Raw genomic sequence first — 144,179 nt, 5'->3', positions numbered from 1 at the left:
TATGGCCACGTCAAAAAGTGGTAGTGACAAACCATGTTGGTTAGCAACATGTGGCAGATTACTTTTCCTCTTTGGTACCTAGCATGGGTAGAATGGGCCAAGATAAAGGTCTGTTTCAGATTCAGAGGTAACAGCATTCGGAGGCTAAACTCTGAAAGAGTGGGACCTAGCAATGGTGAACCCACATGACGTAGAACAAATGTTAGAGGGGATTTTGAGTATTTTTTTGAGAAATGATGAGGATTTAACTTATTGTTTAACCTTCCCTGTATCTCAGCTTCTATAAAACAGGTTGACATATTTGAATTAATAACAGTTATTTAGTCAGATTATACAAGGCAAGATTCTGAGTCCCTCTCAGTTAAGAAGGCCTTCAGATAAGGCCTTTGTTGTGTTCGAGGTCAAAAGAAACTCCTTTGCAGCCTCTGACCAGAAACAGGCTGCTGTCCCAAGTTTGCCAACATGCAAAAGTACACTGATTTAATTTCAAATGTTACATTGAATTGGGTTAGTTCAGACTGTGATAAAGGACATGTTTATCAGAGTCTCCCAGTCTTTGCCTGGCCTGAGCCTCAAGACCAAATATTCTAGCCAATATTAAGGGTGTAGAATTGCTTTCATATGAATGACATGAATGGAGAGATTAGTTGTCTTGGAAGAATTATTTTTCTGTCCCAGACCTTTAGAAATGTTTTCTAGGGTGCTGGGAAATCAGTGGCTAGTCCAAAAGCAAGAAAAAGGAACAGTTATAAATATCCTTCTCTTTCCAAATCCGTCAGAAAAGATGGCAAGATTAACATATATGTGCCTCCATAATTTTTTTCTGCTGTCAGTCACCCTTAATCCTTTCCTATCTTTGGGAGGCAGGAAAACACAAGGATTTGAAGGGCCAATTCAAAGGGCAGGATGGCAATCCATTTTGCTTAACTGTACCACTGCAACTGTGAATGGAAAGAACATTCCAAAAATCTGCATATCACAATCTCAACATTGTGACAATAGCAACCACCCCCTTGCCAACTGACTCTTCCCTTGCTGTTTTCATAAGAAAGAAATCTCTGCCTTGTATATAAAAATATTTAGCTGTTATTGCCCCGATAACAAACTCAGATTTTAGCACAGTTGCCTTGAGGCTATCCTAGTTTGCATCAGAGTCTTCCCCAAAACATGGAACTTTTCTTTAGCCATCAGCCCTACTGACTTCCCTCTCTAGTCAAACAGACATCTTCAGAAAGCAAATCAGAGAGCTCCTTCTGATACCAGTTTGACCTGTCATGCTCTGTAAACTACATATAGAGACACAATTTTTAGTTTGGGCAATGTGAAATCAATGTCCTTGTGTCTTGGGCTTTATTTTTGCAGGTAATAAGCAAATAATGGATCTGCAATACTATCCAATAAAAGCTGAAAGTTTAATTTTTCTAAAACTTCTCCTGTAAATTTTCAATTCTGGATTATGTTGGAGATGAGAGGAAAGGGCCAAGTCTCATACACATAAATAGGCTGCATGTCTCCAACAATATCCACAATCATAACTCTGAATATAATCCTTGCCAACAAACAATGCCTGTCTGTGAAAGGCATTTTAGAATTTCTGAAGTAAATGGTCAATTCATAAAAGAACAATGGGATGGTTTTTGTCCATGTACCCTAGATAAAAAAGGAACAACAGCTACTTAAAATGTTTTGCATTTATCATTTTTAGGAAGAAAAAAAAAGAATTTGGAATCACTGTCCAATCCCAAGGGATAATTATTCTGTCTAGTATGACCCTAATTATAATGATAATATAATGAAGAAATGTTCCCTCTCTTCCTGTAGCTGCACAGTGGCAATCTGCAGAAAATTGCCTTCAGCTGTAGATATATGAATGTATGTTTTCTAACACTGAACTGTGTTCTGTGTTCTTGTAATAGCACTTTATTTTTTAAGGGATCACCTCACAAGCTAAAATTAAAAAAGGAGAATGTTCATGTTATTAAAAAAGTACCAAGTAGCTCAAAGTCAAAACCAGATGGCAGCTTAATTTAATATAGCTGAATAAAAAAACCCAAATAAAAAAGCCCCACCAAACACAAGAGGGCACCAACACGCATAATAGTCTGAATTATAGATAATTGTGACTTCATTCCAAAGTAAAATATATAGCAAGCTTGCATACGCTGGTGCAGCGGTTCCAAGGCTGGCTAAAAATGCTTAAATATTTCCCCTGCTGGAAATATTTCCATGTATTAATCATTTCTAGAAACTTCCACTTGCCCCAGATTCATTGGGGATTTTTTTTCACAAATTTCACAGAAGACTTCAGGTTTTTTTGTGTGTGTGTTTTTGTTTGTTTGTTTGTTTGTTTTTTAAGTCATGACTACTAAAGGTAGTTTCTTCCCATGATAATGTACTTCAAGATGTGCTACAATCCCAGCACCAAAGCAGTAGGTAGTAAACAAGATGAAATTTGGCAAGGTAGGAGCTCTGTGCCCCCAAAAGTCATTTTGATTCCTTTGGTTTGCCTTTCTGTATATTGAAAATATTACAGAATTCCATAAGGGATTTTGAAAAAAACCCAAACAACCCAGAGCCATGCAATTATATTAGTTTTTACTCTTGAAGCAGTGCTTTGTAGCTACAGCCTTATAAATGACTACCTGCTCAGTATGATGAGATTTCTTAGCAACCCTTGTGTGAACAAGTATAAAAATCAAGCCTTGCTCCTCAGTTAAAGGTATTTTTTCAAATGTCTGAGAATATATTTTTCTACTTCTGGCTATCTGCATTCTAGCAAAGAACATGAGGTCAGTTTTCATTCAGGTAACAAGCTCATTTTGTTTGGACCACAAAAGTTTAGGACCTATTTGAATATAAGCATATAGCACATGAAGTCCCTCCTTTGTGGGGAGCAGGATGGAAGAGTATTGCAGATGTTTTCTCGCTCATTACCAGAAGCCTTCTTGTCAAAATCTCAGTGAAAGGAACCTGGCAAGCAGGGAAAATCATTACCCAGTCTATCTTCCTGTCTCTGAAGGACAGTAATATTTTTTGATTCTCAGGAAGAAATAAAGGCAATGTGTAACCAAGAGTAGCAGATTAAATCAGAAGAGTATTGTCACTGAAGAATAAAAACTGGAAAGCAGTATGTTGGCACAAGGCCAGCATAGCTACAACTGAAGAGCAGAAGACATATTCCCAGGCAGAAGAACAGGGAAGAAGAGTTATAAAATTTGCCCTCCTGTTTCAGCCACATTCTTATGCCCAAGTCTGATGTTCCCTTGTTGTTGTGCTTGGGGTATTGGCATGCTAGTATTTTTTATACAATATTCTTTGGCTTCAACCATGCAAATGGCAACTGGAATGCACCAAGGGCCAGCAGATTCCTTGGGATACACACACTGGCTGAGCATGCTGTCAGACAGCCCCAAAATTTACTGAAAACCAAGTGAAAAGTGTACAGTGACAGTTGCCAGGGAGGTCAAGACCTTTCAAAAAGCAATCATTGGGAGCCTGTTAGCTCCACTCCCTGCCTTTGCTGCCTACTTTTATTCCTTGTGGCTCCAGTTAGGGAGCTGTTGGTGGATTCTGCAATTTCACAGAATCATATAATGGGCCAGGTTAGAAGGGTACACATCTGGTCCAACCTTCCTGTTCAAGCAGTGTTGCCCTACAGCATATGGCAGAGAATTGGGTTCAGAAAATTCTTGGATATCTGCAGGGAGGGCGACTCCACAACCTCTCTGGACAAACTCTTTCAGTGCTTGGTAACCAGCACAGTAAAGAAGTTTTTCCTCATATTCCCACAGAACTTCCTGTGTACCAGTTTCTGCCCGATGCCTCTTTTCCTATTGATTAGCACCACTGAGAAGATCCATCCTCTGGCACCATCCCTTCAGATACTTGTAGATATTGGGAAGGTTCCTTTTCAGGTATCTTTTCTGGAGGCTGAACAGGCCCAAGTCCCTCAGCCTTTCGTAATAAGAGAGACGATCCTGCCCTTTAATAACCTTTGTAGCCCTCTACTGGGCCAAATCCAGGAGCTCCACGTCTCTCGTGTCCTGAGGAGCTCAGAACTGACACAGCACTCCAGACATTACCTCACCAGGGCTGAGGAGAGGGGCAGGATCACCTCCCTTGACCTGCTGGCAATGTCATTCCTAATGCAGCCCAGGACATCTTTGGTCTCTTGGCCCCCAGGGCACTGCTGGCTCATGGACAGATGTTGCCCACCAGGACCCCCAGGTCCTTCTCTGCAGAGCTGCTTTCCAGTAGGTCAGTGCCCAGCCTGTGCTGGTGTTCTTTTGCAGGTGCAGGACCCGGCATTTGCCTTTTCTGAACAGTTCTTCTCTAGCCATCTCTCCAAAGGGTCGAGGTTCTTCTGAAGGGCTGGACAGCACTAGGGGGTCATTTAACCCTTTTCTTTCCAGTCAAGAGCTGCTGGACTATTAATGCCTGCACTCCGATCTCCAGAAATGAGGAAAAGTGATTTGCTCTTGGTGATGGATCATAAACTAGAATCACAGTAATAAGTGTACTAAAGTTGCTGTGAGTGTTCCATGCTTCTGGCTGGCCAAAATTGGATGGAAGCTTAGGGACATCAGTAACATAAAAATGAAAGCTCTACAATTCCATAAGTTATGTAATTTGCCTGTATTTTAGTTTTTCTATAAGGAAGAGTAAATACAACAAAATGCATGTGCTAAGGTTTGTGCCACAGTTGACACTCAGGCACTATAGAAGACAGTATTGCATATATATATATGTATATATATATATCCCATGATCACAAGGAAACTGTTTGGTCTGTCTTGAGTCTTACCCTGCAGGATACTGTGTTTAGGTTGCCTAATGTAGCATTAAGAAATCTTTTGTGTGGATTAAGTACTATCCTTCTGCTTGGAAATACAATGCACTTTATAATACAGCTTTTGAAGGCTGTATGTTATCGGCGTGCAGGAAAAGATCTCAGTTAAGTCTCTTTCCTCCATGCTGCTTGTTTGCAATCTGTTTAAGATAAGTCTTAGCCTGCTGCTGCTGTCTCAGTTTCCCCTCTGTGCAGCAGGGACGTGTCCCTGGTGCTGCTGTGGAGGCAGGGCGGTGTGCACGTGAGATGGAGTGCTGACTCAGAGATAGGGTACCCAAGTAAGTCTACCTGCGTCTGCAGGGCTGGGTGCCGGGGGAGTCAGCCGGTACAGTGAGAAAATTAAACTGCAACTTCATCAGCAAAAGGGAATGTGATCTCCAATACTGGCAAATTGAGTTCTGGTAAGTGCACTGAACAAGTCAAGGCACCGTTTTGATGGTAATGTTATATGAGACCAAGTTTATAATGGTGATCTGTATCAAGTCAGGACGTGTGACCTCATTTGTTTGATGTGGGCTCTCAGCTATAATCTATACCTTCATTATCTCAAGTGCAGGATAACTGTAACCCACTCTGGCTGTCAAGTCACAACTAAAAACTACTGTGAACTGAAGGTGACTTGAAATGCAGCCGTGCAATTATTAAGTAATGTGTCATGCAAGGAGCACAGTGCATTATACCAATTGCTTTGGAAGTGCACTTGTCACCAGCAAGAACAGAGGTGAAATTCATACCCTCTGTTTTGACCTTTGTCTCCTGAAGTGGCTCAGGACCAGCCTACCTGAAGGGATTTTAAATTCTCTGTGCTGTGTGCTGCAGTTGTGATTATAGGTTCTGGAGCTGCGGGCCAGAGCTGGTCTCAGTAGGTCTGAGATGTGAACTGTGTATTTTATATAAGCACTTATTTTGTGGGGTTTTCTTTTCAATTTTTTTTTTCTTCTAGAAGGCTGTTCTTTGTAAGCACAGGGAGGAGAATTATAATGGTCCATGCATTTAATCAGACTGGATGATTATATTCATCTTGTTAGATGAATATAACCTTTCTGTGTAGCAATGTTCCTTCTTCTTTCCCACTGAATTCTTGCATGATGTACATACCTGCACAAGTATGTGGTAACACCAGAATATGTGTTTTACTGTTTCATCCAGCCTAAAACAAGAACTTCAAGTGATTTGGAATGCCCTGTGCCCCACAATGAGCTGTTCAAATTGTTATTTTTTACTCTGGCACCTGGATGGGACTGTTTTGTCAATGCTCTATGAGCAGTTATGTTGCCTGTTCTAAATTTTTCTTTTAAATGTGATTGTTGTTGATATTTGTGAAGGCTTTAAGATTTTCTTAAAATAGAACTTCACTCAACTACCAAAATCTAGATGAGTAAAATATCTGGGGCTGTTTTGTTCAAATGATTTTGTGGATACTGGTCGATTGTTGTAACTGGTTTTACTTTCATAGTTCTCTTGGTCTTTATGATTTACAAACCCATTGTAAATATTTCAGTCACAGTGTGAAATGAAGTTCTGTTTTGAAAACACTAATTATATACCTTAAGTATTTATAAAATCTTAGGTAAGGAACTGTTTCTATTACTCCTAAAAGGAATCAGAAGTAAAAATGATGACATGAAAACGCTTATGATCCTTTGGAGCATTAAAAATGACTCCACTAGGTGGAGAACTTGCATCAAGTATGCAACTAAAAATGTTGGCGCTAACTGAAATCCTAGCAGTGCTGCAAAAGTAAAAACTCCTCATAACTGAATACTTAATGTATCATGCTTCCTGTCTATCATTTCTGGTGAAGAGCACTTCTAATTTTGTGGTATAGAAATTCTGTGGGGTTGTTGAACACTATATAAATTTATGTTTAAAATTAGTAAAAGGATGAACATATATTTCTTGATACATTAGCTGAAGAAGTTGCTGTCTGTAGTTATCAACATCTCTGTGAAATGTACTAATTTGGAACATTTTTCTTCACCATCCAGCTCATTCTTATAACTTGCTGACAATGCAGACTGTCCAGAGATAGAAAGAATGAAAAAAAATGGCCAAGACCAGATATTTAATTTTTAGAAGTCCTATTTGACTGGATCCCAGTTAAAATTAAACTAAAGAAATATTATATTTTATTAGTTTCCCTGGCTTTGTCAACATGACCAAGATTAGGATCCTCTAGGAAGAGGACAAATGCTGACAAAAGGGAATATTTTTAATGTGTATTTTTGTGTTAGCTATAGGCCCCAACCAAAATTAGGACTGAGCTTGAAATTTTTGCAGATTCAGAATTCTATAGCATTGCAGTAGGTCCTAGATGGCTGGGAGGAGAATAAAGACTAAAAGGGACATTTTTTCCTAATCTGCTGGGACTAATCTGTGGAGACAAATCTGCTAGGAATTTTCAATCTACACATTTGTCTGCTGAAAATAATTAAAAAGCGATATATGGTTTGTGTAAGAGTCAGAATATGAAGCTTCTAGGAACCACATTTTCAGAAGTGGGAAATTTTGAATGGATCATTGCTTGCTTGGGTGTGCAAACCAACACCAGGCTTCAAGGGGTAGATTTTGAGTTGGGCTTTGGGAATGTTAGAAAGAATTGCAGAGATTTTTTGTTTTCTCAGGGGAGTGGAGAATCAAGAAGGCTGCAGAAAGGGACTCTATATCCTTCTTTACTATTTACATTAATGCAAGTATTATAACTGGGATTTGGGAATTCAGGTTTTCAGGATGTTTGTTCCTGTCTTTATGCTGGTGGTCTGACAGAGTTACGAAGAGGGCAGGTGATGACAGGATAGGAAATTGGATTTACTCTGTCATTATGCTCCAAGCCTTGCAAATAATTAACATCAGACATAGAGTTTGGAATTGGATTTTCAAGACTCTGCTTGATTCTCTGTGGCTTGCACAAGTTCAGAAGACGAGGTAACAGCTGCTGGTAAAGGCAGGTACTGTGTAATTTGGAGTCTGAATTCATACCAGGCTATAACTAAGTTAGGGCTAGGGGTGGCATTAGGTTAAGGCTCTAACTTGCTTTAAATTTAGGGTTGAGATTAGACTTCATGGTAACAGGGGTTCTCTCTTATTGGCACATTCCTTCTTATGAAGCCAGATATTTGCTGCATCCTATTATTACTGAAGAGCTGGAAATGGGCAGGTTTTGGAAATGATGAATATTCTGTGTCATCTTGTAGATGTAAGATTTGCACTGATGCCATGGTGGGGTTAGAAATAGGGAATTAGAACTCTGTTTTTCTCATTTTATGGATGTATATTAAGGGGACTAGGGAAACAGGAAGATGATGTGTTTCTCTATGGGAATATGCTTTTCTTTCACTTTCATTGATGTGATCACAGTTGGTGTTGATATGAATATTAGGAATGGAGTTAGGTTTATAGTTTTGGGTTTAGTACTGAAAGAGAACTTTTTTCATTCTAGAGGGTCTAGATAAGTACAAATAGAGAAAACAGTTGCTTAGACCAGTGCTTTATGCTTTCATTTACTTCTGATCTTCCTTCAATTCAATCATAGAATTAAATTTTGCATTGGGATTTGCGCTTTGTGTGATTTATGAAGATAGGCAGAATTCATATTTATTTATAGTAAAAACTAGTATAAAATAATAATCTTCAAGCATTATTACATAATATAGGGGACAGCAGCAGAAAGGACTCCAGCTAATAATTAGGTTTAGGTTCACAGTTGGAAGTAAATTTAGAGCTTAGAAATCTAAAGCTAAAACTTAAGCTAAAAATAGTATATTTTCCTCTTATGTTTACCTGTGTCTACTTGAGTTTAGGAAGGGTAATTTCTTAAAGATATTACTGGCATTAGAGGCCATATCTAATGAAACATAATTAAGATTGGATGTAGGGCTGCAGTTATCATTTGGAAACTCAGTAGCTGAAGATCTACCTTTGTTGTGGCCTTTTGTAGAGGGAAAAGGGAAAGAGGGAATAGGTCATTAGGGGGACCAGATTAATTTCTTCCCACTAATTAAAGGAATTTCCTGCCAAGAATCAGCCCATGTCTGCTGCTGGCTGGGGTGGTGGAATGGGATGGGACAGTCTGTTAATCTCTGCCCTTCTTCCCCAGGAGTGTCCTGGTATTTTACCAGCCTGTGCAAGGGCAGCAAGAGTTGATCTGGGAGGGAAGGTGGGTGACAGCATTAGTGAAGACCACTTAGGTTTTCTCATAGAGTATGAATTTGCATCATGGGTATGATCAAGGCTCTCATTATTGTTGGGGAATGTGAAAGTATTCCCAACCTCTCTGTCCTGCTTGTTGTTTTTTTCCATTTCTGGCTCTCATTTTCCTTGAGAGCTACCATGTCCACTTCCGTTAAGAAGATGACAATCATTTCACCCAAATTTAAATCCAGGCTCTGTTGATTATTTGCTTTATGGTATCTCCCAGAAGGTTTGGTAGAGGGTTGCATTGAATCTGACTTTGTCTCCCAGGACATACGTCCTGTACCTGCTTGTGTCAAAAAATCCCATTGTATTGTTCTGTAGGACACACTGCATAGCACTGGTATTATACTGGTGGCCCATGAGAAGGACACTTTGAACTGAAAATAACCCCAAATACAGCAATTAGGTTCATGTGTTGAGTGGCAGTACCCACTGGAAGATGCAGGCCAAACAGTGATAAGGGTAATAGACATAAAGAAAGGTGGACAAAAAGTTGGTCTGCCCTGATTGGGCTGGTAGTCAGATTTCCTGCTGGTGGATCCACAGTGTTGGTGCAGAGAGAGCAAAGGCTGCTGATCAAAGGCTTCACTTTTGTTTGAAGAATCAATCAAAACTGTGTAGATCAACAGAACTGATGCAAACATAAACCTTGATGCATGTGCTGGACAATGGTGTGATGCATGTGCTGGACAATGGTGTGAAGCCTTTTCTTCACTTGATCTGCAATTCTCACAATGTAAAAGATACCACAAAAATTAGGGAGGGTGGCATCTGTCCTTTGTCATGCATGTTAATCGATATCTCCAGCCATTTAATACCGTTTTTAGTTTGTAACAGCCTTTAGTGATTTGTATCATTTCCAATAATTATTTTCCCTCTTTTCCTTGCACAAATTGAAAAATATTAACAGATTTTTGCTTACAGAATCTGTCTGGTTTGTTGTTACCTTGGGAAAAGGTGAAAGGGTGACCTACAAACAACTGTTGTGAGGTGTGTGTTTGTCTTCTCTCCCAAGTAACAAGTGATAGGATAAGAGGTAATGGCCTCAAATTATGCCAGAGGAGATTTAGATTGGCTATTAGGAAAAATTTCTTCACTGAAATTGTTGTTAAGCACTGGAACAGGCTGCCCAAGAAAGTGGCAAAGTCACCATCCCTGGACATATTTCCAAGATGTGTAGCTGTGGCACCTAAGGTCATGGTCTAATGGTGGACTTAGAAGCACTGGATTCACAGTGGGATTAAGTAATCCTAAAATTCTTTTCCAAACTAAATGATTTTATGATTTCATGGAATTCACAGGAGACTGTGCAGTTCTATTCAGTTTTGAAGGTCACTGAGCTGGCTGTCACAAAGGAAGGACACAAAAAGACTCCTCTTCAAGGTACAGAAGGCAAATTGAATATTTTATACTTCTTAAAAATTTCTTTTTGCCTGGTTGAATCAGTTTGAGTTTCCTGGTAATAAACCCAAAGGATTCAGTTTTCTAAGGAAAGCTGACATCTTTGACTATTAAAGTGTTTTTGTTCTTTTGAGGAGGAGGAGGATGTGTGTCATCACCGCAGGAAAAAGATCAAGTTCAACCCATCACTGTATCTGGTAAGTGCAGATTGCTTCTCAGAAACCTAGATCACAACAACTCTTCTGACTTCTGCATTGTACCAGTTTTGCACCTTCTGGTTTGGTGATAATGAAATACAGTCATTCAGCCTTTCCTTTTGCTTTCTGAAAAAAATATATCCTGTTTGTTTTCATAAGTGCTTCAAAGTGTTCAGAAGTGTTTAAATGAGGCACATGTTAGCATACCAAATTAACCTGTTAGCCATAAGGAGTGCTATTGTATTTATATCTTACAAATCATTTCCACCCCCTTATTTGCTTTTTGGAAGAATAGTCTGTTCAAAGTTATGATTAAGTGAAATAGTAGCTGACAATTTATGTTGGTTTTTTTTTAAGATGTAGCATTGAAAAGGATTATTTGATTAGGAGAGCAAAATATTGTATAATTTCGACAGAAGTAGGGAGGGCTTGATGATGTATTTGCTATGTCCATGTTTGTAGTGTCTTGTTCATGACAATGGTTTAGTCCTGTTCCATGTCATAGAAATGTAGAATCTTAGAATGGTCTAGGTTGGAAGGGACCTTAAAAATCATGTAGTTCTAACCCCTGGCCATGGACAGAGACACCTTCCACTAGATCAGCTTGCTCAGGACCTCCTCCAACCTGGCCTTGAACACTTCCAGGTATGGTACATCCACAACTTCTCAGGGCAGCCTATTCCAGTGCCTCACCACGCTGACAGTAAATAATTTCTTCTAAATATCTGATCTAAATCTACCCTCTTTCAGTTTAAAACCACTCCTCCCTGTCCTTCCCCTCCATGCCCCTGTAAAGCCTCCCTCTCTTGACTATTCTTCACTGTAAATTCTGCTCTGCCATCCCTTGTAACCACTGAAACAGCCTGTGTGTGCCAGTACACTTAATTAAGCTAGAAACAAGAGATCAAGAGCCAAGATGTCCAGAGTCAAAGATAAAATCATGGGACATGAAGTTCAGGTGTGATGATGGAGCTTTTTTTTTTTTTTTTTTTAAAGTGTGACATCCTTAGAAAAATTGAAAACTCACAAGGGTGAAGGTTGGGAACTCCGTCCTTTCAGCAACAATAATGCACAACATAATGAAATGTGTAAAAAAAATCACTGTCTTTTGGGAATGTGTTCAGAAGACAGCAGATGTAAGCAACTTTTACCATAACTTGTCAATTCAAGTGTTTTCCAGCTGATATTTTTTGCTTATTTTGCAATTGTTTAGGAGAGTCTGCATGACTTATCACTTGTAAGGGAAATACTGATTTTCGGTCCAGAAGTGCTTCATCAACTCCATGTTTTCGTGAATGCAAGAACATTTATACAAGTTCTGAAAATATTCCTTCCCCAGGAAAATATTTTAACAGTCCAGTTTCAGACTAGCATTATCATATCCTGTTTAATCAGTAAGATTAGTAACCTAGAGCTGCTGAGTGACAGGGAAGAATTCTGATTCCTCTTATTCTCTGTGTCTGTATTCTCCATCAGTTAAAGAATTTTCAGGGATCAGCTTTTCAGGGTGGGGAAATCAACCATTAAGCAGTCATAATATATGGAGAATGCACAGGTGTGCAAGAGTGGGGTTCTATGGGAGCACACAATCACAATTAGAAATCAAGTCAGCATGAGCCTTACTCCCTCAAAAAGCTAAGGCTTTCTTTCTCCCTCCTGGCAAAATCTGATGCCCTTTCTCAGAAATCCCTAAAGCAGGAGATCAACAGATCCAATACTATTTGTTCAGTTTTGTGAAACACTCACTGTCACATTCTTCTGTCTTTGTAGGTGGCAGTGCAGGGAGAGATAAGTGTGGGTTTTATAAATTCTTCTGATGAAACTTTTTCATGCTTTGTGAAGTAATTTATGGACTTAGACATTTTAAATCTCTACAGTCTCTGTACTCCTCTAGAATTACTGTATGTAGTGTGAGACAATTTAATAGGACTAACTGAGATAATTTCACTCCAGCTTATTTGAGACACGGTGAGAATGTTCTCCCTTGGGAAGTGGATGAGGTAGTTCAAGTCCTCCTGAGAGTTAACCTTGAGTGTCATAGGCATATGAGGACAATAAAAGCTAAGGACAAAAGATACAGTACTTTTTTCCCTTAATTTTTTATAAGAACAAGTTTGAGGATTATTTTTGTCTAAGAACACCAATCATGTATGGCCTCACAGAGGAGAAAGAAATGGTACTTCTATCATTTGGGAATTCCTTTTAGGACATAAGTATTCTGGGTGTGCTCCAGACTGAAATTTTATTTTATTTTTTTAGATAGCTGTAAACTTCAGACTTTTCTGGTGTGATGATCTGCTGAAAAGCTCCAGGTAGGTGACTTTTAGATTCATTGTGTAGATCCTGGGCTCTGATCTCTTTCTGAATCTAGCCTTACACTCCTGTCCTTGCTCTCAAGCTTCTGATGGCAGAATGGGAAAAGCCCTAAGCAGTGAGAACACTCCCTTTCTATAATTGCAGGGTGAAATCCAAACAAATGTCACAGCACCCGTTGACTTCAGGTCATGCCAGAAATTCACATGTGGTTTTGGTTTTATTGTATGTCTTTCTCTTTTGTTCATGAGCATTGGCAGTGAACCTAACATAATGGGACTTACAGGAGTTCCCTGGACAATATTATTAAAAAGGAAAAGGGAAGCTGTCTAATGTATCCAATAATAACTGAATGATAGCAAACTATTCACATGGTTGTCTTTGCCAGCAGGGAATGTATTTAGTGACTAAATGAGAGGGAAGACTTTCAATCTTATACTCCTATGAAATATGCAAAGCACTGAGCAACAAGGGATGACAGAAAATAAGCATGTCCAAGTCAAACAACAAAAGTCACCTCTCCTTGAAAAGATTTGGAAATAGTTAACTACAATTCCAAGTTATCACTTGGTAAACAAAGAATGAGTTAGCATACAGACTTCTTTTCCAGCCATTACAATTCAGTCTGCACTTACACACAAAAACCATAAAAAATTATAAAAAAACATAAATCAGAGGTTTTTATAGCCTAAGATATGATATTTAATCCAGCTCAGTCTAAACTTTTTTCCATCCTTCTGACTGCAAACAGACTTGTGTTGCTTGATCAGAAAAAAAATGTTTGTGTCATTAGTCAGTTTTGTTCTCACTCCTTCAAATATTTCAAAATTAAATGTTGTGGCTACTATTATTAATAGTTTATGTTTTCTACTTGTTCTTCTTCAGATTGTCATGCCAGGATTTCTGTTCTTGCCTCTATGTCTTTTACATTACTTACTTGTTTTGTAATTAAATGTCTTATTATTAAATATCATTACTAAATGTAATTGTTATCGCCAATTTGTTCCTGCCAGTTATGACACAGAGCATATAGGAAAAATTTCTACCACCTGCACATGTCTCATGGGATATTTTAAACTGTAGTTTTATTTCAAATTAAATGATTATTAATTGATTTTAGATTAACTCAATATAGTTGTTAATTTTGTTCCATTTACATATGGCCTGCGTTTTTGTTTGCCTACAGGCACTTCACTGCTTTTAAACCCAAATTAGTTGTTTTGAGCAAATGTTTGTGTAATGTCCAGAGTGTTCTTCATAACAATGCTAACAAGAAAATAATTGATTTACAAATTACACTAAAATCTGTCTACTTTGGATAGTTCTCTGAGTTTATAATGAAGAATACTACAAATGAGGTCCTTTATTAGAGACTGCCTTGACTATGGTGTTGGATTCTGTTTTGTATTCTTTTTCCCTTGCTTATTCCCTCATTTAATACAGGAAATACAGAAAAGGCATTTAAGTCTGCACTGTCACAATGACCAAGATTTTGTTGCTGGATTTTGTTATGTGCACTGGTTTATTCTGAGTCCTATCCTTATGGAATAGATACACTTGCTTCTAAAATTTACTTAAAAATATTTTTGCTTTTCGTTTGCTTCTTTGTTTTCAGTGAACACAGCATCTGCTTATATCTCCAACACACTACTAAATATCTTTCTAGTTGCATCCCTCCATTGCTTTTAGTTGAATATTCATGCCTCTCTAGTTTTGCTAGAGTAATGTAATATGTTTTATTGAGTCACACTTGCATGCTACTTACATTTAACCTTTCCTATTTCTCTGCAATTGTATACATTTCAGTGAGATGTGTTAAAATCCTCATCTATTGCAAAGCACTCAATTTTATCCATGTGCTAGTATGTCTCCAGGCACTACTTTTGGAATCCCATGTATTGTCATTTGCCAGTGTAATTTCGGCCATGAGCAGGGCTTTCCTGAGGTTGGGAGAGGAAATGGGTGTGCCTCCACAGACCTTTCTGCCTTCCTGCAGAGGTCACCTCCAGGAAGGTGATAAGAGCTTCTGGCACTTGCTATTGTTACACAGGACAGTTCTGGTTGTGAGCAGAAAAGTGTCTGGGCAAGACAGAAGATGTGGTGGCCTTTGTGCTGCTCCCTCCCTCTGAGGCACTGCATGCCAAAGCCTCTCCTCAGCACATGCTGGCATCTTTTGCACAGATACAATTATATGTAAATGTGTGGGACTCAGTTTCATAAACTGGATTCCAAACTGCTGCTGAAACCTTGCATGCTGAAATGTTAGCATTTCATAATTAAGAATATTACACAGAAATTATGTTTTTATGTTATGTGTAGTTTTTTTCCCATTCATCGAATTTTAGATTGTATTTTACATTATTGTTTGGATGCATTTAAGCTTTTTGCATCCAACTTTGTTGAATAATAACTTATCCGTCATCTGTTAATATCTGCTTGATAGCTAAACAGCCAAGTCCTGGCATCGCAGCTCGAGATATTTGCTGGTTTAGTGCTGTTGCTTTTATATTCATTGTTTGTTCTGTAATGGCCCTTAAACATTTCCCATGCATATTTGAGCTAGAATGATTCTTTACATAATGCCTTAGAGGAAAACAGGTTCTTCTAATAGCAATTAAAATTAGCAACGTTATTAGGCTAAGCATTTAAAATTACATATCACTTCTGGGCCAATTCCCTTTTATCATAAAAAAAAATCAATTTTCAAAAATGCTGTACACCTCATGCATTATACACAACTTCAGTGATTTACTTCTTGTTTTGGCACAGGCTCAGTTGAATGATATAAGAGCTAATTTTGTTTTTCTGCTGTAATAGCTTGTATTGTCTGCATAATGAATCCTTGCTGAGTTTCATCAGGAGAGTTATGATGTTTATATACTTCTGTTAGTGAAAATTTTTGTGCTTGTTCTCCAAGAAGTTTATCTTACCTGTAATCTGAAAGAACCATTCATGCAGGCATCAGCTATCACACACCATTCAAAGCCATTCACTCAGGTGTCAGGAAGAGACAAATCTAGAGATGGGTTTTGTTGTTAGGATGGTGGATATTTCCAAGTGAATGCAGGAAATAGAATTGGGGAAGAAAACATTGAAAGAAGTTCCCAGCTATGCTACACATTTTGATAAATGACACCGTGGTGTTTCCATGGAATCATGTAAGAAATTGTGTCATACTTGGAGAGACAGGCAAAGAAGCTTTTTGTAGCCAGAGAATGGCAAAGAAATAACAGTGAGGACGAGCAGATGAAGAATTTGAGATATCTGGACTTTTGCAATGTTAGTCTATTTGGAAATATTCCAGAAACTGAGCTCCTTTCCTTTTCCTCTCTAAAGAAACCTCTCAAATCAATGAATGAGAGGGGAAGCTGGGAAAGAAGCTTTTCACCTACACTCTCAAACAGTCATTATAAAATAAATCAGGCAAATCAGAGTAGAGCAAGACTTACTAATAAAGATAAAGGAGTTCCGAAGATGACAGAAAAAAGAACAAATGCTAAAAGGGCAGCTGACAGCTGAAAGGCAGTAGAGCCACCGGAAGGCAGCAGAGGTAGGGAAAAGATCCTGTTGAGGATGAGGCACTAGGCAGTGAGGAATGAGGGGATGTGTTTGTGTGTTAAGTCAGGCCAACATAAGGTGGTGATTTATTTTTATGATTCTGAGAGGGAGGCGAGTGTGTTTTTGTTTGCAAGTTATCTTACGCTGCGTAAGATTAATAACAATAATAACAATAACAACAACAACAATAATAATAACAATAATGATATCAACAATAATAAAGACTTATAATAATAAATTTTTATGATAAATCATTATATATTAAATGGATAAAATCTAGTTTAGAAATAAATATCTTTTAATTTAGAATGTCTTTGTAAGAATATTAAGTGGATCAAGATGTAGGAAATTTTTATTTTTTTCCTTGTAGTAATAAGTACATCTGCCTAAATTTAAACTGAGCATTTCAATCATGCATTTACTGTGAAAGACAGTCACAGAAGATAAACAGTGTCAACACTGAACACATGTGCTTTGCTTCACTTATTTGAAGTTTGTCATCTGGGCTATATAGATAGAAAAAAAGGACATAAGTCTCATTGTATTCATTTCACTCTTACAGATGGGATTCCTAGAAGCTAGATTGCAGAGAATATCAACTGGAAATCAGTGGATAAAAGAACAAAAAGTGTTCTCTAGGTCCTGAGTTATGACACTCAAACAGGGCTTGCAAAAGCTGAAGCCCATCTTTAATGCTGAGATAAAGCATAGCTTCTACTCTTTTTGAAACATTTCAAGAGAATTGATATAGACTGTTATGCCATACAATGTTTAGGCATTTTCTGTAAATCCCTAACAACTGTATCTATCTAAGCAGATTCCAGCTATGAGACTTAGGAGAATAAAACAGCATGAGGTGAAAGAAAAATTGGCTCATGATATTCTTGATTTTCATTCTCTTCTGGTTAGAGTCATTCACAGGTCCGCATCACAAACATTCTGTGAGAATAAACATTGACCAGATATACTTTGGAGAATTTTTGTAGGCACTGACAGTGTTGATGCTGGTTTCTGCAGAGATTTCTTGATGAGAAGGTAGATGAAACACAGCAGGACTAAGTTCCAGCATGACAAATCCCATAATCTAATCTTGGTGCCTTGCTATCAGCAGGTAATTTTTTCTATCTATAATAGTAGTTTGTCACTGATGTTCTGAGGGCATGTAGCAAAGATGGAGCAGTTCAAGGTAAGAAGACAAAGGCAAATCAGGATGAGCCAAAGGGATTTTTCTTGCATGCATACTATTTGAAAAGTAGTTTTTGCATCAGCTAAAGATATAAAAGCAACAAAAAGCATGAGTACAAACAAATAAGGCAAGTAAGTAATAGCAAGGTTATGACAATTCTTCCTTTAGAGTCTGCATGCTTCTTAGCCCAGTAAGGAACTGAAATAGCACAGAAACTCAATTATTCAGATGACCTGGCCAATCTGAACAAACATGCCTCCTAAAGGAACATTTGGCATGAAGAAATAGGTGGGCTGTGCTTTACTCAGTACTCAGAGCACTGTACCTCAGTGCCCATTGAAATTGAAGATTTCTGCAAATTCTGGGCTAGAGAAAAATGGATTTTTACATGCCCGCAACCTTAGAAATTATTCCTGGCCTCAGTCCAGCCTCATTTTCTTCCTTGGTGTGTGCTGGAAAACATCTCTGTCCTTTACTCCTTTTGACGAGTTGAAGGAAAGGATGGAAATGGGGAATGAAAGGTTGGCCCATGAGTGGTGATTGCTGAAGTGATTGATCAGGTTCATATGAATTTATAATAAGAACTAAAGGCATACACTGAAATAAATATTTTAAAGGAAATCACACCACTTTGAATATATTTCCTTGACTAAAGTTTTAGTTGTGGCAAATGCTGCTGCCTCACCCTGAACTTTAGTGTGGAAATGTTTCCAATGTAGAAACTCAACCACAAAAAAGAATCTCTTTTCCCAGATCTTATCAACATTGCACAGGAACAATGCAGTTTTCTCTGCTTTAGCAAGATAGAGCTTGTTTGCTATATTATGTGAGCCTTTGATGTACATCAGCTAAAAACAGTACAGCAACTAAATCATGAGTCATGGTAGCCTGTGCTAATAAAATCATGGAATCATAGAACAGTTTGGGTTCAGACCTTAAGTCTTCTTGTTCCAATCCCCCTGCCTCCCTGCCATGGGCAGGGACACCTTCCACTAGACCCTGTTGCTCAAAGCCCCATCCAGCCTGGCCTTGAACAGCTCCAGAGTGGGGCGTTCACCCCCTCTCCAGGCAACCTGTTCTGGTGTCTCACCATGCTCTAATCTAAATCTGCCCTCCTTAAGCTTAAAATCATTACCCCTTGTCTCATCACAACATGACCTTTTAAAAAAATCTCTTTCCAGCTCTCTTGTAGGTCTCCTTTTGGTACTGGAATTTTGAAATTTCTATTGGGGCTTCAGTTTACTGTTTATCATGCCTTAGTTGGCAAGCAAAGGAGGTAGATCATAAAGCAAATTGCCACTCTTTGTAGAAATCAAATGAAGTCCTAATCTTACAGAGTTACTGTCTGTCCAGACTTGCAAAAAACAAGTAACCTGTATTATTAGTTGGATATATGTTTGGGATACGTTGTATTCCTTTTCTTGATAGAATCACTTACCTCTTGGAATGACTTAAGAAGGAAGTGTTCTCTTGATGTACAAGTATGATGGTTTAATAAGCAGGCTCAAGAAAATCCTGTAAATATTCCTATTCACTTAATGAAAAAATAAATTAACCATATGGACAGACAAGAAAACAAAGTATGTCAAGTATTGTGTTAAAAATTACAGTACTTTTGAAAGTACTGTAATTAAGGGATTGTAATAAATCTAGGACCACTTTCAAACAGCTTAAACTCCAGTTAAATTTTTGAGTAGTAGTGCTCTCTATTAACAAGGCATCTATGAAGGTCAGGGGTTGGCCAATAGGAGACAACAGCCCCAGGGATTTAGGTAAAATGTACATCCATAAAGCAAATTTCAGAAAATGTTCTAAGAAGCAAATCCAATTGCAGTGCAAGCTACAGTTCAACAGATTATATGCCCTATGCTTCACTTTGAGAAAGTTGTCTGAAGACCAAACATTTCTGGTGAGAGCAGAAGTTAAACGAGTGGGACATATATGTATACATACACACACACAAACACACACACACATACACACATATATATAGAAGGCTTTTGGGAAGCACATTTTGAATCCTTTTTTTCCTTTAAAGATCAAATGCTGTTTTAAGATTTTGGACTAGGACTTTTTAATTATCTTATTAAAAAATAGTTATTAAAAGTATTGTTTTAAAAAATTATGTCAAATGTTTTGTTTAAAAGGTATAATAAAATATATTCAGTACCTTCAAATAAGGAATTTCATTAAACAAAGAAATATGAAACTAAAGTATTATGACCTTTTAATTCTCCCAAGCCAGTCCCCATTTTTGGCTGAATTTATTAGTTGATTTGATTCAAAGTTCCCTAGTTTCAGTTCCCCCATAGTTAATTTACTCGACACCAAAGCTTATTTGCCCAGTTCTGAAGCCAGCCTTAAATCTCACCTCTTTTGTAACTACTCCTTAGAAGCAGACTAAATTTCTAAAAGTTGCAAGGCTCAGAGAAGGTAGTTTGGTAGAAGATTGTATTTTTCTCAAAGACCCATATTTTTCCTTTTAGAAAAAAGTATTATTGCTGTGATGCCTGGTCAGTGTTGTATAGGCAGGACTGTGTTAGTGGGCACAGTTAATATGTTGTAATAATATAGTATTTCATATCCTGACCTTTGAAAATTGCTGTCATATATATCCTACACATAGTAAATGTTTCACAAAGGTTGGAAGAGTTTCTGAAACATTTTGTTCAATATTAATGTGTGTTTGAGCAAAATGGAGAGAGAGATTTTATGGAAAAGAATGACATTTTCTAGGAACACTTAATTTTTTTGGCTTTGATATTAAAAATATAATGTTTAAAGGGGCCTAATTTTTTTCCATTCCAAGAAGTGAAAAGCATTAAGGGGCTGGAGCACCTCTTATGTGGAAAGGCTGAGGGAGCTGGGCCTGTTCAGCCTCAAGAAGAGACGACTGAGAGAAGACATCATCAATCTCTGCCAGAATCTGAAGGGAGGATGTTGAGAAGATGAGTCCAGCCCCTCCTCAGTGGTGTCAAGCAATAGGACAAGAAGCAATGAGCAGAGAAACTGATGCACAGAAAGTCCTACCTGAGTATGAGGAAGAACTTCTTTACTGTGCAGGTGATCCAGCACTGGCACAGATTGCCCAGAGTAGTTGTGGAGTTTCCCTTACAGAAAATATTTATGAACCATCTGGACACAATCCTGTGCCATGTGCTCCAGGAACAACCCTGCTTGAGCAGGGAGCCTGGACCAGATAACCCACTCTGGTCCCTTCCCTGGGAGTGGGGCATTATTACCCATTTTGTATGCCTGTGAATCACAGAATTCACAAAATCTCTGAATCTACATCTCCTCCAAGTGCTTTCACCCTTTGAGACTCAAAAAACAAAGCTAGATTTTACAGGATACTACAGATCATAATAACCCTAGACATAATTTCCCCACAATGTTACAGCATTTGGGTTCCATTTAATAGAATGCACAACATTTGTGGCTATTACAACCATCATCCCTTTGCTGCAGGGCATGAGGATGAGGACTGTGCTTTACACACACATCAGGGTCTCTGCCTGTCACCTGTGGCCCAGTCTGGAGTGATTCAGTCCAGAAAGTCTCCTCTTGTGTTAGGCAGGTCTTGGCTCAGTTTCCCTGTACATATCTGGTCATTTTTTTGCAGCTGATACATGCAAGGGAAGCCAGGTAATCCCAATGCCATTGTGAGTCCTGAAAAGAGAGAGGAGGCAAAGCAAACAGTGCTGTAGAAATGACTTTTCAGGGATGTAGTCTATCAGCTCATCCCTGAGGTGCCTCAGAGTCTCACTCTGCTCTCTGCTTTCAACAAATGCAACTGGATTATTATTTGTATTAATTTATGATAGTATTAATATTTTTTATTATTTTGGCTGTATGTGCGGAACTTATTATATTTGATGATTTAAAAAGTCTTTTGCCATCTTTTTCAGACCCCAAAATAACTGAAAGTGAGTTAGTGACAGCGGTACTACATGGAAATGCCACTGCAACAATCCTCACAGAGGGGAAGTAATAATTAAATGCCTTTCAAACACTAGGATCCTAGATTCAGAGTTGCTTAGTTTAAATGCTGCACCTCCTGAAGCCCACTATGAAGTATTTATAGGATAGAGACTGAAAGGTAGTCAAACTAAGCACTGACAATCTAAAGTAAATGAAAATAATTAAAGGAAGCAGTGTATAGTACAATTTATAGAAAGTTGGGATAAAAGTATGTGAGGATCAATATATACACTAAATTACATACATTGGTGACTATTTAACATCTTGTGTCTGTCATGTATTTACTTTATTTACTGTGAAAGCTAGAAAGAAAAATGATCATAAAATATTTAAGAGTCAATGTAAATGGAAAAAATGTTTTCCCAAGGTAATGGACTCCTCCAGCTATTAGGCAATGAAGCAAAGTAGAAACATTTATTTTCCAGGCAGAATGCAGTGCTTCTGAGATAAATTTCTATGATAATGAACATAAGGCAGACATTCACTATAATGAATCCAGAGGTATCTGGTTTTACCCAGAGAGCTCAGAACGAGCAGGGATGGCTGTTCTGCACAGCCTGGCTGTGGTTCCCAAGCCCCATTTCCCACACCAGCCCTGCCAGAGCTCCGTGTGCTCAGTGTCCATCTCCAGCCGCGGGTTGGCTCCTGGAGACTGGGGCTGGCTGAGAACATATGTTTCCTTTCTGACAGAAGTGATGTTTGTAGCATGAGGGACAGGCTCTGACAGATTGCTTTTTACTGCACAAATGTCCTTTATTTGCTTCCTGTGAATTAAAACCTTTGCAACATAAGAAACTCTAATGCTCTTTCCCAATGATTTTTGTAGGTGACATTGCTTGTCCCCCCAGTTATTTTTTAAGTGCTGCCCACCTGCCCTTTTGCTTCAGAACAATGTTTCCCTTCAACCTTCCAAACATCCCTTCAGACAGGCTTTTAATTCCCCTTCCTTGGGCATCTCCTGTGCTTTACTCTGGGCGCAATCAGCACTTCGTTTTTCTGCTGACTTCTCACAGTTTAATTCTCAATATCTTGCAGTCTGAAATTTAATGTGTATTTGAACACATTAAATTTCAGAGTACAGTAAGTACAGTAAGTACAGAGCATTTGAAAAATTCCCTGACTTCCCTACCTTTCTTAGTACTTCCTCTTTCTTTAATATTTGTTAAAAATTTTAACATTACTTTTATGAATTATCATATTTAAACATGATCTTTGACTAGGTTTTAATTTTTTTAAACTTCTGAATATGTATTTCTTCATCAAGTTAAAAAATATTTGCTTTTGCCTTAGTAGTAATTCCTTTCTAATCCTTCAGGCAAACACTCACTAGCCTTCAAATGTAAATTGATATATGTATTTTTGATTTTTTAAATAAATATTTTATTGGGATATTGTCACTAGAATGCATTAGAAGTCAAATAAGTAAGGAAATGTAACCTGGTGATACTTTTAAATATATGGAGGATAAACTTCAGAAAATCAGCATTAAATAAAAGTTTTTGTCACTCTGAGCACTAGCTCAGATAAGGCTAAGCAGATCAGGCTCAACTTGTCAAAACTTCTCCTTGTGATTTGAGGTGTATGTATCTGATGCTTGGATTGTTTGATCTTAAAATGTCACTGAGGCTCTTTGTGCTGGGTCACGTCACTTCAAACAAAGTATTTGTACTCTTCTCCCTCCTTTCCTCTTATCTGATAGGTGGATAGCTCTGCTAGTGCCTAATGTAAAACCACTAAACACCAGGGTTTTTTTATCTTCAATCACTGCTTTCCCAAATTGATACTATTATCTATCTTAAAAATGGATATTGTGGATACCTATATAATAATAGTAGTTCTAAAGACTTCTATACTTCCTCAAAGTGCTGTTAACACTTAACATCTTCATTACCATTGCTCTTTTTGTGGGCACAGTTAATAAATACAGAAATACTGGGGGACTCTCCCTACATCTGTGTTCCTCTTATGTGTTTGATAACTATCACTCAAGTTATGTTAAAACATTTCATGACAATAACAGGACTCAGGCATCAGCTTAGGCAACTTTAGGTGTCAACTTTTCAGTATTCTGTAGTCAGATTTGTTTGATTTAATCTTGTTGGCAATGTGGAGATTTATGAGTGTTCACATGGCAGATGCAGGCACCTGGCCTGGCTCTGCCCACCCCAGGGTCAGATCTTGGAGCACGGGGGAGCAGGGATGGAGAAGGAGCTGGGGTAGCTCCATGCAAGCCAGGTCACGCCTTGAGGAAGAGTGTGGTAGCTGTAGTGAGGGTAGTCTGGGCTGTTTGCAGGTACTGGATGAGAAATTTGTTTAGCACTGCTGGTCACAGCGTGGGTTTGCCACCCATGGTCTTGGTGAAGCTGGGCAGACAGCGCTGCTTGGTGAATTGTACTTCGTGCAGGCACTGAAACATGCAGGGGGGTAAACCAAGACAACAATATCTCATCCAGCTGAGGGCATAAAAGCAGTGCAGAAAGGTGAATGTTCTGAAAAACTACTGCATTACTATGCAGTTTGATATAAGGCATGTTGCAATGCTAAAGTGCATGCGATGCTTTCCCTAAAAAGTGAGGATTTACACATGATTTTCTAATTTTGACTTTTAATTTAAATTTGAACCTGTATTTTGCATACTTTCCTCTCCCATAATTTACAACTCATCCCTTTTAAACACAGTAATGTGTCCTTAGCCCTCGGTGAAACCAACTTTCTTGACTGGCTGAAAATCAGAAGCATAATAAACAAAATAATTTCTTAGAATATGATTAATATGTGTCCAACAGAGAACTCAGTGAGTTGAAGTCATCACACAAATCAGCAGAAAGATGATCACACAACTAAGCAGAAAGAGAAGGTCTCCATATGCCTGCTGTCTTCATTTAAGGAAAGGAAATCTAAACTACACTAGAGGTCACTGCAGGTGAACCTTAGAAATTCCGAACCACTGAATTCATTTCCAGGAAGCTCAGGAAAACAAATGTAGACTGCTGTAGTCACCCTTACCTGTTATTTCAAAATTTTCCCCAGTTTAGGTAGGGAAAAAAAAAAGGAAAAATCAATTCAGCTCTTGCAGAGACATTATTGCCTGACTTAATATTTCAAAAGCTGTGCAGGCTGGTAATATCTACATGAGGGAGAGCAAAATTTAAAACCAGCCATTGTAGTCCCAGAGTAGAACTTCCTTTCCTGAGGGGCACAAAGGATAGCCATCAAAGGGCCCCTCAGATGACTGAATAAACACTGCTCTGCAGTTCCTCATGACTGTAGGTTTTTTGTTTTGTATTACTGTGGTCATGCTTAATATTTCCATGGTGCCCAGGAGGCCTAAGCAATGGTGAAAATCCTATTCTGTACATCTAACAGATACTTGGAAAGGTAACTCCAGTTCCAGAGAACTTACTGAGAAGAAATTGTATTTATAAGATGAGTAAGGTTGTTTTCAATAGTGATGGGTGAACATACTCAAATGTACCCTCACAAACACACCATTATCCAACTCAAAAAGATGCTTTCCAGGTAAATAAAGAAATTTGTGTATTCATATAAATATAGGAAGCCATAAGTGTCTATCTGCTGCTTCTGAAAATTCAACTCTGTGTACATGGAAGTGGAAAACAACAGCTGGGAGGGAGGGAATTTGGAGTACAAATGAACACCAGACCCAGCTGTAGATTTGCATTCTTTGACATCTGGTGCTGAGTAGACACTGGGGAATTCTGTGACAACATGAGATTTTTTGCATCTGTCAGCTAAATCTAGCAATTCTCTTTGGGACAATTGAATGGATGAAGTTGATCTCAGAGACCTGTTTTAAGCCAGAACAAAATAAAAGAAGAGAACTATATCTGATTCAGACCCTCAATTCACAGAGGTGGCAGGTTGCATGAACTGGAATCACACATCTGTTCTACAGGAATCTGCAAGATAGCTTCCATAAAATACCAACATGTTTGATTTCAGGAGTGCTGTGCCTTGGGGCCACTAAAGCCTTTTGGTGCATAATGAAAGGAGTTAAGAGAGAGAGTGTGTGTGTGTGTGTGTGTGTGCACAGTGTGTGTGTGTGTGTGTGCACATGTATGTGGGTAATTCAATTAAAGGACAAAAGCCTATACAGTTTAAAAAAGAGACTTTCGACACTTCTCTGAAGGTTATTGGAAAATCCTACTAAATCCAGATACTCAAGGAAAAAAAGGGCTGTGACCATATAAAGTAATCCCCTGATCTGAAGTAATCCTGTCCTTACCTTTGTACTTTTACCTCATTCCAGTACAGCTGACCCCTTCTTTTTTTTTTTTGAGATGAGAAAAAAAATCTTGTGCTTTATGCCAAACCAGCTTGTGGTTTACATGCAAACAAAGGAGCGAGAGTTTGAGCACCAAAGACATTTCACGTCATTATACATTGTAAATCCTCATGTGCTCTCTTTATCATTGACATTATATAATGTTTGACACTACACATTGTAAAACATCAGTGCCAAATGAAATCAGATCACTAATTCATGGAATGTTACTTTAATCTGTGCCTCACAGTAATTGCCATTCTTAAGAAGGGAGCTACTTGATTTAACAGGATTCTTCTTCGCATGCCACCAGGATAAACACACACCTCATATGAAAGTATTTAACCTCTCTTCCTCATAACTCTGGATAAGCAGGGGTGGGTGTAGACAGGCCAGACAGAGGTGCTGTGAAGTCTGTGGCTGTGACCTTTCCACCTCAGACATCTGAGAGCACACACTGCAGCAGTGCTAATAAAAGTGCCCTTTCTCCGTGAACTCATGCTTCACAGTCCCTGCCATGGTATATTGCATAATCTGGGATGATGTAAAAACGATCTGCAGTGCAGAAGATGAAATAAGTCTCCTTCCTTCTTCCTTCCTCATCTTCCTCTCAGATAGGCTGCTTGAATTGCTTTTGTTTTGGGATGACCCTTGTTCCAAGTGATTTCTGCACTAAATGGAAAGCAAAGAGCTTTATACAGCTGCTACTGTAGATCATGTGTGTGGACTCTTCAGATATAAATCAACAGGACCATTTCTGTACTGTTGTCTAGTCCCCGTTATCTGCACACACTAATCAAACAAGCCATTTTCAGATACAGCGATTGAACAAGTTATTGCATTAGAATGTTGCTTTTTTAATGACAAGTGCCACTGTGCTGTTGCCATGAATATATGAAGAAATACTCTGAACTGCTTTAGCTCCCAGTTGTCTCTTTGCAAAGTAATCTTTGTGCTACACGTGGGGTGGCAAATGTTTCTGTAATACAGCCCCTGACTCCTTTAATTATGGCTTATTACCCTGTGAAGGAAAAAAAAGCAACTAAAGCTCTTAAATACCATATTAATGACAGCTATAAATGTAGACATTACCTTAGCAGTGCTATAATGGAGTCTGGTATTGCTGAATAAAAGTCCACAATTTCCTAAAAATATACTGCTGTAACTATGAAAGAGACACAGGTGGGAGCTTACCAGGAGAAAATAGGCTTGGTTGACAACTTGTGGTTGACAAATGTTAAAACCCAGTTTCTGAGAAATTCTCGGTTGGTTGTAAATCAAGCACGAGAGAAACTTTGCTCCCTTGAGACAACTGCCGAGTTTTTGCTCTGGATACAGATGCAGTTCCTTAAAGACAGAGTGTATTTATAGCCTGTAAGATACCTGCTGTTTTTAATAATGATTCTCAACAAGCTAACAGATATTTTTTGTTTATATTAGAAAGTGCTGGTATGTCTGTGTGGTTTTTTGTGTGTCCATGCCTGTGAATGTAACCTTTGCACATACTATGCAACCTGTGGGGGCCAATTGCATTCAAGTCATGTAATTAATTAAGTCCAGGCCGCCCTAAGGCACAAGTCCCAGGGTGTGCACACATCAACCTTTCTAAAACTGGAACACTAGTTTACAACACTGACACGCCTAAGCAAGGGACTGACATTAACCTCGTGGTAGATTTAAATCATTCCAGGCAGTCTGTTTTGAATTTCCAAATGTGCCGTACTGTTCTAATGAGTTAATTCATTTGGTATCCATTTCCTCCTGTCAGCTGCTTTTGGAAAATAAATCGTGCATTGTTATCTTAGCCTTGTCTATCCTATTAATGGTTTAGGAAATGCAGCTGAAGATTATCTGTAGTTTTCTGTGGCAGAGTTTGACCTGTGACAATGTAATGATCAATCACATCTTGAAGGAGTCAGAAACAGTAAAATCATTATTCATTTTTTTTTCTATCTGCAGTGTAGTTTTTAAAAAAAGTTTTCCACCATTTGTGCAGAGGAGTAAAAACAAAAGTGTTGTCCAGAATTTTTGAAAAACATCCATTTCAGTGTTTAAATGTCATCCATGCAATGAGGGGGGATATAGCATTATACTACATATTCCCCATTTCCCAGCAGTACTTTACAAGTCATCTCTGTTGCCTTCTTGTTTGGTGTTAGTGATTATATTGGAAATACCTGAATGGTTTCTGGTATTTTGTGGTGCCTTGTTGGGCTGGGTGGGAGTGGGGATGGATGTAGTGCTCGCACCCCACAGCACCTGGCAGTGCCAGACCCACAAAGAGCATTGTCCAGAAGCACCCTGGTGTTCCCCAAATGCTCATCTCCTTCAGCTGCATGGCACAGCCTTCACCTATCAAATCCTGTCCCCTGCTTCCCAGCACACATGTTAAAGATGGCAGTACTTGTATCCTAGTGAGAGGCACTGCTTTTAACTGGTCCTGCCTGAGTTTAGAAAACAAAGCTACCCAGGGTGTCTCTGATTCCTGTTGAAGAGTTGGAAAAACTCCCACAAGAGACAACAGACAATGGACAATCAATAGATATTCCTGTCTATTGATCTATTAGTTGGCAACAGTACCCTTCCCTGCTCTTTCTAACCCTACCATCACTTCCAAAAACTCCCAGTTTTTCTTTACACATCTTCCTCAGTTTCCTAGCAAGCATTTCAAATCTGCTATTCTATGATTATTCCAGCAACTAACTTTTAGAAACCTTTGCTCCCTGGTGTCCTGGCTGTGTTGCCCATGCCAGCTTTTTGCCCTGTGCTGTGTGCCAACCCCACTGCAGCACACAGCACAGTGTTACTCGTGCCACACTCTCCCTTCTCTCCAACCACAATTAGATCATCTCAAAATATCTGTACTGCTCAGAGGCTCTAGATCTGATGTGAGGGTTCACAGATTAATTTAGCACAACTAGTTTACCTTGGGATTTAAACAAGCTACTATTTTAACAGCCCTGAATCTTTTTGGCTGTCCCTGTGCTGAAGTCCTATGCTTCCCATAGGATCTGTGGGAATAAAAAGTGTATAAAAAGAAAAAGAAGCACAAAACTCTTAGCCTTTCAGCCCTCCATTTCCCTGTGACTTTCAGACAGTTCTGACTGGAGAGACTCAGAGTTATTTTTTTATGAGAAACAGATTGAATGCACAGGTTTTCATTGATCTCAGTGCAAGTGAAGTTCACCTCTCTGAAGAATCCCTAAAGAGTCTAACACACGGCGCCAGAAATAGTCAGGACCTTGTACTTGAGTCTGTTTTCTCCTGCACTTCCCCTCTCCTCAGCAGGTGGTGGAAAGATCTCTTTATTTTCCCTCATTATGCTTTTCATTGTTGCAAATGGCTTTGACCATTTTAGTCTAACTTCAGCCACTGAAGTGGAGCCCTGAGTTGCCCTTTAATTCTGAACTGAGGGCTGACTGGGAACAGAAGCTGCTTACACAGCAGTGAGGAAATCCATTCTCTGAGAAGGAATTCTCTGCAGCCTCACGTGGCATTGCCTGAGCACAATCCTCACCAGCACTGATGCGATCCACAAATCTGAGCTGGGCCAAACAGCTTGCACCCTGTGCACATCTGAATTTCCATTTTCTCAGAGTGTTCCACAGTGAGCATAAAAAACCTCTCCCCTGGAGGTGGTGGTGACTCTTGATGGCTCTGTGTACCTTGTGTGGCCTGCATGTGCCTGGCTTTTCACTGGTGTCTGGGGATAGCTCATACTTCCCTTGGTGTTGAAGAGCGGCAGCTGTGTGGCTGCACATCTGCATGATACCCCAGGGAGAAATGGAGCACAGTTTGATGTTCATAAATAGCCTCTCAAATCCAAGATCTGTGAAAGAAAATGCCGTTGATGCTTCTATTTCAATTTTATCCTTATTTTTACAGAATTACAACAATAATAGAAAATGTCCTGTGTTCTCTGTAACAAAAATTGGCGAAGTCCCAGTGGAGTCCGTGGAATTGCATCAAATACGCCAGCACAGAATTTGGCCCATGATAGGAAAAGAAGAATCAATAATGTTATACTTTCAACATGAATATTTATTTTCCTTATTGCCAGTACCAAAAAATCATTTTCTCTCCTCAGAACTCTGACTGCAATTTTTACTATGAAGAATATAACTTCTAAATAGAAAAAAAAAGAGTAAACTATGATAATTTACAACAACAATATTACTTGAGCCTTAATTTTCAAGTGAAAACATTACCAAACTAAATTTCAGATAGAGTTTTATTATGTGCAAACCACTGTTGATATAATAACTTCTATTTTAGGTTGCCAACAAAGAAAAGAACAATGTGACCCATTTAAAAACTGGCTCATACAAAAATATTAGCAAGCTATTTATTGATTCTATTTAATTTTGATAAGCACCTTTTGATAGAAACAATTCTTTGTTACAAAATCAACAGTAACACATGATATATTTGACCATAACACATGTGCTTTGCAATGGTACTGAGAAATGGGCTTTCTATTTGTTGCCAATTGTTTGGAAAAGAAATAAGAAAAAGGAAAATGCTCACCTTTGAATTCTTCAGCAGATGAAGCCTTATTTTTGAAATCTCTGATTAAGAGGCAAATTACTCTCACACAGCTGGAGTGCTGCAATGGCTGGATACACCTAGACAAGAGTAATCCAAGAGGCCTCTAGAGTGCATTGATGGACAATAATACAAAAATAGGATTACAAAGTTAATACTAATAATGATAATAACAATAACACCATTATTATTATTATTATTATTATTATTATTATTATTATTATTATTATTATTATTATTATTATTATTATTATTTCTGATGCAGGCCACTGAGAAGGTGAAGAGACGAGACACTCTGCAGGATCTGATTTTCACAAACTGAGATGAACTGGTTGAGAATCACACAGAATCACTGGGTTGGAAGAGACCTTCAAGATGATTGAGTCCAACCCAGCCCTAATACCTCAACTAAACCATGGCACCCAGCACCACATCCAGTCTTTTTTTAAACACATCCAGGGATGGTGACTCCACCACTTCCCTGGGCAGACCATTCCAGAACTTTATCACCCTTTCTGTAAAAAACTTTTTCCTAGTATCCAACCTGTATTTCCCTTGACCCAGCTTAAGACTGTGCCCTCTGGTTCTGTCAGTTTCTGCCTGGAGAAAGAGACCAACCCCCACCTGACTACAACCACTTTCAGGGAGTTGTGGAGTGACAAGGTCACCCCTGAGTCTCCTCTTCTCCAGGCTAAACACCCCCAGCTCCCTCAGTCGTTCCTCACAGGGTTTGTGTTCCCAGCCCCTCACCAGCCTCATTGCCTCCTCTGGATGTGCTCAAGCCTCTCAATGTCCTTCCCAAACTGAGGGGCCAGAACTGGACACAGCACTCAAGGTGTGGCCTCACCAGTGCCGAGTACAGGGGCAGAATGACCTCCCTGCTCCTGCTGGCCACGCTGTTCCTGATGCAGGCCAGGATGCCCTTGGCCTTCTTGGCCCCCAGGGCACACTGCTGGCTCATGTTCAGTCAGCTCTTGACCAGCACCCCAGGTCCCTTTCTGCCTGGGCACTGTCCAGCCACACCGTCCCCAGCCTATAATATTGCAGGGGGTTGTTGTAGCCAAAATGCAGGACTCAGCACTTGGACTTGTTAAACTTCACCTTATTGGACTCTGTCCATTCATCAAACCATCCCATGTCCCTTTGCAGAGCCCTCCTACCCCCCAACAGATTGGCATATGCTCCCAGCTTAGTGTCATCTGCAGATTTACTGAAAAAAGACTCAACACCCCCATCTATGTCATCAATAAAAATATTGAACAGAACTGGCCCCAGCACAGACCCCTGAATGTGAATGCCGGGAGCAGATGGAATTCAGGATCCTGAGAGAAGACAGCAATTTAACAACCCTGGACATCAGGAAAGCAAACAATGGGACCTGCCTGGAAGAATCCCATGTGACACCCTCTTGCAGAAGACAGGAGGAGTTCTGGAGGGCTGACTGATTTTCAAGGACCATCTCTTCCAGACTCAAGAGCTGTCGATCCCCACCTGCAGGAAATAAAACAGAGGTGAGAGGAAGCCTGCACGGATGAACAGTAAGCTCAAAGGTAAAAAAGAAACATTCAAGAGGTGGATGTCGTTAGGTGATATGGGAGGAATATAGAGACACTGACTAAGCATGCAGGGATCAGGTTAGTAAAGTCTAAGCCTACTTGGAGTTGAATCTAGCTAGAGATATGAAGGGCAAAAAGGGAGATTTCTACAGGTACATCAGCCACAAAAGGCAGACTGGGAAAAACCAGTCTGCTAAACTGGCAACTGCTAAACAGGGCAGGTCACCTGGTGACAGAGGACACAGAAATGACCAGTGTACTCAGTGCTCTTTTCTCATTGATCTCTGCTGTTAAAACCAACCTTCAGGGATCTCTGGGATCTCCCTGTTTCCTTAGAGATATGGAAACATCTGAAATAAGCAAGAATTGCCATTGCTGGAGAAGGACCAGATTAGGGGACCCTTACCCAGCTAGAATGAACACAAGTCAATCTGATGGTATGCAACCACAAGTGCTGAGGGAGTTAATGTCACTGCAAGACTTTTCTTGAATTGCCATCTGGGAAGGGTCCTGAGGGCTGGAAGAAAGCCAGTGTCACTCCTTTCTTCAAGAAGAAACTACAGATCAGTTGGAGCAGTGTGTGTTGTTACCTTGAGTTTAGCAATGTTTTTGAGACTGGCAGCTGTAACATCCTTCCTGGTAAATCAGTGATGTACAGATTAGATAACAGGACTGAGCTGGACTGAAAATTGCCTGAACTGCTGGGCTGAAAGGCCTATGATCAGCCACACAGAGGTGTACACTGGAGATAGATATTGGGGCCAAAAGTGTTTAACATCTTCATAAGATAGCTGGACAGTGGGACAGAGTGCTTCCTCAGCAAGTTTACACATGATAGAAAACTGGAATGAGTGGCTGCTATACCAGATGCTTGTGACTGGAGAAATATGCTGACAAAAACCTCTTGAAAGTCAAGAAAGGGAAATACCTAGTCAAAGGAATGCACAGAACTGCAGGTACCCATAAAAGCTGTGGGGTCAATGAGTTGCAAAGCAGCTATAATACGAAGGACCTTCTGGGCTTCATTAGGAAGGGATTTGCCAGCAGGTCAAGAGAGATGATCCTGCCCTCTACTCAGTACTGTCGAGTCCACACCTGGAGTTCTGGGTCCTGCTCTGGGCTGTCCAAGACAAGAGAGATGTGGAGCTACTGGAGAGAATCCAGTGCAGGGCCAAGAAAATGGTTAAGGAACTGGAGTGTCTCCCCTAGCAGGAAAGGCTGAGATAGTGAGATAATTGGGGTGATTGAGCCATGAGATAAGGAAGCTCAGGGGGATCTCATCAGTGGGAATAAATACTTGGAGGAGGTGATTGAAAAGGATGGAGGCAGGATCTTTTCAGTGGTGCCTAAAGACAGGACAAGAGTCAATGGAGCAAATGAACACAGGAAATTCCACTTAAACATAAAAAACCCAAATATTTCTGTGAGAGTGGTTAAACACTGGCACAGCTTTCCCAGAGAGGTGGTGGATTCTCCATCCTTGGAGATATTCAAAACCCAATGTGACGTGACCTTGAAAATCTGCTTTAAGTTGACCCTGCTCTGAGCAGGGGGTTGGCCTAGTTGGTTTCTAGAGGCGCTTTCCAACCTCAGCCTTTCTGTGAAATTATTGCTTATATAATAGACCAAAAAGTGTTAGCTCTGTAGGAAGCCCCATGTCACAGTCTGGATGCAGTCATGCTCTTCTGCTGCTAATAAGTTCTGTTAGAAAGATTTCACCTATAAACCTGCAGGGTATAAGTGCAGGTAGGATCCTGACATCCAGGGAGACAGCAGGGACCTTTTGGCGCCTGATTCTGGGGGAGATGGGAGATGCTTTGCTGCTCCTCACCAGCTGCATTCCCTAGAGGCTGGGCTTTCCCCTCCCCAGGTAGGGATCATGGTCAGCATGACGACCTTGGTCTGTCAGCCTGCTGGAGCGAGCTGCTGGTGGGGAACAGCTGGCTCTGCTGGCACTGGGGCACCTGGGGAGCCCTTCTCTCAAGGAGAAGCTGCAGCTGATTTTTCCAGCCTACTTTCTAGACCTTTTGTGCTGATCTCACAAAGCACAAAGGGAATAGAGCAGGCCTGGGAATATGTGTGAAAAAATATCTCCCCCAGCCTTGTACATACTGAAGAGAATGAGTATGTAACAGCATGACTTCTTTACCAGTTCCATAGAGATAAAACCACTTTGGAAAGCAGCTTTTTCACTGTTTAGGAAAAATAATTTTCCCCCAGGTTTGAATTAGACAATGTAATTTTATTTTCTCTCCAAGTTCCTCTTATTGATATGACTATTATCAACAATGAATTGTTTTGAACATCAAGAATAAGAAGAAAGATATACTTTTTTTTTCACATCATCCTTTTGCCAGTAAATTTTGGCCTAGACCACTTACTCTGTTTAGGATTAATACATTCATGAATCTTATTTTTAGTAGCTATGAAGAAAAGACATTTTAAAGCAAATTGAGGTAGGTGATACCTTCTTAATGCATTTTTAATGTATGAGATATTGTAAGGACCAGAAAAGCATTCTGTGCTCTGCAATACAATTTGACAACTAAAAATAAATACAAGATAACAGAACATATGGGAAAGTGAAAGACACAGCCATGCTATTACTGTCCAGTTAGCTAATTTTATTGGGATTTCCAACATATGAAAGATGAATATGATAACTGCTGGGGGTATGAATATGTTGTGATATTAATAAGAATGTAATTCCATAAGAAATTGTCTTGTGATTTATATCTAATAATATTACTGAAATGAGGCTAATGAAGGCAATCAATCCTATATAATACATTTTTGTGAATCTGATTCTCAAAGCATTTCTGATAGAAAGAGGATAGATTTGTCTTCTCCCAGGAATCGCTGCTGACATGAGAACTCCCACTGAAATCAATTGACAAGCAGACAGGGGAGTAAAGAAAACTCTGTGGATGCACTTCTGCTCTGCCTTGCTTCTGTAGTTCCTCTCTTATGGCAATGTCCTTAGAGTCACGTTTTCTGTAAGAAAACTGCTCCAGTGCATCTGCAGTGCAGTCTCACACCTTACTGCTCTACTAATGAACCCTGCCTGCTATGAAAGTTGCCTTTGCTCCTGCTGTCTTGGGTACAGATCACACAGTCCTTGCTGTGCTACACCAGTCTCTCCAGACCTTTGGGTATCTATTAGCTGGTCTACACTGCACCCCACATTGCTTGGTTTTACTGATATTACACTAAAGGAAGGCAAGCTTCATTTTATTTACCCATTCTTTATGAACACTGCAGACTGCAGTGCATGTTTCCCCACCCCAGCATCCCTGAAATCAGCTTCAGTTGGATTTAGCAGATCCCTGAAAACACACATACTTATTTCCCTCTTTGTCCCTTTCCTTGTCTGTTTCATTACCCATTTTCCTTGGAAAGGACAATGTGATTTATAATACATATCTTTATAGCATTTGGAAGAACACCTGTTTCTTCAGAGAAATGTCATGGGATATATTTACAACCACAGACATTTCTGAAATCTGGGACTACTTTGCTTTGCTTGAAGTACAGACTCATAGTTCTCCTTATAGGGGGATATCTACAATGAAATTACTAATCTTGTGAATAATTTTGTGGATGTTGAAGTATGACCTCTCTTCTGGGTAGACTGTGAAGAGAAGCTCCCACACACATTTATCTCCTCATGCCCAACACCTTCCTCTTCAGGATTCTGGAAATGGGCATTCTAGCAGAGGTTTCTGACTCTGTCACCATGCAATTTAAGTCAACGGCAATAACCTTTTGATGTCAGTGAGGCAGGATAAAAGCTTGTGTAAACAGCCAGCACTCACATCTTTCGTCATCTCAAGAACCTTACATATCCACCTCACTCAAATACTTAAGTAAGCACAGATATGTGACAGCAAGGAAGTATAACGGTGAAGAAAAGGAAGTGAATATAAGTTTGGATTAAAGGTGTAATGCTATAGACAAGATCATAGTTTTTTTTTTTTTTTTTCTGTGCAAGTTTTTTTCTGTATCTTAGTCCAAGCAGATGTTGAGGCAAGAAGCATGAAGCACAGGAGATTAGGGGCAAAAATGTATTTGAACCATCAGATGCTTGGAAAAACTGCAGTCTTATCTGAGCTTGGTGAGAAGAACCTGAGACTGGAGAAACACCAAGGGAATGGCCACTGGTTTAAAAAGAAAAAAAGTTGATTATATTTTGTTAGAAAAGGAAAGATTTAGTCCTCACTGGTTTTTTGTGTTTGAGGTTACTTATGAAAACCACTTAGTACAGAGCAGATTAGATCCTGGCACTGCTGTGCTGTCATCACTGTAAATTCATTAATGTTTCACTGAACTGTTCTAATGCCATTAGACTGCCCCATGTCACATGTGTTATGTCTATGAATGCTCTCTTTGTCTCTCTGTGTAGCAGGGAAGGTGAAAGGCACTGGAATTGAACTCATTCTTCAAGCCGAGAATCTTTGCAATCATAAATAAAGTCAGTCCCTTCAGCTTAACATTCATTGCCTCCTTTCTCATTTAAAAACAGATGTCAGCACAAGGAGAAGGCAGGTGCAGAGTGCCTCTTTCAGCTGCTTCTGAAGGAAAGCAGGAAGTGAATAAGTCACAGGGAGCTGTGTTGTTTGTATCTTTAGAAAGCATTTATAGCTTCTAGATACGTTCCTGCTAATGAGGGTGTGAGATGTCAGCTCTTTGGAAGTTAGAGCATGCACTGTTGCACTCTCATCAACTCTGATGGATGCAGTGTGTATGGGAATATAATTTAAACATGAGGATATGAGGAATGATTTATTAAGTTACCACAGAAAGTACTTAAGGAAAAAATGTCTAATACTAGAAAAAATGTCTGGTGTAGTTGAATGCTATATAAACTACAAAATTTGTTATAAACTGGAAAGCCCCAAATGGATATTCTCCTTACAATGCAGCACTGTCTGAAAATGCATATAAATACCCTAAATAGTAGCTGTAAAATATTACAATTTACAACTGCCAGGCTCCTAAACCTAATGAAGACTACAAACTGATTGTTGCCAATTGTACTACTGCTGTTAAAGCCAGCAGCAATATCTGAGAGCATGTTTGGGTGTGTGGTGAGAATCTGACTAGTGCCATTTCCCCCCTTAGGCAATCCAACTTCCACACCAAATAGTGTCCTTTTTTGATGGAGGCAAGATCAGATATGATCCATGGTCTCTACAAGATGCCAGACTGAGGTGAGCAGAAAAGAGCCAACAGCACTAAAACCTCTCTTTCCTCTCTTTCCACATCTCTCAGGTTTGATGTGGGGGGAAATAAGCTATTCTTTGTAAAGAGGTGGCACAATTTGCCCTCATTAGCAGAGCATGCCCACTTTTTTTGCCACTCTTGCTGTACCTCATTTGAAACACCCCACTGCAGGGATTTTGCAGTGTCTGGAATTTGGACTATGAAAGGAGAAGTTTACAAGAAAAACGCCTGCAGCTTCCTGGGCTTGATGCACTGCATTGTCTGGCATGGATTTCACTTTCCCCGTGACATTGAAAAAGCACTGCCACGGAACAACGTGCTTTGATGCCCTATGCTAGCAAACAAGTTCTGTGATAAACAAGCTTTTAATCCTGTATTTCCACACTTTTACTAAGCAAATTGCAACTTGACAAAGCTGTGTGTCAATGACTGTGCCAGAAGTTCAGCCCTGAACAGAGCTGGTAAAAGAGGGTAGGAGAGAAAGTGCTCACAGGAAGCACACAGAAGAATTGTACTTCAGAAGCTTTGTCAGTGCTTTGATTTAGTGCCATCAGTCCTACTGCAGCAGGCCTTCTACTAAGTGCTAGTGTAGACAGTCCAGGAAAACTCCCAAGAAGCAATAAATGATGCTTGTGACCTGAAAAGTATCTTCTGCCTCCCTGAATTCTAAGAAGGGATCTGCCAAAGCAAGAAACGTGCCGGGACTCACGAGGAGCCTGCCCTTTCATGTGATAAGGGATCTGTGGAAAGAACTGTGGTGTAATCAAAGTACATAAGTAGCCAAATCTCAGCATCAGGTTTTCAGGAAAAAGCCCTGCTGGTCCCTTCCATATGATGCCGATCCACATGTGTCACAGTAAACAGCTGGTGAAGAGCCATCTTCTGCATGAAGGGAATACCCAGCAATAAAATGCATGTTAGCACACCCAAGACAGAGCTCTTCAGTGCCAAAATTAGCAGTTTGGGAAGCAGCACAGGAATGTAAGCAGCAGAGGACCTTTTCTGCTTACCTGAAAGTCGTCTTGATGCCTGAAATCTTCACAATATCCTGAAGTATTGCACTGTCTCCTGGTGCTACTCCTCTGTTCCTTTTTCAGATGAAGAGAGGCTGACCTTATCTGCTTTGCTGATGCAGATACAACAAAGCACATTGTGCTACCAACTAACTCCCTTCCTGTGGAACAAACATTAGGAAGCAGCTGAAGAGATATTCAAGACTCCCATGTTTCAATATAAAGAAGAAAATGCCTGTTTTCAGATTCTTAAACAGGAGCGTGCAGACTGTAATACAAAATCTAATCACAAGAATAAAAATTCTGATATCAAACTCTTCTGTTTAGTGAAGGAATCTTCTCTGATGCTTTTCGCTCTGCCCTTTTTATACAAAACTGAAGTACACAGATGCATTGTAGGACATTGATAAAATATTAGAGCCACTGCATGTCTTTAAATTACTGTACAGAAATCTAGAGCATTTTTGGAAAATATTTCATGTTCAGTGTGGGAAAGTATTTTTATTTTTAATGGTAGCTGTTTGAAGTTGTTCAGTGGCTTGGAAAGTTACCAGTTCCTTTTCATTTCTGAATACAAACATTTCTGTGTCTGTGCAAGGTCTCAGTTTTTTGAGGCTGTGGCTCTTTTTACACATCTAATCTAAGCTAAGCACTGCGCTATTTTAGATTATATTATCACCCTGGAAGAATACTAATTCAGGAAATCAGTGTTCAATGTTTCTATACAAAACATCTAAATTAGAACAAAATCAGCTGCTTTTTCCTAGTTAGCTACACAACACATGATTAATGATTGGTAAAATATAAATCTGAATGGAAATATCTCCTCTTCCAAGTTTCCAATTGATCAGTTTTGAATTGCCAGACTGAGCATGTGAGCTAAGAGCCTCTCTAGCAGCATTACAGTGACACACTGTCTGTCATTTACTGCCTGCTCTCCTTTTAAGTACTTGTTCCTTCATAATTATTATCTGCAGTTGGCCACTGGACTTTGAAACTGCAAACTGCTTTCCATATCTTTTGTTACCTGTTGTATATACACTGAAATCACACGGTTTGTTATCTGTCACTAAGATTACAAGCAGCATGACTTTAAAGGAAAAAGGTAGAAAAATGTCAGTGAAAATAGGGAGCTCTTTACTGACTATAAAATGTGACACATCTCTGTAACCAAAAGTAGAGCAATAGTACTTGGAATCTGGTTCTGATTCAGTGGTGAATAGGAAAAAAATGAGTAGAAGTAAGTAGAAAAAGACTAAACAAATACTGATATGTAGTAGAAATTTCAGGCTATAAAAACAGTGATGTATGTTTCAAGAAAAATCAATAACCAGGTTTCACACAAATTTGTGATTTTTTTAACTACATTAATTACAGAAAAACTCTAAGTCATTACTGTCTGCATTTTTTGATGGTGATAAAGAGATAAAATATTCATAAATATTTTAGGGGTTTTATTTTTGGGGAGGAGTTTGATTTGCTTACATCATGACTGGTCAAAGAATTTTTCACTTTTTTAATAACTGGTATTGTGCAATCACATAAAATCTTATTTAAATACCCAGATAGATATTTACCAGATTCTCACAAAACCTTGGAGTTTTATAAAAACTGGCTGAACAGATCCTCAGTCTGTTGTGTAAATTTTTAACAAATACAGGAAAATGTTGTAAGACATAAATAATCTTAGCATTATTTAAATATTAAAGGAAAAAAGAGAGAAATGAGGAAATTTAGGTAACTACTTTCTGGTTTGACAAAAGTAGCAGAAAAATTACAAAATATATGGGACTACAGTTATAAAAACTTGAATTAGAGAACTAATGCTAGTGCCAATAGTTTTACTAGAAGTGTGTCTTGTCAAAGAAACTTATAACGAGATTACAGATTTGTTGAGGCGTATGATTTAGTAATGTACAAGATACTGATTAAAAAGGGAGACTAGGGCTCATTCAAATGGATGGCATTTTAGGCCAACAAAACATAAAATGATAATGCAGTCTGTGTCCATATTCTGTAGTCTGTAGGCTCCTGGACTCCCTGACTCACAAAGATAATTTAATGTTTATACTAAATCACAACAAACAAGAGAGCCAATATTTGATTCAACAGCAAAAAAGGACTATGCGAATCCTAAATGTGCAGATAAAAAAAAGAAATAAATGAGTACATAGAGGTGAAACAAGAGCTACTAGGGAGAATTCCAGTGTCTATATTTTTAATCTGGAAAATGGGAAAATGTACAGAAAAAAGCTAAACCCAAGATATCTTGGTCTTAATCCTGTAGTAAGTGCTAATGAGCTTCTTTTGTTTAAGCCTCACAGAGGTGACCAGGCTAACACAGGTGAGTACATTAGAGAGAAAACACAAAGCAATAAGGCTTTCCTGTCAAGGCAAACAGGCACAATGTGAACCAGTGGCTGAGTGTTAAAGCCAGAAATTTTCAAATTAGAATTGAATACCCATTAGTTAACACTGAAAGAGATTAACCACTGGAATGTGCTCTCAAAGTAATGAGTTCTTCATGTCTTGATGCCTTCAGGTCAGGCATTTCTGAAAAATGTGCTGCGGCTAAACACAAGTTATTATTTATTGATAGCTAAATAATTAACTTAACACATGAGCAATTGCATGAAATGTAATACCTTGTGATATAGAAAGAAGATTATGCTCTGAATGTATGATTTCATAGCTTTTCCAGAACAGGGCACATGAGCACTTTGCCAGCTATGGATGTTGGCACATTGATAAGTGAAACTTAGTAGAATGAATGATGAACTGACATTCCTTTCACCATCATTTTACAAGCTCAAATATGTTGTTATCTCCTTGCCACTTCATGCTGATCAGTGCTTCCTCTTTCTCACAAGCTTCCCAGCTGAAAAGCCAACACCTGTAAGCCAACACCTGCTTGTGCTCTTCTAGTGAAAAAGTGATCAGGCCCATTATTTAGCTCATCCTCTCCTTTTATTTTAAACTGTAGAAGGTATTATATCTTTCCCTGATTCAGTGGTTCCCTTTGAAACATGTAAGTGGTGGATTTTACATCTATCAGTTCCACTGACAAAGAGCCACTCCTTTTCAATAGCTATTAGATGAAATTCATAGTCCTTCAAGAATCTCATATAATGTTAAAGATTTGAAATTATCACAGCTAGGTAAATACATATTTATCATCTCCTTATTGCAGATTTCCCCCCTGAGCTTCCCATCTTCTTCCTTTAATTTGCATCTGGGCGTATCATTAGTTTTTCTTCCTTCCTAAAGAAATAAAGAAATAGGAGTTTTGCCATGTCAGGGCCCTTGATTATCATTTGAATTCTGTGTTTCAGAGACATCTTATTTCATCCTTTGACTGCCTTTTCCTTTTAGCCCGGTAGAAGAAAAAAAAATCTCACTTCCCTTCTAGTCTTCTGTTGTCTTCAGGAATTCGCTTTACTTTTGTGCTTATTTTACTTCATCAGCAATTCCTATTGTGTCTACCATTTTTTGTAATTCTTTACCCATTTTTTTTCCCAGGGCTAGATCCTTTTAGGGAAAGAAAATGTTCCAGAAGACTACATAACTTATTCTCTAAATTTTTAGTGTGCCCTTAAATACTGTGTACTGTATTATTAATTCTTCTGTTCCTTTTTGATGGGAGTTTCTTCAGTCTTTAAAAATTACTTCCTATTACTTGAGTTTTCTTTAAAAAGCTTGACACTATCCTCCTGTAGTATTAATGTCCTCAAGCTGTATGCCTAAATTCTCATGAAAAACCATTATAGTCCTGTTTTACACATTTGAACACTGGGAGAATCCACACCAATTATACCCATAGGTTTGTAGCTTATTCCCATTTTCCTATCACTTGTGCATGTAAAAGGTTTATAACTATACTGTAGAAAAATGTCTGTACACACTTGCAGATCAGTGTGTTGATCTTTAAATTCCCCACCCAAACCATGCATGTTGTAAGGTGAAACATGTGAAGTGTGTTTAGGGCCAGGCTGCTGTCCTATTAGCTGGCAAAACCAGGAAGGACAAATTTACACTTACAGACCATAAAAACACACAAGGCCATGGAAACCACCTCTTGGTGTAGATGTAAGGGGAAATTGGGATTCAGCTGACATATTTTTGCAATGCTTGCAGGATGGCATTTGCCAATGTAAACCTGACTTGCAAAGATACAGTGTCTTTCACTGTGAATGGTTTATTTTTGCTATAAATGGCCCCTTTACTAGAAATGGTCTCTCTTTACCTTTTAATCTTGGACTATTTGAACTACCCAACCAAATTTTCCATTCTGTAATGCATTACTGCAGATGAAGAAAATAAAAATAGGCACATATTATAATTCCAGGAATACTGGAATATTATTCCTTCTAATGAACTAGTTCCTTTTAAAACGTGCAGAGATTTTCAATATTGGTACATATAAGGTTGTGCTTTAAAGTTCAAATGCAGAAACTCTGTGCTTACACTTCTAAACTTGGAAAAGAATTAAACTTCTTTTAAAGCTTAATCTGGCATGAAATAAATATAGAAACAAGACCACGTGGGAGATATTTGCTGGTCAACCTCATAGTCAACACAGGAAGAAAAATAGGAAGCCCTATTCACTGGAAAAACTAGATGCTCCAGGTGCCTTCAGCTGCTTGTCTTGCTGTATGGACATTGCCTTTTCTTTCAGGAAACCTTGGCAAGAACGGAGATCTGGCTAGCAGAAGCATAAATAGACTCTAAATTACCCTAAATGGAATGCTCTAATATGCCACAGAACAATTCTTTCCTTATCAAAATATTAAATCCTTCATGCCCTTACCACTTCATGTTGGCAGCAACGTAATAAAGGAAAAAGTGGATAATAACAGGAAATATGATCATCTCAGAGTCTGAATTTCTCATCCCTTGCACCAAGGAAATAACTGTCAGTTCTGTGGCTGCAAAGAATCATGCAGGTAGGAATGTAAAGTCTAAAATAACTTGTATGTAATTCTGCTTTTCTGTTTCCTATAGATTTCTTAGTAACCTGTACAGTTCTCTGCACTGGACTCTCCCTTTTCAGAGTGGTGAAACCAGTAAGTAAAGTTGTGGACATGTAACCTCTTAAAAAAAATGTTGCTAGTCATTCATGAGAATTGTCACATACAAATTTTTCATCATTAGGATGGAGAATATTGGTTCAGGCCCAGTTTCCCCAGTATATACTTTTTAAGGTCTTTGGGGAAGACATATTTTCTGAAAAAAGAAAAAAATCATGTAGAACAAAAAAACATATCTAGATATAGAAAACAGAGGAATAGTTGCTTGGGATCTCACCAGGATTAAGTATTATACTAACCATGTTTCAAAATGTCATTTCTTGTTTGACAAATGTAATGTCAGAGACTGCACTGCTTCTGAACTACTGTTGTGTGAGTTCAAAGAGGAACTATTAAGCCCTGGATCTGTGCCTGAGCTTTTTATTCCTTGTGCTATCAAAGGGTGTGATCATTTATGCCAGTTAAACAAGAAGTCAGCATGTTCCACAGAATCAAAGGATGAGCCAGGATTCAGGAGAGAGATGTCCTGCTCCTGCTTCTGTTGATGAGGTGTTATGTCACTTATGAAGCTCGTGTTGGCTGAGCTTCTCCTACTTTTTGCTCAACAATTTAATATTAGCTTGGGGGCCATAACTATGCCTGTCTATGGATTTTTCAGTGTGTTTAGCAAATGTAGCAAACATCATGGGCAATGCATTTTTACAGAATAAGAGTGCATTTATATGTATTACAGGTATATATTTAACATCTTTTCATTGTAAATTCAATTATTGGGAGCTTCTACACAAAGTTAAACAATGTTACGTTTGCTTACGTCATTCAAGGAGATCAAATTCCACTGATCCTGGACAAATCTTAGCTTGTGCCACTATCTCCATCTGATTGCTTCAGCCCTTTTCTTTGAAGCTGGGTCCATAAACAAATGAGTTGGTTTGTGCAGAGGCCAATATCCACATCCATCTTCATCCTTTCTTGTAAGGTCAATATCCACATTTCTCATTGGAGTTTAATGTGAGGGCTCAGTCCCATGCTCCATTTCCTTGTGGAGAAGCAAACTCTTTTGTTACTTAGATACCTCACCATTAAAAAGTCCCAGGAATCTTCAGTGGAATCTAATCTGTTGATTCTCTAATCTATGCCTGACAGATGCTAAGGAAGAAACAGAATATTTGCACAAAAACTACCCAGCAGACATATGGGAATAAAGAAATGTCAATTATTCAGTAAAGATACCTGCTATGCCTAATTTTGCAGAGGGATTTGGAAATAATTGAAAGGTTAAAAGGAAGGACAACAGATATATGGCAAAGCCATGAAAAGTATTTATTGCAAGACAGGAACTCACAGGTCTGATAAAGTTGCCCCTCATAAGCATGAAATTCTAGAACAGATATCCCACAGGAAGGTGACTGCAGGAAAGGACTTAATAGAGAGCATGAATGAATGAAATACTGTATTTCAAGGACTAAGGGAATGAAAGCAGCCTCCTAGGACTGTTTGGTTCATTTCCAAACTATAAGACTCCTTTTTAGAAAAAAATGAATTTTTAGTCATATGGACCAGAACAGATGATGATTTAGGGTAATGTTTGTTTTTTCCTCAGGTGGTTGAACAATGATTCAAAGAAATCTACATTAATAGAAGCAGCTGGTGTGTGTTTTAGAAGGGAGTAGATTATAAAACTTTATAACTTAATAAAGCCAGTTAGCTATGGGAGATAGGTATGCATATACAACATGATACCTCATGTGATTAAAATACATGTTAAAAATTTCTGAGTTCTCTCTTTGTACTGATGTCAGGTGCTCAATATATGAAAAATGTCTGTTTGGGATTTTTTCCTCAATAAACTGCATCATGTTGTAATTTGGGTAGTATGATACTGCAGAAGGAAATCTGTGTTTCTTCTCTGCTCTTGAAAAAACCCAACCCAGTAAACTCTACTTCTTTTGCCCTATTTTCTTTTTGCCTTGCATGCAGCTCATGAACCAGTACTCTCTTGCTTCATTAATGAAGTTTCATCTCAGTCCTTCTTTTTTCATCTCACACTCACACTGATGATAATTTCTGCTCCCCTGTCAGTGCTGCACAGGAATCACAGGTACTGCTGCCGAGCTGGGGATCACTGAAGCACAATGAGCTCCACACTGAGATCAAACCTTGTGGATCAACAGCACAGGATCAAGATGCTATCACCTTGGGATACCAGAATTCAGGGAAGTCTGGTCATTGATTTTAAGTGGACTAGGATGGTAAGCAAAGGGGACTTCTTACCATTTTAGCAATGCTATTTGACTGCCTCTGCTACGTTTTCTGATTGCTGTCAGGGATTGCAGACTGCCAGTGCTACATTCCCATTTCCCTTCCTGTCACTGATGCAAGTTTTTGGGCCACTGCCTAGAAGAGATCTCTATAACAGAGGTCCCTTCTGTCCTTTTTTCTCCTGACAGAATGAATATTCTCCAGTTCCATACACGGCTGTTTTCAAAGGAGAATGAAGAGTCCTTTCATAACCTTGAACTGAGGCATCTTCATCTTGGGGAGAGAATTTCCTCAAACCTTCAATCTTTCAATAATTTGCAGTAGGAATTGATGCCACACTTCTTCCTTTAAGACAGAAAGGGCAGAAGTGGGCTCCCTTCCTTAATCAGTGGCTTCCTTATCCTCACTGAGGGTTTCCATTCCTCCACGGAAGGGACACAGTGCTCAGTAGTGAGGAGTAAACACAGAGTCACAGAATGGCTGGTGTTGGTAGGAACTTCTGGGCATCATCTTGTCCAAATCACCTGCTCAAGCAGGGCTGTCCACAAGGACTGTGTTCACATTAATACCCTCACGGATGGAGACTCCTCAACCTCCTGGGGCAACCTATGCCAGGGCTTAGTCATTCTCACAGTAAAAATTTTTTCCTGATTTTCAAAAAAACCCTCCCATGTTTCAATTTGTGCCCATCACCACTGGTCGTGTTACTGGGCCCCACTGAAAAGAGCCAGGCTCCAACCTCTTTGCATTTTCCCTTTGGGTATTTGTACACATCCATGAGATCCCATTGAGCCTGCCCTTCTCTAAACTGAACAGTCCCAGCTCTCTCAGCCTTTCCTCATAGGAGAGATGATCCAGCACCTTAACCATGGTCATGACCATTTGTTGGACTCTCTCCAGTATGTTCATGTCTCTCTGTACTGGAGCAGCCCAGATCTGAACCCAGCACCCCACCTGTGTCCTCACCAGTGCTGAGCAGAGGGGCAGGATCACCTCCCTCGACTTGTCGGAATTGCTTTGCCTAATGCAGCCCAAGGTATCGTTCACCTTCTTTGCATCAAGGGCACATTGCTCGCTCGTGTCTGACCTGATGCCCACCAGGACCCACAGTGGGTGGGACCCATGCACTCAATGCCAAACTGCATTCCGGTCGGTAGTCCCCAGTTCTGGACTGCTGCTCCCCAGCGGCCGGGCTTTGCCCCTTGCCTTGTTAAAGCCGCTCTCCCTGGGTGTCCCGGGTGCACAGCGCGCCTGTGCCCGGCTGGAGGGGCAGCGGGAGCTGTGGAGACACGCACCCAGCCGGCCTAGGGGAGCGGCTTGCGGAGGGCGGCGAGGAGGGGGCAGGGAGGCTCAGGAGCAGCGTCCCGCCGGGCACGCCCGCTGTCGCCTCACCCACCGCGGGCTCTGCGTGCGGCGCCGTGCCGCGGGACAGCGAGCGGCTCCCGGCCCGGCCCGGTCCGGCCCCGGCGCTGCCGCCGCCCGCGGGCGGGGGCGGAGGGCTGAGGGCGGAGGGCGGGGGGAGGTCCGGGCGCGGAGCCGAGCGCCGCCAGGCCGACTCGCCCCGCACACGCTCGCACTCCGCGCCGCCCGCCCATGGCTGACAGGAGCCTCATCGAGGGCGCCGAGCCCCTGCCGCGCCGGGAGGAGCCTCCCGAGTGGGGCTACGAGGAAGGTGAGGAGCGGGCGGCGGCTCCGCCGGGGAGAAACTTTTGTCCACTGCCGGGGGAAGAGGAGGCGGTGAGGGGATTTCAGTGGCGGGGCACAGCGGGGTTCGCTCCCCGGCCGTCCCGAGGCGCCGGGAGCGGGGAAGCGCCGTCCCGTCCATCCCCGCCGGCGGCAGGGCAGCGCGGAGCCGCGGGGTCCGGCCGAGCCGCCCTTCCCCGGCCGGGGACAGCGCCTGTGTGACCCGCAGCGCGGCGTGCCGGGTCCCCCTGACCGCTTTTCCCTTGTGCCTCAGGAGTGGAGTGGGGGCTGATTTTCCCCGATGCTAACGGGGAGTACCAGTCGCCCATTAACTTGAACTCAAGAGAAGCTAAATACGACCCCTCGCTCCTGGAAGTGCGTTTGTCACCGAACTACGTGGTGTGTCGTGACTGCGAAGTGATCAACGACGGGCATTCCATTCAGATTGCCCTGAAGTCAAAATCAGGTATGCTGAAACATGGCCTTGATTTTCCCGGCTAAAGTTTGTGTTGCCTGAAGAGTCACTGCACTCGTGTCCCGGAATGTAGGAAAAGCAGCCTTCCCCAGCTGGGAGCAGTTGTGCCCATTCCGCATGGACTATGCCCGGTGAGAGTGTTGCTGTTGACTTTGGTTAGGAAGAGGAGCAAGTGTTGCAATGGCAGTAGATTTTGATGCCAGGCTGGGTGGTCAGTGAGATTGCTTCAAAGCATGTCCAAAACTTCCTCTTGTGGTAGTGGTATCCAATCCGCTGGCATTAACAGCTGTCTGCACTCAGAATATTGCTAAAACAGTGTAGTGCCAAACTGTTCTGTACAGCTGGCAAGATTTGTTCATGGTTCAAAGACCATGTAAGTTAAAAGTGCTTTCTCCCATTAGCTTGAGCAGATTCTGAATGCTACCTACAGAACTGGACAGCTTACGATAGATACACCAGTCATATGTACTCACGATATTGATGAGGACCAAGTAGAAGGCAGTCCTCATTTCTTAAAGGATGACATTTTTGGTGTCACTCATCAAATTTGATTTAGAAGAAAATAATAATTCCAACATAAGTGAAGTTGCAATATCTTATCCAGACCTTTTGTCTGGGCAAACTGTTCTGAATGAAGGAGGCAAGAAAGTAGGGAGGAAAAATAGTCCACTTTGCTTTCCAGCACTGCTGGATAACACTCCATGTTATTCCAACCAGTCTTAGCTAGTAACAGCCCTTTGGGGGCATTTAAACAGCTGGACATTGTCAAACCATGAGACATTATAACTTCTGTTTCCTTCTGAGAACTCAGTAGTATTGGGAACTGCAGTTGTGCTAAGTGAGGGAGTCAGTTCAGTTTTACACAGTTTTTTAAAAAGGAAGGGTTAATAATAATCATCATCTTAATAATGATGCTTTGATTTATAATTTCATTTCTATGATATTTTTGATGTATTTTTGCAGCACAGAACGTTTCTTTCAATGGAATTTTGCAGATTTGCAATAAAAATGTTTTACTTCCAGTCAGTTTTACTGCCTTTATCAGAAGCAGAGCTCTTTTCCCAAGGGATAAAGTTGTCCCTGAAGGATCAGGAATTCTTGAATTCTCCTGTGGAGGAAATGAGAGTGACCACAAGTGACCTCATAATTCATATGCCAAAATGCAAGTCCTTCCATGCTACCTTTCCCAAGGGCAGTTTCTGACTTAGTGGTGATTAATAAGATGGAACCAACACACCTGAATGCCTTTGCAAAACCATTAAGAGAATTAGAAAAAAGGAAAGACTTCTTTTATACTTGAATGCAATGTGATGCCAAACAGACGAGTCTTGAATTATAAGAAAATGTGAAATAGAGAAAAATTTGATGACTGAAGTATGGATTTACGATTTAGGAACTCTTGGTTTAGTTTCAGCTTTTTCTTAGATTTATTGTTACGTAATTTGCCGTTTTCCCTTTGTAAACTGGGAATAATTTGGGAGGGAGAGGACAACATTTATTAAACCTACGAGAAAAGCATTAATAAGTTGTGATTGAACCTGGCCTAGTACTCTGGCCATTTTTCAGGGATTGCAGAAACTCCTGCAGTTTCTTTTCCTCACAGGAGATCTCTGATGACAAATCCATTTGGCCAATTATTTTGTTGAGAACTATTGAGCACTGGATACTTTTGAAGCTCTGTCCAATTAATGTTCAAGAGATCCTCATCTGCTGTAATGTTAGCAAAGAAAAAGTTCTTTATGGAAAAAAGTAAACTGATTAAGATACATATTAAAAATAAATTTGTCATTACTTGTGAATGTTTTTATCCTTAAATTCAAGACACGCAGTCCATATGGAGTTCCCAAATCTTTCTCATTATTTAATTGCAAACATTTTCACAGCTGCTTTCATTTTGATAGTGGAATATGTGTTGTGCATTAGGTGGAAGAACCATGATCAAATATGAAATAGTTTTATCATGGGATCAGTCTCCTAACTGAAGCCTTGGAAATAAACTCTTTGAAGCTCCTGGAGATCCGGAAGTACATAATATAGAGAACATTTGTTCTAGTTACAGTTTTTCTCAGAGCAATGTTTTAAAATAGAAAAAATACTCAATTTTCCTAATTGAGATGATGATGATGATTACATTGTCCTAATTAAACACTAATTGAGTATCATTATTCTTTTTATTTGTCCAGATTTCTTAAATACTTCAATTGGTTGTTTCCTCGAGTGTTGACTGGATTTGTAGATTTTCCCTCTAGGGGATATAGCTATAGACAGAATATAGATAAAGCAAGGTTAAGGAGCAAATCTGAATCTCTAACTATATTTAGGACATTTCATTTTAGAAACTCTTAATAGCTGTTAGATAAGTTGTGAAGAATTATTAAAGGAGCATTAACTGGAATATCTGACTTTTTTTCCTCCAGCTTGGGAAAAACATAATTGATCTGTTTTCTTTCATTTTTTTACAGTTTCATACCTTTGGTTTTGTGTTTGTACAATTGTAATATGATTCAATTGCTAACTTAAGTTTTAGTATTACACCACCTCTTGTGCTCCAAGCTCAGGTAGTATAGTTTGTGTGTCAAAATAGTTATATATTATGGAACTAATTCCCTACGGCTATATTTCATGCAGTTAAATAATTCTTATCAATTATCAGAGATTGTAAAAGATTAATTTCAAGTCTATGAAATGTAAGCTAGAATTTAATGGGTTCTGGGGAAGACTGTGAATGCCCTTAAAGAAAACTCAGCCCTGCCTAGAAGCCAGTATTCAATGATTTTAGTGGGAAGCTACCTCCAGCTTGTGGTGTAATATTTGATCTAAAGCAGATTCAGAAGTCCCTGGGCAAAAGGTTTCCATTGATTAATTCCATAGCAGGTTGGGCCTCACAATTGCTTGCTTTTACTACTTCTGGTGGAAGTCTCTATTAGTGCCAAAGTACTGAGCAGCTCTGTACATTTTTTTGTGCACATGTTGTGATTGTGGACAGACGCTTTTAAGAAATTCCAGATGTTTAAAAAACTGAATTAAGAAAAACCCATGGCTGCCTAGAAGCTGTTTTTAAGTAAATGAGATATGCTGGTTTTGCTCCAGTGTGTAGGTTTGAGTATATTTTGGTGTGGAGGCGTTCAGTATCTCAGAAGCCTGGCAGGTGGTATATGAGTGAGCACCTTTACCCAGCAAAATATTTGCTATCTAAATTTTTCTGTCCATTTTTGTGACCCATAGTAAATATAGGTGATGAAAATTAAACATTTGGACAACTTGGAGGTTACTTCCCAGTTCAATTCAGAACCTCTGCCATCTGTTTGGAGCACACAGTTAATGTCTTGATAAGACAAATAAACATTCCCTCTTCTGACTGGTAGAGGTACAATGCTTTTATTTGGAGTTCTGCATCATAAAACAAAGAGTTCAGTATGACAGCAGTTTTACTGTTTTTCATAACTGCCTCAATTCATGTTCTGTACCTGCAAGGTTCTTCAGAAGTAAAGGTGACAAGTCTGTCAACTTGACTCCTCTCCTCTCTGGTACCACTTCTATATATAATAATATAGAAGATTTCCACAGACTCCTTGTTGTATTTGGAGAATATATTCAGTGGCTTGTCTGCTTTGAAAGGCAAGTTCTTTACCACTTATCTTCTTTCCCAGTGTTAATAGGGGGGCCATTACCTCGGGGGCACGAGTTTGAACTGCACGATGTTCGGTTTCACTGGGGGAGAGAAAACCAGCGTGGTTCTGAGCACACAGTTAATTTTAAGGCCTTTCCCATGGAGGTAAGAGTGCTCTGCATTGTATAACACCCGTGAAATGCAACTTTCATTGCCTGAATTCTTGGTAGCCCGAAAGCAACTTCCTTTTAGCTCTGCATGCTTTATATTTCAACCACAAAGCTGTCTTCCTGGGGTGTGCTTTAGTGCAGGTAAATTAGGATATGCATCTGGAATAGAATGCCTCCAGCACTCATCACACTGTATGATTAATTGGTCGTAAAGTTAACTTGCAGAATTATTAACTTCTTTCTTATTAGTGTTCTAACAAGATCTGCCATTTCAACACTCCCTATGTCACCTTGACTAATAGCTATAGATGGGGAGAACTAGCCACTGGAAATATTTCCATGGTGAGTAATAACAATTGAGGTTGATTTGGAGTAAGTGTAGAGCAATTTGTTCTTGAAACAGCTTTACATACTTGAAAATTGAAGATTATGTGATAGTCCTCTGTATGTTCTCCACGATCTGAAAACATACATGATTTTGAAATAAAAGCAAAGTGATAATGCAGTCTTAAAAAATTCAGCTCCTCGTGGGGTTCCTGACATAAGGCAACACAAAATGCTTGGTCCTGCTTCTCCTGCCCTCCAGCAGTGGTTTGTTTTCACTTCCCACTGTACCATTGCTTACATCTGTCAAGGAATGGCTTAGAGTATTCCTTAGTCCCTGGGCTGCAAGACTACCTTTAAAATATACCAACCCCGATGTTTGATGATTTCAGTTTTGTATCTTTTATATTTTATTTCATTTGTTGTGCACTATTTGTTTTAAAGAAACTCAAGGTTTTATGGAGTTCTTTAATTTATTTTTGCCTTATTTATCATAATCTATCATAATCCCTCATGAGTCTGAAACTGTTTCTTTTATTCACTGTGCTCAGTGCTAGGAAATTTATTATTGTAGTGTTCATGAGTGCCTGGCTACTGGAATAGAACTGTCTTATGGAAAAGAATGTTAAGATATTAAAGAATATTGAAGGACCTACTGCAGAAATAAGTGTAAAAATCCTTTGGGCTTACATCATCCATCTAGTTTTTAGGGTTGTTCAAATACTTGCTTTAAGAGTCGTGGGTTGGATTCTGGTCTCTGCTATTTGCTATTTTGCACTGGTCTATCACAACCTTCCATATATAGACTTAGTCATTTGGAATTTTCAGTTTGAATTGAGTCAGATCATAGAATCACTTATGTTGGAGAAGGCCTTTATGATCAACAAGTCCAGTCATAAACCAATACTGCCAAAGTCCTCCCCTAAACCATGTCCCTAAGTACCACATCTATGTGTAGGTCCCCTCTGCAGGTTGATTCCAGGCAGGTTTTGGATGTGCAAAATTGTTTGAATGGATTAGACTCATCAAGCAAAGGGAAAACAAGGCAATGACTTCTGCCTCCTGACTACCTGGCACAATGGATACAATGTGATTTATATGGGCAGTAAGACCTTCAGGATACTGCAGTGTTCCCCTGAGGCAGGAAGCAGCCAATTCATTATGAAATAGCTCTGCTAAGTGCTTTTCTTCAAGGCTGGTCCAGCATGTGGTGATTGAGAAATACTCATATGAACTGTGCTGAGAGCTGTTCTTGGGAATCTATTAGGATTTCCTGTCTCTGTTAATTAAAGATCACTTGCAAACAGTCTTGGTGGTATGTGGGAACAGTCTATTGATAATCTGCAGAAAACCTAAAATTATCTACTCCAGATCAATCCAGAGAAAAATATGCTTGACCCAGAGATACAAAACAACAAACTTAATAAGTCATGAAGGGATTTCATTCTTCACCTACTTTAAAAGCAGTACAGCAGCTGCACAAACAGAGTTCTGGCACAGTTGAAGAACATCACCTGGAGGTGAGCAAGCCACTGTTTTTCTGTTTCCTGCATCTAAGCAGCTTTCAACTAAACTCTAACTTCCAAGAAATAATTACTGATGCAGAAATTCTCTAGCAGAAAAAAGTCTGACCCCTAATACCCTTTAAGTACAGTGTGAATGTTTCATTTTGTAAACAGATAAATTCTTATGGCAGAAGATGGTCAGTTCATCATCTTCTGCCTCAAGGTGCAAGAAAGTACAGAGCAGGTTTTCTTGACAGATGAGCTGCATTTCCTTCTGCTATATGCACAAAGAGCTGTTATATTAATTCCCTCTCAAATTGTCCAAGTCAAATATTATACTTGAGCAATAATAAAATGGGTGCTTGTGGCCACTGTAATGTTTAGGTAGCACACTTGGGACTTCAGAATGGAAGATTTGCTGTTTGCATTCCAGGCATAGCCTTGTCTTTTTTTTGTTTTTTTTTCAAACAATAGCTCAATAGCTTTGATCACAGACCAGGAAATCTTATTTTCTTACCTTTTGACATTGGCATTGGTTTATACAGTTGTTGGAAATCATTAAATTCTGAATGTATATTTGCCTTGATTTCCACTGGGTTTCACAGATTGACAGAATATCCTGTCTTGGAAGGGGCCCGCATGGATCATCCATTCCAGCTCTTAAGTAAATGGCCCACGTGGGGATTGATCCCACAATCTTGGTGTTATAAGTACCATGCTCTAATCAGCTGAACTGAGTTTGCTGGTTACTGAGCACAAACAGCCATTGATGCCTATTTTGGCTACATCCAAGCATTCTGCTGTAGTTTATGCTTTTGTACAAAATCAGCTGGCAGCTGTTTGTGCATCAGTGCCTGCCTAGGAATATATTGCACACCAAGTGCATGAGTTTGGGTCTTTTTCAAGTGTGACTAATCTAGTAGGTCATCTTCCTAAGGAACTAGAAATTATTTCCATGGGAAATGATAGGGATTCTCTTCTCTTTGTGAGAGGAAAACAAGGACATGAGAGGTAATATGAAAATGGAAGTGCTTGGTTTAAGTGCAACACAACAGGTTGGCCTAGATTACACACTCTACTACTCTATTTTAAAACCTGAACTGAGCAGTTCTAAAAAAAATCAGCTTTTAGTTTGATGAGATGTGAGATGACTATCTGAGACTAAGTATTGACTGGAGCAGAAACTGGGTTTTTTTAGGGCTGAAGTGTATACAGCTTTATTTTATTTCACTGGACACAATATAGTTGTGAAACAGCTTCAGATTACCATGTAATGACCTTTGTAAAAGATTTTAAAAAAAGAGTGTAATTTTTCAAATTTGGAAGGCCAATCTTCAATTACTTCCTTAGTCTCTTCATCTTTGGTACCATAATTTCTATAAAAGAAGTTAGGCAATATCCTGTATTAGTTGGGTAATATCCCATGTTTCTCAGTGCAAAAATCCATTACTTCTTACTACACAGCCAGGGCCTTTGCATGTGGTTAGGATATATAGTTTTGTGGTGAAGTTGGGTAGATTACAAAGCTTGTGTAACCTCTGGAACAGCTTCTTGAGCTAATACATATTGTCCAAAAATGTTGTTTATGTGGCTTGGATGCTGAGTTCTTTTTTTTTTTTAATATTCTTATATAAGGTTCAGCAAAGATGTGTTTTCCACCTTCCTTGACTGAAGAAACCAGAATGTAGACAGTGATATGGCAGTGTTTTCATTTTCGCTGAAAAATCTGTGTTTGCAATAAGTCAGGAAAGCAGAACAAAACAAAAATATTTCTCAAAAGCAAATATGGTAATACCTCTTCTTAAACCAAGGAAAAGCAGAGGTTGCATGTACCAATACTCCTCCCTTTTTTCATGAAAAAAAGAGCATGAAGACTGCTCTTACCCTTTGGGCAAGAGTCAGAAGGAAACATTTGTGCAACTTTCTCTAGAAATTTTTCTCACCAACTACTTCTACTTCATGTAAAAGAGTGCTACTTTGCCTTTTGGCCAAAGATGTGTTGCCATGACAAATGCTACATGTTTAGTAAGGGTCCTAACACTGAGAGACTGTTTCATGCTAGCAAATGGAACAGGGTACCAAATATCTGTGCCTTACAGTACAAATTTCCACAAAGCAGTGAAATCCACATTTACACATGTGATTTACCTGAAGCTTAAAGACGTGTAGGAAGGAAAGGAACTATTTGGCATCTTTATCCTTGGTGCCAAGAGTGTGGGTTGGAGAAGGAGGAAAAGCAAACTAATGAAACTGACTTTTTCCCTTACCTCTGATGTATAACAGGGAGATAGAAGAGGACAGGAATTGTAAATTGCTGCTATTTATTTTTTGTTAACAAAGTGAAATGGGAGCAGCTAAAAATGAGTTCCCATTGTATCTGATCTCTGTATAAACACAGCATATTATAGTGCCAGGCTGAATGAATTTACAGTCAAAAAAGAAATTAAATCCAGCAGGGGAAAGTAAATCACGTGATAACATCAGTGCAGGTTTATAGAGAAAAAAATGTTTTCACTACTTCTTAAATGAAGGGAAACAGGGAAAAATATAAGGGGGCCTGAAAGTTGTCTCTTCCTCTTAGTCAAATGGTGGTGTGACCAAAGGCACAAACTGACCATAAAGGCACAGTTGTTTCCAGGTTCCTGTTGTGAAATAAAACTGTATCAGGGAAAATGAAAAGGTTCCTTTCATCACTTGCAATATAACTAGGAGGATAATTCCCTGTAATCCATCCTCTTTAAAATGTAGGATTACATTAGCTGCGAACCATGTGAAAGCTCTCAGTAGAAGTGGGTTGGCAGAAAATAATTTAAAAAATGTTTCCAAGATGTGCAGGAAGATTAAAAACTATTATTGTCCGTCCTACATTTTTTGAGTAGAACAGAAGAAAATACAGTTGCTGCAAGGACCAAAATCAGTTCTGGACAGGAATAAAAACTATTCCTTTCTGTTGGATAACAAAATGCAAACTAATTAATTCTGTAGACCCTCGCAGAGTAACTGAAATACCTGCTGCAATGAAGGTAACAGTGCAAAACACATATCTTACCCTCGATTTGATTTAAACCATGATGCTTTCCTTTGTTAACAAGAAATGGTGCCTGAAGTACTCATCCAACACAGTTAAAGCTTTAGGGCTTCAGGTGAGGCTGTTAGCATTACACTTACCTATTAAAGTCTTTGCAGTCTTCACTGTGGGGTTTTTCTCTGTGCCTAGCTCTGAAATCAGATATCTGCACACAGTGCATACCCTTTCTGGCATTTCTGGAGAGAAAGTATCATGCTTTCAATGCAGAAATTTATTTTTTGCCAACTTGTAATATTCTTTGCCAAGGCTATTTGACCTTGCTGTCTCTTTTAATCATTTTCCTATTACCTTATCTGGATTAAAAAATAAACCAGAGTATTTTTAATTGTAATAGATGGCCTGGGAAACAGTGTGCTTGCTAGTTTGTCTCTCCCTCTTTATTTAGAGACTGACAAGCTGCAGAAGGACTGGGTAGGTATGAATGGCAAGCAGAATTCAAACCATGATGACAGTAGTTCCTTTATTAGGACTGTGATCCAAGTAATAAACTCTAAAGGATAAACCAAGGAGTAAATTCTGTTGCCTTAGTTGGTTGCATTGATTGCCTGCTTGTGAAAAAAATAATTAATTCCACTCGTACTGGCAGCACAAGACCTTTGAAAAGGATATCTACGAATTTAACAGGAGGCAAAAAGAACAGATTCCAGAAGAGTTTATGTAGCATCATGCTGAGGTCTGGACCTCTGCTCAGACACTGTCCAAGTTTTCTGGTGGAATATTAACTTGTTACTAATAGTCTTGGATTCTCTTCTAAATTTTGGAATGATTGCAGGTGAACACTCTTAGTTGTGATTAAACACAGTGTGCCTTATAAGGAAATGATGACATTTGTGTAATAGCTAAAATCCTTGTCAGGTTATGAATAAGACTAGTAATTGTTTAAAGTAGATATTTTCATTGGACAGTATCTAATTTTTGAGGATAGAATTGTGGAAAAAATACAGGAAAAACGTGCCAATATTTAAACAGATGTTTTCAGTTTTGTTTTCTAAATCTCAGTGATTTCTACAAAAGCAATTTTTTACATGTTGTGTAGATGCCATTTAGGAACTGTATCAGCAATACTTAGATTTACACAGCACTCTGTGGGCAAAATTGGTTTTAGCAGCAATTCCAACACTATCAGTGAATCATGTTATGTGGAGTCCTAGTCCCAAATGTGCAGGTGTTTAAGTATTTTTCTGCATTTTCTATGTATCATACATTCTGCAATCCCCTAATTGATGTGACTTCTCTTTGGATTTTTTGTGGTGGACAATGCTGTGAGGTCTTGGTTTCCTTCCAGTGTACAGGGAAACATGAAACAGCAACGAGGTTAAAGAAAAAATTACCATCATTGTAAAAGCACACATGAGCAGCTTATGACTCCTGAGATTGCTAGTGCTTTAAGTTCTTTCAGTGTTAGGTTTTTATTGTTGTTGAGGGTTAATTTGACCTAAGTAGGCACATGCAGTCTCTGGAGTATACTTTGGTTTTGGGTGATTTGCCAATATGGGCTTCAACTGGCCCTTGTTTTGCTCACTCACATATAGTTTCAATTTTTCAGGAATGCACCTGTGTGCTTTCTAATGTGAATTCCTGAAAGCAGGTGCAAAAATAGGCTGATGTACTTGCACAAATGTGCTTTTATCTTGTCTAACACCTAAAAAAATTAAGTTAAGCCCTGTGGAAAAAGGTACACAACTTTAGAGGCAGCAAAATATGCTACCTTTTTGTGCAAAATCTACAATATATTTATTGGTTTGTGGAAAATGTATGAGCTGCCAGACACCAGGTCAAAGAGGAGTGGTATTGTTCGTGTTTATTGAAGCCTCTTTATCTTTTTGTCTGTTTTTTAAGAGTCATTTGAGTTTTGTGTGGAGAAGCTCTGTGGCCCATATGCACCTAAACCAGTTTTGTGGTGGCAATTGCAATAATCTATGATTAATAACTTCTACCGGGATGGAGAATTTCAGTATTCATTGAAGAAATAAATAGTTCAAACTAAAAATGACTGAGCAGAACAGGACAAACTAACAGGAAAAAATTTGCAAGGGGAGAAAAGCTGAGTAAAGGAAAAGAAAATGAGAAGAAAACGAGGAGCAGCTGAAGAGAGGGCTCCCCATTCCATCTAATCTCAGTCTGTTAGTCTCAGTTTAGTTCTGCCAGAAGCCACAGGCAGTCTTTGTGTTTTGCCTGCATCAAATTTTCTTGCAGCCCTGCTGGGCTAAGTTGAGATGTTCAGTTGCAGCCTGTTTGGTGGCACTGCATCCTTGTGGAGGCAGGAGTGTAACCTTGGACAGAAGAGCTGTTAGCATCCCCGGTCTGTGGTAGCAACACTACAGCCTCTGACACTTTTAAAAATATGGAATTCTTTTCCATTTCTTGAGCAGATTTACAGCTTTGCCTTCTCCTTAAATTGACTTTCTTACACAAGTGTCTTGCTGACAGTGCTTGGATTCATGGACATAGAGGTTGCTGTCAGAAAACACTTATAGAAAACTGTTCCCCAGCTCTAACAGAATGGCTACTTATGGAGCTGCTGTGGGAGAAGACATTCTGTAGTCTCTTAGCAGATGGGACTTCTGAAGAGGATTTAAACTTACTTTGGAGCTCAACAAGATTGCTGCTCAGGTCTTTGCCATTTTTCTTGGCTGTGTGCCCTTGCTGTGATTTGCTCCAGTTGTACATAATTTTCTAATTTCTGCCATGATCCTTGCTGGCATTCTGCATGTATTTTGCTTCAGTTTCCTGCTGCCTTGGTTTTCCTATTTGGTTTTCCTTGGCACTTTGCCCTAACCACTAAGCCTAACTGTTTTACCATCTAAAACTCATCACTTGCTGAAGAAGGGGAAAGGAGATTCCTTATTTTGTTGTCTTCCATGCTGCATGCTTGAGTCAGGACCAGTTCCAAGACAGGCCCCAATGCATAGGAAAATACTCTAAAAATTTGAAGTAATAACTTTTTGATGCTAGCCCCAAATTTTGTGTTATTTGTTTTAATGGTGCATTCATGGCCCTCAAGAGGTAAACGATGAAATGTGTAGATCACCTAAGATCTGAAAACCTTAGGAGACTTCCAGAAGTATTTGCTGTTGTGCCTGGTTACATCATGAGCACAAATAATATAATCCTTAAAACATCAGTGAGATGAGTTCTATTGCTATTGCCAAGGAACTGGTAGGAAACAAATTCAAAGGGATTAAATTGTTTGGCCATGGTCACATATGATGCCTTCTGTAGAAGTGGGGGAGAACTGACTCATGATTCCTAGATGCTTGGATTCTAGTAAGGGTTTCAGACACTGTAGTGTTGGAATACCCAACTTGGGTTGTAAATCCTGTTTCAGTAATTTAACCACAGGGCAATCTGTGGATGCCCTATTCCATAGGCCACACTGTTGTTAATGAGATACTGGTCATTCCTGACTTTTTACTGTCCCAGCATTAAGCCACATAATGAGCTGAATGGGGAAACAGCTAAAGTGCAGCAAAATTTGTGGCGTTCATGGAGCTACGGAAGAGAAAATTATAGCATGCTATTACACAATTTGCAAACTTGAAATTCAAGAGAAAACTGTTGGAGAAGCATAACAAAGTTTATTATTTTAAAGGAAGCTTAGCCAACATTACAGGAAAACAAAAACCTGCCTGAGTTTCCTAGAGGAGTGTATTATGGAAGAACAACTGCTCCCTGGATAACAGTCAAGCTTATGACTTAAGAAGATAATATGCAGCTGCAGATTCTCATATCTTAAGACAGACCATTACCTTTGAAACACAGAGAACTGTGGGATACAAATCAGTTATTAACAAAACGTGGCAAATTAACAGGGAAGGAGTGTTTTCCATTCTGCCTTCATGAGAAAATCTACCATTGAAAATTAAATTGGTGATTTAAAACCTTCCACATATTAACAGTCTGGTTTTAAATCCAAGACAATAGATTGCAGGCAACACTTTGGAACTGAACACGCTTTTATTAAATGCTTAGTCATATAAATAACACTTCCAGAATTAAATGCTTAACCTATAGCTTTTTGTGTTTTCTGTCTTCTTGATGATATTGCTAGTCTGTAATGTAATCAACTGTCCATCAAGGTCCAGTCTTTTTTCCAAGCTTCACCCTGTCTAACTGTGGAGCTATAAAAGCCCATGCAGACATGCACATGCACCCTCCCAGACTGGTAAGAACTCAGAGTGAAGGTAGGCTGGAGAATCTTGCAGTAAAACCCGTGTTTTTTTCCTTCCTGGCTTTCATATTTCAAAGGAAGGAAAAAGAAAGGCTTGAAAGTGTATTTGTTTCTGTTAGCATAGGTAAAGGCAGACCCAGGGCACTTCAGCCTGCATGTTTGCTGGGGCCAAACATAGTAGGGAACAATAAGCTGCTCTGTGGTGCTCCTTGCTTTGCACACTGAGCAGAAACTTGGCACAGTGAAGAGTCTGACCTATGAATCTGACAGTAATTACTGTGTAGCTGTTTAGTTTCTTACCATTAGGTTGATATTGAAAGTTGGCAGCATAGAGACAGGGACATTTTCAGTCCTTTCATGACTTTTTCAGTCATTTTTTTAGCCTGTATACTTACGTTACAGTTTAAAAAAAAGTTAATTTTGATTAATTCCTGTTTTCTTTTAATCTCTTGTGAATGCCAGTACACATAAGCCGTGCTTGTGATTTCAAATATGAAGAAAAAAAATACATACAGATGACAAATTATGTATCCTCAGTTTCCCTGAAACCCTATGATGTTTTTGCCAGTGATTTTCTTAAGAAACAGGCAAGCTAATATTACGTGTCAGTGACTCCTGTGGGCAAACAAGGACATAGGTAAAGACATCTATGTTGCAGTTGCATTAACCATGAAAATTCCTTTTTTTTCCTCCCACTTTTTTAGACCTTCTGGCTTCTTTTCCCAGAACAGAAAGAAGAGTGCTGGTTGGATTTTTATGGTTCCCATTGCTTTTCTTTTTCGCTTACTCTTTGTAGCTGTCGTGTTTTGAGTTTTTCCATGTACATCAGTACTTCCTGCTGTTAATTTCATTTTTTAAATGAACCAATAGTTCTTTGTGTGAAATGAAATGAGGATGCTGCATGTGATTAGACTTTTCAAAGGGAACAGGTTCCTGTTTAATATTAGATGTTGCAATGTTTTTATTATTCTGTTATGTAGATACTTCTTTAGTGAGTTTGCCAAAAGAAGCTGCTATAGTGTTTCCTGAGATGCTGCAAATAATTCAATAGTCCCAGGATTCATTACCTTTTTTGTGGCACATCTGAAGGTATGCCACACAGATGCTTAGACTACTGCTTTCACTAGGCTGTCTTGTTTGGAAAGAGAATAGATTTTGAAAGGTGTCTTTGCAGTCCTTGATTTTATGATTCAACAAAAAGAAGCTTTTTTACAGCTGTTCTTCTTTCAAAGATGTTCATGGAGAGGAGAGCACCAGTCAGCAAAGGTTCTGGGCTACCATGGTGTCCCAGTCAAGCATATGTTCAGTATGTTTTAGCTGTGAATTTAGCTTTTGACCTGAAACATGTAGTATCTCACTCTGTAATTGTGAAGTTGTTTGAACAGTATCTCCAGGATACTTTGTGCTCTGCTCCATCTTGATTTATGTGCACCTAATTTCTCTGATCTTAGATTACAGACTTCTTTGTTCAGGGAATGTCATCTTGTTCTGAACACGCTTGGAGCCTGACGATTAAAGCGCAGACTAGATCTGCTCGATCTTTAACACTTTCAATAAATTATAACAAGCAGAAGTTGAGCAGAAACTGTGCTTTTTCTTCTCCTACATTATATTAATAAGAGATTTTTAATGCTAACAGTGTTGTCATCTGTGTTCATTGGAACTTCTTTCAGTTATGTCTCTTAGTGGTGAACTTTGTGTTGCTTTCAAAGATAGGCAAAGAATTCCCTTTATGTAATTTTTTCATTACAGTGATTCATGTATGGAATTTTAAAGAGCATTTAAATGATACTGAAATTTAGTGGCATTTTGGCACCTATCCACTATAGAAGCCTTGGAAAATTCAAGTATGGAAGCATAAACCAAGTGCACTAATTTATAACCTAACGACATTCTCATCCTCTTCTTCATTTTGCCCAGAGTTCATGATCTACCAATTTGCTTCTATTTGCATTTGCATTTTCAAAGGAAGCATGTTTATGTTGACCAAACTATAATGTTTAACCATGAAGACTTTATGGGTATTTGTTTCTTTGTTTTGTGGCATGAAGTATGTACATGTACCCCTGCTTCTCCTAAGACATTTTCAAACAGTCTCTGTATCAGTTCCATTAACTTTATTTTCCTAAACCTCTCCTTCAGGCTGTTAATAACTAACTTTCTGGTTTTTTAATCACTTTTTTAGAAGCTGTGTGCCCTGGTCATATCCTTGGTTTGGTCCCTTTGTGAGGATTTGGAACTTAATTACTGTATGTTATGGTCACTGCCAACAGCTTAGTCAATTGCTTCCTGAAACAATTCAGTGCCAAGTCAAGTATCAACTCATAAATTCTTGTGCACATGTAAAATAGCAAGACACAATTTTTCCACATTTTGCCCTCCTGAGATGCGGCTTACGCAATATTTTTGCTGTTGAAATTACACATCATTATTGTACAACTAGACTGTTGCCTTCCACTATTACTAGCTGAAATCCTGAGCTTCATTTCATCCCTCTCAGTCCTAGAAAAAGCCTTCCTGCTGGCTGTAGTTAGGTAGTCAGAGTTTGCCATTTTTACTGTTCCCCACTCAACTTTTATGGCATGTTGTGGATGAGACTGGAATGTACTGATCCCTGGCAAACTTGGGTGAGTCCAGGAGAAACTTTGATATCTCTATAATCTTTAGCAGAGGAATTCTAAAGCTGCTTTAATTTACCTTAGAGATACAGATTTATCCCTGAGACAGTGTTTATGGAATCAAAAGGGTGTTTCAGCTACACTCTTTCTCAGCAGTGACAGAAATACCACAAAACCCATTCTGCTCAGAATTTCCAGACTGACATGTTTTAGGTGCCCCTCTGATTAAGACATTGTGATGTAGTATTCCCCTATTATTATTTGGATGTACAGCCTGTATACATTGAAATAAGAATTGGGAAGATATGAGAGCAATGACAAATCTCTCATCCTTGAGAGATCTGTTGAGAGGTGCCTTCTATCCTGTAATATTATTAGACTAAGTGGACTTTCCTGGAGCTTGTGACAGCTGGTGGCACAGCTAACAAGGAATAGCTGTGTATCCTAGTTCTGAGCAAAGAACAAAGGTTACTAGAAGATTAATTTACACATGATGCAGCATGCACCAAAGAAAGAAGCTTTTGTAATAATTAGCTTCTCAATCAAGAGTGGAAAAATGCAGTGGTTGATTGTGCCAGCTGCACGGTTTCAAGCAGGCACACTAATGATTGTGTCCCAATCAGATGTTCCTATCGATCTAAAGAGGAATTATTTAAAATTTATGGTCTTCTACTGTGTGTAGAGCACAAACAAGAGCCTTTTGAACAGAATATCCCCCATGTCACAAATTCTTGCAATATGGATTATGGTTACCAATTAAGTTGAGGCAGGCTGGGCTGGTGTTTCTTGTTGTCTCTTGCTACCTGAGCTGCCAGTGGTTTTATCAGACCCCTGTAGAGCCTGGTTCTGGTGCCAGGGGGATCAGGAGAATTTTTGCTGTTGGCACATTTCCTTTTGATTCCTATGGAGCACGAGCCCGGTGCTGCCTGACTTAGCCAGTGGAAACGCAGCACATTGGACAGCAAATTAGAGTTTCAGTCATTTAGCAGTAAGTATTCATAAAGAAAGCAGAAAGTATTCATATAACATATGGGCTGCTTTTTATGGTAGCAGGATATTCCAGACTGCAGGTTCATAGCAAATTTGGAACATTAGGGTCATACAAGAGTGCAGAAATGCTGGTGCAGGGTTCTTCTTCTCCCTGTACCATTAATCAGATGCCTCATAGGAGATGATGAGCTGTGATTTATTTCAGGGTGTATTTTCCTGTAAGGAATCAGCCTGTGTCATTTTTGGTCTGACACTTGGGTGACACATGCACAGCAGTCGGTCACAGTAAGGGACAGAGCTAGTGGCAGCTTTCCTGACTTTTTAAGGGTTGGGCAAGCTTAGTTGAAAGTAAGCTTGGGTGAAACATGGTCATTCAAACAAGTGGATGACTGAGGAGCTTTGGGAAAGAGGCACCATTCAGGAGTCAATCATGAGACGCTGATTTGTTGGTCACAGGCAATTCATGCCTGGGCTCAGAGAATCCTGGGCAGTGTGAAAGAACAAGAGGTAAGGGACACAGGTTGCAACAGGAGACATTCTGATTAGGTAGAAGGAGAAATAAATTATGGGGAGGTCAAGCACAGAACAGGTTATCTAGAGAGGTTGTGAGACTCCTGTCGTTGGAGATACACGAAACTTAGTTGGACAAGGACCTGAAAAACCTGATCTGACTTTGAATTAGTACCTAACTTTGAAGTTGGTTCTGCTGTGAAAGAGTTGAACTTCAGAGATGACTTCCAACATAAATTATCCTGTCGTTATATATTTTATCTGTGTGCTGGGAATGAAGTAAGGTCATCAGCAGAGCTTAAAAGATCATTTTTGCTCTCAGTGAGCTTTAGACCCTGCACAGAGCAGTCAGTGCCCCAGACAGGGGAAAAATGTACATTTTTGTAATTGTGTTTTTTATTGAGACATTGGTTTCCAGATCTGATGAATGTGATAGGTCATATACATTGATTCTTTCCAGAATCTTTCATCCCAGGACTCCAATTTTGTGTAAAAATCTACCATGAAAGCCTTTTCATATTGACATAGAAGGTATTTCTGTGGTAGAAAAAGAAATGGATTTAAGGGGTAGAGCTTTATTTTGATAAATTCTTATTGAATTTAAAGCCAGAATCTCAGGTCCTTACTCAGTTTAGAGGAAGTCTTGATTTGAGACAGGCCCCCCTGCTAATGTCTGTAAACTTTTGCTAAATAAGGATTGGATTCAGTAGCCTTTTGTTGAGTGGGGTGTGGATGAAAATTGAGAAGTTTCTCAGAATTTTTTCCATACAGCATAATCCTTCCAGGGAGTTTGCTCTGCTACCTGGAATGATTTCTTTATCTTCGCTGTGTAGGAGAGTCTCTCCAGCTGTTCACTTCAGAGCAAATCAACTTTATCAACACTTTATTATTATTTCCCTTCATGAGTTTTCAGTTTATCTGGTTTTAAAGAAGCTGCTACTACAATTCTTTGATTTACATCTCTAGTATTAAAAGGCCCAAAATTATGGTTTTTTCAAGAGAAAAGTGCTAAGGATTTTCTAATAGCTTTCTGATTATTTTGTAAAAACATACTGTCTGGCATGTCAAGCCAGTCACCGATAATCAGTAACAGCATAGCTGACTCATTTTGGCTGTGTAGAACTACCATAACTGCAAAGTATCAAAACATTACCTGACAAGGTGAGCAGAGCCTTTCCTGACACACTGACATGTGTGGCTGTTTGTACTCTGAATGAAAACCACACAATGGGAAGCTGCCAAGGCACTGTAACTGATTGTTTAAAAAGCCCTGCATGGTTTGTTCATATCAGGGGCTGGCACCCCTTGTGACTGAGCACTTTTCAAACAGCTGTCTCAAATAAATGTGAAAATGAAGGTTACTAAAATACAGACCATTGTTAGCCTCTGTGATTATTCTTAGTTGTGAGGTACAGAGGCATGGATATGACGTTGTCCATGTGCGTGGGCATTATATCATTGTGGCAGTTTCAAGATTTGTGAAAGCACTTTCCTCTGTGCACATCTGATTCCCATAAATATTAACAAGAGTTATAGGCCATGTTTTTTGTGGCCTGTACTCTCAAGAGTTGAGATTTTGTAATGTTTGTAGACTTGTTGCCATCTTTTTTTGGAAAACTGTTGTCTGATGTTTATATGTGATGTTACATTACAAATAAAAAAGAACACACAAAAGTCAGAACAGCTCCAGAATGCAGGATGAAACATGATTTAAAAAACCCACAGGCTTTACAACAAGCATTTACTACTTCCTTGCTACCTCACTTTCTGAATTATTTTTTCATGTACTCACTGAGCCCTGCTTTGAGCTACATTTTTCTTGCTTTGTAGAAGAAATAATTTGACTTCCATTTATTTAAGTGCATAACCAAATGTGTTTAATTATTTGAGTGTGCATGCATGGTCTTATAGAGTTAAATGACACGTTGGCCTGCTGTTTGAAAATATAATGGTATTAATTATTATTTTCCATTGGGTTGCCTTTCTAATTTCAGTTTGTAAATCACTAATGATAGAACATTTTCTGTGAAGAGCTAATTCTGAATATCACCTTGAGTCAGGACATGGGAAGGTAACAGATACACTGCAGTGCATCCAGTGTGCTGTTGTTAGCACTGCAAATAAGGGGTGCTATGTAGAAAGAACATATGAGCCTGACCACTTTTTGTTGCACTCCCCAGTCATCTGCTGTCACGGGTTTAGGAGTGCTCTCTACCTGTTGCCTTTGGTGTTTATGACAGCAAGTTTGCAGCCTGCTGTGTAAAAAAATATATCACTAATCCACTGTAATTATGACCATCTTTAACACTATTATGGCCATCTTTAAACACAGATCAGAAATTCGTTCTACTTTGGGTGTTAGCAACTCAGTACAAAATGATGGATCTTGTTCCAAGGACCCTACTATGGAATTGAAACCTCCTTGAGCAGACCCTCAAAGTTACAGAAACCTTTAGACCAGAAAGTGCTGATTGCCTATTTTTCAGTGATGTTGATTACTAAACCTGAACCCAGTCTGGAGGTGTCACCATTACCTTTACATATACACATGCTGCTGCACAGACTAATTCTAGAGCTCTTAACATTTTATAGCATTACACAGAGGTTTTGGTGTCATTTTTCTAGGTGATGCAGCCTTATCATAGGGAAATCTGTGCCCTGATGAACATGCTGCTTAAGATAGGACAGTGTGTTTCTGGAAAACTGGGGTCAATTGAACAATTAGAAGTGCTTGTTCATTTTCCTGTTTCTGGGGTTCAGCATTTTCCTTTCAGATCTGCTTAGAGAAAACGTGCTGTTGTCAGAATGCAGACAGGTTAGACTTCACCTCCAAGGGAATGTTTCACTGCCATCCCCACTGAAGTCACCACAACCAATTTTTCTTTCACGTTTCCCTCTTAACATCAGGATTTTGGTGTGGACTGTGGGACTCCGTGATCCCCCTCTAGTGGGGAGCTGGTGTGAACGCCAGGCTCTTCTGGAGAGACCTCAGAGTCTGAAATCACATTATTTGATCCTCTGGCTTTAAAATCCAAGGGCAAATCAAATGTGTAACAAAGCTTTTTAGTACTGATAAAATGCACACAACCAAGTAAATCCATGGGCTTAGTTCTAACAGGGAACATTTTTATGTCTAGAAGTTTTGTAGCTGTGGACAAATAGATTATTTATTTTAGTGTTCTCATGTAAAAATGATTTATTGTATTTGCTAAGAAAAGTGTTTAATTTTTTTGCCACAGTAGATGACTCAGATCAAAATGAATAAAATTACTTGTGTGATAATCTGGAATTTAATTCAATTTACAATATGTTCATTTAAAAGTTTGTATTTACTTTTGGAATAACAGTCATCAAGAGGAGTACCTAAAATTCATATTGGAAATAAATAAGTGGAGAGGGATTGCTTGAAGAACTGGTATTCTGAAATGCTGAGATGTCTGAATGAGCTCCTGTTGTGTAAGGGGCAATGAGCATTTCACAGAGGCTGTTTCTGCACAGAAATAAAAAACAAAATAGGAAGATACACTGTTTTAAAAACTTATTTTGCTGAAGGTAGAAACAATGTTAGCTATAAAAATGACATTTTAAATTCTTAGACACATGACTGAACAAAACATTGAGCATGATTTTACAATGGAAATTAAGTCTAAGAGTTGGCAGATAAACTTCAAAGCAGCTGTGCTTAGGATATTGAAGCTCTACAGTGTTATCAGACCTAGGCACAGAGATTACATTTATGTCTGGAAAAACTCATGTTCAAAATCCATCTTCCCTTCCCTTCCCTTCCCTTCCCTTCCCTTCCCTTCCCTTCCCTTCCCTTCCCTTCCCTTCCCTTCCCTTCCCTTCCCTTCCCTTCCCTTCCCTTCCCTTCCCTTCCCTTCCCTTCCCTTCCCTTCCCTTCCCTTCCCTTCCCTTCCCTTCCCTTCCCTTCCCTTCCCTTCCCTTCCCTTCCCTTCCCTTCCCTTCCCTTCCCTTCCCTTCCCTTCTTTCTGTCTTGGGAGAGAGTTGGCTGAGGGGCAATATTGGTGGATTTCATTAGCTGACATTATTTCAGTATTCAGGTTGAGAGGGTTGTTAAATCATCATTACTATAGTCATTCACACCTTTGATGTAGATTTCTGGTAACTGGTTTTACATCACTTTATCTGCAACTTTATCTGTTTTTTTTTCCTTGGTGTTCCTGATATTTACAACATGAACTATCATAAGTAAATCCACTTAGCCCTGCATACACAGCCAGGAGCATGCACGTATGTGTAGTCATGCATGCACACACAACATGCTGAGCCTTGTTGATTGATGTTAATTGCTGGTGTTTTTAATTGCAAAACATATTTCTCTCTTGCTCTGTTTGCACTGCTTTGTTTCAGCTTCATCTAATGCACTGGAACTCCACACTGTACAGCAGCATTGATGAGGCAGTAGGGAAGAAGCACGGCATAGCTATTATTGCTTTGTTTGTGCAGGTAAGTTTCCTGTGTTACACTTGTTATGATGCACTGCCATTTGTCTGAGGATAATGAGGTCCTTCCCATGTTATTTAATTTTTAATGATTTCATGAAAGAAAACAATGTATGACTGCCGGTATTCTATTTGCAAGATATTTTTCAGTCATGTCTCCTGTGTGTGTGCTAAGCAATCAATTCTTTGAACAGGATATTGGAAGTATGTTCATTAAAGAAGGGATAACAGATTGTTAGGCACCTTTCTGGGACTCTGGCTATAAGCAGACATCCAATCTTCATTCCTCTGAGAGCAGAATGAGGGCTGTCAGGAGGGACAAGTGCTTCACTATCTCTGTGATGTATTTCTCTTAATTCCTGGCTGGGTCTGCTGTTCAGAGATTGAGGAAATAGACAGAGGAGGAGAGATTAAAGAAAAGGCCTACAAAGCCATTGCCACTGCTGAAAACTGGCAGTAGAATTGTGCTTTCCTGAACACAGGGACAAGTGTGGTTCTGCACACAGGACAAATGTGAGGTGGAGTCGTATCACTCTCCAGAGTCTGAGTGCTAACAAGACTTGCCAGAGACCCTCAGAAAAGCCTGCAATGAGGAGGCTTTAAGCTTCCTGGGGACAAGGTGTAATGAAATCTGGAAGTTAGCACTATAATCTAATTGCTGTTGAAGGTTTTTCAAGGTCTGCACTCTATAAAGATTTTCAGTTTTAGTCCTCAAATACCAGATTCTCATCTTCCTCATGAGAAATGGCAAAGTGTTTTATTTAAATGGGTTTGGAAGAAGAGGTTTAAAGTTCATCCTTAGATCAAATGGATTTTCTTGCACAGTGATATTATTAATTTGTCATATTTCATAACGAGTTTATGAGTGCCTTTGAGCTTTACCTCTGAATTTAAAGGTGCATTGGTTACCATCTCAACACTCAGATAGAACTGCTAAAAATGGAAGTTAGAAAGTCTTCAGCTTTGTGTCCTAGAGGGCTGTGTGATAATTGCTTATGTAAGTCACCTTCTCATTCCAGCAGAGGTAACCTTCGAGTCAGTTAGAAAGTTATATATAAGTTCTTAAATAAATTTAAAACTTCAATGATACATTTTCCATTTCTGGTCTGTCCCCCACATCAGTGTTCATAAGCATTTCAAAAAGGCTTTTTCATTAGCCAAGAAAGGCATAATTACAACTGACTAAGGAAAAATAATATTTAAGCTGTTTATTAAAGGAACAGGGAGAGGAACTTTGGTGACCATTTTTTTCTTGGTAAAGGCATGGAAAAATAATTTTGTACCATGGTTCTCAAAATACACTATTTTAAAGTCAATGAAAACATTTACACTGATTTAAGTGACAGGCCTTGGGGATTATTAATTTAGAAGCAGAATCTTTGAAGTGACTTAAATATCTTTTATGCACTTCGAAAGGTTTGAAATTGAAATTCCATTCTGAAACAAAAGAAAATGCTCTTAAATTCTTAGAAGTAACAAAGTACCTTTTGTTGACATTCAGTTGTTTCCTTCCAGTGGCTACTCTGTCATTCTATAAGAAGAGAAACAAAAAGCAAACAAATTTTTCAGGGTCTAGCTCTCCCATTCTCACTCATGCTGGGTTATTTCCTCACCTTGTATTTGTACATGTTGGCAAAAAAATCAAGTTGAAGGTCGTTCTGCCTCTCCTGATTTTGTTCTGAAGGTAAAACTAGTATCCTGGAATGGGTGATTTGAGTCAGAAGCAGCTGAGTTTAGTGTGCAGAGTGAGCAACATCCATATAAAATTAGAATCTCTCGTCTCAGTGTGTTTCTTTAGAGCCCCATCTTCTGTGCCTTCAGTAGAGGCAGTGCTGCAGCCTGGCTTTCACTGGCATGATCCCAGAGATGCTGTGGGAGAGGGAATCTGCTGTTCTGTGCTCTGCAGGCAGAAAAAAACTCCCCTGAGCTTCAGAGATACCTTGGGCCAGATTTGCAATGCTGTGGGAACAAATTCAAAAATTTTCTGTTATGCTTGTTCACTCTGTTCCTTTCTGTGTACTTTTCTGACAAAAACTGGTAAGGACAAACTGTATCCTTGGCATCTATATGCCACAATAGTGCATGATCTTGACTCCACATAGAGCAGGGGCTGCACATCAGGGCTTATAAAAACCAACCTTAATTATGACTCTTTCTCTTGTTCTGTGAGTTTGTCTCTGCTTTAAAGTTATTTAAGTCCTGTTTACTTTTGGCTGGTGGTTTTATAATGATTTAATTTTTTGGACTTGTCATGTATCAGTGTATTTGATTAAAACAAGGTTGTGTAGCTAAACTAAAAACAGCTATAGTACTTACTGTTCTGGTTGACCTGAGTTTTGCCTCAGTTTCTGAAATACCAAGATACTGAAATTCACCTTTGCTTGCTGTATTTCAGATAGGAAAAGAGCATGTGGGCCTGAAGGCTGTAACTGAAATTCTTCAGGACATCCAGTACAAGGTAAGGCATTGTCTGAAGCAATCCTTCCTTTAATGACCAGAGCCAGTAAGCAAAGGGAGGACTCTATGGACCCAAGAAAAAGATTTCAGATGTGTCTGTGGTAAAACCACATATAAAAGCCATCATTTGGTGGCCAGCATGAAAACCTCAGCGTTTTATTCAGATAATATTATTCAGCTAATATGTATTTTTTATACTTTCTTTTTCTGGTGGCCAGAAAGTTTGATCTATACCAGTAACTGCTTGCAAGTCCTACATTTTCAGTGATTTTCACGGAGTCAGTGTGAGTGCAAGCACTGCAACATGCTTAGTGAAGACCAGCAGCCATGTCTCCAAACTTACCTGGTTTTAATTTGTAGAGGAAAAGAACAGATGGACTGAGCACCCATATTAACTTGCAGGGAAATCAGCAAAACCACAATGCCAACCTGTCAAGTGGATTATGTCTGGGGATCCTGAAGGACAGGTAGTAATCCTAGCAGGACTGAGGAGATTTGAGTGCTCTCCAAAATGTTGACACTATCTTAAATGACCTTGGGCAAGTTACTTTCAACTCTTTGCTTCATGATCTGTAACATAGAAATAATCATACATTCCTTTGATTTTAAAAGGATTTTGAGATGTATTGATGACACATATTTTTATTGGTCTGAAGAGATTACCATTCACTTCAGCAGATGCCAAAGTGAAGAAAAATTAGAAAGAAATTGCAATCTTTTAGTCAAATAGTATATGGTAAACTTCAGGCATGATGTTTAATATTATAAATTCCTTATTTATGAAAGTGTCAGAGAAAAAGATAGTGTATGTAACTCTAATTTCATTACTGAGATAACAGCCAAGCAGAGGAAGGTCATGAAAGGCCTCACCATTGTGTTACTGTGTTATGATGGTGCCTCCCAAAGGATCAGCATCAAACACTCTTTGGCATACATAACATTTTTGTGTATTAAGTATGTGGGACCAGCATTATTTTATTAAGGTTATCCACATCACTTAAGTAAAGCTCACTTTGGCCCTTGTTTTTTTATATGAAACCCCTGAATTTCATGAAGAGAATTTCAAGGTTGGGACCTGAAAAAAGTCCAGGTGCTAAAGGCAGAAAGTTAACAAATTGCTGGAATAAACTTAAAAATGAAATAAAAAATAGGATAAAAATATATGTTTGTGTAGCTGCAAGGAGAAATGCAGTGATGATTAAATGGGTGCTCTTAGTGAGGTTGCTTTCCACAGGAATTCAAGGCTTGATGGTAAAAGAACACAGAATGTGTTTCACCTCGGCATTCATCAGCATTTTAATTGGAAGCTAGAGATGAGATTGACTTGTATTCATTTTTTCAGGGAAAGTCCAAAACAATACCCTGTTTTAATCCCAACTCTTTATTGCCAGGTAGGTGCCTTTGCTTATTTTTGTGTGTGTGGATTAGTAGCTGATTGCAAAGGCTGAGACAATCTTAATCTAAAGTCCAGCCTAAACTGCAAGCCTGAGTGTGTCCCATAAAGTGGTAATGCATTTTGGTAATGCACATCCTAACAGGGATGGTGGTGAATTCCCATTGGAATTTACTGTAAATCTGCACCTTTGTCATGTGAGTGGGATGTGATTCTGTAGTCTGTGCACTGCTGACAACACCATGGGTAGCTTTGTTGAGGATTTACCCATCCATCCAGAGAGACAGCTGTGTGTATTCATTTCTCTGCTTGGGCATAAAATAGGAAGTGTAAGGCTACCTACTTAACAAGGTAATTTTTTTGGCAGAATCAAAAGACAATACCATTATGTAATGACAGTAGTACAACAAAAAGGGAGAAGGGACAAAGGGAGGCAAATTCAAACTTACATAGCTAAAAGTTAGAGAGTAACAGTAAGAAATGTGACTTTAAAAAAAAAAAACCACCTCTAAAGCGAAATGTTTCTGCAAGGAATCTATTTGAGCTAAACTCTACCATAGTGGTAAGATCTTTATTTTTCAAAGTAGTCTAGGTCTACATTAAACTATATTAATTATAGGAAAATAATATTATTTAGGTTGCAAAGTCAAGTGCTCAGCAATTAGGAATTGCAGGAATTAAGGCAGCCTGTGCCTCTCGTGCATATCCATTATGAAACATCACCTGATTGCATGACCATAAGCTATTTTTTACAGGACCCCTGCCTCACAGTTCCTGTTTGATGCTGATCAAGCCACATAAACAAAAATGCTCACAAGTCATCTCTAACTATGTGTTCCTCATTTTCCAGGTGCCTGACTTGAGATCATGGGGTCTGATTTGCAGAAGTGCTGAGTGCTTACACCTCCAAGAGAAGTCAATGGGAGCAGTGCTCTGACTGTATTTTGTGCTATAGAAAGTTAAATACTCTGAGATATCAGGTTCTAAGCATGTCATATTGAACACCTCAAATGAATAGATGCATTTGACCTCATCTTCTCTGCCTCAGTTCCCCAGCTGTAAAGTGAGGGGATAATCTATCCTTCCTCACCACTCAGGGGTATGGGAGGATAAATTAATTCATTTAAGCTCTCAGGCACTGGAGAAATGAGTGTATTAGAAATATGGAAAATGAGAAGATATTATAACAAGCAGGATTTCAATAGCACAGGAAAAAGAATTTCCAATGCCTCATATTATACTGGGAATTCTAAACAATATTATGTACTTTTCAAAACAAAATAATCTGTCTTTGCAAGTAAACAATGAAAGGTTTTCCAGAAAAGACACATATGATCATGTGACAGCACTGTATCACAATGCATGCACAGGATGGGCTGAATTAATTCTTGCAGTTCTTAACTTTTGAGTGTTTGATAATGCAACTCGCTGTCAATGGATTTGCTACATAATTTCCGAGCTGAGAAAGAAAATTGCACCAACAAAACAAAGTCCGTTTGCTGACAATTACAGGCTTCGTTAGCAAAACTTAATTCTACTGATCTTCCTCTGAGCTAGTAGTGAAATGACAGTAACAGGTTAGTTCCACCAAGCAGGTTTATTTGCTTCCAGTATCCCATTCTGTCCTTGTCAAGCTAGTCACAACCTTCCCCCTGGCTCTCCATGCCATGATTAACCACCCTTTGTCTCCAGTTTCTCTCTTGGTTTGTTTCTTCAGAATCTCTCTTTTACACTCAGGCAGTTTCCTCTCCTTTTTTAGGCAGTTTTCTTTTTTTAGTACTTTTTAGGCTGTATGGCCTACAGCAGCAAAGGAAAGCCCTGTGTTGTCTCACTTATGAAGTGTAGTGTGATTGGACTCTATAGAAAGTAAAATAATGAAAATCAAATGTATTTTATGTAGAGTTAAAACTCTGCATGCACAAAATATTGTACATTTTCTTCAGCGACAACTGTTTATCCCAGCAGTTATTTATAAACCTATTAATAAACATATAAATGTAAAAAATTATGTAATTATAAGGTAAACCTTTATGTTTTTCCCCCTCTGAAATTCAACTCACTTTTCCAAAGGTAGGAAGCACCACTGCATCTCAAAAACTATGTCGCCAGAATTGAAAAGTGAAAAGTTTTTCTTTAGCTAAATTTTCATTGATTTTTTTTCTAAAAAATGAAATAAAATTAATTCTTGAGACATATCTTAAATGCAGAAGTCAGTTAAAATTCAATCACCACAGACCCTCTGCATTCAAAATACATGTCTTTTTAGCTTTTGACATTAACAGGAATTCCTTTATTCCCATAGCATTGCTTATTTGCCATGTTAGTTTAAAGAGCTGTGCACTTGTTATTTTTCACATCTACCAAGTGGCATTTTCACATCTAAAATGCACATCTGCAGGGTAACTCACTGTAATATAATGACCACAAGCTCATATACATTCATATGAGGAAGTAGTGGGCAGTGCTTGGCAGGTTGTAAATTCACACTTTAGCTTCTGCTTACAAACTCTGTCATGCGAGAGAGCCCACAGCTGTCATAAGCTGTCACTGAAAAACACCATTAACTTCCTAATAGTCATTAAAATTCCACTTTTTTTTTTGGTTTCAGATCCTCTTCTGCGTGACTACTGGGTGTATGAGGGCTCTCTGACCATTCCACCCTGCAGTGAAGGTGTCACCTGGATATTATTTCGCTATCCTTTGACTGTGTCCCAAGTGCAGGTAACAGCTGTGCTTACATTGACCTTGGAATATGGTTATGAGCTAAAGGTTATAGCGTGCAAATGTATATATCAGAATGTTATGTCTGTTCTCCTTAAAGATCCCATTAGATCAGTACATGGCTTTTCAAGTAAAGGTTAAACCTTTTGAGTCACTGAAAGCAACGCAAAGGTCAGAGATGAAAAACCTTGTTATCATATATCATCTGCATTTAAAATAATTCTTATATTTAAGTCAACAAAAAAAGGAAAAAGGAACTCAATGGGCAAAACAAATTAAATTCTTTGTAATTGTAGCTTTCAAATATCACTGCTTTTTAATGTTAAAGAGAAAAAAAGCACAGAGAGGCACTAAATTCTGGAGAATGAAAAATATTAATGTAGTACAGATTGGCTAGATTGCATAGAACTGTATTTAATTTATCTGGCTCTTTTTAAGTTCAGTTTTATAATAAATGTCAAATGGAAGCTACCTATTTAAATTTGATTTCACACGTATGTATTTTAAAATGTTTGGGTTTTTTTTTTTTTTCTTAAATTAAATATAACAGTTCTGAGCCTTTCTGTGCACAGTTTTTCAAATCTGTCTACAAATAATCCCAGTAAAAACAATGAAAACTCCTGATGAATATTCTCCCACAGTCTGTGAATCCCAGCTGGAGGGGTGTGCATTTAATTTAGGTGAATCCACCTAGAATCCCTGAAGCTGAATGCATTAATTTTCATTGCCTGCTTTGAAGCATGTGAAAAAAGTATAAAAGGTGATAAATTCAGATTTCAATTATTTCAGCTTTAATAATTTAAAATTTTGCTAGTGATGCTGGCACAATGTTTTAACATCTTTAACAATTTAGAATTGGCAGCATTTCTTCTCTTATGGAAACTGAGTTTTAGGTCTAATCATAGGATAAAAGCAATAGCTCCCAATAAATTATTTTTCTGCTAGCTGCAACTTAAATGCATCCCATCATGAATCTGTTATTTGTTCATGAAAAGGTAAGACTTGTGGCTGCTTACAACTGAGTAACTGCATTATTTACTACTGAGTAAACAGCATTCTGTTAGCATTATTAGATTCAGAACAACTTTTAAAGACAAAGCGCATCTTGTAACGTGTCAGCTAATTGTCCAGATGGGATATTGATAAGTAAGGGGACTTAATCAGATGTAAAAAGTCCAGCTATTACAGCTCAGACATAGTAAGATATTGCAGCTATTACACTGAGGCACAGTATGATATTGCTAGTTGCAGATTTTGTGATCTTTATTCCTTTTTAATCCAGTCAGTGCACAGAGAAGAGCCGAGTTTAAACCACCCACATGTAGTGGGAGACACCAAGAGGGTGAACAAAAGAGGAATTAAGAAGAGAAATACAACTTTAGTTAGTATTACTGTACTAATTTACCACAAGAAAGCAAGATGTTGGAATGTTGTGTGAAGGGGATAAGACTCCTGAAAAGAATATTGTGCCTGGGGAAAAGAGTGACCCATAGTGCTTGGGGCAAAGACCAAGATTCACAGCCATGGCCTTTGTAAGGTGAGGGGTGGCTGGTTTGTGTTGCTGCATTACTGTGATAGATGCAAACCCCCCCCAAAAACATTGCAGTGATGAAGGGCATGCAAGTCATGGAGGAGCCGATCCCTCCACTGGCACTGTACATGGGTGAGAGGTGGCACTGGAGTCCAGTGATGGATTGGAGCAAACTCATGCCAAGATGATCCACTATTCTTGTCACAGATAAGCATCAATTAGAAAAACATTCCTCTGTGATATTGATGACTTCAGCATTAAAGTTAAGGTTGTGCAGGAAAGATAATTATTAAGAACTTGAAAGGCTTTTGCTGAGGTGGGATAAAAAAAAATATATTTCATCAGATATTGCTTTCAGATGTCAATGAAAAATAAATATGTCATTAAAATAATTATGTCAGTGAAAAATAAATATGGGGTAATTTAGAGGAGATGATTCTGGGATTTGTAAACTGAAAGGTATTGTGAGGTCTCCATGATGCCCAAATTAAGATTTTGTTGGTTCTAGAATATTTTGCTGTAGCTAAAATTCCAAGATTTTAAATTGTAATTAGCATTTTGTCTGCAGTGAACTATCTGGCCTCTTTTGCGCATGTGGGCATGAGTGCCTGTGAGAGATTTCATTTAATCACAGAACCACGGAATGATTGGGGTTGGAAGGGACCTCTGGAGAGCATCTATTCCAAAAGCCCTGCTAAAGCAGGTTCATCTAGAGCAAGTTGCCCAGGAGAGATTAGAAATGCAAGGGCTTTTGTCTGCAGGAAATAAGAGGATGTAGTATAGGATATACCATTTTGAATCTTCCATGGAAGGCTGGTAGAGGTATTTAATTTTATTAAGCCAGCTTGTAGTATTAAATCATAGGTTTCAGTGCAAATGCATTTCTAATAGGTTTAAGTACATTATTTTTTAAGTACATTATTTTTACATTTGTCATTACATTGTAGAAATTTCTTCTTTGGGATACTAATGAAATGTCAAGTGCTTTATATAAAATACTAGTAGCATCTGTGGTTATAGCCAGTGAGAGACAACTTCAAGGCTATTTTTGTTTTTCAGGCCATGAAATAATCAAATTTTGAGTGTCAATAACAAGTAAATAAAGAATTACATAATATAATATAGAATAAGTTTTATTTCTTTCCTCTGATCAAACTAGTTCATATATTGGAGACAATATGCTAATTTTATGCAATTAACACAGCAATATTGATCAGCTTAAACTGCGGGTCATAAGGGCAAAAAGTGAATAAAATTGCCACACTATTTCAAGGTCACACTCATAAAATATTTTCACATTTTGTTATTTTGGAACAATGTCAAACCATTTTGACATGGGGGGCACAATAGGCTGACCGTTACAAAATGTAGAACCTTTTTTTTACCTGGAGACATTTTCACATAGTAAAGTTCAGCTGATGAGTTGATATGCCACTGATCTAAGTCAAAATTAAGTGAAAGGAGATCTGAGTGTGCCAATTCTACAAATAGCAAAAGAGCAATTCAGGACTGCAGCATCAGGATGTGCTTTCCTGGAATCATGAGGAATGCTGTTTCCTCATTGGAAGTAATTTTCTTTGTCATGAGACTTCACTTCCATCAAAAAAGTCCTTCATGGGTCATTCTATGCATATTCCTGTCCTCCTATTGTGGTTTTTTTCATCCTCACTTGACTTATGTTGAAATGCACAGCCCAGAAAAAAACTGTGTTGATTCTTTTTGTGAGATATCTTACACATGGATGTACCTGCTGAAATGCAGTGGGAGAAAACTCCTATTAGGCCAGTAAAAACAGAAATAATTGAAAAAAGTCGTAGTCATGCTTCTCTCCACTATATTAAAAAAAAGGGACATTTGTGAATAATGTCCTTTGTGGGTCACTGAAGCTCAGAACAAGTGCATTGTCTAAGCCACTCAGAGTAGGGATTTTAAACAATGATGCAGAAGGAGCTCTTGTTCGCTGTATTCATCATCAGAGTTAACTGTCTTTTATTGAATGGCATGGTCTCTAGTCCTTTTGTCTACCTCATTCAGAATGAAAAACTGCCAAAGGACAGAAAGAGTAATTAGCATATGGAATTGTTGTGGGAATTGGGCAAAATTTATGTAAACTAAAATAAAGCACTCAGAGCTTCATGGTATTCTAGGTGCTGGGAAGTAAGGTCCATGTTCTTGGAAGGTGTCATGGAGACATGTTAAATTTTCAAACAGAAGGATAATGCTTCTATATCTCATATCAAATAAATGTTTATAGAAAACAGGAAAATCCTTAGTATTATGTGCTCTATTCTTCAGCAAATGTGTAAATTAAACAGAAGAATGCTCAGGATCTGAATACAATGAGTGGTAAAAAAAAATCTACACAATGTGAACATGAATGGTTTTACTCAGTAGAAATGCCACTGTTCACATTGTGAATTTACCTCTACACTGGTTAGAACTTAATCCCAAATTTCAATGTGAAAGGCTTAGATCATCCTTAATGTCTTCTGTGCAGGAGAAGAACTTTTAAAAGTAGCTATTCCTGGTAAAAGTATGTGACTATCCAAAGGTGCTTAGCCATATGCCTCTGAAACATCTGTTTCATTGGCAGTCCTGTAGGGTGTACTCCACAGCATTGATTATGAGGGGCTGGGAGGAGATGGTGAGCAGTAAAACAGAATCAGCAGGGCACACATATGTCTTGGTTTGAAAAGACAGACAGGTGTGTGCTAAGGAAGGCAGGAGTCTCCCCTGAAATGGAAAATATAAAACCCCTCCCTCCAAATTATTGCAATTTTGAAATTAAGGGGCTCTCAGACAAATATATGGGAATAGGAATAACAGTTCTTTATTACGAAAATTTAAAAATTACTAACGCAATAGTACAAAAAAAAGAAAAATAAACTACTGACAGAATCAGAATACAACCTGACACCCTGTTGGTCTGGATGTTGGTAGCAGTCTGATTGAACAGTGGCTGCAGTCCTCCTGAGTGACAGGTGTGGTTCTGTTGGAGCAGGGATCCTGTAAAAGGGTGGAGTTTTCCTCTGAAGGTCTGGTGGGGGTGTAGATGGGCCTGGTCTTCCTCTGTGAATCCAGTGGGGAAAGGCTGACTGTGATGTTCCAAATCTCAGATTATATCCAGGTAGGGATGCTTGGCTCCTCCCCCTGGGCAGAGCTTCTCACAATGGGATGATGCAATTTTATCAGCCATGCAGTGATACTCAATGGCCCAGTAACAGAAGATATTTCCTGGAGGGAGGATTGGTCGTGGAAGAGATCAAGAAAAACTGCCCAATTAACAGAAGATAACTGCTCCACCTCTAACAGATGGGAATAGAATACACATCCAGCTACCTTTCAGTCTGAGACACCATATTTATTACCTTACCACATGGAAATTCAATAGGGAAAGTAGTGTTGGCACAGCTAATGTCCTTTTCTGACAGAAGTGCTTCTCATGAGTAGAGCAAACCACCGTGTGTGTAGTCTTTTTGTCTACCTCATTTGAAGGTTCACATGGCAGTGTGAACCATGGAAGGAACAACTAAACAAGGAGGGTGTTGATCGCAGAAGAAATTCCCCCTTGGAGCAGAGCTACAATTCTTGACTTCCGTAAAGACTAAAGAGCAGGCACAGAGATCAGGTCAGTTCTACTCTCCTGACTGAAGAAACTGGAAGCTGCTTTGTGAGGAGTTACCTCCTGGAGAAAGATTTCACTGTGGGAACTGGGACGGAGCATTTGTAGTTTCAGTAGGAGACAGCTCACAAATGCCAGCTTTGCAGAGAGCCTGCTCTTCCCTCTCCTTCATCTGTCTTTGTTTGAAGTATCTCATTCTCACAAGATCAAACAAAAACCACATTTTTGTAAAGTGCTCCTTCCTAAACTGCAATTATCTCAGACTTTCCAGAGTTGATTCAGATGGTGAAAAAGTATGCTTTTACAGAGCTCCTTCAGTCATTTACCAGCCCTTGAGTTCTGAAGACTTTTTCAATTCCAAGCTGGTAGTGGGTTTGTTTTCAGTTTCCTTGAAGTAAACAACAACAACAAAAATAACAGAATCCATAACAGGATTCTGCCTCTAAAAGCACCTTCAAGGAGCTTTTTTCATTTTTGCAGTCTAAGCTGTTGCCTTATATCTCAGCTGCCACAAGCTGAGTGTTGATTTCCAAGCACATTGTTTTTTTGAGGAAAATTAAGCAGAGAAGAGCTAGCCTCTAAATCAAGTAAATAAATCTGTATCAGTACTGCTGTAGAGTGGAAAACAACAATGAGGGCAGTTGTATTCCACGTTGCAGTAAGAAAGTATTCTCTGTAGGCAGGATAAGAATAAAAACGCCGTTACCTGCTGTTCAGTACCTCATTTAATTTAATTCTGGAATCATGCTTAGATTCTCCCTGTAATATTTCCTAGGGTGTTTTTCATGGAGAAATTAACTCTATAATGTCTTAGATGTTAAAATGATTGTATACTCCAGGCTCCATTTTACTTTCTGTGTATCTTCAGTTTCAAGTTAGAGATGAACTGCATAGTGAAGTGTCACAGGGTCAGTACAAAGTACAAAGGCTGAGGTTTGTAGTACAAAGGGGAGTCAGCCATCAAGTACACTTGCTGAATCCAGCTAAGACAACATGTGAATACGTCCAAGAAAAAATATTTTTCTAGTAGTTGTAGCTATTTAAAATATCAGACTCCTAAAACCAGCACAAGTGAATACTAAGGTAGTGTTTTATCATGCAGCATTTGATGCTAGCACCAGGGATGGAGATGGAAGCTGCTCATAGTCTTCTGTACACCAGATGAGATTTAGAAAAATGTTAAAAGAGTCTATAAGCAAGAAACATTTGTTTTGGCTCAATTGAAATATTTCTTATTTATTTTTTACTGTATTTGACTTTCTGACTGTCTACAGATACAGATCTTTTGAAGCAGTATTTTGTTTTGATCACAAAAACTGTATTTTTTCATATAAAATGTCAACAGACATCCTCTAAAGCTAAGAATCTGTTCAGTATTCTTCTGGTTTAGAAGATAACAGTTTGAGGAAGTAAATAAATCACTAGGGGAATTTCAAAACAATTTATAGTCAAGCAAGTTATTCCTGAAATGCAATTTTTTGAAGAAGACCAGAATTGCTACTCTAAATGCACGACAGTAAGGCTGGTTCATAGGATGTAATCTGCAATGGCCAAGATGGTTATAGATCTTAAAAGAAGTTGTGAAAAGGCAAAGGAGGAGTTTGCCAAACCATGTGCTTAAGAGTTCTTAATTTTCTCTATATGTCAAATAGTTTGACAGTACTGATAACTATTTTAAAATATTATTAATGTATATTGACCTTACTGTATGGCACCCGAACACTCCAATTTTCAAAGCTGCAGAATTGGCTGGACAGGGCTGGTTTTGATCATTAGTCCCATGGTGAAGACTGTGTCTCAGCTTTTTAATTTCTGTTTTTCTGTCTTTCAGATAGAGGAATTTCGAAGACTGAGGACTCATGTTAAAGGTGCTGAACTTTTAGAGGGCTCTGATGGAATCCTAGGAGATAACTTCAGACCAACTCAGCCACTTAGTGATAGAGTCATCAGAGCTGCATTTCAATAGCAGAGCAGGAAGAACAATGATGAATCTTCAGTCAGGTAAGCAAAAACAGTGGAACAATCAAAATTTTGAAATAATTTAGCTAAAGTAGAAAATGCACTTTAGCTAATGTTATGATACGTTGTCACAATTTTAAATTCTGACACTCTAATTTCTATTTCATTCTGTGTGTAATAGTTTGGTTATGTCATGATTTACCTCCAGCTGGCAACCAAGCCCCATGAGCTGCTCAGTCACTTTCACGTGGTGGGATGGGGAAGAGAAGCAGAAGGGTAAAAGTGAGAGAATTTCTGGGTTGAGGCAAAGACAGTTTAATAGGTAAAGCAAAAGCTGTGCATGCAAGCAAAGCAATGGAAAACAAGAAAGTCATTCACCACCCTCTAGGCAGTGAATCACAATGCCCACTTACACTTTCTTCTTGTAGCTTTTATTTCCCATGCTGCAGTGAAGAAGAGCACAGTATGCCTTGGCTATGTGGTATATTTCCCCAGATACAGAGTTTTACTGGTAGTTTTCTTTCCATGTTTCTGGAAGACCAGCCATTGGTGGATCTTTTCACACTGTTAAAAAAGAAGGGTAGTAGTTCTGGAAGGAGGCCTTTAATTCTAAAATGAAGCTTTTTGTTTTTTTATAATGTTGTTCTTCCCCAACAAGACTGAATTTTGAGTAATTCCAGTGAAGGTATGAAAGGCAACAAATTGAATTCTGTCTATGAAAAAATGACTATTTTTTCATATTTCATTCATCAAAGTAGTTGCTGCTTCTTTTCCACCTTCATTGACTCTCAGAGCAAGAATCTGAGGATGACACAAGAGAAATACACATGTGAACCTGCATTAAACCTGCTTCAGCTATTAAAACTTCTCATGTCATGTTCCCTCAGCCTCTATCTATTTTATATATAAAATAAATCCCCTCAGTATTCAACAGTTACTCCTAATCCTCATTATACTTAGTTAATGGATATTTTGCTGTAATGAAAAACCTGGCAAAGAGATTCAAAGAGAGCTGAAGTCCAGGGAAGTGGCTGAGTCACCATTTCTGAAGACATTTAAGATATTAGATGTGATTTTAGGGATATGGTTTAGTGGTGCACCTGGCAATGCTGGGTGAGTAGTTGGACATGATGATCTTAAAGGTCTTTTCTGACTTAAACAACTCTATTATACTAAGACAAATTATTACCTTGAAAGGAATGAGTCAGGGCACCAGCTTTATGGTTGATTTTGAAATGAAGTGATCCTGATTTAATGCAGGACCCGATTTACTGTTGAAATACATAATATAAAAGACTCAGATTTTCTACCTTTTCATTTCTTCAAAGCTACAAAATAGATTCATCTGAGGTTTAATCTGGAAAGCATGCTGCTTAAAGGGTTTTGATAAACTGTTTTGGGTAAGGATATTTGTTTTTACTTTAAATTCTTGCCCTCTCTAGTCAGGCAAGTCTTCATGTCAGGCTCTGTAGTGGAGTTAAGCCCATTCAGAGCATGCTCTGGATCCAGACACCAGTTTCACGTGAAGTAACAAATGATCAGGCAGCAGATAACCCATAAAAAAGACTGATAATTCAATGCTTCCAAAAGATCCATTAAAATGAAGTGAGAAGATTATCATCCCTCCTGCGTATGATAGAAGTTATTAAATTGGCTAGGACAATGACCAACAATTTCATGGTCTTTCCATATAGCATAAGCATTTGATATAGTGTATGCATCTAAATGCTGCTGAAGAAAGGGTTTATTTGTGTTTTATAACCCTATTTAATATCTGCATCCCAGAAGCTGAAGAAAAACCCCAAACATTGGTCCCTTTTTTAATATTATTTTCTCATCCCCATATTTAATTTTGGGCATATCCCTAAGACGAATTTGCAATTACATGGTTCTCTGAGGTAACCAAATGTTGTCACTTTAATCTTGAAATGGATGTTTCAAATTCATCCCAGCTTCTGCATAAAAATTACTTGGGGAAATCGTAGCAATATTAAAGTACAATTTTTCTCAGAGAGTGAATAATGCCCTCAGGCCAGTGCAGGTAATTCAAGTCTGTAACAGTGAAATTACTTGACACGCTGAGTTTGAATTTTAAGCATGAAAGAGTTTCCTTTACAATGATGGAATTGAAATGTAAAAATTTCCCTTTTGCTTTCATGTTTGAAATTTTATTACTTTTGTCAATACTTATAAAGATTTTTTCTATGTAATAAGATTTATCTTGGCTTTGCTTCACTAAATAATCTGCAGTTTTAATTCTTAAATGATGGAATTTTTAATGCAAAGTAATAGTCCTCACTGTGGGGCCATACTAATTATGGACACTCAAGCACTGAGGAAGAACTGTGACTCCTGGCACAGTGTAGCTCACAGAAGAAATGACACTTGTTTCTCTACACCTGATTGAATTATTTATCAAAAATTTGTTTGGTCAGGTCTTTTTAGTTTTGTATGCATCAGTCCAAGTAGCACAGACCTAATCAAGGTTTCATTATATATCTTTGCTATTGAGTTCAGGGAGCTGAAAAAAATGAAGCGGAAAAAGAAATCACATGGCTTTGTTCACATTTCTTCTATGCAAAGAGATTTAAAGGGAAGGAAACAATCTTACTTGTAGTGATTTCCTCACGCTTCTCCAGGAGAAAGGTGTTGAGGAACAGTAGCTCCTCACACAGACCTCAGAAATCCGCAGAAAGATTCCTTCCTTCACAGGAACGAGGGAAGTCCCTTAAGCTGGGACTGCTGGCATCAGCTGAATATTGCTGTGAGGACTCAGTAGTAGATGGGGAAGTAATACTTCTCAGGGCAGCATCTTCCTAGTAATTCAAGAGGAGCTCTTCTTCCTTTCAAAGAGCAGATTACTTTTTATTTTAAAGCTCTGGTATGTCTTTAACATTCAATTACAAACACACTGGTTGATTTCTTTTCATACACTATGCCCCTCTGCCAAAGCTGCTGGAACTCCTGTCAGTAAAGTTTTAGGTATTTTTTTTTTTATTCCAAGCCAGTGTGGCACAGCCACCTGAAGAACCTTGGAGAATGTTAGTTTGCCATGACCTTGTTACTCTGCCGGGAAAAAAAGGAGACAAATGTTTCTGTAAGTGTATCCATAGGAGTAGAAAAAGGTTGTTTGAAAGGTCTAATTAATTTTGACTGAATCAGAATGCAGGCTCTTTGCACACCATGCTCCCAAAGCTTCAGAACATCTGTTCCTCAGCCTTGATTTAAACCTTGACAAAACTGAACCCTTTGTGGCTTATGATCAAATTTCATATGTTGATGTTTGATGTAATTTGTTCTAATTTGTTGAGTAAGAAGCAGAGTTGACACAAACATTGAATATCATGGTGTGTAATACCAGGGAAAGAACTATATTTTTTTAAATGTTCCTCCATCATAGAAAAGCCCAGATCTCAAAACATTCCTCTCCAGTTCTAAGACAAAGTTTGGCCAGGCTCTAAAGGGGGCCTTCAGGATGGCAAAACAAATAGAACTTAGTAGCTTCTCTGCTCTCTTTAACCCAGTAGGTTTTAGAATAAGTTTGCTGCTATCTAACAGCATAGATAGCTGTTATCTAACTGGCATCTCCTGACTGCTTCTTTTCTGCTGAAAACATATGTCTCAGCTATAGCTTGGGGTTAAGGAGTTTTTTAATTCTGTTTTGGTAAGGTTTTTGACATGCATCCAAACTACATCCCATTAAATGACCTTTTCATCCTTCTTCTCCTGCCATTACTGAAGTTTTCAAATACAGTTCTTTTGAAAAAGCCATTTAAAAAATTTCTAGCCTCTTTAAATCATATCCAATAGTGAAAGAACCAGTCAGGTGTTAAGGAATTTGGAGTAAAAGCTCAGTACAGATTTGCTTTCAGACATGGAAGGTTAAAAAACTGAGTTCAGATTTAGAGAGCGAAGAATAACAGAGTAGTTGTAATTGAAAGGTGCCTCTGTAGATCTATTAGTTTGATCCTCTGCCCAAAGCAGTGTTAACTGCTTAGCACTGAGCCTGATACTTAAAGAGTGGGTTGCTCAGAGCCATGTCCAGCTGGGTTTTGAATATCATAAGGATGAAGACTCCTTAACCTCTCTAAGCAATTGGTACCTGTGCACTCCTGAGGGAAAAAGGTTTTTCTTAATTTTAAATGAAATTCCCCGTATTTCAGTTGGTTTTGTCATCTTATTACAAAGCTCCCATACCTTCTCGGTGATTTTTCATGGGCAGCTCCTCACAGCACTAACTCCTTCTTCTTCACAGAGCAACTAACAAACTCCAACTCTCTCTCCAACCACCTAACCCACTCTTTTGTAGCACTTGTCTTCTTATTGGACACAGCTGTGGCCTATTAAGGGCAGGCCTGTTTCCTAATGTTTGGTGATTAGTACAGCTGCAACTCCTCAGGGGTGAGATTGCCTTCTGCACTATTCTCTTACGTTCTGTCCCCCCATAAGTTGGTACCCGTTGACTCTTCTCCTTTCTCTGTATGCAGCTGAAGATGCAGTCTGGTGTGATCTTCTGTACTTGTTCTCATAAAGTGTTTGTACACATTGATAAAATTGCTGTTGAAACACCTTTTCTGGAGGCTGGGCAGTTTCAACTCTCTCAGCCATTCTTTAATGGCAGGTGCTCCAATCCTTTACCATGCTTGTAGCCTGTTGCTGCTCTCCTGTATGTCTGTGTTTCTTCTGAGCTAGGGAACCCAGCCCTGGGCCCAGTGCTCCAGATGTTCTGTCAGTGTTGAGTAGAAGCATTTTCCTCTACCTTCTGGCAGTGTTTTTTTTGATGCAGCCGAGAAAGCTGCAGAACTTCATTGTTGCCTTGGGTGCGTTGCTGACTTAGCTTGAACTTGATGTTTGCCAGGACTCCCAAGTCCTTTTCTGAAGGAAAAGGGATAACATTGTGGCTTCCTCAGTGTTCATGCTAGTTTCTTTTTTACTTCCTGCTTGACTCAGAACCCTTGCTATGGGCATTGAGCTATTTCTTGATAATTTCAGATGATCTTGAAATAAGATTTATAGTTACTGTTATACAGCAAAGCCTAACAATGAGGAAAACAAATGCTACCGCTCTTAGGAATCAAACAACAAAAAAATTAAATCTTCCATTTCATTAAAGGATATTTATTTGACAGTTGTAGGCTTGACACACTATTTCTCAAGATGTGAATTGTGACTATTCCAGAAGGCTTGCTGGAATTTTGGGACTTGCCACCTTTTCTAATGGATAAGTACTTTTTCAATACTGTTTCTTCACTGATTAATTCTTGTTGCCTTATGTGTAGCTGATTTGATAGACATGCCTTTCCCCTCTTTTACATCAGTGGAACAGCTTTATCTGTGAATGAGCAAGACTTCTGATTTCAAACACTTGAGAATCTATTTGAATTTGTAATGATAGTGAACTCAGCATGGCATGCCAACGTGTCTTCATCCCTTCATACACCAGGGTGTATACACATGATTACATGCATAGAGCAGGTAGATGGCATTGATCCAGTTTACTAAGAGGAGGTCAAATAGGTGCCTGTTACAGAGGTCATTGAAATCCACAAGACTTTGTAGGAGACTGTAAGAGCTTGTTCTAAAAAACAATTTTCTAAAAGAATATTTTCTTTTTAGAGTGATAAACTTTAATTTGCTTTACTCTGAGAATAGTTAATAAAATAAAGAATTTGATCTCCAGTGTGTTGTCTCAAAACTCCCCATCTCAGACACAATTTATTTTATATTCATGAACAATTATCCTCGAAGTGTGATGATGTCTTATACCTACTCCATCTACATACACACATTACTCAAGTTCTCCTGAACATTTTTTCTTTTGTGACTGATTCAGAAATTCCTGAGAAAGCATCAGTTTTTATATACACAAGTGCATATACATACTCATACATACATATACATCTGTGGTACACTCAAACTCCAAAGAGCTGCAAGTTTATCCTATATTCTGTAAATTATGATAGCAGAAATTGATTCAGATTAAAAACATGCTTAATATAATTACTGTTCTCCTAGTTGTAAATTCAAGATTAGAGAAAATAATTAAATGACATCATTAAAATAGCAAGGTTTTGCTAGGCCTGAGGAACAGGAAGGTGTAATTTAGGGTGGGAGGAACAGAGACTGCATTTCTGATGCTTCAGACACTCTGCTTGATACTGAGAGGTCTGAGCAGACAAGAAGAAGCTGGCTCAGTCTTAGTTTCACAGCAATGAGAGGGGGGATGATGTGGTGACTATCTGGTGTGTTTTGTGACTGGAAAGTGCAAATTCCTTGCTTTTGAAGCTGCTGAGCAGATCTTGTGGCAACAAAACTGTGTTGCTCTTTCCCCAGGATATTAAATAGGGGATCTGGTGTTGTCAGTGGGAATGAACTAGTGCTGAACAGGTGGTGGTGCACTCTCCTCTTTATGGAATTGTGAATTATATGATAATAGATTGTAGAATATGAAAAACATTCAAATTCAGAGTGAGCCATGGAGCTGCACCTTGCCTTTTAGAAATGGGAAGGGTGATGCAATGCTATGGACTGTATTTCTGTGTTTAAACAGATCTCAGTGAAATTTATATTTTAATGGACATTTACATTAGCATTCCATGTGTCTTTACTCTCAGTTTACAAGTAGCATTTGCAATTTGTGAAGTTCACAAACAAGTTGGTTTGCAGAAGCTCTAACACTTGGGGATTTTATCCTTTCCTGTTGTGTAGGTCCAGAGCTGGAATGAGCTGTCAGCAGCCATGCATCATTAGGCTGCTACAACTGTTCTTATCATTTTCCTGTTTGAAAAAACCTGAATCAACCTGACACAAAGATTATCAACACTAGTTCTTTAGAAATGCAAACACCAATTTCCTAGATTTGTTGAAATACAAGTATTTATACTTCTTCTAAGTGAGTGATTTTTTTTATTGGTTATTGTTTGTCTCCATAAATTTTGTTTGTGCTTAAAAGGTGATTGGTTTAATTGTTAAGGTTCAGTCTTTTAAAGGAACTGAACCTCATGTTATCACCAAAACTAACTCTTTTTCTTCTCTATTTAATGTCTAATGTCCAGTGCCCAGCCCTCTGCTGCCACTTTAGAATTCTTGAGAAAGTGTTTATACTTGAATGCATGACTGTAGGACAGAGGACCAAACACATTTGGCTTGTGAGCCACACACCATAATCAGAGGCCTACTGGAAACAAATTTTTTGGAGCCTTCAGGCAACCAAAAGCTCCAGGAATGGCTGGAAAAGGGTGCCTTTTGAGGCTGTTTTACTCTGCTTCATTGTAATAGCAGAGGGTAGTGCACTGAGATTGCAAGTGAACCCTATATCAGCATTATTTTTTTCCCCCACTGCTGATGATTCAAATAAGTGACTAGAAAAACTCTTTTGTTACTTATGTGACATAGCTCTGACATGGGAGCCAGAATGTAGGGACTTGGTAGCCAGAGGCAGCCAAGAGTTGGTTGTGGTAGGTATTCATGTCCTTGTTGTGGTAAGTATTTATGTTTCCAGGCTAGAGCATCAGTATAGCAGGTGATCAAGCCCTAAATGAGAAAGAAAACCATTTTGAGTTTTCAGAGTTAGTATCATATTGGAATTGTGCTTGTTCAATTCATTGCTGAGCTTTTGTGAGAAATAGATGAATTGTGGAAGAATGGAAAATGTTCAAAATCCCTTAGCCTGTAAAGAAGCAAGGAGGAGAAATTACTGTGCTTTTCAAAGCTAAAAACGTCACAAGGTAGTGTAGGAATCAGATCCCTGCTTATGCTTCAAATAAGATGCTTTATGCTGACAAGTGCTCCTAAATTTTGTGACCTGTGAGTTTCTACCAGCATCATACAGTCTTTCTGATTCATAATTCACTACTATCATCAGCTTTTCATAAAAAGAGTTTTGAGAGTATAATTCCCAGCAGCTTACCATAAACCATGTATAGGTTGTAGACTGCTGCTTGGGAACTAATAATGTAGCCAGGAACCCAGAGTGCCTGTCATACAAAACACCCTCACAACATGTTTATTAACAATCACAGCACACAAGTTAGAGTCTGAACACTCACTCTGCCATGGTATTTTCACTTATGGGGAAAATGCTGCAAATTAGTGGTGAGTCAAAATAGTGGGAAGCTTAAATCATCACTGATAAAGCTACACCCATTTAAAAAAAAGAGTGGCACATATAAAATATAATGTAATATACTCTCAATTGTCAAAGATACTAGAAGGACATACAGGTACATATGTCTGTACAATACAGAGAAGAAAGCCTGCAGTATGCTTTCCTCCTTCACCAATGTTGTGGCAGTGCACTCTATTTTACCTGGATGAAATCACAGAGATTTAAGCAGAACAGTATTACTCCATTGAAACTGAAGATTCAGGTCAGCCCAGATCCTTACTCTTATTGGAACTTTTTAATTCTGAATATTTTGTATGGATAAAGTCAATGCAATGAAAGATACACAAACTCTTGCTAAGCAAACAGACATGTTTTGTAAATAAATAGCAAATGAAAACTTCCAGGTTATTTGGATTACTGAAAGTGTTTTTGTAACTGATACTTGCCACTCAAGAAACAGAATGTCAGCACTTACTGTTGTTAGCAACGTTTTATCGATAACACCACAGTTTATGAAGAGCAGTGCTACACAACAAAAGTCTCTTTAAAACTGTTTATGCATCCCCATAGCTCAAAACAAACAAAGGTGTATTTAATTTAGCTAGAGGCAGCTAAATGCTCAAAGAACTTGATGTTGATTCAATAAATTGTAACCTTTTAATGGAAGGAATGCAAAGTGTTTCAAGCATGATAAGGTTTGATAAGGTTCTCAGTTCTCTTTTCTGAGACACACTGAATCCACACCTGGCTGTACTTTCAGGTGCTGTTTTTAGGAAGGTGTAGGATAAAGGTAATGTTTTGTCAGTATTACACAAGGTTTTGCCATCTATGTATTTTGTATTTTGCTTTTTAAAAAAACTCTAGAACTTTTTGATTTATCATAATGTTAAGGAGGAGAAGGCAAGATCCTTCTATGATGAAAAAGGGCTTTGTGTGAGACAATGGGGGTAAGGAGTAGGGTAAGACAAAAGAAGTGGAAAAGCTCTCCAGGAAAGAGATTGGCTCCTTTTAAGCAGCAGAATAAAGGTTTTTATCTTGTGTATTGATCTTGACGTAAAATGCTGCAGTGGGACATCTTACTTCCTCCCTATCAGATGGAAAGACAGATTATTGTGGACATCCTATCTAATTTCTCCATACTCTCTTTATTTGCCCTTTCTCAACACTTTTGGGAGACTTTGAAAAATAATCCTTTTCACTGAACTTTTCTCATATCTTCTCTTTTAAATATTTTCTTTCTATTGCTGTAGGAACATTGGAACCTTTGGTTCTTAAAAATATCCTAGCTTTGCTCCTTACCTTTTCTCCTACTTCTGCTCCTTGTTTCTGAGGTAAAATTTATAGTGTTCCATTTGTCCTAGTTTTGAACAAGAAAACTTTCTCTGTGAAGAATATAGGTGTATAAAATTTTGTATATGAAAGAATTAGATATAAATCTTCTTGGAAAAATAATGATATTTTTACGTTCTGAGGTTAAATTCTGAGATTTGATTAACCTTGTTAATAATTTTTTTTTCTAACAATGGGTATTGTGAAGAACTCTGAGATTTTGCAGGTATTTATGGCACTGATCCTGGAAGGTTTTCTTTGGGAATAATTATTTGATCTGTAGAGGACTTCACCAGAAAGTAGAAAAGTTATTGCTAAACAAGAATAAACAAGGATAAACATTGATAATAACAAACATAATAACAAACAAGGACAAACATGGATAATAATACCACCAATATATACAATCAGTCTTTTGTCAGACAATGCATTAAGTATTTCTGTAACAAACACAGCTGAAATCTTCAGACTGGCTCATAATTAGGCTCCCTTCAAAAAGAAATTTGTTAATACAATAGGTACCAAATCCCAGTTCAACTTAATTTCACTGACTTTTGGACTAAAAGCATTAAGCTTGAACTAGCTAAAAATGTACAAAATGTGCTTTCAATTAAAGAGTAATTAGATACTCAACCACCCTTACATCACACTAGGGATTATCCAAGAAAGAAGAGAGGTACTACTCATGCAGTGTGTAAAACAATTTTCTTAATTAGTTTAAGCACTAATTGAGATTGAGGGAGTGTCACTGTGTCACAGCATTAGTTTACCTAAATGGAACCTTAAAACCACAAAGGTTTTGGCTTCTTTTGAATTGTCTCACTCTGGCCACAAAAATGGAAATTTTCTGTTCAGTTCAGGGAGGAGTGGGTTGGTTGGTCCCTGCACCCTTGTATCAGTAGCCAACTGAAAAACATGCTGACCTTTTCCAGAGATGGAGAATAATTTATTATTACTTGGTTGTTGTTTTGGTTTTTTTTTTATGCTACACCTATATATACCAAGCCCCAGGAAGAGCTGGGCATCCTCTGTGCTGTTGTGTGGAGTGTAAAACCCTTTCACTGCTTACAGCCTGCCTTAGGAGGCAGCTGGTGGAAAGCTCTTCAAGGGGACCATCAAATGGTGCTGCTGCCAGACAACGTGGCTGTCATGGTTCGGTGCTGACACCGTGCCAGTGCCCCCATGAAAATCCCTTTTCCCTGGTGTCTGCTGTGAGATGGGATCAGGAATAGAGCAAAGCAGGCTCCAGCTCAGGAATAGAAGGAAAAAATCTTTATTAACTTACAATATATAAAAGAAACACACAGAACTCAGGATGAAAGCCTTCCAAACATTCCTTCTCCCCCCAGCCAAGTTCCCAATACATCAGAGTAAGACAGAACCTTAGACTCTCAATTCAGTTGCCACCCCTCAGATCACCAACTCCTGGTCCATTGCCACCTTCTAGATAATCAATTCTCAGTTCATCAAGAGGAGAGGAGTCCCTCTTGTGCCATAGGCTTCCCCAGGAAACACAGCTGAAACCTCGTGTTATTCCTGTCACTCGTGGCACCGCCCGGAGAACATCTGCCATCGTGACCTCTTCCTTCCATGTCCAGTGCTCTCACCACTGTGCATGGACCAGAGCTGCTTCTAGGGTTTTCCTTTTAAGGGTGCTTTGTCCAGTTCCAAAAAGAGCACCGTCTCTTACCTTTGGGACACCTGTCCCCCCCCAAATTTCACCCCCTGGGGCCGAGGGGTCTCAGCACTGAACCCTCTTGGCTCTGAGGCATTACCTCCAAGACTTGTGTCCAGAGGCTGTGAGGGTTAGCCCCCCTCGTCATTCCTTGGTCTATGACAGGATCCTGTGACAGGGATCCCAAATGCCTGGCTTCAGTGCCATCCAGAATTGAAGCCTCGCCTGCAGCCTCCCAGAGATGGCTTTGGGGGGGGGTATTGAGTGATAACCAGGGAGTATGTGGAAATCTCAGATTGTCTTGAGGGTAGGCACTGACTTCTTGGCAGCACTGCTGGTTGCTGACAACCTCTACACCCCCTTCCCCTGTCAGGACCAAGCGGGAATTCTCTGGAATGAGTTGACTCTTCCTGCAAGCAGTTGTAGCCCCAGGTGACCATTTGCACACGAGCACTTTCAGATTGTTTGTGTGTACACACTGAGCTGTTGTTAGCACTATAATAACCTCAGGAAAAAAAAAAGGAAATTATTGTTACAACAGAATGAAGCAGTCAGACACTCTCATGCCCACTGCCTCTGAACTGAGAGCACTGGGGCAACCTGTGTGCCTGGATTCTTAAGGTTATGCCAAAGCACATGAATATGTGTTTGCATGAAATCAAGTATTGATTTATGCTGCTAATGAATATTACTGCTGTTGGGAGGAATTGAGTGATTGCTTTCTATCCTTTGAGTCCACCTGACTCCCATCAGAGCTGGTACTCAGCACTTCCCTTAGTAAGGCCCCTAAAATAGCAAATGGTAAAAAGTTTGCTGTTACCAGTATATTTTTCTTTCTAGTTTACTACTCATGAGCACCAGGTTATAATCAATTACCAGACTGATTCAGAAAGTCAGTTTTAAAACTTTGTGTTAAATTAATAATTTTACCCTGCATTTAACTTTGCATTTTTACTGCCATTTCCTCCATTGCTAGTAAATCTTGCAGCACTGGCTTTACCCTAGAAGAGAAGCATTAGTACAATTATGTCACTGAAGTATATACCCTGAAACTGCTCCCACCTGCTGTCATGAAATCCCAGCTTTTAGTTTTCCCTGTCTTCCTGGCTGGATATAAACAGTCTTTCAGACCCACTGCAGAGGAATTTCAGTAACATAATTGTTCCATTCTCTTTTCAGAGAGGGGGAAGACAATGCTCCCACAGTGCCCGCAGATGAGAAATGGAAACTTTTGAGACTGCTGCTTCAGTTGAACCACAAAGCCTGTATTGTTTGTCTTCATCTAATTCAGCCTTGATAGACAGCTGTGACAGTTGGTCTGTCCACATGGTCCAGGGAAATTCTGGGAATGGGCTGTACATTAAAAGAAGAAAACATATTAAATCTTCCAATTCACACTGTTAACTATTTTCAAATTGTCGTTATCGTTGCTTTTATAGCTACTTTGGCATAGCATTCAATAGTCATCTGTGATCCAAATAGTACTGATTTTAAACTTGGTATGAATGCTAATATGTAGAAATACCTATTATTGTTTTGAATGTTAGATTTGCTTTTATTCCATATCATCTCTTGTGCTGTCAGTAGCCATATTTTCTGTAGAAGGGAGATGCATTCTGCGAAGGTAATGAAAACACTGTTTGTTCACAAAGAGCATTATACAAATTCAGAATTAATTTTTTGGCAGAAAGGAGAACTTCTCTGCTAGACATATGCACTTGACGTGATTTATCTGAATAAAGCTAAATGACATTTGCATTACTAGGAACCTTACTGAGAAGAAGGACGGTTTGGAACTGAGTAAAATTACCCAACATAACAATAAACAGAATTGTCTGGATTATTTTCTACTTGGTCAGCCATGGAATTTTGTGATATGGTGTTGAGTAGAGGCAGAAAATTTTCAGTCTTTGTTCTCCTGTGAATTATGACAGTTCTATTTGTTTTGTACACTGCTGAGGATGGCGGTCTGGGCACTTACTCTGCATGTCCTGAGCCGGCCTCTCAGCATGGGGATTGCCATGCTGGGCCACACATGACTTATCTGACAGAGGAGATAAGGCAAGGGTAGTCTGAACCAGCTAGTCAACCTTATAGCTTCTAATTCCTGAAACACCAAGAAAACACCAGGATCCGAAGGACAGAGTCACTAATGTGGGAGGCAATAACTCAGATCACTGTAGCTATTAGTGAGGTCCCCTGTCCTTGCATGAGGGACATTGCAGAGATCTGTGTCAGTGGAAGAACCCCAGAGGCACAGATGGCAACTGCCAGTCTGGGGCACAGTGAAGTTGCAAACTGAGGGCTCACAAAGGGGAGGCCACTCCCTTGGAGCAGATCAATCACCACTCACAAAGTCATTCCCAGGCAATGGTAAATGCAGAGTCAGAAGGCACCCTTAATCCCCCTTGTGAAGGGTTATGGGGAGAGCTACTGCTGAATGACAAGTTATGAGCTCTCTGAGTAATTTATGTGTATTGGGGCAGCAGAAACAGCAGGACAAACCAACACAGTGCATGTGAGCTGGGTGAAGGGGGACCAGATATTGCTGACTACTTGAAGTGTTTGTAACTGGGTGTTCTGCAGAAACACATGCTTCCTTTGGAGATAAGTCTTGGTGCATTGCAATAAATACACAGAAAATGTAAAGCAAGCAGCCCACCATGAGGTTACTTGTTCATCTGGGCTTAGCAGAGTAACAATCAGCATGTTGTTCCTTGGGCTTAGAGAAGTTTATATTTCTTAGGGTTATCTCCATCTCCTGCCCACATTTAATGAAGTATAACCCCATTATCTATACAATGGGTTCAAGATTTCAGTGCTGGCCAAAACCACACTTTCCACCTGCAGTGTCTGCAACACGTGTGTGTAGCGGCTTCACTGGCTGCTGCCCCTCTTCCTTCTGCAGTTGCTTCCAAGCAGCTGCAGCCAGAGCCCAACCCCAGCACCTGATTACCAGACCCTGGCTTCCCACTGATCTGCATCATACCACAGGGCAGGAGAAGTCTCTGCTGCAATGGCCTGGCTGGACTGTCTGTAGTTTTTGACAGGAGCCTGATAATTTGTCTTAGTTGTCAGGTTTGGTACTAAAATCTTGGGAAAATAAAACAAAATTTGTGAGGTGGAAGTCAGCTGTTTTCTGCCAAGTGAAGGTCTGTTCTTGTCTCCTTGCACCCAGCAAGGAATGAACCTTCCAAAAGTGGAGTGACCCCTGCTGCTGACCTGACAGTTCTCAGGTTGTATACACAGCTCATTCAGATCTTCTCCCTTTGCATACAACACACTATTAACTACTGAGTGTTAACTGACAGGAACTGTAGTAGTAATATGGCAAATATTGACATTATGATGAAATCTGAACTAGATTTATTCTCTAAATAAACATGTTCCTTATCTTGGAGCTGGCTGATATTCTTGTAGCTGTGAAATACAGATACGTTGCAAAGCAAATGATGTAATGTCTCCACCAAATAGTCCATTATTTCCTTTTCCTGTGCTCCCTTCCTGTGTTTGCTGTTCTTTCAAGCATTGCCTTGTGCAGTGAAATTCTAGTCATATAAATACTACTACTGAGGAATTGAAGCTAGTAAATTTGTCTCAACACTTGTCAGACTTTTTTTTCCTAGGCTTGGCTTTGAAAGAAAAATAAAACCCACTGGTAAAAATACTTATAGCAGTTTTGTGTCTTAAAAACTGGATCTAATTATAACAACATATTCATTCACAAAACACACCCATTACAGATTGATCAACCCACATTGGTTGCGTGTTGGGAAAAGTTAAATTAGTCTTTCTGGTTTTGATAGGAATCCACGTGGAGGAATGTTCAGGAAGGGCTCTTGGTGTATTATTTCAGTTACACTGCACCCATCAGAGGTTTTATTGAGTGTGGAAAGGCTCTGCTGCTCTCCAATTGGAGTTCCACATGCCTACCTCTGTATTAATATTTTTAAGAAATCATAAAAACTGATAAGGGTGTTCTGAGGGTAGTGTAAGACTGTAAATTAATAATTTCTTCTTTAAGCCTACAGCTACTAAAATTTTGAATCAGTTTGCTCTCTGGAAGTATTTTTAACAGTAAATGTTAATGGACATAATGCTTCATGTAATTTTAGAGATTTATTAGAAATGTGAATTAAAAGTTTCCTAAAGATGCTGAGCAGTTGCACACTTGCTGGTCACAAAAACAATGACATAATACTTAAAAGCAACTTTGTACTTCGTCAGGCAAAAGCTGGCTCCACAGGCTTCTGATATACTGTAATAAGACATTGGGAATAGGAGGAAATCCAACTCTTGAGAGAAGAAGGGTGAATTGGGGCAGATGCCTGCTCTCAGTGATCATCCGTCTGCAGGTGATGTGTTGTTCAGTTTCCTCTGTAGTTTTCTGGAGCTCTCAGAAAAATTTAGAGCCCTTAAACTCTTAGTTAGACTTCTAACCGTGGTATGATGTGCTTTGCACTTTGGGCTGGGATTCTGGGCTTCCACTTACTCAAATTAGAGGAGCTTCTTAGAAAGCACTGTGCCTTCCTAATGCTGCCTTTTGCCCTGCCTCCCATCTTTTCTTTGTGTGAAAATTAAGTCATAGATAGGCGAACCAGTAAATTCTAGGCCTGATCCCAAAATATACTTGAGAGGTAAACAGGAATAAATTGGTGTGAGTTAAAGGATAGGCTTGATCCCAGATATTACACTGGCAAGTGTGGGGTAGTGGCTGTGTATGGAAACAGATGTGAGGTAGAACATGAGTCTAAGAGGAAATAAGAGTGGTCCCTGGCTAGTATCCTGGTTTGTATCCTAAAGGTTGACTCATCTGTGTTCCTGACTCTCAGAGGGTAATTGAAGACTACTGTTGCTGAGGAGATAAAAGTGCTTAACAGCCAGGTAACATAAAGAAAAAATAATTTTACTGAGAAATTTCAGCTGAATTTTGTTGAGATTGCAGAAGGAACAAGGAGAGGCGATCCATGCACGTGCAGCTTCACAAGAAGTCACACCAATCAGCATTTTCCAGACCCTGCCCGGGTGCAGCTGCTGTAAAAGCACAGGCTCACCTTCATTGAGTTTGACTGGTGGGCACAGCACTTGGTGCAGTGATGGCCTTGGACAAACAATTCCTTTCATGGTTATCACATCCACTCCAGTGAGATGAAGGGAAACTTCCTTTCTTGTAGAAATGGGGGGAGCCTCAGGGGGAATGATGGTGAAAAGAAAGAAAAGAAAAAGGGGAAAACCCTCCAGGGGTTGAGAACTGTGGAATGAATGCAGATTTTGGCCTGGTTTTTCTTTGTTGGGTTTCATGATGGCATCACCAGCCATGGAGTTTTCTTTGAGATGTGTTGTCCTTTAAACACCAGTGCTGCCTGCTGAAATGTCAGCTAGGTGGAGAACCACCCACTACACCTTCTGAGGCTAGACCATGCAGGACATGTTTGGAAGTGTTCATGTGCACATTTATTTGTGAAACTGTAGCTACCATTGTAAGCACACCTATGTGTGTGTATTTATCTCTTTAGAATACTGCACACTAAAAACTATTTTAAAACCAAAAGGAATTTAAATTGAATTCTAGAACTTCTAAATAAAGTTAATATATTTCAGTATGAAGACTAAATGCCTAGCATCAGTTCACCAGCCCTTTTGGTACTTGTATGATTTGTCTTCTCCCTTTGCTTAATGAATTTGTTAAAGTCTTATTTTTTTCTTTTTTCCCCATTATTCATTTTACAGCCCCAGGTAATTTCTATTGAATGCTGTTCAAGGCTTGGTTTGAAGACATTATTCACTTTCTCATGAGCCTTTCTCTTACAGTACCTGTTTGAATGCTTCAGATGTATTAAAACTTATCTTTCACTCCCTTTGCATATGCCTTCTCTTCTCTATCATGTGAGGATTCCTCTTTGATCACAGATTATCTGTAGGATGCCAGGCATAAGAGAAAGACACAGCAATCAACCATGTCAGAGTGTGACTCTTCATATGGACCTGCAATGCACGTAGTCCTTGTCCAGGAGAACTGGTTATACCTTAAATTAGCCTTCCTTGCAAATTAAAAACCCAGCATTGACCCAGCAGTCAGATCACCTCTTAAGTCTTCTCCCTGATTTGCTGGGATAGTTACTTCTAATGCAAGGTTTGCTTTTCAGGGCTGGGTAATTTTTTGTGATTCTTCCATTCAGTATCTTCAAATGCTTCTCACCAGTGTTCTTCCCATGCTGTTCTTCTATGCTGTTTACAGAGACAGTGGCTGCTTGGCCTTCCCCTGAGCCTGACCTCATCTTGATCCAAAGAGGCCCTCCCCTCCCCAAATATCAGAGAAAAAACTGAAGATAGGGTAAAAGAAGGAAAATATTAGATAAACTTGGAAAGAACTTGCCCTATAAAGTACACAATGTTTAAGCCTTGAATAACAAAGAAAAATAAAGTATAAAGATAACAAAGCAAAAACAGCAAAAAGAAATTTCCTTAAGTGTCTTTTTCACTAGCAGGGATGCGGTTGGAAATATTCCTTTTCTATTCCCATCTCAGCTTGCTTGCGTTGGAAGTGATCCATTCTGGGTTGTGTAACACCAGCTGACTAACCCACAGCCAACTCCCAAATCAGTGATCAGAAACCACATCCAGCCAGCCTCATTCCCTGAGACTGCTTCTCTCCTGCACCTTTCCCACCAGTGACAGGGAATTGGCTGCTTGCCCTTGGACAGCAACCCTTATCCAAAACCCTGGCTCTCCACCACATTCCCTGTGTTGAGTTACCTTCCCACCCCCACTGCATCTCCTGAGATGGAAGATGGTAAAGAAATAAAGTTAAAACACAAACTCCGTTCTTTTATAAAGTAAAGCGCTCGAGAAGGCCGGAGCTTCAAGCACATAAGCAACTCCAGTGCTTATTATTAAAGGTGATGTTTGTGTCCTAGGTGGAGACAAAAACAACATGATCTTACATAGACATAAACTCTTTTCCTCCCTTAGGCTTTAGTATAAATATACACTACAAACAGTGCTTTCTGAAGTGTCTCCCATGTAAACATCTGACAGTGGTGAGCATGAAAGAGATGAAAGCTACGGTAACACATGAACACATAACAGCTGAATATGATACACCATGTCAGCAATATTTTAAATAGCAGGTATAAAGCAGGTCCAGATAATGTGTGTTTAGCCTCATGTTGTGAAGATACTAGGGCTTTTCTTGTTGGTGCATTATAGGTCTGTATGAAGTGAGTTTCATTATCTGGGACCATAAGTTTACAATGGCTTGGTCTCTTTAGCTGGGCAATCATACATGCAGCCAAACAAAAAGAAAAAAAATGCAAGCCAAAGGTAGCTGAAAGATTTATTCATGGCTTAGAAACATGTAGTAGTTCATACAGATAAAGAGATGTTTACTCTAGAGAAATATAGAAAACAAACACAAAAGTGTCTGAGAGCTGTGTGCTCTTGGCAGGGAAGCTGCTAATGATTACCAGGAGCATGAGTCTCAGTGTGAAATTATAGGCTGTGATTAAGTGGATGTGCTACAGCATTTGGAAACTTCCTCATTTTACATTTTGACCACCCCAGTACCACACAATTTAAAATGGAATCCCAGAAACACATGAGGCCAGAGTATCTCAAAATACCTGTGAATAGGTCTGTAATGAATGAAAAAAGGTTCTTGCAGAGCCAAAGAATCTGTTTAAAACAGGACCCAAGGTATCAGGCCTTCAGAGGATGATGCGATGGCGCAGAACTTTTACAGGTGTCCTGTAAAGATGTGTTAATTGCATTATATTATCCAGCCACTAGATGTCTGCATACTATAGCTTCAGGCAGGGTTTGTTCCCCAACATAAAAAGCAAACAAAGAAAATGTTTATGTGCAGATGTCTCTCACTGTATCATAATTTGGCATCTGTTTTTATCTGACCTATGCCCCTCCTACAAGGAAGGATCTGTGGGCAAAGAGATACTCTATAATAAAAAATTATATGAATGAAAATGGCTGGTTTCTGTTAAAACTGGAAAGTAAACAATAGATTAAGCCAAATGTCAAGATCACATCTATTCAGATAAAATTCAAAAATACCAGAAATTAAATACAGCAGGGCCACCAGTGATTTTAGGAGAACCATAAGTCCCAGTGCTGGTTTGACTCCAGTCTTTCAGGAAATTCCACTGGTTTTTGGTGCTTATAATTTGCAAAATGGAGCATCATCTGTTTGATTTCAGTGGAACCAGAGCTGTTAGGAAGTGGAAGGTGAGCTGTGAGCACTGTGAGCCCACAGATATTCCCCCAGTGCCTGCTTTGTAGTAACAGTGTTAAAGCAAGGACACATCTGCAGAACAGCCCAGACTAAGCGTGCTCTGCATGGGCAGTTGTTTACAGACTTGTTTGGCATAAACATTTTTCTCACAGGGTTTCCCCAAGGCACAGTGATCAGCAGCCCTTCCTAGGTGCTTGCTGTGCTGAAATGCAAAGGGTAGGATGGGGAAAAAATTCCTGTGCTTTCAGGGCCTTTGCTACTGCCTGGAAAGCAGGTACTGCTTGAGTTTAGATACCCAGCTTCAAAGGCCCCTCTTATCTGAGTTAATGGGAATAAGCAAGGTCTGTGAAGTTTTGCAAAAATTACTGTTTTACACAAGGCAGCCCCTGCAGTGTCTCAAGTGACCACCACTACAGAGGCAGATTAACTGGGTCCTATAACCCTTGAATTGAACTCTTCCTCCTCTCTCCAAAGGCCTCCTCACATTTTCAGTAGGTTGCTTTTATTTGTTCCTTCAAAATTCACCTTCCTCTTGCTTCTCCTGATCTGCTACCCTTCCTTGCTGTTGTGAATTCTTTCCCAAACACATTTAGTAGTGGGTGGCTGCAGACCACAGACATTTCTTGCGTGCTACTTCATATTACAGTATTCATCCTTTTCCAGAAAGTTTTAAATAATGTTCAAGACTTTCCCTGCTTCTTTACATCTCTTGGCTAGTTAATAAATTAACAGATCCTAAATTCAGTTTCTTATTAACAAAATTGAATCTAATACTAAGGATTCATTCTCATTTTAGAGTTTATTACCATAATTGTGGTTAGTGTTACATCACAATTAACTTTGTTTTTAATAATTTAAAGGTTAACAAGCTCATTTCACAGCACTTTAATTTGGGTTCATAAAAGGAAAACAGGAAGATCCGATAGGTATTCTGCATTTACAAACTGCAGAAATTTTCTTTCACTGTTCTTAAAAGTGAGTGCCAAATTTGTGAAGCTTAGGGACAGATTGATGAGGAATTTTTTCTCTTTTTAAGAAGTGGAGGAATCAAAAAAATGTCATTGCTATTTTTTTTTTTTTAATTAGAGCAGAATCCCGTTGCTGTTTATGGGAATGCTAAACTGTGCAGTTCTTCACTGCTTTTTTTCTTAATTCACAAAGCCCCTGAAATGATTTTGTGAAGATCATTTGTCTTGAGACAAATGTGTGCTGAACCTTAGGGTCTCAAACATAAGGATTCGATGAAGCCCTTGGAAGACGTGTCTTTGTTCCACGTGCAAGTAAAGGAAGTGCCCTTCTTGACATTTTTAGAACTTTTCTAAATTGCAATGAAGTTTTAATTAAGTTAGAATATGCTAAGTTACTGAGATTTTAAATTCCAATCAGTTTTAGCAATGTTTTATAGGGCTTCTGTTATATTAGCTAAATGTCTCTTTTCATTGAGCCTCCAGCTCAGACCAACCTTCATTCTACATTTGTTTTGTTGTGTAATTCTTTGATTTCTCAAAGAGAGAGAAAAGGAAAAGGAATGCTTTTTGAGAAAGTATCTGTCAGTTGTCCTGTAAATGAAGAGAGTGATAATATGTGGTTACATTACCAGCTCTTAATAGGAGAGACTTTGTGATCTCAAATACACACCTTCTCTTGCTAATTAGCCAGTTAAAAAAGAGCAATCTGGTATTACCTGGAATATTTTCATATAGAAAGAAATTTAGTTCGGTGTAGATGAGATTGATTTTATATTTTTTAATAATGCTTCTTTCTTACCAATTTCTAAGAAGGAGGAACCAAAATATATTCAGTTTTGGGCAATGAGAGACCAGGTGAAGAGACACCCCTCTTCCCCTCACTTTCCTTTTGCCTGTTCCTTTTTTCTGGTAGCCAGAAGAATGAGAGAAAAGAATCAAAACATGGTGTCCTTTCCAGCAAAAAATTCCAGCTGACATTTTAGCTGTAGTGGATATCTACACGCAGGGATAGGACTGTTGTTACCCAAATCAAAGAAGTTGCACCTGTAAAAGGAAAACAATTGTCTAGAGCAAGGAAAGAATTAGAGTCAAGTCCAAATCTGCTCCCGAGGGCTTTTCAATTGGTAATTTAATGAGATCATGTGGGGTTTTATATCTCCTTGTCTTTCATTAGATTTTAATTAGATATTTTTCCACTCTCTCCAGACAGAGTCCTCCCATTTTGTTGTTACATCGTTCTTGTTTGTACCCAGAAGCACAGCTTTGCCTTCAGAGCTGTGGCAAAAATACACTCAAGTCTGTGTGTGCAATCCAGACTGCACCACCACAGGGACTGGCAATTACTTATGATCAACCAACATTAAAGTGGAAAGGTTCACTCTATTAGGCTTGGTCTTTATAAAAGAGACCACAGAAATTTACCCAGTAATTCCTTCATCAAGTTGAGAAGCTTGCACTGACCTTCTGCCTCATCTTGAGTTGCCTTTTATGTGTTTTCTCAATGCTTTACACCTGGCACTATGTGTAACCATATTTGGACTACCTGCAGTGCTTGTGTGGTTTTCAAATCTTTTGTTTCACCACATGCTATGTTTATTTATTTATTTATTTACCTTTCAAGTCACTTTGCTCATCAGCTTTCCTCCAGCTTTTCTACTTTTTACTTTTCTCCTAGATTCATTCTGTCACATACCATTTCTGTCAACAGGCCTCACACAGGCTGTGCTTGCACTGTGTAAGATCTGTGTGCTCCTGGATCAGCCTGTGGTACAAATCCAATCTGAATGAGGCACGGGCACATTTCTGATGAATTAGCCAGAGTACAGTATATGGATATATGCCAGGCTTTATCCCAACTATGGGTAAACAGATGATGTGTATTCAGCATAAAATTAGAGTGGGCAGGATGAGCTAAAAACTGATCTGTCAAGACAGATTGAAGTTGTACTAAGAATTCAAAATATTTGGAACAAATTTGAACCGACAGACTGAAGTTGTTTTAGTGCTTTGTGTCATATGGCCACAGGGTTTCTGATCTTGTAATAGGCATCTTAAAACAGGTTTACCATCTTGTCTATTTACAGCCTCAGTAACACTAATGCCAGCAAAGTAATGAACTTCCTGCTATTAAGACCAGAAAGGGTCCTTTGGGTAATTTCACCTGATCCTTGAGTGACCCAGACAATAAAATTTCCTTCATTAATCCACAATGTGTTCAATATCCTTCTGTCATTCTGTAATATCAAGGCCCCATGGTGGAAAAGAGGTGAAGCATCCAGTAATACAATGTTGTTTGGACAATACAGTCTATACATCATCTGGGAAGCACCTGTCTGAGATTTGTACATGGAGTCACATTTTCACACAGAACCTTGGCAAACCTCTTAGCTTAGAAGCAGCCATCCTCAGCCTGGGTTTTGGCTTGACTCCCTGAGGAGTAAGGCACCAGCCATGGATAAGAGAGAGCTGTGGCTGGTGGTTGCCACATTAGCTAACTCCATTGCCTGCTGCTTGCCAGCTGAAGTCAGCATTTGGCCACTGGAGTCAGATCATGCTTGAGAAGGGTTTACAGGCTTGGCACATCCACGGCTTGTGCCTTGGGCAGACACAGGATGGAGACGCGGGAATCCTTCGTGACCCATGTAGCTAGAAATATACATGGTCCTATGCTTGGCAAAAGTGTAAGGAAGCAAATTTTCATTTGTTGAGGGCTTATCAAAATGAAGAATAAATGTTTTTAGCCATAAACTGATTTTATTCACAAGAGTAATCTTTCTAGCAGCTTATGGTCTAAGAGAGCACCACTGGCCCCTATGGCTGCAAAAGAGAGCAACCTAAGGAAAAGTTCCTCCATTCCCACCAGGGGAAATCCAGAACTGAACTCTGAACTTTATGAGAGGAAAGTTTTTCCTGTTCGTTTGCGTACCTGCAGATCAGTTATACTATTGGGGGGGAGTTGAGTGAGACAATAAGAAGTAACAGAGATGCATGAATTGACAGAAATAAATCCAGAATATTTCCTGACACTGAAATCAGATGACAGGCCTTAAGTGAAGTGCCAAACAAGACTGCTTCCAACAGGGACACAGGAATCTATTTGTGGACAAACTGAGAGTGACAAAGATCTTTTTACTTCAAAAAGTTTTTAATAAATAGATAATATCTATTTAATAAATAGATAATATGGAGGACTAAAGACATAGAGCATAGGGACTTCTTGGGAAAAATGTTTATCACTTTCTACCCACTTGATTGCATAAGATTCAGTGTATCTCATGTTAAAATGATTTGATTTGGCTAACGTGCTTATGCTTTTCTCCAAAAATGACAAAGTCACATTTTTGATCTAGTAAACAGCCTACCTTTTTGCACATTCAAATATCATCTCCCAGAAATAAGTTTCCTGTGGTTTTTCACTCCTGTTAGTCCTTCAGCTCCAGCTATAGGACAAATGTGTCTGTTCTCTTTTCCTGACTCACAGATCTCCAAAATGCAAATATATCTTTGATATATTTTAGGTACTGGACAATTGGTAGGGATGGTCCAAATATATTATGTCTTCAAAGCTGTGTTAAGGACCTATAGCCTATATACCACTTCAGCCAAGTCATCTCTGAGCAGTAGGAGATGGCCTGGAAGTTTATTTATTGCCTGCTTCTCATGTTTGTTGTATACTTGCACAAGTTTCCCTCTAGGCAGGGCTGTAGTAAGATATCCTAGTACTCAGAGTACCTAATAGTTTACCCTTTTAATAAAGCAGTTTGAATAACTACAGAATCATAGAATGGCTTGGGTAGGAAGGGACCTTAAAGGTTATCTTATTCCAACTCCCCTGCCTCGAGCAGTGACACCTTTCATTAGACCAGGTTGTTCAGGGGCCCATCCAGCCTGGCATTGAACATTTATAAGGATGGGATATCTACAACTTCCCTGGGCAACCTGTTCCATTGCCTCACCACCCTTACAGTGAAAAATTTCTGCCTTATATCTAATCTCAATCTACTCTCAGTTTAAAGCCATTATGCCTTGTTCTATCACTACAAGCTCTTGTAAATAGTCTCTCTTCGTGTTTCTTATGGGCTTCCTTCAGGTAATGGAAGATGCAATTAGATCATCCTGAAGTCTTCCCTTCAGGCTAAAAAATTCCAACTCTCTCAGCCTTTCCAGGCAGGAGAGGTTGTCCATCCCTCAGACCATTTTGTTGGCCTCTTCTGGACTTGCTCCAACAGGTCATTGTCTTTCCTGTGCTGAGGACCCCCGACCTGGAATCAGTACTCAAGGTGGGGGTCTCACAAAGATGGAGTATAGAGACAGAATCACCTCACCTGACCCACTGGCCATGCTGATTTTGATGCAGCCCAGCATACAACAGCCTTTGATATTTTTCCAAATACTTAAATTCTCAAATAAATAATTCAGTATTAGAGTTGCAGGCACTAAATATTGATTATTCACAGAAAGTTACTACAAAGTAGATTTGCTTCTGCCTAACTGTGTTGTCAGTCTCTTAAGAACAGGACTGATGGTATGGCTGGGCCTCAAGGGTACCTGCAGTGAGATCACATTGCTTTGGGACACAAAGGCAGGGCCACCCCAGTGGCCTTGGCAGAGGCTGGAGTTTCACTGCTGTATCCAGGTGCTCAGGTCTTGAGCTGGAAAGACTTAATGAAACTGCTTGGTCCTTCCTGTTTCACTGAAGGAGAGATGCAAAGGGGTAGTCAAAATGTAGTTTATCCACCTTGCTATGTGCCCTACTTGGGTGAAGTTCAACCAGGCACCTTGAAGCAGGCTCGGCAGGAGCATGCACTCCCAGAGGAGGTCTCCCCTTGCTGTGCATGAGCCTGTTGGTGCTGTAAGAACGCAGCATGGGATGTTGAGCTGCCATATCTTGTCCTATCCCAGCACTGAGGCAAGGGTGGCTGATGGGTGTAGGTGTAACTTGCTTTAGAGACCTCCCCCATGTGAGCCTTCCCCATCTCCTTGGAAAGCTTCTCCTGCAGGCTAACTGCACTCAGCTGCAGTGACTATGTCCCCTGCCTTGTCCCCATCCCTCATGGGTTCTTCAGGGAATGGCAGTGCAGTAGGGAACCATGAGAGCTGGGGGCTCCCTGGGGTGGCAGGGCTGGGCCTGGCAGGTGCTGCTGTCCCACCACCTCATCCAGGAGCAGCCAGGGGCGCCGGGGCACACTGTCCTGTATGAGGCACCTCCCTGGTGAGGAGCAGCCCTGGAAGTGCCCTCAGGCAAAAACCCAGAAATTTGTTCTGTGCCTAATAGCCTTTTACCTGCCTTAAAGCTGTGCATTGCATTTGTGGACAGTCCTATCCTCTGAGAAAAGTCTGGTGCCCATCTCCACTATTTTCTGCACCAGGAATTTTTCTTAGTTTTGTTGTGACTGTCATCTCTGCAGATGATAGTCCCACCTGAGACTGTGATGCAGGTGACCGCCAGATGTTACTGATTCTGCTGGTATCACCTCCTGGTGTTTGCTGATGTCCCTCTTTCCTGCCCTCTTTGGGTCCCTCACAGGGCTTACTTTGACAGACAGAAATTTGACATTGGCAGTGTGAACTCTGCTGAATTGTAAAATCTGCACAACTTAATTTCATGGGCCTCATCAACATGTCTTGGTACTAAAGCAGCTGATTAAACAGTAACTGTTATCCCTTTGTTGTTGAAGGAAAAAGTAGAACAGTAAAACATCTTGCATGTTGCCCATCTCCTGAAGGTAAAAGGGTGAAAAGGAAGAAAAGTAAACAACTATGCTTTGGATAAAACAGAAAACCTCCTGATCAGAAAAGGAGTGATTTACACATAATCCTCAAATGATCATGTGATAATCAATTTCAAATCAATATAATTTCACACCTCTTTCACAGCTCTTTCTTCATTCCTTGTGAACATTATTAATCCATAAGTGACATCAAACAGCTCACTGGCTTCTAGTGGTGAGGAGGAATTTTGCTTGAGCAGTCTGGGAAGAAGAAGCCAAGAGAGAGGTGAGAGGACCTCGTGGTGGTGGTTCTCAAAGGCCAGGCACTCCTCTTCTACTCAGTCAGGCTCATCCATCTTGGTGGAAACTCCTTCAATAGTCCTGTATTAAACACAGAGAGTGACCTGTACATTCCTCCTTGGCACGGGGTTTTACCACCTGGCCTGAGTGCCAGTGCTTCAAAAGGGCTGTGTCAGTTTCGGCTTGAGGTGGCAGGATGGCATGGAGGGGAAAAAAAGAAGATGTTAATGCCATGAGCCTTCTGAACTCTTGTGGTGAACAGCTCTGTCACCCCATCCTGGGGCAACCCAGCCTGGGATGAAGGTGTCCTGCTCTTCAGCAGCTCCTCCTGAACACTCTTGCCCACTATGTTTCCTCTGCCTAAACAGGGGAAAAGCAGCTCTCATACACAAAGGCAGAAACTGGAGTCAGCTTTTTTGCACACCCGACTGATGTTTCCAAGTGTTGCCACCAGAGGATGTACCAAGCACATTTTTTGCTGTATCAACACATAAACATACAAACAGATTAAAACAGCCAGATTTACCAGCAGAGGTAGCATAACTTCTGTATCAACACAGGAAGTATCAGTGTAAACAACAGTTCTTGAAAAAGAGAACAGAGAGAGGGGTAAGGAAGTTACACACTGTATTTTCTGATGCAATTATCCCAGCTCTCTAGTATTTAACATATTAAATAGTAAATGCATTTCTGATTTCTTTAATGCACTGCTAACACTGGGAATGTCTAGCCTAGGCCCCTTTCAGTATTTACCAGAGTTTCTATCAAGGACAGCAGCCATTTTGATGTTTGAATGTTTTTCATTGCAGTAATTCATCTTCTAGATCTGGGGTAGTCAGCAATTTAGACACCAGATAGAACAGAGTGCTCAAAGAGACAATGGCTACTGGATGAGGCACTGACTCAAAAGCCATTTGAAAAATGGTTGCTATAAAAAGGAATGGTAAGAGGATCAACTGCAGATAATTAGACAGCATTTAAAACTGATGTTTTAAATGTAATCTTCTCAAAGACAATTGTCAAAGATTTCTTACTAGTTACACTCTGTGTAAACAAGAAAGTATACACTTTTAACTGAAAAAAAACCAAGTTGATCTCACCCTGGCATTTCCCCCCTTATTACAGGCACTGACTACTTCTAGGAAGCCACAGATATACTTCAAAATGTACATTCTGAAAGTGTATAATGTTGTGAATCATTCAGGAATAGTCACCCTGCATTAACTGTTTTTAGACTTCATTAATGGTCTGACTCTGATCATTCAGCATCTGGTCCAGTGACAAAACACACCATTTAGTGGAAGGGAATCAAGCCTTGAAAAATAGATATCAAAATTATTTGCCATCATATTGTGAAATAAAGATAATGTGTTACAGGAGTTTTATCTTTTGTGGATAACTGAGTCATGTAGTCCTGGTCCCATCCTGGAAACAACTCATTTATGTCTCTGTGTTTGTTTAGGCACCAAGTCTCAACAAATAACTCAGGAGTTATTAACTTTCTAAAACAACTTGTTTACTCAGCACATGACCCCTCTGTATTATGATAAACAAACATGAAAACAGATGGATTAAGGAAAGATTCTCTGCTCTCTGTTGAAGGCTTCTGAGAAGAATTATTCTGGATACGTGGTAAATTGCAGTTATTGTTTATTTGAATGGGGCTTGTCAGTATAAAAATTAGCAGAATAATTTCCCTTCAGTTACAGTGTTTGCAACATCTGCAATTGCTGTATTAGAGAGCTGTGGATGAACAGATTCATCTTTCAAATTGTAAATACAATAATATATTTTCAGCTGGCAGTGTACTAGGGTTCATTTTTTGACCAACCATACGCGTTTTTCAGTTGTTATTACTATAACTAGTCACTTAATCCTGTCCATTTGAACTCCACTTGCAAGTGCTGGGAAGCTTGAATGTTGTAGTAAATTTGTTTATTGATCATCCAATTATAAGACATTTATTTCTTCCTAGTGGCAAACAAGTAAATTCTGAGTTTTTTCATACTCTTGTATTCTCATGGCCAGTGTTAAGTAACTGTCCATGACTGCTAGAGGCCCTGGCAGACCTGTAGCATATCAGGTGCCTGATGACTTCTTCTGAAAGTGGGAAGTCACTCCTCCCCCATCTTTGTGAAAGCAAACAGGGAATTTGTAGCCCTTGGCAGCCCAAGTCCCTGCTCACACTTTGGCCCATGCAGTACACAAGCCATCATCTGAAGCTTCTCACAGTACTTTCTTTGAAATCCCTTAGTTCTAAAAAGTTAGGATATAACATTCCTACTCTTGACTGCCTTTGAATGTTCTGTTTCCTTTATTTCAGTAGCTCAAAAGAAAATCAAATACACCGTAGAAATCTTATACTCAACTGAACAAACAAAACCCAATCAACATCTAAGACACAGAGGAAGAGAACAGTTCAAATATTAGTGTATTTTTTGTTAGAGCCTGACTGACTCCTCATTCACTCATCATCTCCAGTGTGCTGGTGTGGGGAGGAAGGCACCCTCTGGATACAGGATCCTCTGAACCCAGCTGTGCTCCAAGGCTGTCATTACAGCTAGAAACACCAGGCAAACAGACACCAGGGGCTCCACAGGGCAGACTGAGGAAGAAGTTGCTTCTGAGAGCCCTTTTTATGAAGAGGCTGGAGACTCAGGCATGCCTGGTCTAGTCAAGCCATTCCTTGAGATGAAGTCATTGCTGCTACCATGGGCCCAGCTGTGCAGTCCCACACCTCTGGAGTCTGCACCTGAGCCTCAGAGAAGCACAACCTCCAGAGGAGCCTTCAAGCAGGGGTCAGGACTCTTGCAGCCCCCTCCTCTCTCCTGCTGAACTGTCCCTACACTCAAAATAGGATCCAGTTCCCTGTCCCCAGGAGCACCTGGCACATGCACTATTTTGCCCTTTTGTTTTAGCATGGTGTCTGCTATCACTTGTGACATCAGGTGTTGTCACTTGTGCAGCTGGAGAGTGGGCAAGCCCCCATAGATGCAACAGGTAGGACAATGCCTGAGAAACTCCATCACAGTGCCAGATAGGGCTGGTTAGAGCAGCCTTTAGTCCTGGCAACACTCTTAGCTCTGGTATTTGCACACATGCCCCTAAAACTGAATTTTTTTCACAGCTGTAATGTCAGAAATCTCAAAGGCATTTTTGATTAGCTTGTTGTGGGAGATTCCAGCTGTACTTCACATGGTATTCTTCTCTGTAGTGGACAAATCTGGAGCCAATTTCTGGGGTGTAACTTCATCCAAACCTCACTGTAGTTACTAGAGCTTCTGAGACTTCTCAGATGGGTGGCTGACAGGAAGCTGCCTGGTTACATGAGTTTTAACACATCTTTGAGCTAACTCTGAGACTCAAATGCAACATCTGCTAGAACACACCAGGATGTCATGTGGATTTATGATATTTGCTTGAGGATTCTGGAGTCATAAACCAATGAATGGACTACAATGAGATAAATACAGTATTTCTTGTCTGTCAAAGGCAATTCTGTCCCAATACTCCTCAATGCATTATTTAATTGAAAGCAGTTCCCATTTTGCTCAACCTAGCGATTTAGAAGTTTAAAAGATAAGCTACATTTCTTTGTTTGACTATACTGTCAAATGCATTTGAAAATGAAATTCTCAATCACGATGATGTTAAGACTGCTCTTTATGTTTGTGGGTTTAAAATGTTAAACCTAATAATACTCCTTTTTTGAAACTGGGCCAATGCTACTTCACTTGAAGTCAATGGGAATTTTGCCAATGACTTAAATGAAAGTGAAGTTGGGGACTATATACTAGCTTTAGGCTTTAGGACTCCACGGGAGCCCAGTACTTCCACTTTGTGAAAATTAAATATTTCCAACTGCACTGATCTCTCTGACTTTAATTTGCTGCCACTTCTCCAAAAATGCATTAAAATGAACGCTGACAAAGAGGGAAATATTTTGTTATATTGCTGCCAGATTCCAAAGTTTTAAAGCAACAATATACCCTTGCTTTTTTTATTCTTCTTTCTCCCCTCCCCAAAACATTTGCATTTCTCAAAGGCATGAGACACAGTGCCAATCCTCCAGGCAATTCTTCACACAAGGAGAATTGTGAAGCCCAGGTAAAGTCTGCAAGTCTTCAACAAGCCTGTGCACAGCCTAGGAGCCCACCTACACAGAGTGACTGAGTAACTATAGCTGCTGTAAAGACTCCACAGGTTTTTTGAAGACTGTTGTCTTTTAAAAGATTATTTAAAATATTGATGTGTTTTTCTTGTACTCATCTGTCTTGTCATAATGGCTTAAAAGGAAGGGTAAGAAAAGTTTAGACATTCTGTGGCCAATTCTAACCAAATTGATTAAATAAGCTCTTTTTCAGTTATTATGAAATCCTAATTAATTCAGTAGGCAGATGAAAGGTGGACCAGATAAGTTTAACCTGATGTGGAGAATTAATAGTCCTTTCAGCACTCAGTCTCTGAAATGAACACGATATATCTCACAGAAAATAGTTTCTGGGTTTGGACCAGTACTTTATGAACCGCAAGTTATTGCACCAATTATGGCCTGAGAATGCAAGTAAAAATGAAGAAAAGCAAAAAGGAGACAGGACAAAACTCACTACCTTACTTACACATCAAATTTGAGATGTCAGTCTCCCCACACACCAAATTAATCACCTGGTTTTGGAGAGGCTTCCTTCCTCTCCTCATGTGGTGATCAGATATCTCAGAGGTGAGCACTGCAGCTGAGCTACAAGCCAGGTGGCTCAGTGACACAGAGTCGCTGTCCCTGCTTGCCCAATTTCCTAGAACCAGCACACCTTCCAGGCTCAAGCTGAGGGTTTATCTGCAAAGGAATTCAGAAAAAGTGTGAATACACTTCTGAAAAATTAGAATAATGAAATGGGTTAGGTTGAAAGGGACTTTAAAATTCAACTAGGTCAACACATAAATATCATAAAAACATCATATTTTACCCATAATTTCTTTTTCAGACATAATTTCAGCACAGAGGAATACTAAGAGTCTTGTTGCAGTGGCATACCAGAAGACACGGTCTGTCTCCCTCTGCCCAGCAATTTTGAGGAACTAGTTTATCCACCCCTTGAAAAAAATCCCAGTACTCTATAAGTAACTGAATAGCTCTGCATACTTTGCAGGGAAACATGCAGAATTCATCCTCTCCTTCCTTCTGCCTGATTTAGAGACTCAGAATATCTACCAGATCCGACAGACTCTGAGCACTTTGGAACAGCAACGCTTCCTGAAAACCAAAATGTCTGCATGATTTTTTTCCACAGCAGGGTGTTCATTTGCAAGTTCAACCTGAAGCATATTAAAAGTGTGTTATTATGTCTTTCTATAAATTATATGTATGTGGTAATCATTCCTTCCTACTCTGGATGGATAATGACAGATTCGTTTTATTTATCTGAGAAAGATGGAGTTTGGGGTACAATGTAGTGGTTAAATAATTGCCAAGTCACCATAAAGACATTACTCCATCTAATGTGCACAATCTCACATTCAGTCAACTGATGATACAAGCCAAGCAGAACTAATCAAAACATTGAAGGTGGATGCTTGCTGCCAGCATCTCTCCCGCATTTACCAGACAAGCTATTTACAAACCTAGAATGTGAGCTACTTAACTGTGAGTGAATTGAGTTTTGAAAGTAAAATGTAGCTAAAATTAAATAAAAATGTTCACTTAGAAGAGCTGGGGAGTTGCAGGCTGGCTGCAGATTAGATTTTCAGTAGTCATATCATTCACCAGTGATGATATCTTCACTTCTAGGCTTTCACTGACCTTCTGAAACCATTGTTTCATAGAAATGGATGTTGTCACTAGATTTCCCAAAATCTTAGCAAACACAGCTGAAAATAAGCTCCAGAGATCCCTTTTTCACCTCTTCAAAGGGATCAGCTGTCCTAAACCTTTCCTAAGGGAAGTTTATGCAGCCTGTTATCATTTTTCTAATATTGTGGCCTGAGACCCTATGAGCTTACACAGATCTTTTCTGCTGATTCCTCCAAGTTGGCACTGGGGCTTATCCTGTTAGGCAGTCTAGTATTTCAAGTGTACAAACATGTTTTTTTTCTCAGTGTTATATTATGACCAAAGGAAAAGAAAAAAGATAAAGAAAAATCAATTAGTGAAACTCACCAGATGAGATGGAGGATTATCAGTCTTAGTTAGATCTATTGACCTATTTTGCTTTTTGTGACAACCTGTTGCCCTTTCATTTTAAAGAGCAATCTACCTTGGTTTGTTGCCCCCAGATGCCAGCCAGGATGCTTGATCACCTCTCCCTCCTCAGCAGGGGCAGAAAAAGTCCATAGAAGACAAGGAGAGACTCTCCATTTACTGCCTTGGGCAAAACATAGTTGACTTTGCAAAATAATCTGATTTACTAAGAAGTAATAACAGAATAGGATAAAACCAAAACTAAACCCACTTTTTACCTGTGTCCCCTTCTTCCCCTTACCATCTTCCCAGTCCCAGTTTCACACACAATCCTTCTGCCTGTTTCTGTTTCGAGTGGAACTGGAGGATTGAGAATGGGGGTTGCCGTCACTTCAATATTCGTCTTCTTCTTTGCTGATCCTTCTCATACCCTTCCCATCCAACATGGGGGCCCTTCCATGGGATAGAGTCTAATCACTAATGGGATACAGTCTTCCACCAGCTTCTCCAATATGGTTCCATTCCATGCACTGCTGTCTTTCAAGAACCACTCCAGAATGAGTCCTTTCCACTGGGTAAGATCTGGACTGTTCTGGTGTAAAATGGGGTAAATAAAATCAGTAAATGGGTAAAATGTAAAAATGGGATATGAATAAAGGACTTGATTACTAGAAAACCTGGATTCCAAAATATCCATGAAAATATCAAAGTTTTGATATTCATAAAAATATGGACATATTCTCTACCAAAGTCTTTCGGTATCTTAAAGTATGAATAGTAGAAAAGACGTTTAAAAATTGCATTTGTGTACATCATGCACATTAAAATCACTGTTTTAAATTTGAATGTTATGTGCTTATGTGTCTAATTGTAATGAATGGACTCAGAAGCACTACTTAGTAGACTTAATTTCAGAATTTTCTAATTTCTGAGTATTTGAAATGGAATTTAATATTCCATTGTCTTATTTTTATGCAGGAATATCTATTTCAAGTAACAGACAATATTTAAGTATGCCTTTTAAGGCTAAGAGTTAGAAAAAGAGCTTTATCTAGTTGAAAAAATGTCAAGAAAAATGGCTGTGGAATGTATATAGAGCATTTTTCCAATATCACTACATAGATAGGCTTCATAAAGCTGCTAACAATTTGTGTATAAATCTTGACATTTGGTTTCATTATTTGTTTGCTTTTTATTTATATTCCTCAGTGAGCTTATAGATGTTCTCTAGTGTGTACTTTCATCAGCTTTCTTCCTAACCTGTAAAAGCTCATTTTGATTCTCCTAGACAAAGCATCTTCATCTGATATCAGCCTTCTCATATCAGTAATTCTATTTCCTTCTGTGAATGGTCTGATGATCTGACTGCCTGGTAGCTACCACGATTATCTGACACACACTATATCTGTACTGCTACTTCATTGCTTCCCACCATTAAACTGGAGGGGAAAGTGATGTCAGGAGACAAGAGGATGAGCGAATTATTTTGCATTAATAAAGCCCACAGCCATGACTGACTGATAAGGAACTAAGTGGTGATCGTGGAAGTACAGCTTCACTCTCTTGATGGATGGAAAAACGAAGGTATGTCTAAAAGTCATCGCAGGAACTGCAATGGGTCTTAATCAGGCATATCAGTACCTGATAAGTGAACGGCTTAGTGAAATGTTGAGTGAGGAATCTAAATTGTCAACATGTGCCTTGTTAATTTCACTGCATGGTGACAAGCAGTTCAGAAAGACAAGCACTGAAAGACCCTATTTATCTCTTTGGTTTGGATGTTGCTGTCTTCTTAAAGAGGCTAAGCTGAAAATAATAAGAACTACATTTTAAACAAAAATGAGTAAGCCAAATATTGGCCATATGAGAGGAAGAGGTGCAGGATCCTACAGGTTTCTGATAGGCAAGGGAAGACTTTTTGGATAACTGCTGCAAGGACAGACATATATCCTTTTTGTTTCATATCACCTATAGCAAGATTACCTTTATATAAGAACAGGAAGCTGCTTGATAATAAAATATTAGGTTTTATTTCTCTTCATATTAAAACCATAAATAAGCTTCACAAAATAGAAAATTTGACCACTCTGGCTTGTGATCATGACTAGAGGTTTGACGTTCACACATTCTGTACCTAAATTGGGAACACCAGGACTGTTTTCAGGCTCATGGGCAAGTGTGTGAGTCTAAACTGTGTCCTAAATTCAATTAACTCAGCAAAGATGAAGACAAGAGCACGTAGACTGCCACCAGCCAATGCTCTGGCTAGGTCCCCAAGCCAGAGACCCACATGCATGTGTGCCCTTCTGACTTCTGCCAGATACAACCACTGATGTGAATCCACCAGTTCTGAGAAAGATGGAGTTTGGGGTACAATGTAGTTGTTAAATGCTTTTACTCAGATTTAAAAGTTAAGTAATTTTGGCTGTATGAGAGAGCCAAAAATTTCTTCAGGTGGTATGCCACCTTTCTGTAGCTTAAATTTGTAACAAGAGTTTAAAGTAGTACCCACAATACTTTCTGATCTATTCCCCTGCAGACTTACCTTTATATTTACCATCCACTCAATTAATTTATTGTACTAGAGATTGTACTAGTTATTGCACTAATCTAATGATGTCCTATAATGAATACTAAACTGGAAATTTTGGCAGTCTCTGCTGAGAGTCTTGGTGAGAGCAGACCAATTTTCACCAGGAAAGAAGAGGAAGTAATGAGTAAGTATTTACCTAAGAATAGCATCTAGAATGTAGAAGTTTTTAGGTGAGAAAAGCAAAGAAGGAATCCAAAATACATTGTCACAATAAATCTAGCGTTCTCATCTGTTCCTGCTTTAGCATTTTCACTTGACAGATTAACAGAGATGTGTAGCATATGGATTGCTGTGCTATGAATTATTGCATGTAATATTCAGGCCTAAACCACATAACTCTTTTACAATGATCTACAATGGAAAATTGTAAGTAAATTTTTCCTACTTGGATCAATGCTAGTATTAGTGATGGGAAAATCAATTTAAGAATCAGCTAAACCCCAAAGTTCCTTGACATTCATAACTATATGGCTAATTTTATTAAATATTTTGTTTTCTCATTTCTGGTGTTGCTGGTTATAGCTCACAAAAAACCAGCTTCCCCCCCCCCCCCAAAAAGACCATACCCCAACCCCCGCCACAAGGACCCCCCCAAAAAACCCCAAAAGCTACAGAAACCATGCCCCAGTCCCCCAGTCCTTCAAGAAAGACTTTCCACATACTGTTTATGGCTAAAATTTCAATGAAATTAAATTCAATTAGAGACAGATGCATACTGACAACACTATGATGATAGTTCAATTACCATAATGCATTCAACACAGAATGCACTTGTGAATTTGTGACATGCTTTTTTCTTAAATGACCCTACTGAGAGGTTTCATAATTTTTAGCAATGCTTAACCAAGGCTCTGAATAGCTTTTACTACTGGTTTTAGACACAATGAGTAAAATCCAGGCCTTGTGAAGTAGATGCAGCTTTTATTGTGTAGGTAGGAGTCTCTGCATATTCAACTTACTGGATGTCTGCTGAAATGCAGTACTGAAGAGAGAAAAGAGTCCAGAAGGTTCCTGGAGTGTATGGAAGAGAAAACAGCTATAAAGGCATCCAGCTAGGAGAGCTGCTCACTGGTCCTGCTTTTTGTGAACAGAGAAGCACTGTTAGGTGATGTGATTGTTGGATGCCATCAGGTGCACAGTGGTCATGAAATTATAGTTTTTTTTACTTCTGGGAGAAGTAAGAAGAGGAGTCACCAGAACCTTGGATTTTCAGAGTTTGGACTGTTTAGGAGACTAATTAAGGGAGTTTCTTGGGAGGCAGTCATGAAAGGACAAAGAAGTCTAGAAAGGCTGGACATTTTCCAAGAAGGAAATACTGAAGGTGAAGGAACCTGTGGTCCCCATGTGCCAAAAGACAAGCTGGTAGGGAAGAAGAAATCCTGGCTGAACAGATTTGTCTAAAATTCAGAGTAAAAAGGAGAGTTTATGGTATTAGGAAGCAGGGCCAGGCAACTCAGGTTGTGAAGTTATGCAAGGAGTACATTAGAAGGTCCAAAGCCCAGCTAGAATTTAATCTGTATAGTGCTGCAAAAGACGCTAAAAAATGTTTCTATAAATACATCCACAACAAGGGGAGGGCTGAAGAGAATTTCCATTCTTTTTTGGATGTGGAGGGGGGGATATGATGACAAAGGATAAGACAAACACTGAGATACTTAATGGTTTCTTTGCCTCAGTCTTTAATAATACCAGCAATAAGACCAGTAAATAAGACCAGTTTTTCTCTGGTTGCCTGGCTCCCTGAGCTGAAAGATAGGTATGGGGAGCAGGATGAAGACCTTGTAATCCAAGGGGAAATGGTCAATGACCTGCTACAACACTTAAGATACCCACAAGGCTGCATCAGAATGGATGGTATTCACCCAAGGGTACTGAGGGAGCTGGTGGCTCACTGAGCCACTTTCCATCCTTTGCCAGCAGTCCTGGTTAATCAGGGAGGTCCCAGGTGGCAGGAGGTGACACCCACCTACAAGAAGTGCAGAAGGAGTAGCTGGGGCACTACAGCCTGTCAGCCTGTCAGCCTGACCTTTGTGCTTGATAAGGTCAGGAAGGAGTGAACAGATTATCTTGAGGACAATTCCACAAAAAGTGCAGAACAACCAGGGGATCAGGCCCAAAAAACATGGTTTAGGAAAGTCAGATCCTGTTTGACCAACCTTCTATGAGAGTGTGACCCATCAGGTGGATAGGGGAAAGGCTGGCTGTTGTCCATCTGGACTTTTGCAAAGCCTTTGCACTGACTCCCACAGAATTTTCCAGGAGAAACCGGCTGCCCATGGCTTGGATGGGTGTTCCCTCCACTGGGTAAAAATCTGGCTGGATGGTAAAACTCAGGCCCAGAGAGTGATGGTGAATGGAATTGAATCCAGCTGGTCACAAGCGGAGCTCCCCAGGGCTCAGTGCTGGGCCAGTCCTGTTAGATGTTTTTACTAATGATTTGGAGAAGGGGATTGAGTGTATTTTGTCAGGCAGCAGTCATTTTGCAGGCAGCACCAGCTGAGGTGGGAGTGTTGAACTTCTGGAGTACAGGAAGGCTCTGCAGAGGGATCTGGAGAGGCTGGATAGACGGCCAAGGCCAACTGCATGAGGCTCAGAAAGGCCAGGTGCTACAGGCTGAGGCAGAGTGGTTGGAAAGCAGCCCAGTGGAAAAGGACCTGGAGGTGCAGGTCAGCAGCCAGTTGAACCAGTTTGTGCCCAGGGGACTCAGGAGGCCACTGGCTTCCTGGCCTGTGTCAGAAATAGCCTGGCCAGCAGGACCACGACAGGGATGGAGGTGATGAGGCCGTGTTCAGTTTTGGTCTCCTCTAGAGAGACACTGAGGTGCTGAAGCTAGTCCACTTCATGATCTTGAAAGACTTTTGCAACCTATATAATTCAATGATTCTATATTCAGATTCTCTTTCCCCTACAGGCTGTAAAGTGAGACGCTACGAATTCATGCCATTGTCAAGGAATGTTCCTGGCACAATCCAGAGTCCTTCACACTGGATTACCAGTGTTGTGGTCTTGTGCCTTATGTCATACTCTAATGACTAAAAAAAAAAAAAATCTTTATTTGAACTCTCAGGGGAGTCTTGTCTTTCAGCATTACCCTTTCATTTTACTAATTTCCAAATTTCATTTCACTATGTTCATTTTAAACCCAAAACTAATAAAAGCTATTGAGTGGGTAGTCAGGGTTGTGTTACAAGAATTTTCCAAGTAAAGTCTATATTTAAAATGAAGTATGTGTAATTCAGTTAAAGAGAATAAATTTCACAGTTTTGAAAAAAAATTATTTTTATATGACTCATGGCCATGAAGGCAATTCCTGTCATCAGATGTACTTGGAACAGATACGGTTTTATATCTAAAATCACTGTCATTTTTATCTGCTAAAAAAATAATTTAATAGTAGTAATAATAATAAAAATAATAACAACAACAACTGTGAAAACATAAAAGCTCTCCCATTTACATCTGGGATTTTTTTAAGCCCCAAAAAAAGAGAATGAAAATGTTACTATATTGATACATACTGTGTTTTAAAAACTGCTTGAATATCACGACAGATCTAAGGGTGTATGTTGCTGGACCATTTAATTTTTTACATGGTGAGTCCATGTTGGTTTATTATAAGACATGGGGTCTATAAAACTTCATTCATGTGCAGCATCTGTCTATTGAGAAAATGCACGTAGACTGCTCTTACAAAGCCTTAGATACATTAATATCTCTATCCAAGTAAAAGTAAGTCTGTTACATGAATGAGAATTGTGTAAATATTAAAAAAATCATGTATGGTTAATTTAGCATTCCAATAATTCTGGGATTTTCATTTGGTACTTTCTCATGAGCATTTAAGTACAACATCTGCTTCTTAAGCCTAATATCTTCAGATAATGACATCTGAAAAAATTTGCTTTTTGGAGTACACAGCAATAACAAAAAGGATTATCTCAAGTCAACGCTGGTTATCTGAAGTGCTTCTTGAAGTGCAGTACCACATTCCAATATTGTGTTCACCTATTGTATCTGAAGTGTGCTGCAAACTTTGGAAATCACATTGCCTCAACCATATAAAGCATTTACTTTTCCTTCCTGCAAAACAAATAATTCAAATAACTTCTTTAATAATGTGTTTCTTCATTAAGGAAGGAAAATTTGGTACATTTCTTGGCACTGCTGATACTTGCCATCTATAAAATGTTGCCTGGCTTTCTACAAATTCTTTTCACGGGCTTCATTGCTCCTCTCTGGATAGACATGTTGCCCATTTCTGACAACAACAGATGCAAAGCTTTCAGACTCTACAGAAAGTAATGGTGCCTGACATTTCTAGGGTGAAAGTCTCTCTATGCTTTTAGCGCTAATGGAAACAGACTTTTATTCTTCTTGAAAATCCTAAGCCAGAATGTAAATGGCTATATAGTAAACCCAACAGATTCTTTTTTAATCACAGAAAATAAAGAAACCCTCTTATTGTAAAGTTATAGAAGGTTTGAAACAACCCAAGACTTTCTATCCAGAATTTGTTTTCTTTAGTACCTATTTAGATAACATAATGAACATCTACCAATATTTATACTTTATACATAAGGGGATTTGACGACATTTTGCATGACATCAGTGGCAAGTATTTACAAATGAGAACAAATCTCAGCCAGATTGGCTATAGAGATTCACAGAACCGTTTTAGGATGGTGTGTTCAGATGGCTTATACTAAATGAAAATCTCAGTTATTTTGAATTAGTCCTATAGCAGTTCTGAAGTAGATTCTCTACTTGGCAAAAGACAATTGATAAATAATATTTTGTTTCTTTTCAGAGGAGCTAAGGATCCAGTGTAAAGAATTCTCTATGTTCCAAAACAGGAAGAGAAATTTAAAATATTTTAGAGGATAATTTGAAGGGCAGGGAGTATTTATAATGGCTGTTTTCCTACCAGGGGTAAATGTATAGGCTTAGCATCTGGGAAGTGATATTTCGTGAATAGTTAGTACTGAACAACAATACTTGGATATCATCTAATATAATCTAATTCCTCTAATAACATATTTTCAGTGTGTAAAGCAGCCTCTTTTGAGTTCTTGCTTCAGGCCTGAAAATCTGTGATACTCTGTGTTTGACTACCATCATATTTGTGTCAGGCTGAAAGGGGCTGCTACAAAAGTGCTGTTATGGTGCTAAAGCCTCAACAGCCCTACACACGTATCCATCCTGACACACCTGTGTGATGTGTGTGCAAATGGACACGATGGGATTCACCCATACTTGGTGATAACTGAATACTTCACACTTTGTCACACAGTGACCTAAGTCCTTGAAAGTCATCCATGGTCAAAGTTTCAAGCTGAGCACAGTCTCGAGTTTGCAGAGGTGCTAGATTTTTGTGTGATGCCCTCAGCATTATGTGACTGGGCCTCTGCCCATTGTTGTCAGCTTTGTTGTACTGGCTTTTGGAAAAAAGTAGTTCTGCAGAGGCCAGTTCTCAGACACGAGAAACTCTTAATGTAACAAAGAAATCGGGCCAATGTCAAGAAGTTTTCAAATAAGATGTTTTAGGTTACTTAGTTCAGTGAAATGTTTTAATCTGGGCAAAGCAATCTGCAATGATTCTCAATGGGGTTGGAAGACATAAAATCTAATTGAAACAGCCCCATGAAACATATTAATTTACAAAAACTGCATGATCCATCAGAAAATTATTCTGATGGAAAAAATTCTGTGCTGGTCTCTTTGAAACTTTGCTTCAGGTAATATACAAAATATTTCCTTCCAGCTTTTGGCCTCTTAAGAAGCCACATATTGGTGTCTTAAATCGGAGTGCCACTGATATCAGGGCAATAGTTTGGTACCATAAGCAATTGTTCAGAGGTGTAATTACACAGTCATTAAAGAGGCAGATTCTGAACTGATTTCTTTTTAGCTGTGCTCTCCTGGAAGGTCCAAAACCACATGAGCTCATTAGGTATTCTTCATTTGAAAGCTAGCAGTGAAACATCTTATTTTAGTTTTTTTTTTTCACTTAAGTTTTCTCTGGTTTTGTTTCACTTAGGCTGTTTCCTTCTGACATCTCTGGGAACAAGAGCCTCCTGTGATCATCTCTAAACATTGAGTCCATGATCATCTAAGTCTTCTTGGCCTGTGGAATGACTCTTTAAAAATCTGTGTCTTTTAATGCCATGTCTGATGCTATTTGGAGTAATTTTAGAAGATCATTGTCCACCTCCATAGATATAGAAAAGAATTAGCCCAGGTATTAACCAGATGATGAGCTTCTCTCCTGCCTTTACATCCCCCATTCACTTGACTGTAGAAATCAATTTTTTCTGGTAGCCTTGATTATGTCAACAAAGTAAAGAGTTAATCTCTGCTGGGTAACTTCTTATACAGATGTCCGCACACACAGAGTATGCAGCAGAAGAAGAACAGGAAAGTTACACAGATAGAAAGCCATCAAACTCCTGAACACTGTCATTAATGCAGGATTTTGTCACCCACAGAAATTTTGGTTTCGATCTGAGTTACAATGGCCATTTCATGTCTCAGTCTTTTTGGTATTATCAGATTGTGTGTGGCAGTTTATTGGTTTCCATGGACTTGGAAAGTTTCCATTTGGGAGTTTTACACTGTACTTTTTTGTTTGTTTGTTTTGGTGGTTTTTAATTTTTAATTTTTTTAAAAAAAATTTTAATGTTCTGATAAAATTTCAGCAAGAAATTTCATACTTCAGTTTTCTCTTGTCTTCTGAGCACAGAACTCTTCAAAGTTAGCAACCATCAGCAGAGCACAGTTACATCAGAGCTCACCCGGAACAGTGAATGAGTCAGAAGGTGTCAAGTTCTTGCTCTAAAATGAACACTCAAAACTGAATTAAAGGTTAAAACTAGACAAGAGCTTACCAGAAAAAAATGGGATATATAGATTAACACATATGTATTCCGCAAATGGTCACATCACTTTAGTTCAACCTGGATCAATGGAACTTATTACATCAATCCAAACAAATTTTTTGTGAAAAGAATATTTTCTCCAAAACCAGACAGGATTTTATTTTGAATGAAATGACATTAAGTGATCCCAGAGTCATGTGAGTACTAAACATTCAAGCATTTCAGTACTTTCAGGGGAAGAGAAAAGGTATTTACTGAGGCAAAACTCCACAAAATATAGTGACTAGGAGTTAACTTAAAGCAGAAATACAGCAGTACTTTTTAAACAATGAAGTAATTTATGATACAGGTTACCAAGTGAAAAATGAAATTTTTTGAGGAAGATTTTGTTTCTTTCCAGACAAAATTTAGTATCAACCTCTGGAAGAACCCTCACTCAAGCACAGGAATGAAGAAAGCATCCTGTGCTTGATCCAGGAGTCAAACCAGCAGTATCCAGTACCACCTGAGATGCTCTAGGAGATATAATCTGGTTTCCAGACACTGTGCCACTACAGGTCTGTCTTTAGAGCAGTGTCACAGCTGCTGGTCCTGGATGTGTGTCTCGTACGCTGTGGCATCTAAACTGGCTTTAGGTGTTTGTGCGTGAGCGGCTTGTACAAGAGGAAATGGAGCTTATTTGCTAATAGTTATCTTTCCTGCATTATTTCTTACCATTTTAATATGAAAATGGGAGCCAGATTAATTTTTTGTTTTGTAACATCAAACTTGCGAATCCAGGAAGATAATCTAGTAACCTTAATTCTGGAAATTTACAAGAAGGTATATGACTTACTTTCTCTGAAATGTTCTTAATGGGTTTATTCTGTGCTACCTCATAACAAAAGTAAATTTCAAAAGAATATGCATTGTGAAACTGTTTGAATTTAGCCTTCATCTTTTGTCTTTCAGGACAGTTCAAAAATCCTTAACTCACTAGCTATCTAATGACATAACTGACTAAAGATCAAGCAATGGACACATTATTTTCCTGTTGAATTTCTTATCTGGATTTTTTATTCATTTCCAAGTAATGCTATTCATCCAGGAGAGCTCTGTGAAAATGTAAGTGTAAATGCTACACAATGTGAGCAAGGGATAAAGAGAGAAGTAGTGGATTCAAGGCTTTTGGGATATAATGTGCTGCTTTCTAGATAATGGTCTCTCGGTGTTATAAAGAAAAGCAAACATATCATTAAGAAAGAGCTCCATAAAAACTGCCTGTCAAATATCTTAAGCTTCATTAGTTTAGATTAATGACTCACTTGATCTACATGACAATAGGTGAAGCAAATCTTTGTTTATTTATTGACAATTCAATGTAACTGTGACATGCATAAACAGGCTTCCTCCTGATTAGTTCCATGTTTTAAAGTAACTTTGTGTTATAAAACTTGTTAACTACAGTATCATTTTATTGAACTCTGCTCTGTGAATGATGTGATCTACATTGAAAGGCGTCAATATTGCAGCCATTCCTGGCAGGCATTGGAGCATTATGTACACAGATTGGAGTAGATATCTCATTGTACAAATCCACGGACCCAGAAAATGTCCAGTGATTGAGACTGCACTGAAAGGACAATGTTTTATTCATAGGATCTGTGGTGCAAGGTCAGAGAATGAAACCTGAACTAAGTGTAAGGTTCAGATTAGCTTCACGGTTTTGCAGAAGACCTCCCTGAAAGTTTGGTCTCTGAAAGCACCAGTCCTTTCCCAAATATCCATGGCAAGGGTTTGTAGCACACAGTGCAGCATTTGTATGAATAAGTTGCTGGGGAGTGATTTCCAGTGTGAAGCTCCTGTAAATCTCTGTGAGAGGGAGACAGAGGAGCAGAAAGTTAGTTATATAAGCCTTTAATAACAACTTTTCCAGAAAATGCTTGTGGAGTACTGGTGTGAGGATGTTGAATTTTGTCATGGGTTTTTGTTTGTATGAAATAATTTATATTTTGTTTCATTTACAGCTTAGAAGCCATAGTACCATTGACACCCAGTGGCTCTCCCTTATCCGTGCTCCTGAAAGCACATAGCTGAAAGTGATTTTCTTTAGCAGTAGCTATTTTAGGCAGAACAGGTCATGTTGTCTCTTATGCCACTTTCATGCTTTCAATTATAAAGGTGTGTTTTCACTGACTTGTAAATTTGCCAACTTGCTTGGGCTGATATTTTATAGATTTGATGTTGACTTCAGGTTGCAACTCTTGGAAAAAGCCAACCAAAACCTTTCAAATGAGCTGATATAAGGATCAAGGTCAAGGCAGAGAAGAGGTCAGAGAAAGGAGCAATGAGAAAAAAAAGGCTTTGCTCAATTTGCACATGGCTGGGTGAACAAAGTGTCCTGAGTCTCACTATTGTTCTGCTCCTGGTAAAAAGGACAAAGTAATGGCAAACTGTTATCTCAGGGTTCTGCAGCTGACCTGCAAGAACTACTTTGCTGCTATCTGTTCTCTGATAAAGCCTCCAAAGTTCTTCTCCACCTCTCTTATTTGTTGTCACAGGAAAGAATTTCTTCCATTTTCTTCTTTTAAAAACACTCAAGAGGTCACATGTAAAAACACACATGAGAAAAGCTAATAGGATAAAAATATTAAAACAATTTTTCCTCCTAAATTGTGAAGAAAATGTCTTCAGTAAAATATGTAGGTCCAACAGTTAATCAGATTATAAAAAGGACATTCACTAAGGTGAGGCTATTGGAGAAAATACCTTCAAAATTAATTCCTTGTGTCAACATTTGTTGCAGAAGAGGCCAGAGAAATTCCTTCTCCAGAGCTACACTTTACCAGAACATGAGCTCACAGGACTGCTTTCATCAGGAATTCTTAAGCAACAGAAATAAACAACTACTATACTATTTTCTGTGAATAATGGTCTGTCATTAAAATGACTTGTGTTACCTGAAGAATGGAAAGTGGCAAATACCTCACCAAAATTTTAAAAGATTTTCTAGATTAACTCAGACAACTAAAAATCACTAAATTATATTTATGTAAGAGCAAATCTGTAGGAATATTCCATTTCGCAGACTGAGTAATAAAAGAGAAAAACATGATATACTAGGAAAAAGCCAACCTAGCCTTTGCAAGGAGAAGTCATGACTCATGTATCAGTCATCTTCAGAGGAGCCACTGAGCATATGGTTCAGGTGAAAGTATAAGAAACAGATGGTAGGAGTGGGTAGCTGGTTTTCAGAAAGAAAGGAGCTGAAACAAATTCTACATGTGAAAAATGTGCCATTCGACATATTCATAAATGGGTATTGCTTGAATGATAAGGAGAGAAATATCTGAAAATGATCTAGAATTATTTGGGATAATCTAAAGCTGATTGTGAGGAGTTGTCAAGGAGCTCAAACTTACAAGTAGATGATAAACAGTTGGATGAAATCATATGTTAAGAAGTGGAATTTAAAGCCTAGGAAAAGAAATAACCCACAAGTATTCGTAAAGGATGGCCATCAGTGTAATTACTACCATTCCAGAAAGAGATTTTGTAGCTGCAAAGTGTTCTTCAAAACTACAGCTTAGAATTCAGCAGTGTCTATAAATACAACTAGAATCTGAAGAATAATTAGGAAAATAATTAGGAGCATAACAGAATACATAATCTTGTCCCAGTGTATATTACATAGCTATTAATATTTCGAGATTTCATTATTATAAATTCAAGGATACTGGGGTTCTAGAAATGCCTGAGAAAAAGAAAAAGGTATAATATTACCAAAGATCCAGACATAGACAACAAAAATAAGCAGAGATGTGTATTGTCTTTCGCAAAGATAGAAAGCAAATAAAAATAAAAATAGAAATAAAAATAATTTGGAAAAAATAGGTTACAGCACAAGTGATGTTTGTAGAATGGAGATGATCAATAGCAAACAACTGACAGTGCAAGTAATACCAAATGAAATTGCCAGAGTGGACTTTGAAAGACACAAAAGGTGCACTTCTCATGCATAAAATGTATGGTTTTTAAAATAAGTTTAGAAGGGGACCTCAGAAATTCAGGCAGGGTAGATCCACTGCTGGCCACCACACATGATGAGCTCTAACCTCTAGAATAAGTCAGTTGGGTCTTGCTGGAGGCTGGCTCCCTCACTGCACAAAGGAGAGTGAGTCTGGGCTCACCTTCAATGCCACCCTTCTGCCTACACTTACACTCAACAGTCAGAAATGAGAAAACTGGAAAACTGAAGTTCTCTGTGCAACTCTTATTGAAAATTCCTTTTTGAATATGTATTGTGACATAAGTATTTATTACTATATCTTATTATTGTTTTGCCCTTTGCATCTCCTGCAACACTCTCCCATTCCCGGTGGCCCTGACAGAACATATTTCCACCAGTTGCAGTTGCCTGGTGACTGTCACAGGGAACTTCAAGGAAATTGTAAATCAAATGAAGTCAAAATGCCTTGAATACAGCCTGCAGAACCCTTTTCTACCATGCCTTAGCTTGTGTGCCAAGGATGTCTTGCAGGCAGATACCCCTGCCTTTGAACTGCACACCACCAGCACTGTAATTATAGCCAACCTATGGGTGTTAGCTGGAGACATGTTTTCCATACTCTGCTCTCTCCTTGGGATCTCTTCTTAAAGAGGGACTTAACTCCAGTCAGTTTGGTGGAATTCAAACTCCCAACCAAGAGGACATACAGCCATAAAACATTAGGAAGTCGCATCAGATTGGAGTTTTACATCTCATCACAAATTTTTACTGAAGTACCAGGAAATCTGATAAAGTACTATGAACTTGCAATTTCAGCTAAAGTCAATAAGATTATGTAAGCTGCTGTATGGTGTTGAGTGCTGTGAGTGGTCTGATTTTCCTGTGTCTCAAATTCTGCTTGCTAATCACTGGAGAGATTTGTTTTCACATATGTGTTAACCACTCTGGCTACTGCATATTGTTTGTGCCACTCTTCAGCTTATAAAAGAATGGTGAAAATAATTAATTAATATTTATGTGTCACTCAGTTGTGGATATAGTAAGTGTCACTGAAAAGAAAAATGTATTCTTCTGTCTTTAAATCTATGTTTTAGCAACAGATATGGCCAGATGTTGCAGAATGAAGCGGAAAAACAAACCCAGAATATTGACTAAATTATTCTTAAGACCATTTTGCACATTGAATGAGGTAGGTGGTATGTAAGGAATTGTTTTGTAATTCAAGACAACAGTAAAAGACAATAATAAAAATATATGCACACAGTCATACAATGGCAATCTTAATTTTGACATTTCCTAGCTACTGAGAGCTTGCATTGAAAGTCTGCTTTTTTAAATGTGTGATGTGTGATGTGTGTGTAATTTAAATAATGAGCTTTATATCAGCGCTGATTGTTAGAAATTTTTTATATATATCCCCATCTGACACTTCCAGTGTAACATTTTTATATTAATTGAAAATAAACATATTCTAAGGCAATTTTCAGGACAGTCACATTTTATGGTTTAGCCTGTCCAGAGCAGTGCTAGATTCATGCATAATAATGTCATCACATTCAAAGGAAATAGAGAGTTCAGTGGTGGATGGGTTATTGCAGATCAGTGAAAACAGAAAGATTGCTTTTCCTCTTCATATAAGGTCTATATTTAGCAGAGTGTGACCATGCCATGACACCATACAGAAAAAGTGATAAAAGCAAGGCTGTACAACCAGACTGCTTTTCTTGAAAATAATTCACTTTCTATTATACCAAAGTGGTGAGAATATTGTTGTCTAGGAATTTTTAATATTTCTAGACCATGCTTCCATTTCTGGTGTCATGGGCAGCAGAAGCACATATTCTGTTTCAACAGATAGAGTCTGAATAATTTTATTTGTAATTTTTTAAAAAAATGACAGGTACTAAAACAGTCACAATAGCCCAGAGTAGAACTACAAAATCTGATTTTAATTCACCATTCTCCTCAGGAAATTGGCATTCTTCTATGACATCATAGAATATTCTATGTTTCCTGAGATTAGGACAGAAAAATTAAATAATTCTTCAGTTCCCAGATGTGATGAGAAGAGTGGTCATTTGCTGCCTCTTCTTCTTTCATGGGATGTTGGTCTGAAGGAAATTGTATTCTCAACACTTCAGTTTCTCAGGAAGCATAAAAAAATAAGATCTGTATTCTTCTATCCTTCAGATGGCAATCCTAGAGGAAAGTGGTTTATCTCTGTAGGAGGCTGTTAATGGGCTTGATGGAGGAGTGAACATTATTTTTTTAGGTATTGTATGTATTTTTTCCCCTTAAATTAATAGTTGCAATCTATTCTCTCTTCCTCTAGTCATCTTTTATGTGGTAGCTAGATCTTTGTATCACAAACATCTGGAAGATAAATTTTCTGAGCATGAAATATTCCTTTCATCCTCTATCCATGCTGAAGATCATACATCCAGGTTGATGTTAACATAACAATCTGTATGTAGAGTCAGGGAAACAATCAGAAGGAACTGCTTGCAAGTCAGGAACAGATATGTGGAATTTTCCTTGAAATTTGTCTATGCTGAAGGGTTTCAGCTATGCAGGCTGTGCACAGAGGTTCAGTCCGTGTATTCTTGCCTCTTCTCAATCGCACTGGGTGCTGCCCAAACCCGATGTGCTGTGCTGTTTGCCTGTTAGCCATCCTCTGAGGCAACATCTGAGCTCTTGGTATTGCTCTTAGTAGGTACCAGTACCAGCAGGAGGGCACAGAGCTGCCTACATGGCAGGGGCACAGCATCTCTGTTCAGAAGAAAACATCTTTTTCCAGCTCCAGCAGATACACATTTGCTCATCTCAGAAGCAGTAAGGTTTATATCCCTTCCTAACTTAAAACAAATCCTGTTTAACTGAATTTAAAGCACACTTACTGTCAGTATAAATGCATGATCCTTTTCAAATCCTACTAAATCACTGGTCTCAGTGATTTCTCTGGCAAGGAAAAAAACAATGGAAGCACAGTGCAGATTAGGATGTGGATCCTGCCTGTGAAAGAATGGTCTCATGGACCAGACAATAGAGACAGGAGTACATTAAAAGGTCCAAGTCCTCTCTCTGTCTGGTTTTGGAATGTTCCCAGTCCAGGATGGCAAAGGGGAAGAGATTGAGATATGGTTTGATGCCTAAGACTTATCTGTTGAGTTGTCTGTATGCAGATATTTTGCTCTACATGGCCCAATTCCAGGCAAATAAAACATTTTTCTTCAACTTGATAACCCCATATAAGAGGACATCCATGAATATCCTTTACTCTAATGGCTCATCCATATGCAAACCTATGTGTGCAGGGGAAGTTTTTAAGGCCAACTCTTCATCTGTTTAAATTAGCATGGCATCACTGACTTCAAGAAAACACTGCCAGTTTACCATAGCTAAGGGTTCATTATTTAGCGCTGTATTGAAATAATTTTTTTCCCCCACAAGTCAGGTGTATAAGTCAGCTATCAGACTAGGAAAAAGGAATTCCTTCCTCTTAAAGGGTGGCTCTGAATGTAAACCTGACCTTGCTGTGCCAAACTTCTGCCCAAGGATCCTATTCCTGTCCCTTTCTCAGATCTCAGGGCACCTACTCAGCTTTGTGGGATATAGCAGGCACCTAAAGCCAAGGACATTGATTTATCCCATAATGAAGGGTTTTGAGTGGAAATTATGTTAAAGCATCTCTTTGGTCAAAAGACTTAAAAATATACATCAGCCAAAGAGAGACCTGATCTATAGACTCTCCTCACATGAATAATCATGCTGAAAGCTGCAGAGTTCTGTAAAATGGCTTACTGGGAAAAAGCCATTATATTTAATAAAATTTGTACATGGGGTTTTTTTCCCATTGAGAAAGAACAATAGAATACACCTAATTCATTTCAGTTTTAAATAAAAGAATGACTCAGAAGCCACAGACTGATTAGCAAACAGGAAATGGAGAAAGACCTCTGAGTTGTAGCTTTGAGGCAATATTCTACTGTAATATCTTTCAAAAATAATGGAAACACACTTTAATATTAACCTGTCATTGCACTGTAAAAAGATGTATAGAGAAAAGTAAGCATTATCAATGAAATTAATCTAATGACATTTTATTGTGGCCACAAACTAGAAATACAGAAATTCAGCCAACAAAAGAAAAATATTCTAGAATTTCTTACTAAATTATGCAGTCACAACAATTGTTTAGATTATATTATGGGGTGAAAAAAGAATGTTCATTTTCAAAATTAAAAGCTCAATATTCATAAGAGCTCTGCTTATTTTGGTTTTGTGAACTTGCCTTGCTGCAAGAATGAATTTCAGCAGTGACCTTGTCAAGCAGGATGCATAATAATTTTCACTGTGCTGTTAAAGCTCCCTACCACTACAACACAGACATGTAAGAAGTGTAAGTTAGGATTGAATCCAAAGCTTTTAAGCCCTACCTTAGCTTAAGTTTATCTTTATTGAAATACAACATTTGTTTTATAAAACAACAATTAGTGGTCTAATGTAATTTAAATTGCTGCCTCCAAATAAGATGCTAAAAGAAAAAGATATTGCTCCATTGAGACAGTAAATAAAAAACAAATCTCAAAATAAGAACAAATGGAGGTATTATCCCATGAGGAAGAGCCTTCTGAATCGATCTATTATTTCGCAGCTTGAAATGTGCCACTATTGTACTTCCACTTGATTATGAGTCTTGTTATCACTTCCTCCAGTTGATCCAAATTGAGTGCTTCTGACATTTGCAAAGTTACTCGCATATTCCACTGCACAGCAGGGAAAACCTTGCTAATGAAGAAATAACAAGCAGAAGAAGTGAATAAATATTTAGGTGATGGTAAAGAGTTACATTTGCTGGTATGTAAATCCTGAAAATAAAAAAAAACAAACCCAAACAACTCAAGCCACAGTAACATGCTTGCTCATGTTCTCTAAAAAAGGGTGCTAGTGGTGTTTTTCTCTGTGCCACAGGGCACTTTCATTTCCTGATTCTATTATACACTAAGTGGCCACCTGAACCTGCCAATGAACTTGTTCTATTGTGTTTTTCTATTTTTAATCCAAAAGGAGTAAACACATTTCTCATCAGATGTGTCACACACTGCTCTACATTGGTGAGATTTATGAAGGTGTCACAGAGTTATTACAGAGCCATTCATTTATAAATAGTTGTCCATTCTTCAGGAAATCATAAATGATAGGAGTATTGCCACCATTTCACAAAATCTGTATTGTAAGAAGGATGTCCATTAGTGATTATTTTTGACTGCACTACACAGGTGTAATTTGTTTTTTATCCCTCTCCCCTTACTCCAAGGCTTTTTCTCTACTTTATGATTATGTTCAAGCAGATTCCTGCAGTGAATGGTCAACATTAGTAGAGCAAGGATCATAAAAACTATTTCAATAGTCATCTTTACATAAAAAATAGCACTTATACAATTTTCTCTTTAACCAGGCAGGCTTGCAGACCCTGAGTCAGCTCTCCTGTTCTGTATTTATTTTTTTAATGGTCTTCAGAAGTTGATGTAGAGGTACACTTAGCAGATGCTCTTCTTAAAACACCTACACATCTGCCCAGGAGTGGATATGAATGCTGCTGAAGCCATATGACAATGACATCTCTTAAAATCTCCTGTCAGATTTCTTACTAGTGAAGAATCTTTACTGTATCATTAGTGGCATTTTAAACTAACTTGAGAGAAAAACTTCTTTCGCCAATCATAAGGAAAACTTCCCTGATAGGAGAATTGCTCCAGAGAGAGACATGAGAATCAAAGGCAAATTGTAGAGAAAAATATAGATATATTGAAGGGTTCTGGAAAAGCAAAAAAAAAAAAAAAAAAAAAAAAAAGAGAAAGAAAAAACCAAAGTATCGGCATCCCCTAAATTTACAGTTCTTTCAAATTTCAGATGTCATATTATGGCAATGTAATTAGGTCACATTAGAAAAGATGGAGCATATTTTCTGGCTTATTAATCTTCCTTTAATGTTCATTTGGCACATGATGCACCCTGTCAGATTTTTCATTATTCTAATATTTCAGATATCATTTTACAATCACCAGCACCCAAACCCAGAAGAAAAATGTTTGCTTAGTGTGTTTGATGACACTAGATTTTGAATATGTGACCTGACCATGTAAGCTAAAATTAAGAGCTTTCCACACCATAGATTTTTGTTTTGGTTTGGGTTTTTTGGTTTTTTTTGGTTTTTTTTTTTTGTTTTTTGTTTAAGGGTTTTTTGATTATGTGTGTGCATGTGCTTAATTTGCTGTGAATGAGTGAGGGAAAACTCAGAAAAAAACCAAAAACCCAAAACCTTTGCAGATGTCATCTAATTTCCTTTAAAAAATAGAATAATGGGATGTTTTGAGGGCTTTGAACTCTCCAAATTTGATTTTCATTTGATATAGAGCAGTAACAATGGTATCTTTGTTATTCTCTTCTATGTCCTCAGCAGAGTTATGATTTTGTTCTGACAGCAGCAGCTTTGTTCCACTTTTGAAGTTCTCTTTCACGCATATAGAACATTGTGTTAGAAAAACAAATGCCTTCACTCTGGCACCAACTTTAACAGCCAAGAAATAACATGAAAAATCCACGTACAGACTCCAACCAGCAAATGGGATTGATTGACATATGTTTAAAATAGATCCCTTTCTGCACTTTAACTGATTTCCATGCCCAATTTTTGGAGTCTAAGAAGCACCCAGGAGTGTAAAGTCTGCCTGGGCTCCAAAATGAGGATTGTGCCTGCATGTGTGGTGTGTTAGATGAGAACTTTCTACTCACCTTTGCAAAGGACTACCCTTACATACAGAAGGATTCTTCCTCCTTATGCTGAGCTATGTTTACAAACCATTGCAGAAATATGCGTTGGCAAATATATTTCAGAACTGTAAAAGTGCTCTGTGTATGTCCTCTAAACATTTGGGGGGACAGAGGTTCCACAGACTCTCTGATAGCACAGCTATTAGCACAAAAACCTAACACAGCCAAACAGATTTAATGAAAGGCAAGAGGGGAATTTTTATGCTACATCCACTCTCCATCATGAAGCCGTCTCCTCTCCACATCTTCCCACTGCTGCCATTCATTGCAGATCATGTAGGTCTCTTTTTCTCTGCTTCTCTCCATCTCCACCTTCACATTTACGTGCAAAACCACATTTTTATTCTTCTCCCTTTTGTGCATTTTTATTTATACTGATCACTAATAAAGTGGTTTCCCAGATTTATTGGGAAATTTAAAATGAAAATATTACATTTTCTTTGCTCGTGTCCCTCTCAAAACACCCATCTCCAGCCCTATCTACCAGACCTGTTATTCATACACTGAAAAAACAAATCAGACTATTCCAATGGAAATGTGCAGTCACATTTCAGCTGTTGGTCAGGATCAAAGACAGAAATCCTACTACACTTGTCTCTCTTTTTCTGTCTTTTTTACTGTGCTTTGAAGACAAGAAGGCAAAGCTCCAATAAGTACACCAGAGAAAAAGAACCCAAACAAACCCAGAAAGATTCCTAAGCATCACTGCATTAAAAAGTAAGTCAGCAGTACCTTTAGCATGAATCCAGCTGTGCTTAATTGTTTCATGTTGTAGCAGGGAATAGGTTTTAATAATGCCTAGATCTACTACTTGCTTTTCCAGCCGAACATATACCAAACTCCTCGGGGCAAAGACAAGTTTCTTGTTCCGTATAGATCTGCTCAATAAGTAAATAATAAATGGTGTGACTCAGGGGCATTAACAGCAATCAATTTTACCCTATTTTTAATGTGATGATATTAGCTATGTTGTGATACTGAGTTAGATATGAGCAAATATCTGTCTCTTACCAGTAATATTTGATAGATTAGACATTGCTCAAAGCATATCTGTGGGAAAGAAGACCTAGTTTTGGGATTTTTTTTTTTGTGTGTGTAGAGTGTATGGCATATCTGAATCTTGGTCTGTGCCATAGCTCAGTAACTGGCACCTGTGGTACCACTCCCTGCAAAGGATGCTACTTTCAATCATTGTTATTTCTTCTCTCACCTAAACCTAGCACCAGTTTGCATCTAGTAAGGGGATGTTGATAAGAGGTTTTGCATTTGAATTTTCCCTCTTGACCTTTAAACTTCTTAGAAAACCAAATTACTTCCTTTTCTTTTATGGAATAGCACCTTTCTAACTGACACAATCTCCCTGGGGGGAGCAGGATGAGCTGATAGCAGCCCAGGCCAGTTCTCATCATGTGGTGCTGAGCCCTGAATAGAGTATTTTTAGTTATTATAGCAGTATACAAAACCAGTGACCTGAGTACAATAGCTGTGACCCATAGATTGCAGTGTCAAGGAATTTTTCCAGGATGCAGTGAGAACTGAGTAACTAGCAGTGTCTTATTTTCTGTGCCTGTGTACAGACAAAACCTTGTGGGTGTGACTTAATAGAAATGGGCCATAATTTGGAGAATTAATCCAGATAATTAGAGAGCATGGTGTCACATTCTTCTGTGCAGAGGGAAAAACAATATTTTAAAGGACAGGATTCACATACCAAAGGGATGCAGGGATAATTTAGGTAATGCCTACTCATCTTTGCAACTTACGTCCACAGGGTTTAAGGAAGCATACAACGCATGACGTGTTGGAAATTATGGTCTTGTAATTTTTTGATCATTGTCTGGCCTGAAAAAACCCATAGACCTGCAGAACAGAAGCATCAGCATCAGTATTGATGGTCCAATATCGCTGGCAGCAGATGATCTACTTATATCTCCATAGTGATGGTGTTGGAGGAATCACATAAGGAGGATTGCAGGCCATCTGACTGCTTGTCTTTTTACTTTGCTTTTGCAGTCCCAGACATTTCCATTAAAACTGACACTCAATTGAATAAACAGAGGGCTTTAAATCTGATGCTTGTCACATAAAGAAAGAACCCTGTTTTTTGGTTTTTTTTTGCTTGCAGACTTTTGCAACTGCACTGAGGCAGAGGAAGACATGGATGCTTTACAAAATAACTGCAGGTTGTGTCCACATGTCTAAAAAAAGGGAAGAGTACATATTTTGTGTTGGAATGTGGCCCCAGAGGATACTGCATCATCATCTCAGACTCTGTGCATGACTCACACAGTGTTTAAGCACATCTGAACTATGTACATTTTAATTTATTGAGGAAGTTAACCATACAGTCTACTAGAAAAGAAAAAGTCCATTATAGGAAACTTGGACTTGAAGAGCATTGGGACAGAGTCTGAGCAGACAGCTGACAAGATAATCGAGTGTTTGGTTCCTTAGGTCATCCAAAATTCAGGTGCTTAGGGCTCTGTAGAAAGTTATGTTCTGGAGAAGTAATATATACTGTAAATAAATCAAGGTAGAATGAATTATTTAGGTTTTTTTTTCCCTGATATTTAGCACATCCACCATCAAATTTAGTGGAAGCAGCACTTTCTCAGTCTTGGGAAAAAACCCTGACTCTTCTCTAGCTCCACTGTGAAACTAATTGTATCTGAGTTGTATCCCATATTTTGGACATATGTGATATTGTATCCTACTCCACGGGCCATTTGAACCCCTTTTTGCTCCGGGTGATTTGCGGGGTCCGCGGGGGAGAGGGGTTGATGATATCACACTGCCATCTGGTGACCGCTGCCAGGAAATTTAACCTCGGGGAGGAAACCCCGAATCCCGACCAGGGAAGGGTTTAACTTGCCGCGGGTGAGGAAGGGGCGAGAGAGCAGGGACGGGCAGCTGCCACCAGGGCAGGGACACATCCACAGCCGCCTCTCCCCGCCCACAGCTCCTTACAGTGGCGCTCTACAGGCTTGGCTTTAAATTTAATTATCAGGAGAGCTCATTCATTCACTCACTAAGAGAACCTGAATATTCAGAGCATAGGGTTTCTCTCTCTCTCTCTCTCCTTTTTTTTTTTTTTTTTTTTTTTTTTTTTTCTTTTAAGAGAGGCTTAAATACAGTTTCCATGGCAGTTAATCCAACTTTGACCCAAATTAAATTTCAACGTCTAAAAATTCATTCAGCCAGGGAAGGACAATGCTTAGCCCTATCTGAACAAGGCACAGAGCTGTGTGAGAACATTTCTTCTCCTGTTTTGCTCCTTGCAGCAGGAACCTCTGTATTTTTGAAGTTGGTGCTGCTGAAACCCTCGCCTGGGAGCTGGAAGCAGCCCAGTGACCTTCCCAGGAATCCTGCTCCTGTTCCTACACATGGTCCACTCAGGACATAAGGATTTGGTGGCATATTGCAGCCTCACAAGGCAGAGCTAGGAGAGGCAACCACTCAAAAACTATCTTATTTCTGTTTCAAAATGAAGATTAATCCATTTTGTGTCCGTCTGAGGAAATAATATTCTCATTGATGCTCACTCTCATAAAATACTATTTTATGACACTATCAGTACAAAACAAGTAATTTAGGTATTATAGCAGTATTTTAGATGATACCTACTATCAAAGATAGTATCAAAGACTCTCTCACCATAATGGTGCTGAAGCACAATAGAGCTTTTATAATATAAAAGAACTTTCCCTACCTCTTATCATGCTGATGGGAACACAGTCCCTGTTTCAGTCCTGCCCATAGTGGCAAATTACTTTTAACGTACTATATATTTCAGTGATATCTAGTTAAGATTTCATTATGACATTTCAGTGTAAAATATAATGTACATTTCTACAATGTTTTCCTAAAACATTACCGTGGGTGAGATTTTTCACATTAACCACAATTGCAGAAATGACTGATGTTTAAATCTGAAGGCAATTTTAGTCATTATTAAACTTCATTATAAAATAAAGTACGTGGGTGGAATTGTGGTTTGATGCTTTTGTAATTTGCTCTACCTTTTCAATGTACTTTTCAGTTACATTAACTGAATCATTTTGTCTTATAGATGCAAAGATGAAGGAGAAGAACAAAAACATGCCCATTAACTGAAGCAGTGCAAATGTGCATAGTTAATGGAACCATTTTGACATTTTGTATTTGATTCCATGGTGTGTCTACTCAAACAATTTCAATGGCATATTAGAACAAAATGCTACATTGTGCTCTTCACTAAGAATGCAAGTAATAGACTTCAAAAATTACCTTTCGACTGAAAGTATTATCTGTTGGAAATGAAATGTTTTACATTATGAAAGGCTAATAGCAGTAAGGGGGAGCAATGGGCTGCAGTGAGAATTGAGGCAGAGAGGGTTTTTTGACCCTGTGTTTCCCAAATGCTTGTGTTTTTTCAAGTTATCTCAGAATTGCTTAGATAGTGACATAAACTCATCTGTTTAATGGCAATTATTTCACCATGTTACAATTAAAAGCTTCTTATGCAAGATCATGTTAAATATTGTGGCAGTATTTTTTCTATCACAGATAAGTCATTGCTTTTACAAAACCAGTTGGTTTTTTTTTTCCCATGATTGAATCAATTCAAAGACCAGATGCTGTCTGAAACATATTTCTACTCTGATGCTATAGCAAGGTTTACCACTTCAACAAATTCTGTGTTTCGCCACAGGATAATTTATCTCTTGGCAAGCATTCATAATTATGCAATAGGTATTTAATCCTGATTGACGAAAGTATTTTTAATTTCTTGTCATTTTCAGGCCAGGTAAAATCTCTGTTTCTTAAATTTCATATTTGAAACCTCATAGAGGTACCATTCTTCAGATTGCCTCAAAAATATTACCCTACAACCACTTCTCTGTGGCAATGCAGCCACTAAACTGAAGAACAGCTGAACTGCAACTCTGGAATGCAACTAGAAAAACAAAAACCTCTGCATATACATTTCAGTTTAAGTGCTGGTTCTGGCATTTCAGTGAAATGTTTGGCTACAGGTTTTTGCCTCATTCAGATACACAATTGAGTGTTTGACTGATGGATAGACTGTAAGCCCCTCTAAGAAAATTCAGTTTTACAAGAGCTTAGGCTATGCTTGCCTTCCTTCTGTCCTCCTGCCTGCTTTTCTGTGTCAGGTTTTCTTTCCAGGTGATGTCTGGAATTCTACAACTAGCATCAAAAACTTGTTATAATTTCTAGTTGTTATCCTGGATTCACTCCAGGGAAGAAGGTTGTCACTTTTTGGCTTCACTTGATTGCTCTACCATATAGGCACCATATCTGGTGACTATTGCAATTTTTCACAAGAATGAGGTATCAGAATTTCAGTACTCGTTATGCATTTCAAAAGAGAACAAAACCTCATTCCCTTTAGCTTCCAGGTCTTCTCTAGTGCACTGCTCTCCAGTCTTTGCTCTGTAAGTCACTTCCATCTGATAGACATTTAAAAAGTGAAAATACCACAAATTAAAACAAACAAAAAATAAATCCCACTTTTGTAAGCATTGACTTCCATGTAATAAAAAAAAAAACAACAAAAAAAACAAGTTTAATGAGGTAAAACAGAGCCAAGAGACAAATATTTAACATTTAGGCTAGCTCTTACCATATCAGTATCAGCTGAAAGGTATAGGTAGGAGCCAGCCACTGATTCTTATCAGTTCCTGCCTGCAGGCAGAGAGGCCTTTCTTACTAATTAATTTTTTATCATAGTATACATATAATACTCCTAATCCTTGCATAATGGTAAGTGTTTCTACTATGAAATATTTGTAAATGGAAGAGTGAAATTAATATCTTTTATAAAAGGGGATTGTTTCTTCTTCTTACAAAACAAAGCATGTTATCTACCCTCTTCTGCCCCATTATCATCAGGATTGGGATGAAAAATAGTTTTTAAATTTTTTTTGCTAAATGCTTAAGCTATCCTTCAGCTGCAAAAGGAGGAAAAAAATATCTGCTTTGCTTCATACAGATAAATCCCATTAATTGAAGATCTAGTTCTCTGATTTTACTGGGCGCTTACTTCTTTTATGTAGTTTAAGACCCTGTGCAAAATAGAGCCACTAAGCAAAACATCACATATTCAGAAGGTTGAGGCAGAGCATCAGTGCTATTGGTGCTTTATAGCTTTTTACTCTCTATTTGTGCATGTGTAGGCTACTGGAAATATTGCAAATGTTTCATCTTACAGTCTTGGGTAACCTGATTATAAAAAGATTTGAAAATAGAAGAGTTCCTAAGCAGTGCATCTGCAGAGTGTATCTGAATCACAGAGACTGATTCACCATGGTGTCCGTCATGTCATACACTACTGAAATTCTACTGGCTTAAAACTGGACTATCAAAGAGGAAAATTAGGTCCTCAAACTCTTTTTATAGAAGCTGAGCTGTTTTGTTGTGTTATCCTTCTACCCAGAGTATAAAATATGTATGAATAAAGCAGTTTCTGTTGAGTCATTGTGTTGAAAACATTTTGCTAACTCCAGCCAGCATAAAGATTTTTGTTTCCTGGACAAAGGTGAAACTTGGGATCAGGACATAGGTGGACATGTGGGAAAAAGACTGTAAGACAAATTTTGTGGTACAGAGGACATCTGCACTTTTGTTATTATCAAAACTAAGAGCAAAGTCAAATTCAAGCAAAATAATCAGAAAATTATTCTCATACAGGAAAAGAAAGTTAATTTTACATTAACCTGCTAGGGATAACTCTAACACAAGCCTCAGATAGACCTTCCAGACCCCTAATTGGGACCTTCCAGTACCTGAAGGGAGCCTACAAGAAAGATGAAGAGGGACTGTGTGTAAGGGTATTTACAAGACAAGCACCACTGGAATGGAAACTGAAAGAGATTGGGTTTGGATTAGATATTGGGAAGAGATTTTTTACTTCGAAGATGGTGAGGCACTGGCACAGGTTTTCCAGAGAAATCGTGGATGACCCATCCCTGGCAGTGTTCAAGGCCAGGTTGGGTGGGATGTGTGTGACCTGGTCTAGTGAAAGGTGTCCCTGCCCATGGCAGGTGGGTTGGATCTGCGCCACATTTAAGTTACCGTTCAGCCCAGGCCTTTCTATCATTCTATGACCAGTACTCAATTCTAGATATTAAATTGTTATTAGCTTCTTCATGCCCATGACAAACACATGACAAGCATGACTGGAATATGAATTTTTGGCAACCCAATGGGGTCATCCTGGCTTTAGGTCATCCTGTATTGGTTTCACATTTAAGGTTTTGTGTTCTAAGCAGTTAATTTCAACAAGCTAGCAATAGGACCTAAAAATCCTACATATCAGCAGAAATATTCCTCGTTGTTGCAGCTGTCAGGGAAAACAAGTATTTAAGAGTTAATGCTGCACAAGAATAAGCTCCAAGAAATCCCATTCTCAATAACACAATGTTTTTCTTCCCTTTGAAGCCCCTTTGTAGCTACAGCAGCACTGTGACTTGGCTTTTGACACATTGTGACAGAGTTTTTAGCTGTTATCATTCAATGAGTATCATTCATAGTGTCTGAATGCTGTGGACCTCTAATTGCAAGGGATCCCCGTTTTTGACAAAGATGAATCTGTAGCATCTTAAATCACAAATTTGCTGTAGTGTGGGCAGAGTTTTCCTGTAAGGGTCCACCTCAGAAGAAATACTCTCTTCTGTATCATTTAGTGCACACTTATACACAGAAAAAAGTATATTTTCTTAACTGAAACATGTGTTGGAATATTGAGGCATGGTAGAGGGGTATAGTTTTACCCTGTGTGAGTGGTGGGGTAGACTTAGAGTGAGCTCCAAGTGGAGAATTCAGATGTAAGCCATGCTAAACAAGGATGAAAGGCTGAAATTCAGGTGGATTGTGCACCATGGGAAGAACCAAAATCAACATTAATCAGGAAAGGTTTTGGGCTTATCTGTCCTAATTTGAAAATACTTCCGGAGTTGAAGATTTTCAGAAGACTTAGAGAAATCTCCAGTTTCTAAAACAAGAGGATTCTAGATGTAGAGCTATTCAGTGTAAGGCAGGTCTTATGGCCTGGTTTCAAGGGGAATTTAAATGGAAGAGAAAGAGAAGGCACCCCTGATATCAGGTGGTAGCTTACTGAGGTTTTTTCAGATCATAATTTTGGGCTGAGGCACTCTTTACTGGATACAGACTTGTATCAGTATTATTCTACATAAACTTAAAAGGTTTTGCAGCCAATTCTTTAGAATCCATTAGTACTTACAGCACATAAGATTTCTAAAAGACATATATACATATATATTTATAAGAAATATCCATCCAAAGGTGATTTGTTCAGAAAACTTGTATGTGGGGACATGTTTTAGTGGTGAACATGGCAGCTGAACTGGATGATCTTAGAGATCTTTTCCAGCCTTATCAATTCCATGATTCTATGATTCTATATGCTATTAATTTTCACTGAACTAGTTAGAGAACTATTAGAAGCAGTATTTTATAGATACGAAGAAGAAGATTTTA

At 39.0% G+C, this 144,179-nt stretch overlaps 1 protein-coding gene across 3 annotated transcripts; it reads left to right on the top strand.

Moving 5' to 3' along the window:
• The first annotated feature begins 47,147 nt into the window (after positions 1 to 47,147).
• CA8 (carbonic anhydrase 8) lies at positions 47,148 to 125,774 on the top strand. 3 transcript variants are annotated; one of them, XM_063169215.1, is made up of 9 exons: positions 47,148 to 47,262; positions 47,548 to 47,739; positions 51,399 to 51,523; positions 69,106 to 69,201; positions 71,593 to 71,655; positions 72,997 to 73,045; positions 75,656 to 75,768; positions 82,753 to 82,922; positions 124,021 to 125,774. In XM_063169215.1, the coding sequence occupies exons 1-8, from the start codon at positions 47,184 to 47,186 to the stop codon at positions 82,885 to 82,887; spliced, it is 852 nt and encodes a 283-aa protein (XP_063025285.1). In that variant the 5' UTR covers positions 47,148 to 47,183; the 3' UTR covers positions 82,888 to 82,922; positions 124,021 to 125,774. The 3 variants fall into 3 exon arrangements, with proteins under 3 accessions (XP_063025285.1, XP_063025280.1, XP_063025289.1); XM_063169210.1 differs by lacking the exon at positions 124,021 to 125,774 and adding an exon at positions 95,171 to 95,849; XM_063169219.1 differs by lacking the exon at positions 124,021 to 125,774 and adding an exon at positions 88,010 to 88,142.
• Positions 125,775 to 144,179: the final 18,405 nt, after the last annotated feature.

Source organism: Melospiza melodia, chromosome 1, assembly GCF_035770615.1.
Source record: "Melospiza melodia melodia isolate bMelMel2 chromosome 1, bMelMel2.pri, whole genome shotgun sequence".
NCBI lineage: Eukaryota > Metazoa > Chordata > Aves > Passeriformes > Passerellidae > Melospiza > Melospiza melodia.
This window is presented reverse-complemented; position numbering and strand designations above follow the sequence as displayed.

Coding starts and splice junctions, on each gene's coding strand:
- CA8 (XM_063169215.1), top strand. CDS start 47,184: ATGGCTGACAGGAGCCTCATCGAGGGCGCCGAGCCCCTGCCGCGCCGG. Junction 47,263..47,547: donor CGAGTGGGGCTACGAGGAAG/GTGAGGAGCGGG, acceptor CTTGTGCCTCAG/GAGTGGAGTGGGGGCTGATT. Junction 47,740..51,398: donor TGCCCTGAAGTCAAAATCAG/GTATGCTGAAAC, acceptor CTTCTTTCCCAG/TGTTAATAGGGGGGCCATTA.